The sequence below is a fragment of the Salmo salar genome, chromosome 27 (assembly GCF_965601325.2).
Source record: "Salmo salar chromosome 27, fSalSal1, whole genome shotgun sequence".
NCBI lineage: Eukaryota > Metazoa > Chordata > Actinopteri > Salmoniformes > Salmonidae > Salmo > Salmo salar.
The window spans coordinates 12,939,291-13,083,469 of NC_138317.1; the positions used below are offsets into that span (position 1 = coordinate 12,939,291).

Consider the following 144,179-nt stretch of genomic DNA (forward strand, 5'->3'; position numbering starts at 1 on the left):
TTGAGGACTTTGATAGCAGCGAGGAAGGAAGCAATTGGTCTGATGATAACGGTAGTTACCTTGCAAAGGAGGGAGTGGATCAACACGAGGATGAGTAAGTATGAAGAATCACTTCCAGAGCCTAAGGTCACCGCAGACCTTCCATTTGATTTGTGCATGTTTTTTTTAGACAACAGTGAGGATATTTTGTTCTTTACCAGCAAGTCGTGGCAGAGGAAGGACAGTAGAACGACTCCCTCTGGTGGGTAGGACCGGTGTTTTGAATTAGACAAACTTAAGGTAGGTATTTCATTAGTCTTGAGGACCACCATTCGCGAAGTTGCAGATTTTTTTCAACATAAAATATCTTTGTTAATTTTAGCAGTTCATGTATCATTAAAGGCCTATTATTAAAATGTGCATTATGAAAATATATATACACACAGTACCAGTCAAAAGATTGGACACAACTACTCATTCCAGGGTTTTTCTTTATTTTTGACTATTTTCTACACTGTAGAATAGTAGTGAAGACATCAAAACTATGAAATAACACACATGGAATCATGTAGTAACCAAAAAAGTGTTAAACAAATCTAAATATTTTATATTTGAGATTCTTCAAAGTAGCCAACCTTTGCCTTGATGACAGCTTTGCACACTTGGCAAATTTCCCATAGATATGCCCCATAGAGAAGTCCAATTCCTAAAAAAATACACATTTGTTATCATCTTTGTACCAAAATTACGGTTGTCCAGTAATTGTCTTAGAGGCCGTACTTTTTTTCCATCGCTCACAGCCGAAGATATTAACTTTTTAATCTTCATACAATGTCTGCCATGCTTCTGGACTTGATGCGCTGCTCACGCTTGATCCAGTGCGCACTGAATGCTAGTGCACAGGCGTTATCGGCTCTGTAACCCAGATGGCAGCGACCATGAAACGTGAGTAGATTGCGCAGAAAACGATGGCTGTCCATCTTGGAAGTAATCTCCAGTTCCTTTATACCTCAATGGTCTAGACAGAGGAAATACACCATCTGCAACACAAATAAAGTACAGTACATGTTGTGTAGAACACAAAACTCACAATGACAGCATACAGTGCCTTCGGAAAGTATTCAGACCCGTTGACTTATTCCACATTTTGTTACTTTACAGCCTCACTGCTTGCGTTACAAAATAAATGTACACATGTTATTCAATGATTAAACCCACACTGCTCGCGTCAACGTTTTGATATTACAACCTGCGTGTCCTGATCGCGTCTGGTGTGGGTGGACAAAGTCAACATGCGAGCGATGGTGCATGAGCGGGCTGTCGTGTGCCTTTTACTGAGGGGTGCCTTCCGTTTGGCCCCCGGCCTGATTGGTGGAGTGCTGCAGAGATGGTTGTCCATCTAGAAGGTTCTCCCATCTCCACAGAGGAACTCTAGAGCCCTGTCGAGTGACCATCGGATTCTTGGTCACCTCCCTGACTAAGGCCCTTCTCCCCCGAATTGCTCAGTTTGGCCGGGCGGCCAGCCCAAGGAAGAGTCTTGGTGGTTCCAAACTTCTTCCATTTAAGAAGTATGAAGGCCACTGTGTTTTTGGGGACATTCAATGCTGCAGAAATGTTTTGGTACCCTTCACCAGATCTGTGCCTCGACACAATCCTGTCTCTGAGCTCTATAGACAATCCCTTCGACCTCATGGCTTGGCTTTTGCTCTGACATGCACTGTCAACTGTGGGACCTAATATAGACAGGTGTGTGCCCTTCCAAATCATGACCAACCAATTGAATTTACCACAGGTGGACTCCAATCAAGTTGTAGAAACATCTCAAGGATGATCAATGGAAACAGGATGCACCTGAGCTGTTGCTGTTTTAAAACTGTTGCTGGTTGGGTGTCCATTTGCAGGATTCTCTACTTTTCACACATTCTCTCATCTACTCGCAGAGAATCTTCCTTTACATTTCTCACTGTCAATCGTGAATGGTACTTCTCACGATTTTACCGGTGAAACGTCCATGCAGCATCTGCATACCAACCGGATGGCGTTAACACACTGTACCATAGCCTACCTGTATTTAGTTTCAATCAAAGCACATATTTTGCCTAGTGGAGCGTCCCCCACATGCACAGAGGCTTTGGGACCTTAAGCAGTCGGGAGAAAAGGTCCGTAAATGTCGGATCCGCAGCCATTCCGTTAAAGGAAAGATCTGAAATCAAAATGGCCAACTTGAAAATGAATTCGCTCCGAGTCTCATTTTTCTGAATATTTTTTTTTACAAACTATTTGGCAGGCATCATTTCCTCAGTTTGTAAACTTAAGTTCAGATCTGGTTTCAGATTAGCGGCAAAAAATAAATCTGAAATGGGCTGCCTGTGTAAACGCAGCCTAACAGATCTAAATCAAATCAAATGTATTTATATAGCCCTTCGTACATCAGCTGATATCTCAAAGTGCTGTACAGAAACCCAGCCTAAAACCCCAAACAGCAAGCAAAGCATGTGAAAGAAGCACGGTGGCTAGGAAAAACTCCCTAGGAAAAACTCCCTAGAAAGGCCAAAAACCTAGGAAGAAACCTAGAGAGGAACCAGGCTATGAGGGGTGGCCAGTCCTCTTCTGGCTGTGCAGGGTGGATATTATAACAGAACATGGTCAAGATGTTAAAATGTTCATAAATGACCAGCATGGTCAAATAATAATAATCATAGTAGTTGTCGAGGGTGCAACAAGCACGTCAGGGTGAACAGGTCAGGGTTCCATAGCCGCAGGCAGAACAGTTGAAGCTGGAGCAGCAGCACGGCCAGGTGGACTGGGGACAGCAAGGAGTCATCATACCAGGTAGTCCTGAGGCATGGTCCTAGGGCTCAGGTCCTCCGAGAGAAAGACAGAAAGAGAGAATTAGAGAGAGCATATTTAAATTCACACAGGACACCGGATAAGACAAGAGAAATACTCCAGATGTAACAGACTGACCCTAGCCCCCCGACACATAAACTACTGCAGCATAAATACTGGAGGCTGAGACAGGAGGGATCAGAAGACACTGTGGCCCCATCCGATGATACCCCCGGACAGGGCCAAACAGGCAGGATATAACCCCACCCACTTTGCCAAAGCACAGCCCCCACACCACTAGAGGGATGTCTCCAACCACCAACTTACCGTCCTAAGACAAGGCCGAGTATAGCCCACAACGATCTCCGCCATGGCACAACCCAAGGGGGGGCGCCAACCCAGACAGGAAGACCACGTCAGTGACTCAACCCACTCAAGTGACGCACCCCTCCCATGGACGGCATGGAAGAACACCAGTAAGCCAGTGACTCAGCCCCTGTAAAAGGGCTAGAGGCAGAGAATCCCAGTGGAAAGAGGGGAACCGGCAAGGCAGAGACAGCAAGGGCGGTTCGTTGCTCCAGCCTTTCCGTTCACCTTCACACTCCTGGGCCAGACTATACTTAATCATAGGACCTACTGAAGAGATAAGTCTTCAATAAAGACTTAAAGGTTGAGACTGAGTCTGCGTCTCTCACATTGGTAGGCAGACCATTCCATAAAAATGGAGCTCTATAGGAGAAAGCCATACCTCCAGCCGTTTGCTTACAAATTCTAGGGACAATTAGGAGGCCTGCGTCTTGTGACCGTAGCGTACGTGTAGGTATGTACGGCAGGACCAAATCGGAAAGATAGGTAGGAGCAAGCCCATGTAATGCTTTGTAGGTTAGCAGTAAAACCTTGAAATCAGCCCTTGCCTTAACAGGAAGCCAGTGTAGGGAGGCTAGCACTGGAGTAATATGATCAAATTTTTTGGTTCTAGTCAGGATTCTAGCAGCCGTATTTAGCACTAACTGAAGTTTATTTAGTGCTTTATCCGGGTAGCCGGAAAGTAGAGCATTGCAGTAGTCCAGCCTAGAAGTAACAAAAGCATGGATTAATTTTTCTGCGTCATTTTTGGACAGAAAGTTTCTGATTTTTGCAATGTTACGTAGATGGAAAAAAGCTGTCCTTGAAACAGTCTTGATATGTTCTTCAAAAGAGAGATCAGGGTCCAGAGTAACGCCGAGGTCCTTCACAGTTTTATTTGAGACGACTGTACAACCATCCAGATTAATTGTCAGATTCAACAGAAGATCTCTTTGTTTCTTGGGACCTAGAACAAGCATCTCTGTTTTGTCCGAGTTTAAAAGTAGAAAGTTTGCAGCCATCCACTTCTTTATGTCTGAAACACAGGCTTCTAGCGAGGGCAATTTTGGGGCTTCACCATGTTTCATTGAAATGTACAGCTGTGTGTCGTCCGCATAGCAGTGAAATTTAACATTATGATCTGAGTCCATATTCAGCCCAACATGTCTTGTAGAGCCAATATAGCTAGTTCAGGGATCGGCAACTTCAGTCCTCGGGGGCCTGATTGGTGTCACACTTTTTTCCCAGCCCCATCTATAATACACCTGACTCAAATCTTCTGTTTAGATTGAAATTATACAAATAAAATGTACAGTTCACATGAGGAAATCAGTCAATGGAAATAAATTCATTAGGCCCAAATCTATGGATTTCACATGACTTGGAATACAGATACCTTAAAAAACATGGGCCTCACAACAGGCTTCAGGATCTCGTTACGGTATTTTTGTGCATTAAAATTGCCTTTGATAAAATTAAAATGCAATTGTGGTCGTTGTCCACAGCTTAAACCTGCCCATATCATAACCCCAATACTACCACGGGGCGCACTGTTTACAACATTGACATCAGCAAACCGCTTGCCCACACAACGCCATACACGTGGTCTGTGGTTGTGAGGCCGGTTGGATGTCCTGCCAAATACTCTAAAATGGCGTTGGAGGCGGCTTATGGTAGAGAAATTAACATAATTAAATTATCTGTAAACAGCTCTGTTGGACATTCCTGCAGTCGGCATGCCAATTATACGCTCCCTCAAAACTTGAGGCATCTGTGGCATTGTGTTGTGTGAGAGAACTGCACATTTTAGAATGGCCTTTTATTGTCCCCAGCAATGTGCACCTGTGTAATGATCATGCAGTTTAATCAGCTCATTTAACAGGGATGTAAACAAACATTTTTGAGAAATAAGCTTTTTGTGCCTATGGAAAAGCTCATTAAACACGGGACCAACATTTTACATGTTGCCTTTTTATATTTTTGTTCAGTGTAGTTTAATCATCTGTGTTTGCTAGGGATGGGGGGGGGGGGGGAGTGACACCACTCTGGCCCATGAGGATCTCTTAGCTAGTTCTTGTCTTTTTTACCTTCAAGTTTTAAAGTGAACTGAAGTCCCAGTACTGATGAAAAGCCTTTTGCACAGCTGTAGCTCAACTGAAGTGTTGTTCAAACTATTTTGTAACTGAATTGATAATAACTCTTCATCTTCACAGTTTTGAAACTGATGAACATGAAGCTCATCTGCCGAGGACCTTACATCCAGACCAACAGCATAGCCCGTCAGCGAAGTTGTCAACAAAGACCCATTCCCCACGTAAAAGAGTGCTGGCCTCACCCTCTCTCAAGTCCAAAGTACCACGGCTCTCAACCCCAAGCAAAACCGCTCGCTTACCACACAGAACAACCGAGTCAGATCAGCCATCCCAGCCATGGAAAACCGAGGAAGAACCCGATGAGGGTCCTCTATCTTTGAGATTTTGTCCAAGCAGACCTCCTGGACCTCAAGTAGATCCCTCAGCCATGTACTCACCATTAGACCTATTCCACATGTTTTTCACCAAAGCCACAGTCAGAACCCTCTGCGACAATACAAATAGAAAAGCGGCTAGAAACATTTGTAGAGGCAAAAAGTTTAAGTGGATAGATATAACTGTGAAGGAGTTTTACAAATTTATTGGATTGGTCCTCTTTACTGCGCTGGTTAAGACCAGAGCCATCAGTGATTACTGGAAAACAAACTCCATCTTCTCGATTCCATTTCCAGCTACTGTGATGAACAGGGATAGATACAGAATCATATCATGGAACATTCACATGAGTGATCCTGATGAGGACGCTATCAATGACAGTAAAAAGGGCACACCTGAATATGACAGGCTATTCCGACTCAAACCATTAATGAAAGACATCCGTCATGCCTGCCTGTCCTGTTTCCACTCACATAGAAACCTGGCTGTAGATGAACGGATGGTGGCATCAAAACTAAGAAATGGGTTGATTGAATATATCAAGTCAAAGCTGACTAAATATGGCTTTAAGATTTTTGTGTTAGCTGTATATTGGCAAGAACACGTTCCCCGTTGGCTTTGGAATGTCTTACGATGCAGTGATGTCACTCGTAAGGCCCTCTATCCTTGGCTCAGGTTACCATGTGTACCTTGACAACTACTTCTCCAGCCCAAAACTATTCAAGGACTTATTTGACATGAAAATGGGTGCGTGTGGTACCATGCGGGAAGGCAGACTGGGCTTCCCAAGATCAGAAGAAAATGCACTGACCAAGAAATCCCCAAGAGGATCTTTACGGTGGATAAGGGAGGGCTCCCTGCTCTTTGTGAAGTGGAAGGATTCCCGGGAAGTATCGATGGGCTCCACCATTCATCAAGCGTATGGAGGGGAGACAATAAAAAGGAAATACAGGAGTAAGTCTCATGAGTCAATTCCAGTACCCACCCCGATTCTAGAATACAATAAAAACATGGAAGGCGTTGACTTATCTGACCAACTGATTACGTACTTCTCAGCCCAACGCAAAACAATGAAGTGGTACAGCACTTTGTTCTACCATTTTGTGGACATAGCGACTACTAACAGCTACATCATTCACAAGGATCTGTGCAAAGTGAAAAAGATACAACTCATGACCCACAAAGAATTCACGCAAGTGCTCGTGGCCCAGCTTTGCCAGGTTTCCATTGAGACTCGGTCCACGCCGAAGAACATGGGACACACACCTGTCCCGATCAAGCTTGTGGCAGACAAAAGCAAGAGAAGCTCTGCAGGACGAAGGCGCTGCGAATTCTGCAAGAAATCAGGTCGGCGTGACAAGGACACTCCCTGGAAGTGCAATGAGTGTGGGGTGGCGCTCTGTGTCATTCCAGACAGAAATTGCTTTCATGATTGGCACAACCTTGAGGGAATGGCCCCAGTTGAGTATCAGTCTTCTGACTCTGAGTAAAGTTGCAAGGCTTGTGCAGCTACCCCTTGACTTATTCTGCAATTCAAAATGGATTAAATATATTTTGTCTCACCCATCTAGAAACAATACCCCATAATGACAAAGTAAACAAATGTTTTTTTTTTTGCAAATGTATTGAAATACAGTATTCACACTCTTGAGTCTCTAAGAGATTTGCACACCCTGATGTAAAATGTTTGCCATTTATTATTTTCAAAATTATTTAGGCTCTTTCAAAGTGGTTATTGATCATTACTAGACAACCATTTAAGTCTTGCCATAGGTTGTCAAGCAGATTTAAGTCAAACTGTAACTCAGCCACTCAGGAACATTCACTGTCTTGTTAAGCAACTCCAGAGTATATTTGGTTATTGTCCTGCTGAAAGGTGAATTCATCTCCCAGTGTCTGGTGGAAAGTAGACTGAACCAGGTTTTCCTCTAGGATTTTACCTGTGCTTAGCATACCCATAACATGATGCAGCCACCACTATGCTTGAAAATATGGAGAGTGGTACTCTGGATTTGTCCCAAACAACTTTTTGTCCTGGATACAAAGCGTAAATTGGTTTGCCACATTTTTTGCAAGTATTACTTTAGTGCCTTGTTGCAAACAGGTTGCATGTTTTGGAATATGTTTATTCTGTACATGCTTCCTTCTTTTCACTCTGTCAATTAGGTTAATATTGTGGAGTAACTACAATGTCGATTTATTCTCCAGTTTTCTCCTATCACAGCCATTAAACTCTGTAATTGTTTTAAAGTCACCATTGGTCTCAAAGTGAAATCCCTGTGCGGTTTCCTTCCTCTCCGGCAACTGTGTTAGGAAGGACGCCTGTATCTTTTTAGTTCCTGGGTGTATTGATACACCATCCAAAGTGTAATTAAGGGATATTCAATGTCTCCTTTTTCTTTTTTTTATTCATCCACCAATAGGTACCCTTTTTTGCGAGGCATTGTAAAACCTCCCTGGTCTTTGTGGTTGAATCTTTATTTGAAATTCACTGCTTGACTGAGGGACCAGACAGATAATTGTATGTGTGGGGTACAGAGATGAGGTAGTGTGTTTATTGCACACAGAGTGAGTCCATGCAACTAATTATGCTTGTTAAACACATTTTTACTCCTGAACATATTAAGGCTTGCCATAATAAAGGGATTGAATACTTATTGACTCGGGTAATTTCAGCTTTTAATTTTTTATTAATTTGGAAAAATGTCTACAAACATAATTCCACTTTGACATTAGTGGATATTTGGCCAGTGAGACAAAATCTCAATTTAATCTATTTTAAATTCAGGCTGTAACACAACAAAATGTGGAAGGGGTGTGAATACTTTCTGAAGGCACTGTATAGCCTATCCGTCACAGATAAGAAGTGCTGTTAGGCCTGTGCTTTATTGCAATATTTGTTTATTTCAAAGCCTTTTTGTAAGCGATTTTCAACATTTTGCTCATCTTCCATTTTGACATGATGAATAATCATTGTGTTTTTCCAAGATGGTGATATCAGAGCAGAAATTTGTCTGTACCTCTGCAATTTGAAATTGACATGGCAGCGGTTGTGAAGTCTGAAGGAGTAGGAAAAAAGTTACAGATATGGTTTTTGGAATGTAATATTTGTAAATAACTTGTTATTAAATCATGTGCTGCTTTTCTTCAACAATGTTGTGTTCTGGTATTCTAGTGGGTTATTAAATCCTGCGTGACTGTATGTACCCACCTTCACACTATTGCCTTCTGTTAGATCACAACTTATCTTTGTCAGATTACATAGCCTGCCCTTTTCCACTGATGTAATAACTACATTTACTGGTCAATGATGTGGAGTTTAAACATATATTGCAACCCTATGGCTCATAATGTGGGGAGGCTACTATGACTAACAATGTATTTTCAGCTGTGTGAAAGAATCGACCTTGAAAGAACCCAGGTTCTCACTTCATTTTGCTGTGTCATTCCTGAAAAAAGAAAGAGTAGTTACTACAAGAAACAAAATGTACCTCTAAGATGAACCGACTTCGTATATTATTTGTTGAGTTTCTCTTTTCTACTGTGTAATGTGTTTTTGTTTTCTTAAAGACAAACAGGAAAAATGTCAACTGCATTGGATAAAATAAACCTAACAGACTGTCCCCAGTTTGTTGTGTACCCCATGGCTGCTGCAAAGTTAATAATATAAAGTAACTTTGATTAAGTCAATTTATGCTTGGTATGAGTACATTTATGACATCAAATACAACTGTTATGTAATATTCATAATATCAGCTAGGTTTAGAATTGATGTGGAAAGCGATAGTGTAAGGCCCTCCTTTAGAGCCTATGTAATGGCAGGTCATTTAAGGGCTAAATCAAAAAGGGAATCTTGTATATTCTTTCTCAACCAATATATTGCCAAAAAGGTACTCCCTTTTTTCAATAGCTTGAGGCAACTGCTGTATTGTGTCACATGTACAGACCGTTCAGTCAAAGCACGTGGGCGGACTAGAGGTGTAGGTGCGAGTCACTTTCAGACAGGTAATGAGGGAGATTGATTAGGCCGGACCGGGGTGCACAGGGCTATGGCCCGTTATGTGACCGGGTAAAATATGTGAGGGAGGAGGACCCTTCTCAAATCGAAAAGTAATCTGCGCCGCCCGGTCATATAGTCAACGAGCCGTACGGCGCATCGTTCTTCAGGAACATACGTCTTTCCCATCAAATGTTTTGCTAAGCAAACACTTAAGCATGTGAAAATGTATTTATGCGAACACTCAGAATCCTTATTCACTATTCCATGTGCTTGACATACGTCACTTTGTTTTGAATCTAAAGCCAGAGACCCAACATCCCCAGACTTCTGGGATCACTTGCGAGGCAGACTTACTAGACCAGACTGGGGTTTGAGAAGTCTTTGGGCTTGTTCGACATTGCCGCCGACAGTGCAGGCGACTTGATCTACAATGAACCTGGCGTCATAAATAAATGCTCATTATTATACTGGGGGCGGCAGGTAGCCTAGTGGTTAGAGCTTTGGACTAGTAACTGAAAGGTTGCAGGGTTGAATCCCAGAGCTGACAAGGTAAAAAAATTGATATCTGTCGTGCTGCCCGTGAACAAGACAAACCAATGTTCCTAGGCCGTCATTGAAAGTAAGAATTTGTTCTTAACTGACTTGCCTAGTTAAATTAAAAATAAAATATAGAACAAAAATAATAACACAACATTCAAAGATTTTGTTGAGTTACAGTTCGTGTAAGGAAATCAGTCAATTGAAATAAATAAATGAGGCCCTAATCTATGGATTTCACATGACTGGGCATGGGTGGGCCTGGGAGAGCATAAGTGCCGCCAATCAGAATGAGCTTTTCCCCACAAAAGGGCTTTATTACAGAAAGAAATACTCCTCAGGGGCCAGTTCCCCCTAGTAATTAGATAAACTTACCACAAAATCGATTTTGTTGAAATATCTCCAAAAGTTATGATGACACAGAGGAAATGTTTTGTTGAGCAAGAGCAGTGGCAGCCAGGGAAAGTGTTGGGACAATCATTTGGTGACATCTTGTGGTGTTAATGTGAATTACAGAGGGGGGGGCAGTTACCCCCAGGGGTCTAGTTACCCCCTAGTACCCTAAAGAACAAAGGTTTCATAATTAAGGTAATATTAACTGACTGACATTAAAAACAAAACATGTAAGATCTCCGGCCATTCCGGTCTTCTTGGTAAGCAACTCCAGTCTAGATTTGGCCTTGCGTTTTAGTATATTGTCCTGCTGAAAGGTGAATTCATCTCAGTGTCTGGTTGAAAGCAGACTGAACCAGGTTTTCCTCTAGGATTCCTTTATTTTCTGCTAACCCTACCACCCCTCCCCTAATTGGTGTAAACTAATGGACAACAGCACTTAGGCTTAGACCTGGACTTTGGCGCATGTGAAGGACGTATGTCCTTCCTTCTGTAGAAAGGAGAGTACTACAGAATATGGAATTCAGCGCCCCCTATGAAAATACTTTATTTGGAGCAAATAAACGTACCTCAGCCACGATAAATTGTCAACTACAAGCAGGGCAGGCTATGCCCAAACAAAGCTTTATGTGTGGGTTTAACCGGTTTACTGATGTAAAAATGTACTTGATAAAAATCATGTTTGGTTAAGCATCGGAGCGATTTTGTTGTGTAAAAGACCTTGTGTTAGCTGAGTATCGTAAATATGAAGTAAGTAACCCTTGAACAATATAGCCTTGTCTGAGCCAGAATGGCCCTGAAGCGTGAGGCAGCTTGATGTAGGCCTACAAGTAGACCCCCTCGACAGGAGGGGGTCTACCCCCCAGGAGGACCTTACACCCCCCCCAATCAATCTCCTTAATGCTGAGTGCCAAGCAGAGAGCCTTTAACCTATTGAGTGTGTCTAATACTTGTCTGAATGGAAAATGGATTCAGTACTACCTGGTGTTTGATCAGTCTGTTCTTAGTCAATGGGGCCTGGCTTTTTTTGTGTTCTTGTTTTGGATTAGTTACAAAAGAACCAGAGAGTGCTCATGTTCCTTGTCAACACACCTGTGAGCAGTACATCACCAACAGTTAGGCTGTTATTGAGGCTATCATAACTGTTCCAATCATTGAATAGATGTTACATTTTATTATTTTACTTTTACTATTCATTGATGACTGGTTGTTTGGCCTTTTATACCTGTTTAAAATGTTATTTGGGTCCATGCAACCACTTATGAGAGATTCCCTTGTCTATTGATTGAACATTTTATCTTCTCTATGATTAATAAATGAATAATTGAATTCAAGTTTCCTATTTGGTCAATTTAGAACACAGAAGTGTCTGCATAAACACACTTAGCCCGGGATTCAATTTGAGAGCAGGTTTTTGGCATTGCGATTTCTCAAGGCAATGTTCCTGCTTTCGCGGAGTTCCCATTCACCATGAACGCTGCATATGTCGGCTCTTATCGGGAATTTCCTTTGAAAGCTGCGATGCCTGTAACCCGCGATCGGCGTGAATCCCGGCTCTACACTTACTCATCAATACACGATACAGAAGATGCCATCTCCTTCTGCACTGCACAGTGTGCAATAGACCCCACGAGGGTGCCAAAGATCTGAGTTTTAGATGGGCATGTGGCTGCAACCTGCCATTTCTTCTTTTTTATCCACCACCGAAAATATGGCTTATTCTTCTCCAAGTATATCATAAAATCACATTCTTGACCTTTTGCAAGCTGTTTTTTTCCCCAATATTATGTTACATGAAAGATCCAGAAGTGCATTTGAAATGATATGAATACCACATTTCTTGGCAGGAAATGTCATAGGACAGACCTTTACCTTTTTATTATTAGATTTTTTTTAAACATGTTTTAGAAACTTTACATGAACATGCTCAGAACATCAGAATCTGACAGGCAAGGCATGGTTATAATCTAAATTAACTATGTAAATGAGTGATTTCGATTTTTATAATAGAAAGCAATCTTAATGTCTGATCAGACCACGTAAAAAGCACAATTGACTGGACATGCAGAGGACATGGTCCACTTGGAGCAATGTGATTTATTCATAGCCTTACTCTTCACCTAGGGGCCGATTCCGATTTAGGAAATTAGGCCTTTCTTACACATCTTTCCTACACATTCTCAGTAGTTGGTATTCAGACTTCCCTTATGAAGTTGTATAACAGGCTTTGCAGGCGTGGTTCTCTTGCTCGCACTGAATGAATGTAATTCAACCGCTGAAAACCCTCCCACTTGCTGGACAACCGATTTTCTCCTGGAGTTTTCATTCAGTAGGGGTTTCAGCACGTTTATCTTAAGCCATCCCTTTAAATACGGTGTGCCTTTTTTTATTTGAATTTTGCTGACAGACTCAATAGAATATATTGAGAGAACGGGTTCAGAATCTAAGAAAGCCATCTAAATATATGCATATTCATATGTTTCAGCAGCAATTTGTAGATTTACTCTGATCGTGTAGATTATTTAGGGTTAGGGAAGTATTTATTAATCATTAAACTGGTTTTGAGAGCCTTTGCACATGAAAGAAAAAAAGCGGTGGTTTGAATACAGAAAATTACCACACGGTAATGTTGGAAGATTAGTGTACATCGACTTATAATAGGTAGAATAGTGTACAATAGTAGGCTGGCTACCTTCATGTATTGCCTGCACTAACTATGGAACTGTGTGAAGACAGCCAAGTATTGCGCCATGCTTCCCAAACGGTTAGGGCTTGGTCTGCGTGCCGCTCCATAACGATTTAATTATCCTACACTGCCTTCAAAAAGTATTAATACCCCTTGACTTATTCCACAATTTGTTAGAGCCTGAATTCAAATTAAATAGTTTTTTTTTTTTACACAAAATACCCCACAATGACAAAGTGATAACATGTTTTTAGAAATGTTTGCACACAGCAATACAGAAATGTGTTCAGTTATCTACTTAGTGTTCACTTATCTACTTTGTAGATGCACCTTTGGCAGCGATTACAGCTGAGAGTCTTTCTGGGTAAGTCTCTATGAGCTTTGCACACCTGGATTGTACAATATTTGCACATTCTTTTAAAAATACTTCAATTAATAAAAATACTTCATTGTTAGACAACCATTTTCAGGTCTTGCCATAGATTTAAGTCAAAACTGTAACTCGGCCACTGTATATTTGGCCTAGTGAAATGTTTTGTCCTGCTGAAAGGTGAATTCATCTCGCAGTGTCTGGTGGAAAGCAGACTGAACCAGGTTTTCCTCTAGGATTTTGCCTGTGCTTAGCTCCATTCTGCTGCTTTTTTTTTTATCTTGGAAAAACTTCCCAGTCCTTAAGGATTACAAGTAAATAAAAATCAATTACAGCCCCATTCTCATTTGCTTCTAACGGTACCAAAAATTTGAACAGGTCATGGTAGAAATAGTTTTAGTTACTTAGCTCCGTGGTCCTGGAATTCTCTCCTGAATATTTTAAAATTTGATGATTCGTTGGTGGAGTTTAAACACTTGATCGATGTATATATCATAGAAGACTGTAATTGTCTTTAAGACAGCTGTTTTTAGTCAAGACTTGTGTTTTTTACGTAAAATGTTTTTGTTGTACTGTATGTGTGTTTTCTAGTTTTGTTTAATGTTGTGTTAGTGTATGTAAGTTGTTTTGTCTGAAACGTTGTTCCCCCTGCTGCTATTGGACCAGGTCTCTCTCGGAAAAGAGATGTTATCTCAATGAGAAAAACCTGTATAAATAAAGGGAAAATAAAATTAAAAACAAGCATACCCATAACATGACACAGCTGCCACTATGCTTGAAATTATGGAGTGGTTCTCAATGTGTTCAATTGGATTTGCCACAAACATAACACTTTGTATTCAGGACACAAAGTTAATTGCTTTGCCACATTTTTTTGCATTATTACTTAGGTGCCTTGGGGCAAACAGGATGCATGTTTTGGAATATTTATATTCTGTACAGGCTTCCTTCTTTTCACTGTCAATTAGGTTAGTATTGTGGAGTAACTACAATGTTGATCCATCCTCAGTTTTCTCCCATCACAGCCATTAAACTCTAACTGGTAACTGTTTAAGTCACCATTGGCCTCATGGTGAAATCCCTGAATGGTTTTCTTCCTCTCCGGCAACTGTGTTAGGAAGGACGCCTGTATCCATGTAGCGATTGGGTGAATCGATACACCACCCAAAGTGTAATTAATAACTTCACCATGCTCAAAGGGATATTCAATGTAATTATTATTTTTTACCCATCTACCAGTAGGTGCCCTTCTTTGTGAGGCATTGGAAAACCTCCCTGGAATCCGTGTTTGAAATTCACTGCTTGACTGAGGGACTTGTATGTGTGGGGTACAGAGATGTGGTAGTCATTCAAAAAGCATTTTAAACACTTATTGCACACGAGTGAATCCATGCAACTTGTGACTTGTTAAGCACATATTAGGCCTACCGATGGTCGATACTGATCATGACTAATAATTGACATCATAGGAAACAGACTGTAGCCTATAATTAAGACATTTGAGTGCCCATCCCTGCACCTTAAAAGGCCATACATTTTAAATTCTGCATAACGGCACAGCATTTCTTAAAACTTTACTGTGGGAAAGGTGATGTTATACTTGTTTGCTGCCACATGACTGGTTTCACGTTTCCAGTGATAAGGTCAAATATTTTAGCAAGTGTCATATATTTACAATTCCCACATCCAAACGGATTACTCATTTACCTAGCTCTTATCAATAGCTCGTATGAAGATGTCAATTACAGTGCACGGAAAATAGTGTTCTTTTTGTCAAAAAATTAAGTAGATGCTTTTTCCACTTGGAACCAGTAGGTTTGCTAAATCATATTCATGGGTTAACTCGTGTGTAAAAGTGGTGGAATTCATTCAAAAGGTCCGAAAAACAGACACACCTCCGCAACACCCTTAATTGTTTCGCTCTCCACCTGAACAAATAGCAGGTGAATAGCACTCTATTCTCATGCTTAAGTTCAAGTTCAGAATATGCAGAGAGAGAACAGTGCATTAAAAGGGAATTACTATCCATTTACACTCGCTTAACTCTGCTCAGAGTTGGGCCCCTATTGACTTGGTTCATCTTGGACAGGTGGTGCTCAGTTGTATGAACTATTTGACACACGTACAACATGCATTTGAAGAGCATTTTATTGGATATCTTTAAATTGGGACATACAGCTGTGTTTAATAGAACTCAGGAGCATCTGGGCCATAGTCCACTTGTGAAAAGAAATCACCACAGAGATGCAGGTGACCGCTGGTTTGCTATATTTACAAAAAAAGCAAACCTCAAGTGAGTGGTATGATACATAAGATGTAAAATGAAATACATTTTAGATGCATGTCAGAGCATTCTTCTGAAGCGATATTTATAGCAATTGAAAACGTATACATGGCATAAAGTACTCCAATGGAACCAGCTAACATTCATCTGACTTGGAAATTCTCTTCTAGTAACCAACAACTTTTTTTGTTGTCAAAGTGGCCAGAGAGGGAATATAGATACAGTGAGGGGAAAAAGTATTTGATCCCTTGCTGATTTTGTACGTTTGCCCACTGACAAAGAAAATATCAGTCTATAATTTTAATGGTAGGTTTATTTGAATAGTGAAAGACAATAACAAAAAAATCCAGAAAAACGCATGTCAAAAATGTTATAAAATGATTTGCATTTTAATGAGGGAAATAAGTATATGACCCCTCTGCAAAACATGAGTTAGTACTTGGTGGCAAAACACTTGTTGGCAATCACAGAGGTCAGACGTTTCTTGTAGTTGGCCACCAGGTTTGCACACATCTCAGGAGGGATTTTGGCCCACTCCTCTTTGCAGATCTTCTCCAAGTCATTAAGGTTTCGAGGCTGACGTTTAGCAACTCGAACCTTCAGCTCCCTCCACAGATTTTCTATGGGATTAAGGTCTGGAGACTGGCTAGGCCACTCCAGGACCTTATTGTGCTTCTTCTTGAGCCACTCCTTTGTTGCCTTGGCCGTGTGTTTTGGGTCATTGTCATGCTGGAATACCCATCCACGACCCAGGGAAGGAGGTTCTCACCCAAGATTTGACGGTACATGGCCCTGTCCATCGTCCCTTTGATGCGGTGAAGTTGTCCTCTCCCCTTAGCAGAAAAACACCCCCAAAGTATAATGTTTCCACCTCCATGTTTGACGGTGGAGATGGTGTTCTTGGGGTCATAGGCAGCATTCCTCCTCCTCCAAACACGGCAAGTTGAGTTGATGCCAAAGAGCTCCATTTTGGTCTCATCTGACCACAATACTTTCACCCAGTTGTCCTCTGAATCATTCAGATGTTCATTGGCAAACTTCAGACGGACATGTATATGTATTCTTGAGCAGGGGGACCTTGTGGGCGCTGCAGGATTTCAGTCCTTCACGGCGTAGTGTGTTACCAATTGTTTTCTTGGTGACTATGGTCCCAGCTGTTTTGAGATCATTGACAAGATCCTCCCGTGTAGTTCTGGGCTGATTCCTCACCGTTCTCATGATCATTGCAACTCCACGAGGTGAGATCTTGCATGGAGCCCCAGGCCGAGGGAGATTGACAGTTCTTTTGTGTTTCTTCCATTTGCGAATAATCGCACCAACTGTTGTCACCTTCTCACCAAGCTGCTTGGCGATGGTCTTGTAGCCCATTCCAGCCTTGTGTAGGTCTACAATCTTGTCCCTGACATCCTTGGAGAGCTCTTTGGTCTTGGCCATGGTGGAGAGTTTGGAATCTGATTGATTGATTGCTTCTGTGGACAGGTGTCTTTTATACAGGTAACAAGGTGAGATTAGGAGCACTCCCTTTAAGAGTGTGCTCCTAATCTCAGCTCGTTACCTGTATAAAATACACATGGGAGCCAGAGATCTTTCTGATTGAGAGGGGGTCAAATACTTATTTCCCTCATTAAAATGCAAATCAATTTATAACATTTTTGACATGCATTTTTCTGTTTTTTGTTGTTATTCTGTCTCTCACTGTTCAAATAAACCTACCATTAAAATTATAGACTGATCATTTCTTTGTCAGTGGGCAAACGTACAAAATCATCAGGGGATCAAATACTTTTTCCCCCTCACTGTAACGTGGTTTTAGTGTTGTCATGAAATGCCTATGTCTTGCAATTGACATTAGCATTGAATTATGATATTCATTCTGTATTTCTGCTTAAACTTGAGGCAGAGAAGGTGCCAGTGCTGTGCACACACTCAATCAACTCACTTGTAAAAGTCTTGGTTCCTTGCACGCACACACACCAGACGCTATTATTGTATTTAAGGAATATTCCACACCAAAACTATCTTTTGGTATTTGTTTCATTAGTCCATTGTTGATATAGTACCAACATGAAACAAATACCAATATAGGTTGGGTGGAGGTAAAAAAAAATGTTTTATACAGTAATAGCAAATAATTAACTACCCCTATGGGTACTGTTATCGCACTGTAGGCATCGCTTCATGCATCTCCAGACACACCTAATTCATGTCCTGTAATGCTGAAGCTCATTTGAATAGCATATTTGTTGGACCAGGCCGTCATCAACCATCCAGCCTTTCAGTGCCTCTCGCAGCATTTTCATTTACAACCCCCTCAGCTAGCTTCTTTCACCGCACACTTGGGGCTCTACTCTATAGCGTGACCCGAAACGTAAAAGGCAATGTCCCTGCTTTAGCGGAGATTGAGCCGACATGCGCAGCGTGAATGCAAATCGGAAATGACCTTTACATTTCTATTGCGGAATCTACAGATTGAATGAAGCCCTTAAATACAGACAGTCTTTTAAAAGCAGAGTTATGCCTCACCCGATGTTCATACCTTGTTAAACATTTGAGAACTTTCAAAAACACATGACACAGATGCACAGACCTAACATTGCAGATATACTTTCAGATCTACTCCAATCTTTTCCATCTAGCCCCCCCCCCCTTGTCGTAAAAATATATACAGTACCAGACAAATGTTTGGACACCTACTCATTCCAGGGTTTTTCTTTATTTTTACTATTTTCTACATTGTAGAATAATAGTGAAGACATCAAAACTATGAAATAACACATATGGAATCATGTAGTAACCAAAATTGTTAAACAAATCAAAATATATTTTATTTGAGAATCTTCAAAGTAGCCACCATTTGCCTTTGACAGCTTTGCACACTCTTGGCATTCTGTCAACCAGCTTCACCTGGACATTCCAAATCTTTCGACTGGTACTGAGTATATATAAAGAAGCATGAAGAGCATAAAGCAAAAAAAGACAAGGAATGCCGTGTTTCTTTTTTTACATCTGTCAAGCTACAATGTAGACTTCAACTGCCAGTCGAAACAGAACCTCTATGGAGTCCGTGCAGGAGGCAAGACTGAATATTAATTTGTAATAACAACAGGCCGAGAATGCAGACAAATACTTTTTGCCTTTTTTACACACCACGCTATTAAAGAAGGCACACATTAACACATACAAATCAAAGTTCGGCTAGTATTCTTCCACAGTTGCCTTTATTTACACCAATATCCACAATGTTAATAGCAATATGGTAAACATAAGTACTGACTATTACAGTTATTAAGGGCTTGTCCATAAGAGGGCGCTATGTGCCCGTGAGTGATTTCTCGGGACCCTGCTTTAAGACACTTGAATAGCCTGAATGATTGCGCCTCAATGTGGAACCAATTCTCACCAAGTGTTAAGGATGAAACAAACTATTTTTTGAGGTTGCAGTGCACTGCGCCCCTATACTCTTCTTCAACGACAGTCATAATGGGGGCAAGTTCAATTCCTCTGGAGTTATCATAGCACTACCAGGTCAAGGATTCTCCTAACTCATCAGGCCTCGAGGCGGCTACCTGTCACGGTGCAGCAGAGACACCCCCCCCCCCCACCAGTGACAAACATTATGGCTAATCTGTGATGCATGTTGGGTCTATACTGACGCTGTGTCTCGTTCCGCAGCATCATTCCATTAATACAGAATTAATCACTTGAAGCATTATCAAAGTAGTAATTTCATATGCTATGCTGCATGAAGTAAAGTACCTACCCTTACCTCAAGGGGTCCAGTTGATACTTAGCTGCACAACAGTAAGTTATTGCTAAATCCCACACGTGGAGGGATGTATACCGAATGTGTGTACTGAGTGGGGCCTCCATGTCATAGAGGGTTAAGAAACGGCTATGAGTTGAGTCTCACCACAGTTCATGTAGCTGCTTCATGGTTACGCCATGTGTGTATCTTCACGTGCAGTGCATATACCTGTATACACACACATACAGTATACACATATTACAGGCAGGATGTTGGTTCGTGAGGTGCTCTCTAAGGTTGAGGGCTTGGGTCCAAGCTAAAACAGGAATTGTCCATAGCGTCGGTGGTCGACTTGTGATCTGTCCTTTACATTGAGTTCTGGGCTCCTGTTACTTTATTCTTTGGCCTCACCGAAGGGTACATAATACCACCACATTTTCTATATCCTGTGAATCCATCACATTTCTGTGATCAAGATGCATTGCAATAATACCAATATGGTACAAAGACATTCATCAGGTGTGGAGGCTATTCTCGGGCGTCTCGTCAAAAAGGTGTGCCAGTCCCAGTAGTTGCCCCCTTTGAGCTCCAGTTTCCCTAACTCTGAGAGGAGCGCGGTTACATTGTCTGTCGTTTCGGAGCCTTTCGGTCCGACTCCTTAGCGCTCAGTAGTTATACTTGCCTTGCTCATTTACGGGCGAAGTGGCAGGCAGGAAGAGGGGCTTGGGGGGCACCTGGGGCTTGAGGGAGGCCGTGCGGCGTACGATGGCGGCGCGGTGGAGGTGGGGCGGTTCGCTGTAGCTGTGCTGCCGTGTCAGGCAGGCACTGGGGATGAGCGGCTGGTGGGCCTCACAGCCGACCCCTCCCCCGCCACCACCTCCCGAGTTCATCCGGGTGAGCAGTTGGTGTGGCGGTGGCCCAACCCCGCCCTGTCTGAAGCTGTGTTGGCGCGGGACGGCCCCTCCGTTGCCCATCTTGATCATTAAGTGCCTCTGGGAGTGATGGCGAGTCACTGCGCTTCGCTCGGGGATGGACTGCTGCTGCAGTGGGGTGGCACCAGCCGAGGAAGCGGCGGCGGAGTCCGGGGGCACGTCCAGGCGTCGGGTCAGACTGTCCCTGGGCAGAGTGGAGGAGCTGTAGTACGTGGCTGACTCTGTCTCGGGGATCTGGGGCTGGGATCTGAAGCTGCTGTGGTTATGGCTGGAACTGGAGCTACCTGGTAGGGGGGCACACGGTGAGGTCAGCACAGTGATGCTGCGGCTGCCCGATGCGCTGACCTCGTAGATGTGCTTGAGGAGCTCGTCCAGGGCCGCCACGTCCACCACCGTCTGCGGGCAGCAGGACTGGGAGGCCGAAGCCCCCTGCGCACGCTCGTCGTTGGGAATCTTCCTCTCCTCAGGCAGGTGCCCCAGGGCTTGGCCGTTGGTCAGGCTGTGAGAGAATTGGAACACCTGCTGGGTGACGGCCCTTGACGAACCCAGGCTGAAGCCAGTGCTGGGGGGTGCCTTGGACTCCTTGGCGTTATTGCAGTTCTGGTTCCTCTCCCACTGGTTCCGGAAGGCCTTCATGTTCTTGATGGGCAGCTCTGGGGTGGAGTCTGGGGTGGGCAGGCCCGAGAGGTTCTCCCCTTGGGAGAGGTTAAGGTCCGGGTCTCCCAGGGACATTCCGTGCCTCTCTGGAGTGTGCTCCTGCCCGCTGGGAATGAAGGAGCTATACATCTTGGGCGTGGACACATCCAGCTTCTCCTCTTTGGGCTGGCCATCCAGCAGGCCATTTAGCTTGGCCAGGCTGCGCAACGAGAGGGCGGGGTGGATGGACGCCTCAGGGTCCTTGCCAAGCCGGCAGGCACGGCGGGCGTTGTGACTGCAGTAGCATGACACCAGGAAGCCGGAGAGGATGGCGCCGAGGAAGAAGGCCACCAGAACGCAGGCGATCAGGAGGGTGTAGTGGACGCTGGGGCTGGACTTCTCCATGTCAGGGAGCCTTCGGACACCTAAAGGAGAAAAAGCAAGAACAAAAGAAAGAAAATTACGTCATGACTTAGCCCATACGAAAATAAAACCTTCCTTGTCTGGTCCTGTCATGACATCAAAAGGCTTTCACATTCTCCTCTCGCCCCCCCCCCCCCCCTCTTCCCGCCACATTGTAACAGCATGACTCATCCTAAATCAAGGGCTGGATTCAAATCCGTATTGCGGAAGATCTGCGTTAAAATGCAAAGGCAATTTCTGATTGAGACGACACAGCATTACTGTGAATGCAGTGTCTACAAAAACGGATACATTGCCTTTAACATTTCAAATCGAGCTACAACGCGAACCTTAGGCTATACTTCCGCAATAGGTATTGAATCCAGCCCCAAGTCATTCATTCTTCCCTCCATCAAACACAGAGAGCTATCCTGCCAAGCACTCTGCTGCCAAGCACTCTGCTGCCAAGCACTCTGCTGCCACTGTCTCAGGAGGCCACAACAGAGAAGCCTCCAGACAGTCTACCCGTTCATCATAACAAACACTCAAATCAGCCCAGACTCTAAACACAGAGCACACAAAGCTTAGAGGACCCTGGGAGGAAAGCCATGTTTTTCTCCCCCTCTGCAGAGTTGATTTGAGTTCATACTTCACTGCAGGTGCACCTGGCTTCTCGCACTGGCCAAGATCAACACTCTGATATCCAGAAGCTTATCGGGGCTCGAAAAGGCACGCTGCAGCCACGGATTTGCAGCTCGGTTATGGGGAGGCTAAATGAGAATGGTGCCCTAGCCTATCCAGCAGAGCAGCAGCTGGGGTTGGGTAGAGCCCAGCAGAGATAATGGTGTCTGTGTCCTCTGGGGAGCTCCATTAAAATGTCATCAAGGTCTAACAGAGGGATTAGGAAGAGTGGATGAACATGCTGGACTGAGGTAACTAAAGAAAGCGTAGCTTGTTGCTTCCTGAAAAAAAAGTTGTGGTCAGTCACACTTTTCATTAACGGTACCATTGTATATAGTTTCATAAGATGTTGATATCTTGGAGTAATTGTTAAAGGGTGTAGTATGAAACGGTACTTGGCCCGTGGTCTTGCATCAGAACAGATTTCTAGAACTAAAAAGTTTGAGGTAGAAGAACGCACAATAAACGACATTCTTTACGCAAAAGAATATCGAAACAGAACACACACATCCACCCACCACTAATAGCATGTCCCCCTGGTAAGCACCAACACGTTTACTTTCATCTCATCGTTGTCTCTTTTTTTCCTTCTCTCCAACAGTTAAAAATAGGACAGGGCGAGAGAGAGACAGATATGGTAATTAGACTCAACCAAAACGAATGTCTTTCTCTCGAATGCCCCGTCGAGCAAAGCCCTTCCCATGTGGTTCTCATATAGACTCTTATGTAGGTCACATATTTCCAGAAAGAGTGATGTTCTCGGAGGATTCCTCGCCTCTAATGGGAACCAAATGCATGATAAGCCTCGGATTTCAGCACCGGTTTGAGATCCCGTGCACCGAGCGATATGCTGGCACGGCCTGCCAGCTAACTTTAGAGTAGCATTCGAGGGTTAAAACGTAGGGATCTGCTTAGAGAGTCATGGCTTCTGTTGTTGTCAAAACAGTGTTGAATGTGTGAGGTATCTACCAACTCCAGTAAACAGTTATGACGCCGAAAAGTGATTGGCTTGGATATGCTCCAGATACCATTTGACAACAAAGAAAAGTCAATATACTGTATAATACATCTTCTGCTTGTCATAGAGTACAAATGACTTCTATTAGAAACCAAGCTATCGCACAATCAAAGACATGAAGCCATTTTATGACAGGGGCAAGAACAGAGAAAGGAATATTCAGGGATATAATATATTCACGGTCTGAGTATGTAAGTAGGTACAGGGGACTCCAGCACTGGCATTAGACTCCACTCACAGGCCGATGCATTGGCATTTGCGCGGCGCGAGACAAGGGTTGTTGATGTTGCCTTTGTTGCAGCACACACTGTCCCTTGATAGTCTTGCTTAAAGGTCACAAACTGCTGACCGAAATTAGAAACCCTGTTACCTTAGGCCTACACACACACACACACACACACACACACACACACACACACGTGTACTTTGAATTTACCTGAGACACTCTACAGAATAATAATCTGAGTACACTCAACTGTTGTCTCTCGTTTCATTCAGCCACCAAATGGTCTTGGCCATTAGCCAAGTCTGATAGATACACAGTCCCAAGTAACCCTTTATTTTGCCTTTCTACATCTGCGTTGCTTGCTGTTTGGGGTTTTAGTCTGGGTTTCTGTATAGCACTTTGTGACACTTGCTGATGTTAAAAAGGGCTTCATAAATACATTTGATCACTTTCCATAACACTTATGGCAATGTCAAGCACAGACCGGTTAATATATCAACCAATCAAAATGGGACTGTTTGATACTTCACGGGCAGTGTTACTTCTGTTGGCAGGACAGCGATGCTACTGTACGTAAAGACAGATAATGAGATGTTTACGAAGCATTCATCTTGGCGGCATTTTGACACGATACGGCGGAGTGTAAGCATTATAGCGAGTGCTAATAAAGGGTGTGATCGTGCCTCTTTATTTGACTTCAATGAACAGGAACATATGGGGATCTGCTGGGAGTGTGAGGTATCCAGATTTCTCTGCTAAGTGCCAATGGAGGCTAGACCAGGCCTCAGGACTTGGCAGGATGTGCCTTTTGAAGGATTACGGAGCTGCCGGTGAGCAAAACATGCATCCGAATCTCTACCCTGCCTTGATGTGTTATTATGAACAAACGTTTGCTGGTGTATATATAGGTAACTGCCAAAATAATGGGTAAAAGGGATACAATGTATATTGAAAGCGGGTGCTTCTACAAAAGTGTGGTTCGTGAGTTAGTTATGCAATTAACATCCCATCGTGCTTAGGGTCATGTATAAAAATGCTGGGCTGTCCATTATTTTGTCTGCCATGGCAATGACCACATTGGATGACAATGCCCCCGTCTACAGGGCACGAGTGGTCACTGAATGGTTTGATGAGCATGAAAACGATGTAATCCATGTGCCATGGCCGTCTCAGTCACCAGATCTCAACCCAATTGAACACTTAATAGAAGATTCTGGAGCGGCGCCCGAGACGGCAAAACACCAAATGATTTGAAATTTATAGTGGAAGAATGGTGTCGCATCCCTCCAATAGAGTTCCAGACACTGTAGAATCTATGTCATTGAAGCAGTTCTGGCTCATGCTGGCCCAATATTATATTAAGACACTTTGTTGGTGTTGCTTTTATTTTGGCAGTTACCTGCATATACATATTTTTGTAGCCCATTTTTGAACTGTGTGCATTTTGTTCTTGGTCATAAACGGTAATTTAACAGTAGCACAGAGAGATAATTCTGGCAGATGAATATAACATTTAGCACTTAGTGGTGGAATTGGAGTGCCCAGTGAATGCTCTGTTAACTGAAATCCACATAGTATTATTCTGAGTGTTATTATAAGTGTGTATATGCACGTTACCTTAACACATGTAAGGCATTTTGGGATTAGTGGTTGAGGGGACAGGCATTATGACTAGAGCCCGCCAGGGAACAGAAACGGAGCTGTCAAACAGTTTGCATAATATACGTTGCCTAGTTGTACAATTAGAAAATAGTGCATTTTCACATATCCAATTCAATGGGGAGCATCTGGTATTTTCAGCAGGTCTTTAAGTTCAGCAGAGCTCCACTTCAGGTTGCTGGGTAATGCATTTCTGCTTGGGTTTATAGTCACATGTATGTTCTGAACCTGAGCACTTTTGAGCCAGGACAATGGGAATGTTAGGTTTAAGTAATAGGTGAAATGATGTATGCTGGAGAGGCTTGTGATTTGTTAAAATAATCCAACTGGCTTCAAACTCAGTTTTTCAAGGACAAATTGGGGAAACGTAGTATATTTGGTAAAAATGGCTTCGCTCAATTTCTGGTTGGTCACTGTTCGAGAGGTCTAACAGTTAATACATCTTCTACGAACACTGATCAGTAAAGCCTTTTACTCAGAATTCTGAAAAGCTTTAGTCATTCATTGCCATTTAAAATAAAAAAAAAGTATTTATTCCCATATCTATATGGTACGGGGCTCCCGAGTGGCACAGTGGTCTAAGACACGTCACTACAGACCCCGGTTCGAATCCAGGCTGTATCACATCCGGCCGTGATTGGGAGTCCTATAGGGAGGCGCACAATTGGCCCAGCGTCGTCCAGGTTTGACCGGGGTAGGCCGTCATTGTAAATAAGAATTTGTTCTTAACTGACTTGCCTAGTTAAATAAAAGGTGAAAGCTCAAAGAAAGGAAAATATTTTCAGTTAAAATCTTCACCACCCCATCATTAAAGTGAATTCACCACCAGTACGGCAAATTTCAATTTGTGAGTTTCAAACTATCTCTGCTTCCGACCATTAAATGTACAGTACAGGTATGACACATTGCTGTTAGGTCTGTACAACGCCTTGCCCATCTCTAGGATAGATGCCACTGGAATCATTGGCTTTCCCATATGCACACGTCGCTCGACGGGCAGTAAATTCATTATCTTGTTTTGCTCGTTTCAGGCGGAGCACCCTCGTCACAGCTGTAATACATGCTGCCAAACCTAACATGACAGCGCTTCCCTTCAGGATTGATGTTTCCTGCATGAATGTGCCTGGGAAATCACTGAGTCAACAAGTAAAGTCACTCGGCACCCCCAAGAGAAGCTGAATACATGAAAACCTGAGAATGATAACCGGCTACAGTGACTCACTCTCAGGGTATAATAGAGGTTTGTGGTGTTCTCAGTGGTGAGAGAAATTATATTCAGCCCGGTCTCAAAAGACCAATCATCCTTTTGTCTGACTCAATCTGAACGTCAATACCAACTGACGATTCAATCCTTTCCCCAGCCTCTTCATTTATTTACACATAGGCTTTTCAAGTACGGCGTTACACCTACCACTGGATGACTCTTTATGCCATGGATTTCCACTAGGTGAAGACGTGCGTGTCGTGTACATTTGTTATTGATATGGCCCCGCCGCGGCTCTGCGTGGTGCATACTGTTACAAGGTGATAAAGCGCGGACGGCTATAGGAAATACGTTAAACTGCCGTAAAAGTAATTAGGAGGTCGGCATACCACGCGGACGTCCATATAACGCATGCAAATGAGACAATCTGATGTGATTTCTGCTACGTCTCGGCCCCATAATTGCATACCTCCACCCGAGCTGACGATCCACCGCCGAGTTCCTAAAGTGTTTTTTAATGAGTTGAGGCACTTACAAATGGAGCGTCTCTGTGTCATCTTCCTTGTTTTAAAAGGGAAGGTCTATAGCATCAGTTACTGCCAAATAAGTCATAAATTGGCGGTAATTATGATCATTTGCACAGCGTTCGCCCGCAAGACCTTTTTCGAAGGGGGCTCTTGTTCCTTTTAAAGACCTTGTAGAGCTTTCGGAACAAACCAAGGCCAATTTTTGGACCGGATTGTTCGAGCCAGCTGGCACAACACAGTCTGTCCAATGTTCTACAGCCGCAGGACCAATCTCTTAGAACACTGCGGAACACTTAGGCTTTGTGGAGTAATCATAGGTGGGCACAAGGCCACTGTAATTTACTATATGAGCTGCAGTTCAATAACCAACTGCTTTCCCTATGTCCTATTGATGCATCTCTAAATTATGTATAAAGTATCCATTTTAGAACTAAAGTTAATATGTCCGATTTGGGCAGGATTTATGGACAAAGTTCATCCTCATAACTGGCTTACGGGTATATCAATAATTATTGTATGTAAATCTACAATAAAGAGAATATATTCCAAGTGCAATGGTAAATTCTCATGTCATATTTCCATCCCCTGGTTGTAACCAGCATCAGTAAAGCATTGCCTTCATTACATTGATTTGTTTCAATGTTTGTTTCATAGGCATTCAGAAATGACAAACAGTCACTGTGACCATTACCTGGCTAAACTTTGGCATGCTCCCTACGCCTAGTCCATCATTGGAGTCATGACGTTTCTGCATAGTCATCAAGACCGTTTCAAGGTCTTTGGCATTGCCAGTGTTTCTGGGGGGTTTCAGTGATTGAAAACCACCTTCGCTGTGTTCCCGGTGCTCGCGGAGGGCCACATTGAACCCTGTGTGCTGCTACATGATGGGATTGATTGCTCATGAGGCGATACCGCCATGATTTTCTACACAGATTGCACCTGGGGGCCAGTCTAAAAGTTCACTCAAAATAGCATTATTAAAAAAAAAACAGACTCCAGTCAGAATTGGACTTCCCCCAATCGAGAAATCACTTCTCTGACAGACATTCACGCTTGGCTGAGCTACGCCAGGGCCAGGAGTTTAAAGCCCAACGTGCCTGTTGGCAGCCGAGGCTAGTCTCTCCATTAGCCTCTAATAGCGTCGTTCACTCCATGGGTTAATCACAGTGAACGGCAAAGGCTGGGCTTCTATTACATCACGAGGGTCTTCTCTGGTGCGAGGCTTGCTCTGTGAATTACAATTACCACGCTCAAGTAATATTAGGCCTACCAGAGGGGTTTATTGACTTGGCCATGCCGAGTCATGAACTGCGAGATTGAAAGTACATTATCTATCGGCTACCCAAGGAGATCCTCTTGGTTTAAAAAGTGTATCTGATCTTAGTCATCAGCCTCCAATTTCCACAAGCAGCAACACGTGTTTAATCTTCTCTACAAGATGTGGAACTAGAGCAATGTTTGTAGCCCTGTGAAGGAGCGAACTGAACCTGTTTCAAATCAAACAATACTTTGAATTTCAAGTAAAATAAAAAGCTATAATGGTCTCTAAGTAAAAAGGTTTAACAGACACGGAAAAGATCGGGGTACTCTTTCATTTTCAAGCTGTCTAGTGAGAAGCCTTAAAGGGAAAATACACTTACTGTTTTTTTCGGATTCGTTTCATTAGTCCACTGTTGATACAGTCCCAAAATGTTTTACATGTCAGCAGTCAAGTTTCCAAGATATTAAACATACAAGAACCAAACATACAAGAACCCGTTCACATCGTCATGATGTGAAACTACTAATTGCCAATAGTTGCATGTAACTTAATTCAAAGTGTTTATGCTCAGTCATACTACAATAAAACAAATTGGAAAGCAACACAGGGAGAAAAAAAAAAGGGCGAGAGACTGGGAGAAATGGAAACTGACCGTAGGCCGAGTCTGCCGCAGAGTTCTGGATTCGCGTGGTCGCCAGCACATCTGCTGATGGGAGCAAAACAAAGCATTAACATGGAGAGAGAAAAGACGGGGTGAATTACATACCGCTCACAAAGACATAAGAAAACAAATAGGGTTTTCCGGCAGCATGACGTGAAATACAAGTAGGTTGGACTGCTCTGGATATTTCCAAATTGTGACCCAGTTGTGGATTCAAGTGTCATAAAATACTTTTTAGATGTGCCATTTTCTCCCCTACCGTACTTTTCTCTTCATATTCTTGTACTTTACTTTACTTCTGCCTTATATAAACGTGCAGTGTAGCATGTAAATGTGTCTGCAGTATGTAGCCTTGTTGATAGAACTTCCGTGTGTATCTAAGAACATACTTAAAAATATATATATTTTTAGGTATTTTCTTAAAACTGCATTGTTGGTTAAGGGCTTGTAAGTAAGCATTTCACTGTAAGGTCTACACCTGTTGAATTCGGTGCATGTGACAAATACAATTTGATCTGTACACTTCAATGTTAGCTGGCTGAGTGACAGGTAGCAAATTCACTTGCTACATCGTCAATTAAATCCATAACAGATCAAGCAAAAGGGGAGGAGGTATTTGATATAACACCATGGTAGCCTGTGAAACCCATTCTTCCATGAAGGAAGAGACCCTCTTTTTACAGGGCTAACGCTTAGGTGATTGGCCTGTTGCCATGGGGATGTTGATAGCTCACCGTGGCAGTTTTCAGGGTACAGTGAGTGGTCTCCCTCGATGTCCTGGTCAAAGCCAGCCCTAGAGATAGAGAGATAGGTAGAGAGAGAGCGAGATAGAGAGAGAGAGTGTAAAAAAGGATGCTCATCACCTGTTTCCTGTTTGCTGCCACCTATCCAACTGTAATTGGGACCCGTGTCATTCACTCCAGGCTGGAAGCCCATTTAGCGCCATCCTGACACAGAGAACTTGCCCGACCTGCCAGTCGTGGAGGAGAGAAGAATTTCTATAGACCGTACATTGTGTCAGAGAGACATCCTGCATATGCCTATGACATCACCATCCACCGACAAGGTGGGCGAATCAGGAAAATGGCACGAATGGAGAGAACATCCATTTTTGCTGTTCATCCCTTGTACGCTGTCCAATTAGAAACCAGCGCCACAACTGATAAAGGTCAGATGACAATCACTCTTCCTTTCAGGTGACATGGGGAGCAGACGTCGCCAGGCCTCATTTGGCAAGGACAGCCTGCATCAGTCAGGTGAAAAAAGGCAGCTATGACTAAAGCCAAGGTCATAATCCAGACCCTATTCAAACAAAAATATGTAGCCAGACCCAGTGTTTTGCCTGTGCATATTCCAGCACGCTTTTGCGGGATGTGAAACACATGAGTGCAGGTTTAACTATTAAGGGCTGTATTTGGGGCCACTCTCCCCTCCTACCCACGGAAGTGTTCATTCTCATTAGGATTTTTCAATCAGTGCATGCCGCTTGCACTGATAGCCATCGATAGGTTTCGACGCAGCGTGCTCGCGAATGAGAGAAAAGGTCCACACACAACCAGATACATTTAGATTGGCTGGAAGCTAATGGAATGTGCGGTTTTGAAGGCAGCACACAAGTGTCCATTATGAGAAGGGAATGAATAGGATTAGGTTGGATCCTACTTCTGACACCAACGGGCGCTCATTCTCATACACCCTCCGGCCCTTTCCATCTCGGAGCTGCGGAGTCCTTGCTTTGTGTTCATTTGTTTGTTTTTTTCCCTCTCCTCTCTCGCTCTCGTTCACTCGCTCTCTATGTATCCATTTTCAAAAAAGTGTGGGATGCGAGAGCGCGCTATTCATTTCCCTCACTGACACTTTAAAGCTCTCCTATTTACTTGTAATGAATGAGGGCAAAGGACTAGGAGACATACATATGAATAGATGCAAATTCTCAGAAAAAAGACTGACAACGCATACATGCAAACAACGACCTACCAGAGATGCATACAGACATAGTGATATAACTAGATATAAGCAGATACTGTAAGTAGATATTTACAATGGTGTAAAGTACTTATGTAAAAATACTTTCAAGTACTACTTAAGTAGTTTTTTTTTGGTATCTGTACTTTACTATTTTTATTTTTTACTTTTACTTCACTACACTCCTAAAGAAAATAATGTACTTTTTACAACATACATTTTCCCTGACACCCAAAAGTTACATTTTGAATGCTTAGCAGGACAGGAGACACCTGAAACCCCACCTCTTTAAGGAATACCTGGGATAGGATAAAGTAATCCTTCTAACCCCCCCTTAAAAGATTTAGATGCACTATTGTAAAGTGGTTGTTCCACTGGATATTATAAGGTGAATGCACCAATTTGTAAGTCGCTCTGGATAAGAGCGTCTGCTAAATGACTTAAATGTAAATGTAAGACAGGAAAATGGTCCAATTCATGCACTTATCAAGAGAACATCCCTGGTCATCCCTACATTTACTTTTGATACTTAAGTACATTTAAAACCAAATACTTTTAGACTTTTACTCAAGTACTATTTTACTGGTTGACTTTCACTTGAGTTATTTTCTATTAACGTATCTTTACTTTTACTCAAGTATGACAATTGGATACTTTTCTCACCACTGGATATTTATACAAATGCTTGCCAATAAAACATATAAAACAGTCACAGGTAGGGACACCCACTCACAACCAAATACGGAGGATTCAGATTTGGAGTAGGCCTAAATAGAAGTTTAAGTTCAGGAGAACAAGCAACATATTTTAAACCGTGGTGGGCCAGGCTGCAGAGATCCTTCAGGGCTGACTTCAGCTCCATTTAGGTTTTTGCCGGCTGCCTCACTTGGGAGCTCTTTGGAGCGTTTTGCAAAGACGGCCTGGTCTGCCAAAACAGCTGTCACATTCACCTCTGGATCAACCCATTAGTCTCCAGGGAAACCACTGACTCGCTGCCACGACAACAAGGCCCATCTGCTGCTCATCTTTGGGAAGTGTCTGAACCACAGTGTCCTGGATGAGGTGTTTCCAGAACCCTGAAAACTTTCCTCGTCCACTGAACTCTAACTCTCTATCCAAAATTGTGATTGATACTTTTGAGTGGAACTTCATGAAACTTGCAATAGTCTCAAAGTTCATGAAACCCCATCTTAAACCACCAATTCCTGTGCTGCTGGAATGAGGAATGTCATGAAACATTTCCCCACAAATCCCAATATTAGATTACAGTGTGTGGTATTGAATTCATGTTGATGAACTACGACATTTAAAAACAGCTACATTACTTTTTTCAGCATCTAAAAGATTCAATCTAGGCCTTTACTGCGGACACCACATGACAAAATGCGCTAAACCTGGAAGTGCCATGTCGAAACTCAAATCTGCAGCAGTCAAAACAGGCAGACTGCTTTCCGCTATTCTCCTTGGTCCCACACATCTAAGATCTTCATTTTTTACTGACCATGTAAAAAATTAAAAAAATTAAATCTACACTCTGGGAGATTTAGGGAGATGTCACATATCAGCGAAACAAAGTGTTGACAATTTGTTTGATTAGTTGAATCGGGTGCGATGGCACTAGGTCAGGACAGAAACCAGGATAACTGCTAGGGAATGGGTGGGGTTGTGGAACAAGGTTAACTGGTGGCATGGCCAAGTGAATCACCATAAGCCCTTACACAGCAGCTTTTTCCATAGCACTGGAGATCAACGATTATGAGTCACAGTGTCAAATGACCCCTCTTCAGTTCATGAGAACTGATCGATGGCAACCCATCAGTTGTTCAGTCATTTCTTATGTTCCAGAGAATTAGAGAGACTATTTTCACTTTCAGGAGGTCCGGGGTGAAAGCATGTTTTATTCCTGATGATTGCCGTATCTGTCAGCTCATAAATAAATCAATGAACTCGAGCCATTGTGGCTCAAGTGGTTGATCGTTCCTTTCACTTAAAGTGCATTGCACAAGTGGAAACTGGCCCAAAGCCAGCAGATATAATGAAACAAATGAATGCATATTAGCATACGGTGTACCAGAGAGTATAATTTGCTGGTATAAAGAAACTGACTAGCGCAAGAAAATGCATCTTTGAAGAGCAGCCCTTATCTGCAGTACAATGATGTCACTCACTCAATTCATTCTTCTTTAATATGACTTCCACAGGGTTTGAGATTTATTTCCCTCATATCTTCTACTCTCTACTCTCCTTTTATGGGGCCCAATACCGATGATAGATATACGATCACACTCAATCCTTTATTATCTTTCAGATTGATGCCTTTCAGAGCGACAGGAAGGAAAGTGACACTTACTTGAACCCTGGCGCCATGTTGGCACAGCTCCCGGTCCGGAGCCAGATGCAGTACGGGTCGCGGGACGACAGACAACTCCTAGAAAAATGACGAGGCAAGAGGCGGTTAAAATCCCTGTATGATATCGCTCCTTGGCGTGCAGGCGATGGGCGCTCGACTGTGTCTACTTTGACACAGTGACACGCCACACACACACACACACACACACTTGAGCCAAGGATACTGCTGCGGTCTAGTGGAGCGTATTCTGTTGGGGCTATTCCCCAGCTGGTGCTCTGCAGAGCGAGACTGGCTGGCCTGCGTGTGAACTCGGGAGAGGTGATTGTGTCTGACAGTGTCAGTGTGTGTTTTAGCTCCCTCTCCAAGATGACAAGTCTGCCCGTGACAGATCTTAGAGGACAGGTGTGTGCATCTGTTTCTAAATATTTATGTGTGTGTGTGTGTGAGTGTGTGTGTGTGTGTGTGTCATTATGGGCCGCCTAGAGGAGTGAAGCCAGTCATCTTAGTGACAGGTGTCCTCAGTCTCTCTCCCCCTGCCATGGTGACACACTGACAGCCAGGGCCACGGGGACTGAGGGGGAGCTCTCAGGGAGGAAGAAGGGAGAGGGGAGGGTCTGACATACACTTGCCTATGGGAGGAGAGAGGGTTGTCTTCTTTGGGTCTCACTTGTCACTCAGTTCTCCGTTTCCATGAACCCTTGCCTCCCTCACATCCCACCAGTAGGAGATTATGCACACGGCATCATTGTGGACTGACCTAGTGTGTTCGTGTGCATGCACGTGCGAGTGTGTGTGTCAGACTATGAAGGAGGAAATGTGTTTTTTTGTTGTTGTTTAAATGTTGAATTATTCCAATGGGAGGATCAGTCAACTATACTGATATTCTTGATGTGGTATTCTGTGCTAATGATATCCTGAACATTTCCCCCAACATTTACAGGCTGTTCAAATATTGATTATATGGGCAATTAAGCCGCCCTTTTTAATGTTTTGGTTGTTTGCCAAAATATGCTCTCTGCACCAAATACATTTGGAGAATTTGATCATTTCCTCATGCCTTGCCTGTACTCTTCTTGCTCCATTATCTGCCAAATGACTAGAACAAATATAAATATTTGTTTATATTGAAATAACTTGACCACAAATTGACATTTAAAGAGCTTGGTATCCAGAGACTAAGTATTTGTTATAACACAGAGCAAACGATTTTGAGCAGTGTAAAAGCAGTACTAAATCCTAACAATACTGCATATCCTCCTATTTGCATTCGTACACAATCATTTCTGCATTGTTGTAACTCACTTTTTACAGGCGCCGTGCTCGGTGCAGCGGCTGAGCGGCACTCTGATGACACAGCTGGTGAAGGCCACGAACAAGGCATGATGCTCCTTATCCAGCTCCATTCCCAGAATCCTCCGGTCCTCCTGCCCCTGAACGTTACACCTGTGGCAAAATATGGTCACATGGACACGTGAGATCCCTTATAGCACAACCATACTAATGGATCGGAGTTCGACCACAGACACGTGAAACACAGTACAATTCATCTATCACAGATAGAAATGGGAGCCCCAGAGGCTAAAGGCTAGGCTATCTCTGTAATAAATGTTCATTTAGTAAGTTTACATACCATTTGAACACGTAACATAGTGTGGAAAATACAATTACTCTGCCTGTGAACTACCTTAGTTAATATTTTGATCACTTGGTAGGGGTAATACCACGATAATGTGGGTTACAGCTTCAAAGGAATACTCCACTCAAAACTATTTTTTTGTATTTGTTTCATTCGTCCACTGTTAGTATAGTCCCAAAATGTTTTGCATGTCAGAAATCAAGTTTAAGAAATAGGACTTTCATCGTTTTGCATCATTATGATGACATGGTCAGTATTTATAGCGTATTCCTTTAAATCAGGTATAGACTAATTCATTTGGAGAAGTTCCTGGCTGAAATTAGACACTGGTGACAGTCAGGCTATAACAGTCAGGCTTTCATTCCATTACCGACTTTTGCTTTTACTACACCAGTTAATGACTGACTTATAGAGGTTCTGTACTGACTTAGAGGGGTTATAGACATCAATGTCCTCCAAGAGTTGGGAGCCAAAGGATGCGTTAGGATGAGTGCTGGACAACACCTTCAGGACCCTGCCATCCTCCGAGCCCAGGAAGACTACAGTGCGGTCCTTAGACGGCCCGGCAGAGGTGTCCACCGCAATCTGAGTCAGCTTGTACCTGGAGAAGGGAAAAAACACAGTTAGCGCTGATTGAACGGCCGGAACTGGTAACTAGTCAGCTATAATGTGTCAGTCATTCAGAACAAGTGCACCGCCATGACTGGCATGGAGATACGGGTCAACATAGGGTTATACTTTTTTTTTTTTTTTTACTTGGCAAGTCAGTTAAGAACAAATTCTTATTTACAATGACGGCCTACCCCGGCCAACGCTGGGCCAATTGTGCGTCGCTCTACGGGACTCCCAATCACGGCCGGTTGTGAGAGAGGTTGGATTCGACCCAGGGCGTCTGTAGTGACGCCTCTAGCACCGAGATGCAGTGCTTTAGACTGCTGGGCCACTCGGGAGACTTTCAGTTGGATATGGTTTTTCAACCCTTTGTGCTTTCCACCCACGTGATTCTGTAAAATTTCTGTGCACCAAAAGATGGAGTGGAGAGCACACTCAAATGGGGTAGTCAGAAGTGCTAGACTGCAGCTGCGTTGAAATTTCATTTCTTCTGCTTTAGGCTACTTTCTGGGTGAGATTTGGCACTTCCCCGAATGGTTACTGTTGGTTGCCTAGCAGGATAACAGCTGTCAAGGAAGGTTTTGTAAATGAACCATGATTGCTTCCAGAATGTGCAGGTTCTTATCTTTGTGTGTTTGCACGTGCATATCTAACGCCAGTCATCTCAACTGGCTGCTAAAGACTGCATAGCCACTGTATGTCATTTTCAGTTTATTAACATCAACTATGCTATAAAGTATGTTATTTCCTCTGGTTCATGAATGCAACACACTCGATGAGAATATCCTATGATTTAAACCCCATTTTATCGTCCAATATTTCCATGACTTCACTAGGATTTCCGAGACATTTCACCAGGATGTTTCGTCTCTAGATTTGGAAGCAGTGTGAGATAACACATTCCCTATGCACCCCTGACTTTTGTTGTCATTTACCAGAGTATCACATCAGCTTCCTGCAGTGAGAAGCGGCAGGCGGGTCACCCAGGGGGTGCAGCAGGCAGACTCAAACAGCTCATATCACCTCTGCACCGCCAGTAAATGTCAAACTTTGTGGATGAAGCCACAGTCTCCGGTCAAATACGGTAGCAATAGCTAGGCTGAGGCAATTTCTGGGTTTTGTTTGAGCGAGAACTTCAGTTATCCGATTTGAGTAAAGTGTCATTCATTGACTAATTAGATTTACTGTACATGGTTTCACTAAAATACTGATATGTTTAATTTGATCAAATGTTATATTACGTTGCATTATTGTATATTTGTCTATGTTGCCATTTGTCCACACAAAGAGAAATCTTTATATTGTTTGGCACTGCCCTACAGTACCTGCTGGTGGTGCGGGTGAAGCAGGGCCGGTCGTTGACGGAGGGCACCGCCTCGTCCATCAGCGGGTAAGACTTGATGAAGGTCAGTGTGTCGTCGGGGAAGTTGATGGATGACTTGTAGGCCGAGGCCGGGCCATCACCGGCACAGGAACCAGGCCTAAAGTAGAGAATAGAGAAATGACATTTGGCAACTCTTATTTAAACAAAACACAGGTGTGTACTGTCCTAGCCTAGCTGGTCCCAGATCTGTTGGTGCTGTATAGCCAACTCATAGGTTTGTCGTCATGCCTGGTCATATGTATTCTAGTGCCCCTTCAGGATAGTCTCATACCTGGGCTTAGGCACCTGTTCCTCCGGTACTGGGGTCCAGGCTGAATCACTGGTCTTCTGCTCCTTAAACTTCCCATTGAAGGCCTTCTCTATGTCGTCCATGTAGAAGGCACACACTGCTGAGCCAGGGATACTGACGAGGGAGAGACGCAAAGAGCGTGTTCAATAAAAGAGCCTCGTGGGATTAGGCTGTCGAAAAGGTTTGTTGAAACATGGTTGGCTGGTCAAACAAGGTGAAAAAAAGTGACATGATTTGTATCTGGTGAGTACGGCTCTGTGTATAATTAAAAATCAATACCAAGACGTTTCTGTGGTAAAACTAAAATGTTCCTGTGCGGCGAGGAAGGAGGTGAAGTGTGAGTGAATATCACGCCGTTTTTCCAGTTTTAGTGGTGTTGCATATTCTTGCAGTGTAATACCCATTTCAGATAGATGTGGTATATTACCTGTAAAATATACTGTATAAGGCAATGTTTATATGACCCCCTTTCGATCAGCCCTTTATTTACTACTTTCTTGCATGTAAATCTTTTATACATAGTGGGTAACTGGCAAATTGTGAAGGGTGGGGGGGTGTAGTTAAACCATGGGGGTAGGGCTGGGCTATACATTAAATTCCAAATGCCTGTATTGCAAGAATCTAGGTTTTCTTTTGTTTTTAATGAGTGTTCGGTCTTTGGTCTCGCTGCTTCTGTGTGCACTATCCCACTCGCACAGACACCAAGCCCCTGCCGCTTACAGTACAACAACAAAAGACAAAGTAACTTCTTCCTCTCTGACAGCAAGCAGTTTAAACTCGCTATTTGCATTTGAGGTTTGGTCCAACAGAATCGGTCATATGGACACAAACTATTAGACATGATTTTACTGTAATAGACGAGAAGTGAACCTTTATTTTTGAGATTTTTTACTCCCCAATTTCGTGATTTCCAATTGCGATCCAATCTCCCCAACGGGCTCGGGGGAGGCAAAATTCGAGCCACGCGTCCTCCGAAACATGACTCGCCAAGCCACGCTGCTTCTTAACACCTGCTCGCTTAACCCGCACCAATGTGTCGGAGGAAACACTGTTCAACTGATCGACTGAAGTCAGCTTGCAGGCATGATGAGCCAAGGAAAGCGCCCCTGCCAAACCCTCGCTCGGCCAAATGTGCGCCGCCATATGGGACTCCTGGTCACGGCCTGCTGTGACACAGCCTGGGATCGAACCCCAGGCTGTAGTGACCCCTCAACACTGAGATGCAGTGCCTTAGACCGCTGCGCCACAAAACTTAACCTTTTTAGGTCTCAGCTCCCACCATGTGAAACAGAGCAGACCCTACTAAAACGTGAGTATCAATGAACACGATTGTGGAAAATGTATGCTCCGTTTGTCGTGCGCGGCATAGCAGCATTTTAGCCACATACTGTTATGCGCTAGCTGTCTAGTCTGTGTTTTATAAATGTGCAACGAGCGTAAAGAGACACGTTTATATAAGGAATTGGAAACTCGTTCTCATTCTGTGAAATAAGTATCTTCTTATCCAGGTGGGCGACTTGATTTCAATCTTAACAAAGTGAACAGGCCATGTCGTTCAAACAGTTGAACAGGAGGGTGCATTCATAACAGTTCAATTGTTCTACCTTGTTAGCAAGCAAATAGATCCAAGTTGGCTAAACTTTAAATATAAAAGATTAGCTGGCTACTCACTAGCATGTGGGCTTGTGCTTGAGAGATTGTTTATGAGACCCGTGTTCATTTTCTATAACGCCTGCTACAAGAAGTTTGTCACTATTCGTGGATGTGCATATTTCTGGTAAAATTTGTAACAAAAAGGGTATTTTCATAGACTACTTGAAAGCCAGATCAGTGATTATTGCAACAAAAAAAAAGCAGGTTAAACTATTTTGATAAAATAATTCAATTATTAGTGGGTCTTATGCTTGTGGAAGGCTTTTATTTAGCTTAGGCATACTTTTATAAGCCCTGAAATCATTAGATTATTCGTGACTGTTTGAAATGCTGTGTATTGACCTTTAATTGTTCAAGCTTATTTAGAGAAAACATTTTATATATTGTGAATTGCCCATAAGTTTGAAAAAAAGATATACAATTATTTTTAGGCCATTTTGCCCAGCCCTACATGGGGGCTGTTTGCGTTTCAAATTAGGGAGGTGTTGAACAATGGAAGTGTTAATGAATTTACCTTTAATAAAGCAGAGAACAATTCACACACGATACCTGTATTTTGGTTACATGACTTCATCTTTAGGTGGGTTTTAATTGTCCATGTTTTTTTACCCCCCCCCCCCCCCCCCACAGATATACAAAAAAGCAGGTAAAAAGGATCATGCATGGTAAAATAGTAGGAATTGTGTCTGTATGAAAGGGGTATAAGAAATGTATGGATATTGGCTTTGATGGCTTAGTGCCCAGTCATTTAACATTCATTCACCACTACTTTCTTGACCGCTAGGCTAACCTGTTAGCTTGCGTAGTGAACACTCCCACCACTGCGGGGCGCTGGTTGATCTGCAGCACGTTGGTGAGGGACTGCAGCACATCGAAGTAGAAGAAGGAGTCGCCGGGCACCGAGCAGTTGAGCCGCGTCTTCAGGAAGGAGGTCCAGTAGCGCTCCAGCACCCGAGGAGAGCCGCCGTTGTCGTTCTTACACACCCGCGCCACACGAGAGAACACCACCTTGGAGCCGAACCAGAAAATAATGAAATATCACAGAATAGTGCTTTATTATTCTTGGCGCTCTTCTCCTGACCCCCTGAGACACGTGACTTGAGAGGCTTGAAGCAGCAGGGGGGGGGGTCAGCCACAGTTCTAGCTGTCTGGGGTTACCAAGTGCCTTGCTTAAGGGCACAACGGTAGTAGCGGGTACTTGAGATTCTGTCACCAGCCGTTATGATTTCATTTTCAACTTGCCCTCATCTGGGATTTCAACCAGCAACCCGCTGGTTACACCAGACTAACTCCCACAAATGGATGTTATATTTCCCATTCATGATAGCTCTGTGGATGCGGTCCAGAAGGCTGCAGACCTGTCATTATAGTTAATCTCCTATGTCCGACCATAATGGTGCCTTTATCTTTTCACAATGAATCGATCACCCATCTCAACTAGTCTTGATACATCTGATAAGAGAACATAGTACATCCATTCTCATGTCTTGCTCTAATGGACATAGCTGAAGAACACAATTCATACAGTACAGTCATGGCCAAAAGTTTTGAGAATGACACAAATATTAATTTCCACAAAGTTTGCTGCTTCAGTGTCTTTAGATATTTTTGTCAGATGTTACTATGGATTACTGAAGTATAATTACAAGCATTTCATAAGTGTCAAAGGCTTTTGACAATTACATGAAGTTGATGCAAATATTAATATCAATATTTGCAGTGTTGACCCTTCTTTTTCAAGACCTCTGCAATCTGCCCTGGCATACTGTCAATTAACTTCCGGGCCACATCCTGACCGATGGCAGCCCATTCTTGCATAATCAATGCTTGGAGTTTGTCAGAATGTGGGGTTTTGTTTGTCCACCCACCTCTTGAGGATTGACCACAAGTTCTCAGTAGGATTAAGGTCTGGGGAGTTTCCTGCTGGACCCAAATTATCGATGTTTTGTTCCCCGAGCCACTTAGTTATCACTTTTGCCTTATGGCAAGGTGCTCCATCATGCTGGAAAACGCATTGTTCGTCACCAAACTGTTCCTGGATGGTTGGGTGAAGTTGTTCTCGGAGGATGTGTTGGTACCATTCTTTATTCATGGCTGTGTTCTTAGGCAAAATTGTGAGTGAGCCCACTCCCTTGGCTGAGAAACAACCCCACACATGAATGGTCTCAGGATGCTTAACTGTTGGCATGACACAGGACTGATGGTAGCGCTCACCTTGTCTTCTCCGGACAAGCTTTTTTCCAGATGCCCCAAACAATCGGAAAGGGGATTCAGAGAAAATGACTTCACCCCAGTCCTCAACAGTCCAATCCCTGTACCTTCTGCAGAATATCAGTCTGTCCCTGATGTTTTTCCTGGAGAGAAGTGGCTTCTTTGCTGCCCTTCTTGACACCAGGCCATCCTCCAAAAGTCTTCGCCTCACTGTGCGTGCAGATGCACCCACACCTGCCTGCTGCCATTCCTGAGCAAGCTCTGTACTGGCGGTGCCCCGATCCCGCAGCTGAATCAACTTTAGGAGACGGTCCTGGCGCTTGCTGGGCTCCCTGAAGCCTTCTTCACAACAATTGAACCGCTCTCCTTGAAGCTCTTGATGATCCGATAAATGGTTGATTTAGGTGCAATCTTACTGGCAGCAATATCCATGCCTGTGAAGCCCTTTTTGTGCAAAGCAATGATGACGGCACGTGTTTCCTTGCGGTAACCATGGCTGACAGAGGAAGAACAATGCTTCCAATTACCAACCTCCTTTTGAAGATTCCAGTCTTATTCGAACTCAATCAGCATGACAGAGTGATCTCCAGCCTTGTCCTTGTCAACACTCACACCTGTGTTAACGAGAGAATCACTGACATGTCAGCTGGTCCTTTTGTGGCAGGGCTGAAATGCAGTGGAAATGTTTTTGGGGGGGATTCAGTTAATTTGCTTGGCAAAGAGGGACTTTGCAAATAATTGCAATTCATCTGATCACTCTTCATAACATTCTGGAGTATATGCAAATTGCCATCATACAAACTGAGGCATATATGTGTCATTCTCAGAACTTTTGGCCACGACTATACATACATTTATGGTTCTATCACTGACACCCTTTTACCTTGCCCAGGGTGGTGTACTCCACTGCAATCTCACTGAGGAAGAAGTAGACATAATTCCCATACTCAATCGCATGGTGGAAATGGGGCTCTGGTGAGGCAAGCAGACACAACAAGAGGGGAGAAGTGAGAGGTGAGATCGAATGAAAGTCATTATGGGGAGTCATCATTTTCTGGAGAGTATCTGTATCTACCGGAGATGGAGTCCCTGCTGTTCAGGCATTTGCGCCAACCCTGTACTAACACCTGATTCAACTAATTACATACCCAGCCATCACCTTTGTCTTGAGACGTCTCAAGACATCTTAAGAAACACTCAATGCCATGTCTCGACATGTTATGGGTATCAAGACACTAATGTAAAATATTTAGTCTTTATATAGTCTTTATTTTGGAATGTTTAACATTTCAAATTCATGGAACATTCTACTGACAGTTGATATAAGACTCAAATGGTAGTCTGTGAAACCTGGAAGATTTACAAACAGTTTTTTTTCAACTTGAGGAAAGCAAGCAAAGCATTTTAATATGTAATGTACGTTAGCCAAAATAATATTTAGTCAATATGAAGAAATATGTTAGACATCTTGTTTTGGCGCTACCAAAAAAAAGATCCATCTCCGTTTCTTTTTTTCAGTTGCCCATGGGGGATCATAAAGAGGGGACGGGATCATGTCAAATGTCTCCACCTCGATGATCGTTCAGCCATCACCACCGATCATCTTAAGATGTCTCAAGACAATAGTTGACCTACTCTCGTTAACAGGGTGACTAATTCTGGTCTTTCCTGTGCAGTTTATTAAATAGAGAATACATCTAAATGTTACATTAAATATATCCCCCAAATAAATTGCTGGTGCATTTATAGATTTGTCTTGTTTTGTTTTATTGATCAGCCCTGCCAACCTCACGTGCTGCAGAGTAGACTGGACTTATCCGAGTGCTGACCTTTATGCATGGTTAGGCTGACGAGGTAAGACATGACTGATGCGTGCATCTGCTTTCTTGTTTTCACATGTGCTTTGGTAGTTATTGTGTAATGAACATGGCCTATTTCTCTTTTGTCAGGATACAAGGATGGAAGACATGTCAGCAACTCAACTAAATTAAGGTAAGCTGTCACCCAGCAAATACAAGTGAGAACACCGCATTGCAAAAAGGACCATGACCCCATGCAACGTTAATTTCTTCCCATGAGAACAGGAGTGCTTAACTGATTCATTCTATTTTCAGGCTGGACATAGACAAAAGCTGGGGTCCTATCTGGTGTCAAACAGTAATCCCTCGTGGACGATAGGGCTTTCTGCTTCAGGTGAGCTATTCATAAATAATGTACAAGAAAATAGCAGGGTACCTAATGATACCTAATTACATTTTATTTTCTTACAGATTAAGGAAGAGCGGCTCTGAGATCTGAGATCCCCAAACAAGAGATGACTATCTGTCTGTAAAGACTTGAAGATAGGAGTTGTTTGGAGCTCTACACCACCTTCACCACCAGTTATTTTGTTGCTTCTGAAATTGTTATTTTTGGTCAATAAATCTCGATTACTTTGATTTGGTGTCCATCACAATTGGTGCTATGGATGTGCATGAGAGTTGCAGAGTGAGTGATTAGTATTTATAATGAATAAAAAAAATGAAAACAACAAATTATAAAAATGCCTTGGTACTTCCAATACGTGTTTATAGAGACGTGTCCTCATTTTCTAAGACAGGTCTCAAGACATTGTGATGGCTGGGTATGTAAGGACTTGATGATGTAATTATGAGTTACAATGGGTGTCCTGGTACTGGGCTGAAAAATCTACACATCCCCAACCAGGACACTGACAGACACGACATTCACGTGACCGACCTCGGAGCCACTTGGAGTCGTACTTGACGGTCCGCAGGACGGGGCTGTCGTCCCCAAGACTACGGTAGATGACAGCGTCGCTGGCCAAGAAGTCGGTCATGGTGGCAGAGTAGAAATCACCACCTAGAAAATAAAGCAAGTATAGTAAATATAGCAATTAATAAGTAAGATAGTATAAAAAAAGCAAGTCATAGTAAGACAATATAATTCAAATGGTTAAGCTTTATATAAAAGACATGTCCATATCATATCTATTTACCAATTCATATATGAAACACTTACATTTATGCTATAAGAATGCTCAGATTTTTATGACTAATCGATTTAGCCATAAAACTAGGCTTCAGTTTTGACCTACCTAAAAGGCCTAACACTTAGGCTTTGGACTACATTTTATTGCTAATGGACTATGGGCAAAACATTTACATTTCAAACTCTAAATGTATAAATTGCGCCACTCACCAGCAAAGAGGCCGAGGTTGGACTGGCCCGACTCGAAGGGACAGCGTGCCTGACCCAACACCTCTTCGCCAACCTGCTCCAGGGTGGTCATCTGTGTGAGCGAGAGGAAACTTAGTTCTTTGTTGCCATTATGGCCTAGGGCCTGGACTGAAACCAGCACTACACAAACCCCTTAACCCAATACCTCCTCTGCAACATTAGTGGAATTGCTAGCACGGCTGTGGTTGCTCAGCCCCTTTGCTAGCACGGCTGTGGTTGCCCAGCCCCTTTGCTAGCACAGCTGTGGTTGCTCAGCCCCTTTGCTAGCACAGCTGTGGTTGCCCAGCCCCTTTGCTAGCACAGCTGTGGTTGCCCAGCCCCTTTGCTAGCACAGCTGTGGTTGCCCAGCCCCTTTGCTAGCACGGCTGTGGTTGCCCAGCCCCTTTGCTAGCACGGCTGTGGTTGCCCAGCCCCTTTGCTAGCACGGCTGTGGTTGCCCAGCCCCTTTGCTAGCACGGCTGTGGTTGCCCAGCCCCTTTGCTAGCACGGCTGTGGTTGCTCAGCCCCTTTGCTAGCACGGCTGTGGTTGCTCAGCCCCTTTGCTAGCACGGCTGTGGTTGCTCAGCCCCTTTGCTAGCACGGCTGTGGTTGCTCAGCCCCTTGCTGGTGCTCATAAACGATCTGGCTGCCCCTCCAGTCCCTCTGGGGACAGTCTCCTATTTGTGGCAAAGCAGGAGCAGGAGTGCACACACACACACACACACACACACACACACACACACACACACACACACACACACACACACACACACACACACACACACACACACACACACACACACGTGCTAGGGAAAACAAAACAACATCTGTCTGATTGGCTTCACCTCACTGCCTTCAATGAGCTGTAATTACCTCTCGTTTCTAATGCTAAATGACAAGACAAGTCATCTTTCTAGGCTTTTCAACAATCTCACTATTTTATGTATGCCAATTGTATTGTATGCAAAAAAAACAGGTGAATTCCTACGCCCATTTTGTAAGAAATAGTGTAAAATTAAGCATGGCGCTGACTTTTATTTAAAAAAAGTAATGAGTGATGAAAACTAAGTCAGTCTAGATTGACATCATTTCGAAGTGCAAACCGACTGCCCAGGTAGCAATTATACCTTGTCAATGCAAGAGGACTGAACACACAAAAGGCTTAGCAAAAAAAGGGGGTGAACGAAGACTCAAATTGTGGCATTGTGATAATGACTAGCTCGTTGTCTCTGCAGGCCCGCAAATCAGCAATCACAGCCTTCTAAATTGGAGTGACATTAACAAACTTCAATCATGGCTCTCTTGAATCTAAAGGTTTGATGAAAGAAAGAAATGAACAGCACACACACGCACGTGCGCGCACACACACACACACACACACACCTTGTAGTTGCGGCAGGTGGGGTTGAAGGCATTGGTGCCGCAAGCAAACAGGGTCTCATCGTTCCGCGGTACCAGCACTTTGACATAGTTGTAGCACTCATCCTGGAAAAGAAAAACACAGGATAGATAGTTAAAATAGCACTCAGGCATTACTATCACAGCAATTCACAAATACAATTATTGAGCCTTGAAACCATCCAATTATGTTATAAGGTGCACTTATGTTGCTAGGGAGAGTTTCTCTCCTGACCTCAAAGTAGACACACAAGGAACATGGTGATAGATACTCACACTGTTTCTACCTCTCACGGTACACTTGGCCACATCCTTGGACCTCCATGTGAGCTTCTGCAATACATGAAAGGGAGGGGGGGGGGGACTAAATATGACACCACACCATGCTCTAGAGAAAACCCCATCACACCCAGAGTTAAATGAAAGAGACTGACGCAATCACAGAATGTGCTCGTGTGGCCAATAGCCTGTCAGAGGCCTCTCTGTGACGTTTGGGGTCTGCCTGCCGAGAGCGTCTCTTGACTTCGCCCGCCCCGTCAACAGCAGGGGAATCTGGGAAGCTGATATGAAAAGGGGCTTCTGGGTATAACTACTGGACCTCTGCCATATTGGGGTTACGCTCGAGGGTTCTCCACTGTGGTCTTTCATGTTAAACAGAGGGGGAGGTAGCTGGGGGAGCAGCCAAGCTGAGGGCCATTGTTTGCAGGCAAGTCCATTAGTGAGGAAAACTCACTAGAGGCCAGGCTGTGGTACTTCTACAAACAAATATTATTGATGTTGCAAATAAATTATGGGTACTTTGTGTTTAGAAGAGAACAAGCAGATCAAAAGTGTGCAGTAATAAACCACACGGCCATGTTATTTCCTGTTTAGTTTTTTTTATGTTGTATTCCATCTTGCATAGCCATGTGAGGTTTGACTGACTGTTTGATTACGTAACTTACCAGCTGGGGGACGAAGTCGTCACCAGCTGTGGTCAGGTTTACTGCAAAGACATGGTCCCTGTGGGGTAAAGACTAAGATTTAGAGTCATGGTGTGCTGTTACAGTCTCATAAATAACAGGCAAACCAAGGGTTGGTTTCTCGGATTCTCCATTGAAAACGCTACAGTGTCCGGGAAACAGACCCTAGATTGGTTAGTCTGGTTGTGATGTTTAATTGGTTGCGATTGTTAACATGTGGACCAGAACGGATGCAGTGGATTGGCTGACTGACCTGGCAGCGATGTAGAGTATGTGATTGATCCTCAGCATCCTCTGGAAGTCCAGACCTAGTCTGGCTGTGTCGTTGTCCGACACCAGCCCCTGGAACCCTGGGTATAGGTAGGAGTCTATAAAGAGCGAAAATTATAATAAAGAATAGTTGAATTATCACATACATAAAGATTTTTCCAATTCATGACCCCAACTGCTATGGTATTTAAATCTTTAATAATGTAGTATTTGTTGGATTTTCAGTTGCCAGTGGCGATAAACGGATATGGCGTAGATTTGCAGTAGCTAAACTAAACCAGTCACTGTGTGGTCAGACTCTTTCCATTCTAGTCATGTCCTATTCTTTCTGTGGACTGGATCCAGGTTCAGGAGCCCTGCTTGTTTCTAAAGGTCAGACTGGAGGGAAGGTAATGAACAGAAACCTCTGATAGGACTGGACTCAAATGGCGAGTGCGGGGACTGAGTCTTGTTCATTAAGGCACGCAACAACATTTTTGAAAAACATGAGCGTTTCTTATTGGACAAATCCCTGTTTTTATTGTCCGTTCTCTTCCGTTTGGTGCCCAACGAACACAACCCTGCTGAAGGGTAGATGAAGGTTTGATAGATCCATAGTTTATTTGGCTCGGGATGAGTGAGCCAAGATAAAGTGTCTGCTACTCCAGTTCTGGCGCAAGTCATTTGCATAAATGGCAATTATTAAAGCACATATTGTAGCCGTAAGATTAAACTTCGGTCGAAAGGCTTTGTTTGGACAACACAACAGCAAATATGATGACGAGGCAAAAGTGTTCATTAAATGATAAGACTGTTGGCATTTCGTCGATGGCAAAGACGACGCCGACCCGCAACATGCAGAGTGAGGAGCCGAATATGCTCTAACACTAAAAAAAATGCCCTTGAGAAGTCCACTCTCACTCCCAGTTTGTGTAGATGGGTCTGATGTTGTCATTTCCACTGTCCGATATGTCAGGAGATATATCTGTAGTCAAATCGGTTTCAAGGTGTGTTAGCTACTACATCTGGCTGAAAAAAAAGAGCTGATCTCAGCCGGACATTTTCAGCATTTCTCCTCGACTTGATTTGCGCATACCGGAACCACACTAAACTCCCTCTCGTTCTTTTTGCCCTCTCTCTTTCCGCGATTTGAAGCTGCTGACCGCGCAAACCAACTCCTTTCTAATGCCACTGTGCCAATGACAGCCCCTCGGCGACACTTTCTCCTTCGCCTCTCTTTATCCACCTTTCTCACACCAATAATGTATAGAACCTGTCGGGCTCATTAACTATCATGTAAACCATACCCCCTAGAGCCCATAGACCCACATACAGTTAGAGAACTGTGGGAAAACTGTGCCCCAACACCCACTCAAAATCCAATGATGGCCATTTTGAGTGCACCTCTTTGCTTAATCTAATCTTGTGTTTAATTTGCACAAGACCATCCCTCCACACTCATCTCTCGTGCAGGCCAACTCGACAGCCTGACTTCAGCTCATCAATGTATTAACAAGGTAGCATTAGGGCTCTGAGCCAGCCTTAGGCCACACAAATAGGGTATCGGTTTCCTTGCGTAATGCTGTTGACAAATATCACAGCAATCTTCCTCCGCTAACTCTGGGATAGATTTATGTGTCACATCATATTAGTGCACTCTAACTACCAGTCCTGTGCTTCTAAATTAATCCCCTTATATCACAGAGGAAAAATATGCAACATGGCACCACTTGGCCTTTTAAATCACTCTAAGCCAAATCAGGGGGCTGGTGGGGCTACTCACGCTCCCATCCGACAACGTTGATTGGCTCCAGGTCCTTGGGGAAGGGCGTGGCCATGGCGAACAGTAGACAGGAAGTGAGTGTGAGGGCCGCCAGCAGGAGACGCCGCCTCATCCATTTTGGAGGGACCATCTTGAATGAGGAGAAGGGGGTTGGGTAGCAGCAAAGGCGGTTTCAGCAAGTCATGGTGTGGGGCTCCGATCCAAGGGAGCACTGTCTGTGGAGGGAAATATGGACGGAGAAGAGAGGAATTAAATTCAGTCAGATTAAAAAAGGGGTCATAGAATACACCCGCTGTTTGACTATACATGTCAACCTATTTCACGGATATGTCATGCCAAATCTGTAATTGCTCAATTTAGGACATTTTCTCAATTGGCTAGTGATCTTCGCAAATTAATCGATTTGATTTAAAGAAAATTTATTCAGGAGCCAATGTCTATTAAATCGAATGATACAATTTCAGGACAAGAGGCATTTTCTGCTTGCATTATCTAAACAAAAAGCTACAGTTATGGTTCATCATAGCCTAATGGCATCTAATGGCAACACAAAGCTGCGAGCATAACAAAATGTATTCTTCATTACAATTTTTGAAAGAAATGCAAAAAAATAAAAATCACACTGGACAAATGATTCACGTGATTGTCTCCGTGTTCTGGTCTATCAACTCATGACACCGGCAGCAGTCCAGAACTCGTAAAACTAAACTAAATGTTAAACACTAATATAAACACTAATAAAACATTTTCCCCAAGGTCAGACTGACACCAGCCAGTTTTGGTCAGAAATATTAATGATCGACTTCAGGCTGTCTGCTTTCGTCAAAACAATATCAATGAGGAACGAACGGTTCGAGCTGGAATCCAGATGGTCTTAACGGCTGCCAACGTCAACATCTGCCTCTTAGAGTGCTAACATACAGCGCTAACGCACACAGCCAGAGCGATGACAAGAGGGAGATGCTGGCGGGAAAGGTCATTCTGTCTGAGATACTATACACGTCAGTCCAATGGACCGTAGAGATGCGTCGATCTACATTCTGAACGAGTCAATTGATAGTTTCATTGAAGTCGTTTGACTCATTTTACAGGAAACGTTTCATATTGTAACGGCTGCATCAAGTTGATAAACCAAGTGGATTACACAACCAAGTGGATTACACAGAGCAAGATCTAGATTTACTACAATATCATACATTACTAGGTTAGCATTCTAAAATCCTGACCTTCTGACTCTTTCGTGAGGAATACTGTGAGGAATGCTGCTAGCAAGAGGACATGCATCATTAAACTAGGCATGTCTCCACTGACTCGCTAGAGCAGGGTTTCCCAAAACTCGGTCCTCAGGAACCCAAGGGGTGCATGTTAAGTGTTTTTGTCCAAGCACTACACAGCTGATTAAAAAAAATAATAAAGCTTAATCAGCTGTGTAACCAAAACGTGCACCCCTTGGGGTCTTGAGGACCGAGTTTGGGAAACGCTACGCTAGAGAAAGGATGTAAGCTTGCCGCGCTAACTAAATGCCCTCCCAAAGTCAACAAACAGGAGCTCTCGCCATCAATATCAATTAGCCTACGCCATCCTAGTTTAGATTCCGAGCAGGTGCTGTGCTTAGCCGCGAGGTCAGCCAGTCATGCCCCCCCCCCCCCCCAGCTATAAATGATAAGGATTAGCATTAGCGTCTAGTCGTGTTTACGTTGTGGCTCGCGGTAGCCTCTACTCTAAAGGATTACACCCACTCAGACACGCAAGATTTACTGCTCCACTACAGTCAGACTGAAGATACATGAATGAGGCAACCAGTGTTGTCATTCAATCGATGTTTGGAGGAAGTAACACGGGACAGTCTGAGGTCATTTTTGTGATCATATTACACAAAGAGGGGAAGAGTTCAAACCTTCCCCCCACTGACTAGCATAATCAGCACGACACATGAAAACGGGTAATGTTGTAACTGTGCCGTATGGAAAGTTTGTTTCCAGAACAATATAATAGAACAAATGAAACAATGTATATTTTTTGTGGGCAAACCAAGGTCATATTGTATGACTGAGCTAAGGCCCAGCTGCTTTCAGTCCACCTTCAGCTTACCTCACTAGTGAGTTGAGGAGCTAAAAGTGAGAACATACATTCCCATCTTCTCCAATAGAGTGGTTGTTACAGCGCTGCTAAGAGCTCCCAGCTGGGAGACAACGACCCCGGAGACAAAAACTCACTCTAGCTCTTCAACTTGTTCTCTATTGTGGTGGCGCCTGCCTGGGTTGTGGTAGTCACAACCGTGGGGGACATTTCCTGTCAAGAGGCAAAAGATCAAAAGTACTGTATGAAACTGCAACAGGAGACGACTGAAGCCATCTCGGATTGATTTATGAGGTTTGCTTCCGTTTGCTATGCTAAGTGTTGTAAATGTATAAAGACCAGTCACCAGACATGGAAAAATCTAATCAAAATGTATGTTTTGGTCCCATATTCTTAGCACGCAATGACTACATCAACCTTGTGACTTGTTGGATCCATTTGCAATTTGTTTTGGGTTGTTTTCTCAACAGTAACTGGCATCCAACGAGTCTGTAGAGTCACAAGCTTGACGTAGAATATGGGACCAAACACTCAACTTTTGATTACTTTAACACACTAAGTCAAATTGTCCAAATACTTATGACAAATGTGGAGACTAGATACATAGTGCTTTCATTCCTAAACGGTAAAACAGGCATGTATGAAAATACCCTCAAATAAAAAAGTGACATTCTATACTGCCGCCTCGTATGAAACATTTGGAGTATAAATGTTGGAGTATAAAGTCAGATTGTTAGCTTCACTGTCCAAATACATGAGGGGAGTGTAACATGAGGTTAGCTCCCTTACGTGGAAAGGAGACCAACAGCAGGAATGAACTATTCTGGAAAGATGTTCAGGCTTTAAAAGAAGAGATCTAGCTCTCCCCCTAAAATTCCACAAGAGGCGTGGGTGTCAGTCACCATACCGTTCAACTTCTCAACCCTCTCTCTGCGGTCACCGGCGCACGCCTGAGGTTTTGGAGCGATCGGGGAAAACCTCACTTCAGCTGAGACTGATTACGGTCCATGACAAATCACTCCACACGCGTCCGCCAGCTTCTACACCACAATTAACTAAACACATAATCTCTGTTATGTACTACATAGTTCCAAAACCTCCTCTGCACTTTTGGTTTGTGTCAATGCATGGGAATGTGGATCCTCAGAGTGTCATTTATATCGAGAGACCAGTCCAACATTTTCCTCACTCTTATTCTTTTATTATTTTGGACTGTACTCGGGCACTGTGAGAAAACTACGGAATTGGGGAATATATAAAAGGATCGTTTCCCACAGACTACACCAGTGCCATGGTTGAAAAGGGTTACAATGATCCACGGACAAAACAAGAGTCTTCAATCTACAGACTACAACACGGGTCGCTTCCCTCATGTTTGTTATTAGATCTAGAGACTTAGAGTTAAGTGAATTGCTAAATTTCCTCTCATTTCGTCCCACGTTACTGCGGAGGCTGGGGGTTACCCCTGGTTTGAAGTCAAGGGCAAAAAATTATAGTAGAGGAAGGCATCATCTTACCACACTACACGAAGGATTCACAGCATTTGTGAGTCTGTTAGAGAGGGGAAGAGACAAGTTTGAACTATGCATCCGGCAAAAATAAACTTGGTTTGGTACGGGCATAGCTTGCCACTGGCGGGTGTGTGTCATTACATACTGCATTAGATGACTCCCAGCTAGGGGACAGCCAACATTAATTTCCCACGTACCTACTTAAATCGCTATTCATTCCTCATCTGCAGTTTTTCTAACTCTACAAACTCTCGAGAACAACCCACGTATCTAAGATAGCATAAACACAGCCCCCTAGGGACACGCAATGCTTTCTACACCTAGAGGGCCCACAACGAGGTTCTGTAAACACAACACCAAGACTAACTCTTCACTGCTTGAGTGGACTTGGAGAAAAAAAACATCTTGTAATACAATTTCTGGGAACTCTAGGTTGTAGTGAGTTGAGGGGGTGAAATGCTCTTACAACGCAGGAGCAATGGAAGGAGAAAGAGGGGGAGGCTTTGCCAATATTGGCTTATAGAGCTTGCGGAAAAACTACATGCGTAAGGTAAATCTTACAGCTGATTTGTGGTGATCAGTGCTTAAGTATGTAATCTTAAATGGGAGAGGGACAGCTTGAGGGTACCGTAAACAGCATACCTGTCACTATCACTAGTTGGAAAGACCACCTTGAGGCTTAAAGCAATCATTGGCCTTCAATTGGCTTAATGTCGTTCCTTTCTGTTCCTTTTTAAACCTCAAATATAATATATATATATATATTTTTTTTACATTAAGCTTGACATTAAATTACTTCACCGATCAGTGCGGATAGAGCAGCTTGCTATGAAGCGGGCAAGCTATAGCCTAGTTGTTTATATGAGTGATGGACAGACTAGTGTACAGCTCGGGATGCACCCAAAAAAAAAAATGCGGGTGAGGAGAGAGCGAGATAGCTAGCTAAGCCTCCTCCACCCTAACAAGCTTGTGTGTGCAGAGCGGGGAAACAGAATTAAAAATACTTACCTTTTTCTAGTTAATAAATCCAATGTGAAACGTAATAACTATAGTATCCTTAATTAACTAGAATTTAAAAAGTTTAGCCATTCTTCTCTAATTAAAAATGTTTCCCTAATTTCTAAAATCACACTTGTGATGCCCTGTGAAAGGTTGAGAATATTTTCAGTGAAACAATCTGAAGCAAGCATTAACATATTACACTCAGGGCTGATCAAACACGCACACAGCAAATAAGTACTGTATGTGTCTGTGGAGCTTGGCAACCATTCAAATACACTTTTACAACTGTACTGGGACCTGTAAACACCAAGTGCGCCAAAAAAGCAAGTGTGGCATTGATATTTTGATTGAAAGATCCAGGCTTATAAAAATCAGGTTGAACATTTGGACACTGCATGGGTCCGTTTTACGATGGGTTGAATGAACCTGAGCCTGAAAATGAAACAAATCAAGTGCACATGCCCTCTGATGTCATCTAAATGCACATCATCAGTTGCGTTACGAGTGGTCATTAAAATAACTGATGGCATTGCATACGTTTCTGCTTACGAGCACGTTGTTTGGGCTCAGAGAAATCAATGTTGTCCGTAGCACACATCAATGGCTGCGTGTTCTATGTAAAACAAAAAGTATTTTTTTTCTCCACAGGATTACTGATTAGATGGTACTGGTCATTGCTCGTGTTGAACTTGAGTAACCTTTCTGAATGAAGCTTGATCAGTGGCCGTGTATGAATTGATGCAGTTGGCAGCTGTGTTTACAGCTCAGCGTTTACAGCTCAGTATTCAATTCCGTGTGTGTGTGTGTGTGTGTGTGTGTGTGTGTGTGTGTCTTGCACTGCTCTTTCCCTGGTCTCTGATGATCCACGGGACACGGTTAGCCCCTTTGCTATGCAAGTCAGCTGCCAATCTCCTCCTAGCCACTCGCCACCCACCCGGCAAAATCCAAGTATCTGCTTTGGCAGCAGAAACAAGATCCGTCACGGAACCCTGGCGCGACCTGGGAATATCCCAGTGGTCAGCGGCTTTGGTGAGCTGTGGCTCATTTTGTGCTCATTCCTCCATTTCCTCTCACAGCCGGGCAGCCCTCAGGGATCATTAGGAGGCCTTTTGAAGATGAGCAGCAGCGTTTTCCTTCCGAGCATCACAGCGTCAGCTCTATCACGCACACCTGAAACCGCCAGGCCCAGACAGGATCGTTTTAGGATAATGTGAGGTCTGTGTCTTGTCTTTTGCGCGTGCTTTGTTTTTCCTCCCTGGGTCTCCATTTCTTTGTTTTTCTCAACAGGTCTATCGGTTTATCCCATTCTCTGTTTTTCATAAACACTCAAAGCTCGAACAAACACTGAGTGATTGTAAAATGCATATTTTCTCAGTTTTCCCCTCTCAGCCATGCTTGTTTGGTGGTTCTCACTTAACAACAGAAGGCTTTTGTGCTTGGCAACAGAGGTATTTGCCTGTTCTGTCACAAAGATGATAATAAATAGGCTTGTTTTTCAAAAATTGGAGAGAGTACAAAGAAACCAAATCTAGTAAACATGAGATGAAAGAGGGAAGCCCAGAAAATACATTGTTTCAAAAGACAGATTAACTTTTTGCCACACATTAAAATAGAGAAACGGCCTGACCACTGATCCAACAGAATGATGAGGGCGGGGAGGGTATAGAGGAATCAAAAGACCAGCCATTGCTGAGTCTGTAGTTCTGGATTACCACAAAGAGGCTTCGGAGAATCCCAAAGGTGGCGTTAAACATCTGTATAGACCGCATTACCTTTCCTCCAGGATAAAGTAGTAAAGCAGAAAGGAGAGGGTTTGGTACAAAGCTGAGCTCACCGCTTCCTGATATCCTCCTGCCACAATAGATCGATCACTTTGTACGAGTGACTTTTCCATTTTAACCGCAGCCTACGGAAATTCACAGGTTATGAATCAATGGGATCTATCTGTGCACTTTTTAAGCCCTCCATTTTGAATACGGCGCTAGGCACCGTAAAATGCCACGACCTCGCCTGCTCGCTTCCTGATGCTTTACGCCGCGATGAAGTACTTAATCATTGTGTATGCTCTTACATTGTAATGGCACCTTACAGACATTACAGGGTACCCGTCTGGCAAGGCATGTTACTAACCAAAACGCATGGCAAGTCAAAGGATGTTTATCACAAATGGTTTCTAGGAGAGAGGGAAACCAGGTCAAAATGCCTGTTCCTCAGCAAGATCCTCCCTCTGGCTCAATAGGCCTAAAATGGATTTGGTGGAGATCAGCCTACAGATAACACAAATCTCTGTTCAGTTGTCTTGATATACAACAAAGAAATTCACTGTGTGTGAATGCTTGCTCTTTAAGAGTCCTTCACAGAGAGAGGTGTTTCCTTTTTTATAAAATATTGAATTGGCAATATTTATGCAATGCAGAAATTCTCCATATGCACAAAGAGCTTATTTCTCTCAAATGTTGTGCACAAATGTGTTTACATCCCTGTTAGTGAGTATTTCTCCTTTGCCAAGATAATCCTTCCACCTGACAGGTGTGGCATATCAAGAAGCTGATTAAACAGCATGATCGTTACACAGGTGCACCTTGTGCTGGGGACAATAAAAGGCCACTAAAATGTGCAGTTTTGTCACACAACACAATACTACGATGTCTCAAGTTTTGAGGGAGTGTGCAGTTAACATGCTGACTTGCAGAAATGTCCACCAGAGCTGTTGCCAGAGAATTGAATGTTAATTTCTCTACCATAAGCAGCCACCAGCGTCGTTTAAGAGAATTTGCCAGTACGTCCAACCCGCCTCACAACCAGACCACGTATAACCACGCCAGTCCAGGACCTCCACATCCAGCTTCTTCACCTGCGGGATCGTCTGAGACCAGACACCCGGACAGCTGATGAAACTGAGCATTTCTATCTGTAATAAAGTCATTTTGTGGGGAAAAACTCCTGATTGCTCCCCAGTGGGTGGGCCTATGCCCTCCCAGGCCCACCCATGACTGCACCCCTGCCCAGTCATGTGAAATCCATAGATTAGCGCCCATTTCATTTATTTAAATTGACTCATTTCCTTATATGAACTGTAACTCAGTAAAACCGTTGAAATTGTTGCATTTATATTTTTGTTCAGTATAGAGAGAGTGCCTTGAAACATGGCACTGGACCGTGAGAGAAAAACTGGGATAAGCTTTCATCATGACAGCTAATCCAGCAGCCATCTTTCATTGCTGAAGGACAAACACCAAAAGAGCCTTCTCTCCTAGAAAAGAGACACAGAGGGGAGAAAATATATATATATATATATATATATATATATATATATATATATATATATATATATATATATATATATATATATATATATATATATATGAGAGAGAGAGCAGTGCATCGGAGAGAGACCACAGGAGAAAGAGAGAGAAAAAGTTAATCAACAATGAGAGTAACCACACACACACAAACGCGTCCACACAGCTGTAGAGAGACGGGGGATACAAACAGTCCGGTTTGTAGCGGGCGGCTAGCAGGCGTGGTGCTAAGCCTTGGCAGAGGGACCATTAAGTGTGAGCATGTGATAAATGCACTGGGCTCCACAGACCTGAAGTTCTCATTACTCTGTGTGCAGTAGAGAGCTACAGAGCCATCGCTCATGAAGGATGGGGGATCCATTGGCTGTGTGAATGTGTGTGTGTGTGTGTGTGTGTGTATTGGCGTGCATGCGTATGTGTGCGCACGTGCGTCCGCCTGTGTCCAACTTGACCAACACAACGCTATTCATATCAATCAATGACTCCCATTCATATTCTCTCTTTGGCACGGAGGGCGTAGCCTTTTGGGCAATAGGGTACAGTGAGAGGGGAGGTGGAGTGGTAACATAAGCCCTGTGTTATCAAGCCCCTTAGAAACACTTTGTGGTCTTAACGTCGCATTCCGTTGCCCTCCACAAACTCCATTTCTGCCCTTCTCGTCTCTCTTGGCCGTCATCTGTGGAATTTCCCCAGGCGACTCCAAGGCCAGAAGCACTTTGGGGACGGGGACGGGGATGGGGGGCGGGTTTGCATCAAACGAATAGCTAGCGGGAAAGAAAGAGCCAATGTTGCCTGAAGGAAGGAGGTACGTTTATTTTTATTTGTTATGTTTGATATGTCGAAAGCCTGTGCCGGTTGCCCTCAAGAGGGTCAAGTTAGAGGCATAACTAAAGTGTATTCAATGCAAATGTAAGAACATACAGCTTTAAGAGAGCAGGGCTTAAGAAATGATCAAGTCACTATGATTCAGAGCTATCGTTTTATGATTCTATTAACTTTGTTTGGTGGAAGAGACAATTAATTCCACATTGGAAATAAAAAAGCGGGGGGGGTACGCTGTTTTCGCATCGCATCAAAGTAATTCTCTTCGATTGCCAGTGAGAAAACAGGGGAAGGGCAAGAGGCTGTTAAACTGTTTGAAAGAGATTCTCAATTAAATCAAGGACACTGAACAACGAGCGATGGTCGCTAAAGAAAAAAAGAGGCGAAAGATGAACGTCAGATTAGACAGATGAAGGGGTTTAAAATAGGCCCTCACTCATCTTCAGGGAGAGATGAAAAGCAGAAGCAGGACTGAAGGGTCCCTCGTTCTCCCTCCCTCTTTTTCCCCCACTTTCTCCCTTCTCTCTGCAATCTTTCTCCATCCCCACTTTCTCTTCCAACGCTCTTTCTTCTGCTTCCCTATCTTCAATCACGCTTTCTTATTTGGAGCATTCCTCCATGTCTCTTGAACTCGAATCGTCCGTCTTGAACTCAAATCGTCCGTCTTGAACTCAAATCGTCCGTCTTGAACTCAAATCGTCCGCAAATCGTCCGTCTTGAACTCAAATCGTCCGTCTTGAACTCAAATCATACTTCTGTTTCTCTCCCCATGCCACTTTGCTTTCTTCCCTCTCATCTCAGCCTACCGCCTGCTGCTTTGGTCCACTTCTTTGATCGCCCTGTACTCAGAACAGCATGACACCATGCATGTCTTACAATGTTATACAACCCTGGCTTCTGATCCCAGGACAGTTCCAAACACATTGATCCTCCTCCGAGCAGCCAGCTACTGTACCAGTCTCATCTAGGCCATACGAACTTTGTCAACAAAGGATGACATCGTCTTTCCGTACACAGCCAAGCCTCTAACCACGAGTCCATAAAACACTGTTGGTGATAGTAGAGCTATCACAAATAGAACGGATTGACCGTCCTCGCAGGTATAACGCAAGCTCTCATTCTCTTGAAACGACCGATTCTGCAACCTTCCTGAGAGTGCACGTCTCTGAGCCTTACTGTTTGTGAGAAAGTGTGTGTGTGTGTATATCTCCTTGTGTACAGCAAGTGTGTGTTTGTGTGGGTCCATAGATTGCTCTATTTTCCTATTAAGTCTCCTTTCACGGTTTCTCGGCATGTGTCTGTGAGCCCATAGGGACAGAAGCTGTGGCCCCCTTTCTTCTAAAAATAGGCCAGTCTTTAGTGTCCCTAATACTCGACTGGACCGGCTGACACAGCGATAATTGGGGGGTGTTGAAAGCAACAGTGAGACATGGGAGTGATTACCAAGCGAGAGGGCTTCGAATCACAGAAGTGCTTTTCTTTCTGGGCTCTGCTCCCTGGTGGGCATGCCACCTAACAACTAGCCCTGTGAGACTTTAGCAAGGTTTAGAGTGATTGGTGTTCACGGTGTGTGTGTGTGTGTGTGTGTGTGTGTGTGTCAGAGCGGATGTATGCCTGTGGATGTAAGTGGATGTATGCCTTTGTGTGTGTGTGAAGCAATTGGATACTCTCAGTCCCCCTTCTGCGGCACTTTGAGAAAAAGGTCATGTCGCGCCCGTGGCGAGGACATCCCAGAGCTGGGTTTCTGCGGTCACTCTCTCCCTGGACAGCCGGCTGCTGGGGAATCGATACTTTGACCTCCAGTACTGTTCTGTGTCAGCATAGAGGTGCATTATCGGACAGCTCCAGGTGCTAGAGTGTGAGAGCTAAATGCCTGTTATCACCATCATTGCTGGCCAGAGATCTCATCTAGCCACATGCATCGAATGCCATCTATCCCCTTATCGCTATACAGTGCCTTACCCTCTTTCACACCGAGTCGTCCTCCTCTTTCTCCCATTGCTCTTTTGCATTCTCGCCGCTCTCCATGTCTTCATCCTCCCCCTTAAACCCTCCCTCCGCTCTCTCTCTTTGGATTTAAATGGAGTTTGACGTTTCTATGGCAACTTGAGTGTTATCGACAGAGCTTATGTCTTCTAACCTTCAGCGGTGGCCTCTCCTCAATAGGTGGGCTGGTGTTTATTCAGAAATCCATAACCTCCATTTTAAGAGCAGTAAGCGAAACCATGGTCTTTAAGAGCTTGTGTCAGTGTCCTTGGGCATTTCTTGCAAGCGGCAGCGGCGCCTTAGCCACTTATCAAGAAGGCAGGCACTTGTACTGCAGTAGAAAGAGATCTTGAGAAATAATCCAAAGCACTCTGTTTACAATCTCCAGATGGAAACCTGGGCAAAAGGCCGGTCCTTTTCACACGGTCTCCTCCTTTTCCATCTACCTGTGCTATTATATGACCAGCATGAAACAAGTATGAATGAGGATTGATGTTGCAACTCCCCTTGGGTTATTGGGGGAAAAAAAACACAGAAACATACATACAAATTTCACTTAACGCTATGCAGCAGTCTACACGGCGCTCTACACAGCAGTAGCGGCTTTGTGAGTATTTTGTCATTAAGCCCAATGGTTGGCCTGTCACCTGGGGATCGATGTGCTAAGACTCCGTGACCGTCTCCTCCTCTGAGGGATATAAGGAGGTGACAGTTCCCATGGTTTCCCCTGCCTGCCTCATCGATCGCAGCCGGGGAGAGGAGGTAGGAACGTTGATTCGTGTCACATTGTTTGCCGTGAAGCTGACTCCAAACCCACCTTTCTTGCCCTACCTACATTCTGAGGAGGCAACACAACTGATTGGCTCAAACGCATTAAGGAAATAAATTCCACAAATTAAATTTTAACAAGGCACACCTGTTAATTGAAATGCATTACAGGTGACTAACTCATGAAGCTGGTTGAGAGAATGCCAAGAGTGTGCAAAGTTGTTGTCAAGGCAAAGGGTGGCTACTTTGAAGAACCTCAAATATATTTTGATTTGTTTAATACTTTTTCGTCACTACATGATTTCATATGTGTTATTTCTTAGTGTTGATGTATTCAATATTATTCTACAATGTGGAAAATAGTAAAAATAAATAAACACCCTGGAATGAGTTGGTGTGTCCTAACTTTTGACTGGTACTGTATATATGCAAAGAAATATGATTTTACTGAGTTACAGTTCATGTAAAGAAATCAGTCAACTGAAATATATTAATTAAGCCTTAATCTATGGATTTCACATGACTGGGCAGGGGTGCAGGCATGGGTGGGGCCTGGGAGGACATAGGTCCACCCACTTGGGAGCCAGGCCCAGCCAATCAGATGAGTTTCCCCCCACAAAAGGGCTTTATTACAGACAGAAATACTCCTCAGTTTCACCAGCTGTCCGGGTCATTGGTCTCAGATGATCCCGCAGGTGAAGAAGCCGGCTGTGGAGGTCCTGGGCTGGCGTGGGTACACGTTGTCTGCGGTTGTGAGGCCGGTTGGATATACTGCCAAAATCACTAAAACGACGTTGGTGGTGGCTTGTGGTAGAGAAATGAACATTCAATTCTCTGGCAACAGTTCTGGTGGACATTCCTGCAGTCAGCATGCCAAATGCACACTCCCTCAAAACTTGAGACATCTGTGGCATTGTGTTGTGTGACAAAAAGAAAACCTTGGAGAGTACATGTGAAAACCACATAATCAAACAAACACAATATTCGGAAAGTACAAAGTGGACATTCTATACAGGGTCAGTATAATGTCAATGTCCTCCCTTTCTGCTCAAGGTATTCCCCATTATCAAATGATTTAAAAGTGACCCTATGTTGACCACTCAGCTGGGTGTGAGTGAGGAAAGACTACCCCTGCTATTACATTTGAGAATCATCTCGCACGCTTCTCCATTTAGTCAGAAACCGTAAGCACAGCTAAAAGATCAGGGGAGCCTACATTCTATCCAAATACTGGACAAATGAATCGCTGTGGAATAATGACTGACAACTCGTCAACACTCTGGCCCAAAACTAACAGGGTTTCCCCACACCTGGGCTGAATGGTCTACCCCTGCCTCTGTTGACTGTTACCGTGTCTATTTTCACCTTTACTCTCAGCAACCTTCCCTGCACAAAGCCAACCTCGGCACACCTGACAGTGCAGCAGCCCCATTCAGTCCCACACAAAGGATTCTGCCAACATGGCTGATAGGAGTACAAGAACCGCGAGGAGACCCGTCTGTCCGAAACAAGAACCTCTCCACAGGCCGTTTGCTAACCTGTTTTCTCATGGCTCTCCTGTCCCTCTCCAGCATACATACGTTGAGCAATATGTTTGGAACATCGAGTCGCAATAAAAAAAATCACAGTATCGAATCGCAATACATATCGGCCTCTAAGTATCGTGATAAAAACATATTGTGAGGTCCCTGGCAATTCCCAGCCCTAGTGACAACATTGAGAGAGAGATCAGAGTAATATCGTTAGTGCCACACACAATTGACTTGGCTAACCATATTCCTCCGGAGCTTATACAAGTGCTGACAATTTAGATATTGCACCAGTAACTGCATCAAGGTTGTGATCGGCATTGCTATAGGGGGATTACAATACTTCGGGACTTTGCTGATCAAGTAAAGTGCATGATGAAATCAAAATCACCGGGCTGAGAAATTCAATCACCCAAGACGCTCTCTCCCATGGTGCTATTGCTTTTACCTACTGCTCCACTGAGCTCAATGGGAAATCTAACCGTCCTGCAATAGAAGGTAAACTCGCTGATACTCACAGTCTTGAACCTGCTGAGACTGGCAGATGCAGCGTGCAATCAGTCACTGTCGTCGAAGTTCACGGGAAGTGGAAGAAACAATGGTTCAGAAAGAAGAGGGAGGTGGGAAGTGGGGGTGGACCCCCGCAGAGTGGTCCTCAGCCAAGTCCTGTGACGATGAGAAGAACAACATTTAAATCCGAAACATTGACTTTTCTAAACACACAAGAAAATGGCCCCCGTCTAACTTTCGCTTCACCACTCTGACCCTCCAATCCAGGGTTTGTGATTGTAGTTAGGGAGACAGAGTGGGAGAGAGAGGGCCTCCTAATGTAAATCAGCATACAAACATTGACAAATCCATCGGTTTGGGGCGCAATGGAGGGCAAGAGCGGTCGACTCAAAACTTCAATGGTGACCTCAACATGTTCCCCTATTAGTGGGGAATGGCAGTCAGTTGCATTAGGTTTGACAGGCGACATCCACGTAAATAGATCTCGAACCTAAAATGACATTTTTACATTTACATTTTAGTCATTTAGCAGACGCTCTTATCCAGAGCGACTTACAGTAGTGAATGCATACATTTCATGCATTTTTTTTGTACTGGCCCCCTGTGGGAATCGAACCCACAACCCTGGCGTTGCAAACACCATGCTCTACCAACTGAGCCACAGGGAATGCAATCTGTCTGCAAATGCAATTATTAATTATTAATTCCCCAAAAATATAAAAGTAAAGAACTATCATTAGAATAACATCATTCCTTACTGTGCTATTAGATCACTATTAAAACAAAAACAATCATGTTAGAAGTTGCCTATTTCCTGGATTTGACCATTTTTACTGGAGGGAACGTTTTTGTTGAATAACCTTTACTAAATCAGATTTTTTGGAAACGAAGCCTTGGTCCAATTATAATCTAACTTGACTAACGAGCGTGAGCTCAAGAGTTAAAACACACAGTGGAGCCCCACAGGAGACTGGCTGAGGCACTCTAATCTAATCTTACCAGAGAGGAACATGACCACTGAGGTGAGGCCATAGAACAAACCTGCTACCGTGGCAACGGCAACCCAGAGAGACCACCTGGCCAATAGGAAGCCGAATAAGAGACGAATGGAAAGGCTCTAAGCCCTCAGGCCTCGTAATGGCCCTATTGTTATGATCCATCATCTGTCTGTATTACCCCGTCACTGCCTTTTTATCTTGTACTTTCTCCGACAAAACAATGTTTGAGGGTTTTATCCTGATATGCCGTTTTTCCCCATTTCACCCTCTGATGCCTTTCCCATTCTCAATCTGTCCGTCAGCTCGACTTCCTCCGAGTCAGGATTTGTAATACAGATCATTTTTATATTCCACAACGAGCCCGGTTGTTGCCTTTCTGTTGATCTACAGTCTCTTTATCCACCACTCTTTTACCCAAAGTCCAGCCTCTTTCTTCATTCCGCTGGCCCTTTCGTTTTAGAAATGCCTTTGTTTATTTCGCTTATTCCACGATAATGGTGTTCTCTCTCTGTATGATCTTTTTACACTGCCAATGTTTGATTTCTTTTCTTGTACATCAAGTCACAAAAACCCTCCGTCATTCAAAAATTCAACAACAAACAAATCCATCACAACGAGAGTCGTTTGTCCTGCATTTGACAAACTTCACTGAGTGTTTGAGGCATGCTTAAACAAGTTGTCTGTCAGGTTGTTTGACTACTGGATGAATTGGATATTTAGCGGACACCAGGCAGCTATCCGGAGTTGGGGGGGGAGGGCAATGAATTACTCCAATGATGCAATGCGGAGATTTATTGAGAACGGTTTGACTTTGGGAGAAAATAATGGTATGTTAGGACAAAGATCAATGCAGCTTGCTTGGCCATATCTCTAGCCATTCCAAAGACTGGACATACTACCGGTCCTGGAACACTTGGGTAATGGAGCAATTTTTCAAGTTGATTCCAGTTTCCCTCGAGGCAAGGCAGTGAAAAATAATCTACAATAAGGACACCAATCTGAGAGAGGGATTGCGTAAAAGGGCGTGCCTGTGACAGCTACCTCTCATGGCCAATGTGTCTACAGGGAATCTATCTGGATTTAACCATGAGCTGAGGCAAAGACCAATAAATAAAGGAAGAGAGAGAGGCAGAGAGAGAGGAAGAGAGAGATGCAGAGAATGAGAGCAGGCAGAAATGGGGTGACGCAGAGGTAAAGAAAATGGAAATATGAAAGAATGATGTAGAAGTGTGTGTGGGGGGGGTTGAATAAGTGGCAGAGAGAAAGACATCCGCAATAAAGAGAATAATTGACTGGGGGGAAATGGTTATGAGACAGGAAAAGGAGAACAGGTGAAGAAAAGTTGAACAGGTGAAGAAAAGTTAAGCTCAAACAGGGCGGACAGACAAATCTACATACAAATTCTGAGAAAGGAGGCTGCAGTCCAAAAAAGGGGTTTCCAATTGGCTGATGCAGTTACAGGTGTGTGTATTTTATACTTTGCTACAAAGTCACTCCAGAGAGTTCAGAGAGAGTTCATCTGATCTCGGGTTTTTAAGCCAAACTAACAGCAAAAAGAGAGCGTAGCCTGACAGACAGCATCTCTCCGGGTAGACGTGGACACACTCCAGCTGACTAAGCTGAGCCATATTTGATTTTTCATCAGCTATAATTACACGTTTATTTACTAAATACAACTATCCAGGTAATAACTTGTGTGATGACCGTGTCTTTGATCAACTTTCTTTCCTCATCCATATTTGAATAAAGTTTTTCAAGTTTGAATTGATAGGGCTCAATGCGGCGTATACCCTTGACTTTTTAATGGAGTCTGTCAGACTTCCACTAACGCGAGCGCAAAGACAAATAAGTGCTCCAGAAACTTTACTCTGAATTAGTCCAAATGTTCAGAAATGATGTGGCTGGGTGTATGAGCACCTATTTTTACCCCCGCTTGTTAGTTCCTAATTCCGTGGTGCCCATTTTCTCATTCATATTCGAGCCCATCTCCTCTTCAATCTGACTTAAACTACAGCTACACTTCTCTCAATGTGTCCCTCAAGAACAATGATGGTTCCTCAAGAAGCTAGCAGACATGGTTGTGACCAATGATTAATGAGTTCTAACGAGTATCCCGGCCTGCCTTAACCAAGTCCACCATCTGTCCCCGTGGCAACACCGGGTCGTAATGAGGCTCACCCTCGTTAGGCCATGATTCATTGACTCCACTCCCCCTCACACCTAATGAAAACCTCTGCTTCCTTCCTCCTCTCTTTTCCTTTCCACTCAACTTCTCCCCTCTAAATGTCCATCCCTCTTTCTCAAACACGCCCTCCTCGCCGATCCTTCTGTATTAGGGCTCCTGACTATCTTCCTGTCTCATCCCGGTCTCACTTTCTCTCCAGTGTTCTATTCCTTCACTCATTTATTCCCCTCTCTTCCAATTCGGTCTCGGCTTCTTCTGTTGTCACTTCTCATCCATGGCTGTCCAACAGCCTGACAGTTAGGTCGGAACCGTCACTTGTGATCAATTGGCGTGACCTCACTTCCTGTTATGAAACGAGCACATCAATAAATGACTCCCAACCAGGTCAGGGAATTTCCAGTCTGTTCTGAGTCACAGAAGACATCAGTTCCACTGAACAGTGCTGAACATCCTTGTGGGATAACCATAACGATTCCCTATTACTCACAAAACATGGCGAAGAGCGTTTCATCACGGGGGGAACGTTACTAGTCCACACTACAGAGCTCTAATGATACGATCCCCGCTGATATTTTGCGGATGGGACTCAGAGGGGAGAGAATGTCTATTGAAATTAGTGTTTGTGTGCGCGTGTGTATGCACCTTTGTGTATGTGCGAACGTGTCCAACGGAGATTACGCATTTCAGCCCCTCTGGGAGCCATTTGCTGGTTGCCCTTGGTAACAGGTAGTGAGAGACCTCTGCTTTAACAGGGTGTAATAAGAATCAATGTCATCACTGCCCAACAGGCGAAACGCCCTCCCCCCAGTCATACTTGAGGGAAACGGACAGACTCTCACTCACACACACACACACACACACACACACACACACCGTCAGAGCTTCACGTGTTCCAGAACCCCCTCCCCCCCACAGCCACTCCCCTCAGAGCACTTCTACTGCAACCTCATCTTAACAGATGACGTGGGGGTCAGCTGAGGGGAATACAAGGAGCTGGTTGGCTGAATGACTGATGAGATTACAACCGTAGTAAAGTGGAGTGCAGCAAGGTCAAGGATTGGCCCGGTTTACATTACCATGAACCCTACAGACCCTTTGGGGGTGGTTTTGATGTTTTTACAATGGTGGGTGGGTTATTCAAGGGGTCAATTTAGTAACAGAGTGCCACAGGGGTTAATCCCGGGACCCCAACTGTTTTCCACGGGTTCATCTGTCTGTGTTAACTCTAGGATATGCCATTTGGGACAACGCAGGAGACTACACACTGTAGCAACGAGACAAAGACGTCATGTGCTTTCACTGCCCACTCCGATTTTGCTCTTATCGTCAGCTGGGTAATCAGAATGGCTTACTGCCTGATGACAAACAATGTCCAGGCGAACAGAGACACAATGGACACGGTCATAGACATACACAGGCAGGCAGGCCCTCAGAGTTCATCCATATCTCCTACTGTATAAACATAACTGTTTTTCTTCCAATGGAACAGACTTAAAGGGAGGATGCATTCCAACAGTAAGGGCTTGTACAAGATGTCAAATCGGGACTGAGCAATTAACCCCATTTATGGGGCAAACTGTGATAAGGGGATGAACAAGGCAAGGTCTCATAAGCTCTTCTGTTGCCACATCTCTCCATAACTCTCGTATACTGCAGTCCAAAAGAGGGGGGGAAAAAAACAGTATTTTTGATGCAGGGAAATTGTCAAAATTAAAGGAGAAGAGGGAGGGTGGAGAGGAAGAGGAGAGGGAAGGTGGAGAGCAAGAGGAGAGGGAGACGTGAGGAAGAGGGGAGGAAGGAAAAGATGTGAAGAGAGGATAAACAAAAGACGTCACAAGAAGGAAGATGGACAGAAGAGTGAGTGTAAGGAAAGGAGGAGAGAATAATGAGAGAGTGGCGGAAGAGAGCAGACAGAGATGAAGAAGAGTGGTAGAGAAGCAGAGATAGGGGAGAGGGAGAAAGAGGGAGAAAGGGAGAGAGAGAGATAAAGAAACAGAGCAAGGGAGTAGTCAGGCGGAACTAATTGAAGACCCACTGGTGAGGTGGAGTGGGTGCCTCTGTGTTGCCTGGGGCGACCGCTCAAGGCGGTTGTTGCCCAGGAATCCCCCCCCCCCCCCCCTCTCTACGGCTGTTGATGGAATTGGCTAATTGGATCAGACAGATTACAGATGTCTAAGGACGCAGGCTAAGTGTTTGTATGTAGGTGTGTGTGTGTGTGTGTGTGGTGTCTTTATGGTTGCTTTTGTGACTTATGGAGAATTGTGTTTCTAATTCTCAGAGACCGGTTTCAGATGCAACCACCACTCACAAGAGGGACATTGTATGTGTATCGAGCAATATTTGTGCATATTTGTGTGTGGGTAGACATGCATAACATGTCTGTACTTTGGAGCAAGTCTCATAATAAAAGTACTTTATTAAAGGGTTGGTGCGTGCTAGTGTACCAAATGTCCTTATGAGTGTATAGCTCACACACATTCATGTGGCCTGGGTTGGTCCACAACAACTTATATCCTATGAAAAACGCATTGTCCCTAGTGTTCCACCGTACAGTTCATTGAACGCTCAAGTATAAACTCCAGAGTGAATTTACTTTAGGTCACAGGTTAATTTGTGTGCTCAGTGTGAAATGTTTGGTTTTTTTGCAACGGGAAGTAATAGTTGTACATTTCGATTAGGAAATGCCTAACGGTTGTGTTTTTGTATTCTTATGATTGGGACCTACTGGCTTATTATGTCTGAGTGAATGGACTGCTTATCTTTAACATCATGCTGTGTGTGGCTGCTGTCTTTCCATCGGTCCTGTGCAGTGGTGGAGTGGAGTCTGGTGAAGTGGGTATACTAAAATTGCCATAATGGCCTGCCCAGCAAAGGAAAGGAACCCTGTGTGAAGAATCCTGTGTTTTCCTATTGTTTCTTATTCGTTTTCCTATACATTTTTCAGTTTTGCCCTCTCAAAATCATTATTTTTTTATTGTACAAAAACAAACAAAAAATGTGATGTTCTAAGTCCGGGATGTGCTGAGGAGTATTTTGGTAATAATAATGTATTATTTTTGTTCAATCTGATTGGGTGGGCCTGGCTCCCCAACACCTACGCCCGATGCAAACAGGGCATGACAACTGAATTTCGCATCACAAATAGCCTACTAACCAAGACCTTGGACTAAAAACTTTTTCAATGCCTTGTTTGCATACCCATTGTTGTCTTAGTTACGACATCTACCAGTAAATGCTAAGTTGAAACGTCTTTCCTACCTACCAACGTCATTCTTCTGTGAGCTGCTCCATGCCAAAACCAGTTGAGAGCTGTGCGCTCTTGCTGTCTGCAGATGATATTCCGCTGAAACTAGGCTGTGTGCTGCGCACATGTGAATATATTTCACATGCTACGGGATTGTGTAGGCTACTTTCTGCATGATTTCTCTGTTGTACTACATAATTAATAAGTTGTATACCTCACTACACTAATTTGATATGTATCAGTGGGGATTAAGGAGTGAGTAAAAGCAGGGGCGCAACTTTGATTTTAGAAGTGGAACACACACACGTGTGTATACACACACACACACACACACTATCAGTGAAAAGTTTGGACACACCTACTCATTCCAGGGTTTTTCTTTATTTTTACTATTTTAGAATAATAGTGAAGACATTAAAACGATGAAATAACACAAATGGAATCATGTAGTAACCAAAAAAAGTGTTAAACATATCAAAATATATTTTATATTTGAGATTCTTCAAAGTAGCCACCCTTTGCCTTGATGACAGCTTTGCACACTCTCAACCAGCTTCACCTGGAATGCTTTTCCAACAGTCTTGAAGGAGTTCCCACATATGCTGAGCACTTGTTGGCTGCTTTTCTTTCACTCCGCGTTCCAACTCATCCCAAACCATCTCAATTGGGTTGAGGTCGGGTGATTGTGGAGGCCAGGTCATCTGATGCAGCTCTCTATCACTCTCCTTCTTGGTGAAATAGCCCTTACACAGCCTGGAGGTGTGTTGGGTCATTGTCCTGTTGAAAAACAAATGATAGTCCCACTAAGCGCAAACTAGATGGGATGGCGTATCGCTGCAGAATGCTGTGGTAACCATGCTGGTTAAGTGTGCCTTGAATTCTAAATAAATCAGACAGTTCACACAATGTGTCATTTTTGCCTCAATCCTCACTGCTTCCAAAACAATTGTCACCAACACCACACAACTGGCCTTTTAACTCAACCCACTTAGCCATAACACTAACAAATGCAAAATTACATTGTTATCGTCAGCTCTGGGTACAATAGGCACAGATCTAAGATCAGCTTAAATTGTTCACATCCTAATATTAACAAATACGTGATCAAATGCAAAACTGACTTTAGATCAGTCTATGGATGACTAACTCCTAGTCCCTATTGTTATTATGATGTTGTGAAAGATTTAGGTCTACTTACTGGTAAACGACTAAGCCTTTACAAGGCTTTAGTAAATCTCTCTATAAGACTATAGCAGAGATTATGGCCTCCAGTGAATTAAAGGGGATGAGGGGAAACTATCACTGGGAGTTGAGTGCCTCAGAAAGCCTATATTTAATGTTGTTGTGATGCTTCTTAAAGGGATACGGAGATGTTTAGGCATGCAATTAGTCATGATGACTGACAATTAATCATGATACTCCATTTGTGAATGTGTTGTTACAAGGGACATTCATGTTCTGCATTAAAAGACATAGCGAACAAATGAACATCTACATGCAGAAATGCACCCGTCTACATTGTAAATATATAACCATAAAGACGACAACTGGTCTTGCACCTTTAAAGGAGCGCCACACTTGGGACAGATATAAAAAAAATCGGGCAGAGATCAGGGAATATCTTCCACATGTGATGTCAGAGAACCGTAACGAAGTTAGCCTGAAGCTCTAAATCAGAACGTACTCTCGACACACACGTGCATGCTCAAACACACACACACACACACACACACACACACACACACAACTTTGCCTCAATCCTCACTGCTTCCAAAACAATTGTCACCAACACCACACAACTCGCCCTCTTTTAGTTGGCTCCTCAGGAGTTTGAGGCATGTTCTAATTGGCTCCTGTGGTGTTCCTGGACCACTCTAATTGGCTGAGGGAGTAGTAGGTCTCCTCCTAGCAACCCCATTATAGAGATGCTGCCGACTGACAAGAAAACTCGCCACTGCTGGTGACAAGGCTTGTTTGTCAGTGTCTGGAGGTTATAGGACGAAGAAAAGAAGAAAAAAACAACAATAACATCCGCTTTGCTTGACATCATGAGTAGTGTGTCTCAAAGACACTTTTCAGCCCATGCCATGTTGACAGGGTCCACTTTATGGCTCGCTTTTTCAAGAAGGCTCTCTCCGCACTGATATGACAGATACGAGATTGAAACCAGAGCCCTCTGTGTGTGTGTGTGTGTGTGTGTGTGTGTGTGTGTGTCCGTTTACTGTATGCCCACTGTGAATATTCACACCCACGCATTGATATTTACCCAAACTCCTGCCGATGCATCCCATTACCCTTCTAAAATGCCCCTCGCTGTCACCTGTATAAACACACAGCATCAACGCAAAACACACACACTGCATACACACGCACAAAAAGTCACACACACAACGGCAACAAAAACCCATCCACATATCTGTACATAGAGCTCAGGGCTACATCACAAAAACAGATGAACTGAGTCGCACTGGAATACAATATATTACAATAGGTCATTTAAGACAGTTTCATCCAAAAGTCTCCGCTAAACGATGCTAATATACATTTAGAACTATTCTTGTGACCCTTGCGGGAATCAAACTAACCACCCTTGGTGCTAGCACCCCACTCTAACCTACAGAGTCTTCTGATCCACAATAGTTCCAGGAAAGATTCACAACAGATTTCCGTTATAATGATATGAGGAGAGCGGTTCTATTTTTTCCACAAACCCATTACTGAGGTGGTGTAGTGGATTCTGCAAAGACGAAATGTACTGTTGTGACCACCTGACGCTCCCAATCGGTTTTAATTGAACATTTCTCCGACTCTCCATCATGGTGTAGGATAGACTGTACAACTGCTTTCTTCTGGTTTGAACTGAACATATTGCCTTTGATGTTGATTCTGGGGTCAACTTGAGGAGAAAGTCTTAAGTGGAAGGAAAATACAAGTAAAAACTCCCCTAAAGTATATGTTCCTCCCTCCCTAAAACAACTCCACAATCCCCGCTGTACTTCTCTGTCCAGACAAAGCAAAGATAGTGGTCGAAAACAATCACAGGCAGTACATGTGTGTGTCGGCGGTGTGTGTAGAAACACAGATCGGTAGATAAGTGGAAATAAACTCCTGTAGTCAACATTCCTCGGCTTGAGACAGTTAATCTCCCCATGGCATGTCTTCCATCTCTACAAACGTCATAAACAAGCAACGCTCTCGCTCTTCCCCCTCTCCTACTGGTCTCGGCTTCTTTTCCTCCTCCCCATCTGTCCGTCTTTGCCCTCCCACTCACCTTGACATCTCTATCCATTTCTCCGTTCCCCTCCCGCTGTTCCCTCCCTAGTCCGCACCCATCTTTCCACGTAGACACACTCCATGCTCCCTGTAAACATGGCTGAGCCAGAGACAAAGATACCTAGAATCCTCTCCATCTACACTGGCTGCCTGCGATGGATAAGGTGTGTCTTGTTTAGGCATTTAAGATAGAGATCCTCACTTTCGCAATCACTGATGGCTTACAGTACACGGGCTGAGGCCTAGTGTGTGTGTGTGTGTGTTTTACTATGTGTATCTGTGGCCAAAAAATGCCAACAGGCTTGACAAGTCTCTACAAGGCCCAGAGGTTCAAAGGTTACAGGATGACCGAGGATACCCTGGAATGTGGACCTAATTGCGCCTCTGCTGCTTAGTGGAACTGACAAATTTATGGTTAAGGTTAGGCAACCATAACCCTCCCAGGACTGATACTGAGAACCTGTTTGTGTGTGTCGGTGTGTGTGAGAGATCACGGACGCAAGTGTCTGTGTATGTGTGCATCTACCAATGCATCTGCCTATTTCTCTGTGTGACAGGCCGCATCCGTCTGTAGGCGTAAAGAGAAACATAAACAGAAGCCTTACAACGCACACAGCTCTCTCAGAAGTGGGGAATGCAGTGTTAAAAGGCAGCCTTGGCATGTGTAGCATTTAGCCAGGTTCCAGGGGGAACTGAAAGCATTGGGGCCCTCATTCCACCCTAACACAGGTCACATGGACACCGTGACGTTTCCTGTGTTGCGGAATTCTTCGCCTACCTAAAGACCATGCACCTCCACTAAATCCAATCCACAACAAGGAACTTAAGGTGGAACAAGGTTCATAACACAGAAGGGGTGGGGACATAAGGAGGCCTGTGCGGTTTCTGATGGGGTTTGTGAGAGTATTGGACACGTTTCAATTGGAAATGTTAGCTGCTGGTTGTCTTGGACCGACGAACAACTCGCCTGGCAATATTTTGACGTGGATAAAATGCTCCGAGATGAGCAGAAACCTCACAGCGCTGTACTTGCCGATGGATCTTTTTACGCTGTCCACGAGGGGCTGATTCAAAGTGAACGGCGCGTATACGATGAGCGCACAACGTGCATGCGATAAGAACCACATCTTGCATGTTCCAAACTCTGTGTCATCCATTGAGTAGTTTATCGTAACGTAGAAATCAAACAGGTGCCAAATGCTCCATAGTCATTGAAAGACTAGTCGAGTGATCAAGTGTTAAGTGGGATAGCCACCAGAACTCTAAACATTTCGTCAAAGATATCTGGCTTCAACAGAGCTCCCAGTCATGTTTTACATTGAATAAGCCCCGAACAGTCGACATTAGAGCAGAGGCCACATTTGGTCTAAGCTCCATTACTTTGATCTTTTTTATAATGTCAGCTTTACTGCCTCGTATACACAATGGACACAGCTCAGCAGTGTTAAGTCCTACTAGCCCATATATAACCCTGTCTTAATACCACACAAATACTGTAATCATATGTTATAAATACTGTATATGCACGCACACACACAAAACACACACAGTAGACATACCCACAATCACAATTACACATGCAAACACACAGATGTAAACAAAATAAACCACTCTGCCCAGCTACAGTACGTTCGGAAAGTACTCAGATCCCTTGACTTTTTCCACATTTTGTTATGTTACAGCCTTATTCTAAAATTGATTAAATTGTTTTTTCTCTCATCAATCTACACACAATACCCCATAATGACAAAGCAAAAACATGTTTTTAGACATTTCCGAAAAATTATACAAATTAAAAAACACACTGAAATATCATATTTACTTAAGTTCAGACCCTTTACTCAGTACTTTGTTGAAGCCCCTTTGGCAGCGATTACAGCCTCAAATATTCTTGGGTACAAGTTTGGCACACCTGTATTTGGGGAGATTCTATCATTCTTCTCTGCAGATCCTCTCAAGTTATGTCAGGTTGGATGGGGAGTGTCACTGCACAGCTATTTTCAGGTCTCTCCAGAGATGTTCGATCGGGTTCGGGCTTTGGCTGGGCCACTCAAGGACATTCAGAGACTTGTCCTGAAGCTGTGTGCTTAGGGTCGTTGTCCTGTGAGAAGGTGAACCTTTGCCCCAGTCTGAGGCCCTGAGCGCTCTGGAGCAGGTTTTCATCAAGGATCTCTGTACTTTGCTCTGTTCATCTTTTCCTCGATACTGACTAGTCTCCCAGTCCCTTCCACTGAAAAACATCCCCACAGCATGATGCTGCCAACACCATGCTTCACCGTAGGGATGGTGACAGGTTTCCTCCAGAAGTGACGCTTGGCATTCAGGCCAAAGAGTTCAATCTTGTTTTCATCAGACCAGAGAATCTTGTTTCTCATGGTCAGAGTCCTTTAGGTGCCTTTTGGCAAACTCCAAGCGGGCTGTCGTGTGCCTTTTACTGAGGAGTGGCTTCCATCTGGCCACTCTACCATGAAAGCCTGATTGCTGGACAACCATCTCCACAGGGGAACTCTGGAGCTCTGTCAGAGTGACCATTGGATTCTTAGTCACCTCCCTTACCAAGGCCCTTCCCCCTCAATTGCTCAGTTTGGCCGGGCGGCCATCTCCAGGAACAGTTTGTGGTTCCAAACTTCTTCAATTTAAGAATGATGGAGGCCACTGTGTTCTTGGGGACCTTCAATGCTGCAGAAATGTCTTAGTACCCTTCCTTAGATCTGTGCCTCTGCACAATCCTGTCTCGGAGCTCTACGGACAATACCTTCAACCTCATGGCTTGGTTTTTGCTCTGACATGCACTGTCAACTGTGGGACCTTATATAGACAGGTGTGTGCCTTTCCAAATCATGTCCAATCAATTGAATTTACCACAGGTGGACTCCAATCAAGTTGTAGAAACATTAAGGATGATCAATGGAAACAGGATGCACCTGAGCTCAATTTCGAATCTCATAGCAAAGGGTCTGAATACTTATGTAAATAAGGTATTTGTTTTACATTTTTCATATATTTGTTAACATTTCAAAAAAACGGTTTTCGCTTTGTCATTGTGGGGTACTGTGTGTAGATTGATGAGGGAAAAAAATTATTTGATCCATTTTAGAATAAGGCTGTAACATAACATGTGGAAAAAGTCAAGGGGTCTGAATACTTTCCGAATGCACTGTATTTGTCACACCAACAGCTGCATACATTACTAGCGTCACGTGTGTCGCTATAACCTTATAAACTTAAAACACTAACACATTTCCACTATGTCTGTTATTGATATCTGAAAAGCAGGAATTCACACACTCACACCCGAAGCTATATCGTTCACGGAAGTAGTGCAATATACGGTGTCAATCTTGGAATTCACAGTCACACCATCAAAAGGACTTGTGCAAGCTCTGGTGTTAATCTGTGAAGATACTCACAAACACGCTCATGGACACACTCGCACATCCATGACCGTGAGTGATAAACGTGGGAGGGGTCACGCCCAAATATGGTAGTCTTACAAGAGGTTTCAAAAATTGCAAGTATATGCAATTGTTGTACATCCCTAAAAGAGGCAATGACATGCGTGGGATTCATACAACGCAGTGATAAAGTTATGATTACTGTCTACATTTTTACCGATTTTGAATACAGAGAAAGTGCATGCTAACCCTGGCCCTCATCCATCCATTAATCCACCCACTCACCTGGCACGGTTACCATCTGATCTGGGATCTACACTTGTGGCACATAAAATAAGTGCCTGTCAGTAGTCTGTATGGTTGGCACATCTGTCCTAAAGATAAGGCTGAGCCCCATAACAATGAATGGGGGGTGAGAGTGGCAACACGCCTCTATGGGATGGATCTGATTTGGCTCCCTCTGGTCCAGGATTAGACACAGGCGAGACAGCGTTAGAATATTCTAGTGCTGAGCGAGTCACCAACATTTGTTTTTTTGGGGGTTATTAAACAGCTAATTGACCGACATCGGTTCAATTACTTGAAATACTTTTTGTTCTTTTTATTTTATTTTTTTGAGAGCCCAACACGCCGTTTAGAGAGAACTAAAATCCTTCACGAGAGAAATCAAGTCAAGAACTATGTGGGACGCTGGGCGGAAGGGAGTTGCAGTTTTCAATAAGCAAATATTCAACTGATATAGTTCAGCTCAGAAACGTGGTAATTAACTGCAATTACCATAATCCATTGCACCTGTTCTTTCAGGCTCGGACAAAGACGGATCCACTTTTCCACCTGCTACATTAGGTTAGACACACACAGACTGCACAAAAGAGGGCGATACACAACGACGAGAGGGATAGAGACAGTTGATGAAAAGTATGCCTTATCTGCTTTGAAGAACTAGGAAAATGATTTTGTCAGACAGCTCTGCATAACACGTAGGCAGGCTAGCTAAATAGGACAGTACAGTATGGGGAGTAGTGGCAGAGACAACGTCAGATGGTTGTCTGGATGCTACTGCCTGAGCAGAGAAGAGTTGACTAAGTAATGAAAAATGATAGTCATAAAATAAAAACTAAGTAATACAATTTTATAGTAATTTCCTGTTTTTCTATTGATGTTTACCCAATGTGGACATGAGACAATGGAATATTTTCAATGTTATGGCAATTGAACGTACACTATTTTGGGCTTTGGAATTTCCATTAATAAAAAGCTCTAAAATCTTAATTTCATAATGCATTTCATGTTAAAAAAATTATTGAAAACGAAATCGGAAAAAGTGATATATTTATATATATATAAATAAATAAATAAATAAATAGAAACCGAACAGACCTCAAAAAGCACTAATCGCTCAGCACTAGAATAGTCTGATCTGAAGTAAATCTCTTATTGAGATTAGACGGTTAGCTTGATTAGGCTTGGCGAGCGGCTGAAGATTAATCGGATGGCGACTGGGCTTTTGGAGGAGCGAGGGATGAGGAGGATATGTATGGGCATGTGCACAAGTACATTCATGAATGCACACTCACATATGAAGACACACACACACACATTCTCCTTTGGTGGGGAAACCTCTAGCAGGGAAATATTTCCTCTCTGCCTATCCACTCGATAACCCAGCCTGGTGTTTAACGACCTTCTCATTGTGTTCCCATCAGGGGATCAATGTCCTCTACCTTGGCTTGAGTACTGTAGAGCAGTGGTAATACTGTCTGGAACGGAGCAAATGGAATGGTATCAAACACATGGAAACCTTAGGTGTGTTCGAATACCCATACTAACATACTGTATACTACATACTTAAATGAGTATATACTATTAGTTCCTTTTAGAATACTGTAAACTAACGGTATCCGAGCGGTTGAGCGTACTCCGTCTACCGGAAGTTGATGCTGTTGCTATGCAACCTCCTGCTAGCATAAGAAATTACTAGCTAGACTTCGGGTGTGTTCGTAAAGTTCATCTGGAGTGCCAGAGTGCGCTCTGGGGGTTCATAAATTCAAGGGCGTTGTCAGATCGTCCGTTCATAAATTCAGAGCGTTTCCCTAGTCTCGGAGCGCACACTGGATGCTGTGGCCGAGGAGTAGGGTTGATCCGAGCGTTCTGACCTCACAACGGCAGTCAAACACCCAAGCTAACTGGCTAGCTACTTCCAGACACAATGAGAGAACACCTCACTCTGACCATTTTACTCACCCTAGCAGAGCTGGTTAGGCTGTTTTCATATTATCCAGAGCGTTTGGTAAATGTGCTGCTGGCAACCATTTAAATTACGCTTTTTGCCAATGTTTACTGACACTGGCCACATTCAACGTGTGTTGGGCGTTTGTAAATTCATCAGTTATTCTGTGCTCTGGCACAGTCAGACGAGAGTGCTCTGAAATCAGTAGATAGCCAGTGAGAATTTACGAACACACCCGATCCACTATACCACTTAGCTAAGCAATGAATAACCTGAATAATCAAGTCAATAAACGTTGGGTAATTAGATAGCATAAAGTAAATATACTGGCAAGTTTGATGTATTAATAGCCAACTATCGTTACAGTAGGTAGCTAACATACTGTATTAATGATATGCTATGCGGTTCGTAAGGATAGCGTAGCTAACAAATTGTCAGCCAACAGAACGTGTAACGTAACTTATTTGAAAAGTCATTACATTGGTCAACATTTTCTTAACATTTGTCATAATTAGTTAACGCAAGAATTTTGTATCCGAACCGGACTTCGGCTGCATATTTTCCACCATTTTCTTCAAATCTGAAAACGTGAAGCCACGCCCATTTTCTGAAGAATTGCATTATGGGCCCTAAAAGCACGGAAAGTGTCCATTGCTTGTATACTTCGTATTTTGGCGAATGTAGTTCAACATCCGGGAACTTTTGGCATACTAACTATATCCATACTATGACCAATAAGCATAGTATAAACTCAATTTACATCACAAATAGTACAGTTACTATGAGTATTCGAACACAGCTCTTGTGTTTGACGTATTTGACACCATTCCACTGATTCCGCTCCAGGCGCCCATCCTCCCCAATTAAGTTGCCACCAACCTCCTGTGCTGTAGACAAGCCCTCGGGCACTACACACAGCCACCTTATTTAATTTTGTTTATTTAACTAGGCAAGTCGGTTAAGAATAAATTCTTATTTACAATGACGGCCTACACCGGGCCAAACCCGGACGACGCTGGGCCAATTGTGCGCCGCCCTATGGGACTCCCAATCACGGCCGGATGTGATGCAGCCTGGATTCGAACCAGGGTGTCTGCAGTGACTCAAGCAGTGACTCAAGCACTGAGATGCAGTGCCTCAAATCGCTGCACCACTCGGGAGCCTCAAAGACTGACGCTTCAAATGATTCCTACAGACACCACTCTCTGTGCAACAAAGTTCATTTGGAACTGTGATTTTGTATAGTTGGATAAGCCCAACTATGTACAGTTGGCACATAGAAAGTAGTTCACAAGTTCATTGATAACCAAATTTGAAATATCTGAATCTACTAATGAAGCTTGGAATCACATGGCCTCAACACAATTCACGTGTGCGTGCATGGGCAAGTAAGTTTGCAAGTGTGTGTATGCGCATGCAAGGGAGTATGTGTGTGGGTGTGCCTTCGTGTGGAGCATCCCTCCCGTCGCTCCCTGAAGACAAACGAGCCAAGAGGATGGAAATGAGGTTGGAGACACCGTCCAAATCCCCGGAAATCTGATTGCGAGGGCTCGGAAAAGCAGCGGGAGTAGGCCTTTTGGAAGGATATTTCCCGTCGCTTAATCTGCTCTCCATCTCCCCAATGTGGGATTAGGCAGGAATTCTGAGATCCGGGAGGAATAAGTAGCCAGACTCTCAGGGCTCACACGGCTGCCGTTTACCCAACCTGTCGCCATGTTTCGGTTTCAAATTGACCACACACACAGAGGAGTGCAAAGACAATTCCAAGCAATGAGCTTTGTTGTACAATAGTTCTGTTAGTCCCTTGTGTTATTAATTGCTTTATTTCATTTTCTAATTGCCTTAGACCAGGGCTGTCAAACTCATTCAATGGTGGGCCTAGTGTCTGCTGGTTTTTAGGTTTTCCTTTCAATTAAGAAAACCAGGTCAGGGGAGTTCCTTACTAATCAGCGACATTAATTAACCAATCAAGTACCAGGGAAGAGCGAAAACCCGCAGACACTTGACCCTCCGTGGAATGAGTTTGACACAGGTGCCTTAGACAACAACAAAAAAACGGTCAGGGGTCTAGATACACAGACAGCATATTTGACGACCACAAACAGTTTACAACACTCCCTGAACTTAAACTACAGTCAGCGAAATGGGATTGAACTGAGACTTTATCCAGAGAGACGGGAACTAGTATGCCAATTAGCATTAGCGCCGGGGGTTTCGCAATACTGTACTTCAGGTAACAGACCTATTACGTGTTATCTGGGCCTCGGTCAGTAGGGCAAAACGTTACACAACATTCATCTATTGTTGACCCTGCAGCTTTCCAAGTCTCTCACGCAAAAGAGAGTTTATAAATGAAAACGGTCCAAGTTTTACTGAACAAGTGAAAAGGACATTCAAAGAGAACGTGTGAGTCATGACATAATTGCAGTATGATGCTCCATCTGACAGATTAGCCTTAGCCAGCAGGTTTGCGGGCAGCCACCAAATAAATAGGCCCTTTTTTTTCTATAAACACAGCCATTTACTATTTGAGTTGGCTGTTGAGGACCGGCTATCAAAAAGTGCTCTCTAAATACAACCAATCAAAACCTTTAATATTTTCTCCGATGCCCTTGATAGTCGGTGAATTAGCATTTGTTCTTCCTTAATGGCTTAAAGGGTTTGTGGGTAGCTGCTACCGCAAAAGCTGCTGAACCGCACCCCCTCCATTGAGAACCTGCTCCCACGTGAACCCTGTACTCCTTCTCCGCAAGATTCCCCTCGTGGGGACTATGAGTGTGGCCCCCTGGCGAGTGTGCCTGGAGAACACATGCAAATGCAACCCTTACACACCATGTCAGACACACAGAATGCTAAAAGAAACTAATAGTACAGAAGGTGAAGTAGAGAGGACTTTTAACATACCTGTGAACGGAGACACCAGGGCCACAGGAGAGTCCAGTCCAAGATTCATGAGAAAAAAAATATATATATTCCAAATTAGTCAAGAGAAAGAATTCCCTGATACTATTCTTGTGCATTCACATGTCCATCCATTGGTCCCGTTTCTGGTTCAAAAACACACTGATCAGGGGGTAAACCACATGTTTGTGGTTGGTACAACTGGCTAGGCTGCTTTTCAGAGACGCGTTTAGTGGAAATACTTGGGGCACATCAGATGCAGTGTAATGTATGGTAACTCCTGTGCACACTGAACTGACACCTATTACAGATACACAAAGCAACACCACTGAGTTTGATCAGCAAAGTGTTGGAGACGGGACAGCCTTGACGCCTTCCTATTACTAAACATGTCAAATAAAAAACAGTTACCCCTAATTACTGATACAGGGTCAGATACATTTTCGTGTCCTAATAGTTTAGGTTAAGATTGGGGGTAGGATTATCTGATCCTAGATCAGTGGTTATGGCAACATCTACAAAGTAAAGCCATTCCTGACCCTGTCTCTTTAAATAACCCCCAATTAATGAAAAGGCTAGTCAAATGGCTCCCATTACAGAGTACCACTGATCAATGTCAGCTATAATGACCCTCCAACAGAAAAGGCATTATGCTGATGAGACATGTCCAACCCTAATGGCGGCCCCAGCCCCAACGCTTGAAGTGTCAGAAGAGTGACAAGAGAGACGCACACACAGACACACTCGTGCCTATAGGGAATGAGAACAGCCCTTGGACAAGCATGGCAGTTTCCACAATGGAGGGACCTAGCAACGCGAGCCAGAGTAAAACGAGAGAAGACGAGCTGCAGGGAGGAAAGGGAGGTCTTGCCAGTTGTAGGTTTAACAGAGGTCTGTAGAGCTTTTGTGAAAAGTTCAGCATGGGGTCACTTTGTCTGAGACGTAAAGACATATCTTTACCTCTAGGTAGGGTGACCACGTCCCGGATTGTGCGGGACAGTCCCGCATTTTGGTCCTTTGTCCCGCAACCAAACAATCATGTACCGCATTTTATCAACAAATTCAAACACCACAAATTTGGAAAAAAACGTATTTCAGTCAGACATTCCAACCTTGCAGTCACGTTGCACTTATGAATAGATATAGAACAGAAGGATGTGGTACTGGTGATGTTGAACACTTCTCCAATCGTTGTTGAGATCTGATATTCTGCGCAGCGCAAGAGGAGATGTACAGTAGGCTGATCGTCAACCAATCACATTTCTCAAATACTTTCGGGCAAAATTCCAGCTAAACTTGGGAGGATAGTTGCCTATAACTACTTACAAAAAGCGTGCTTCTGACGAATAGATACAAAAGTAAGTATATAGCAGTATTAGACTGAAAAATAAGGTCATTTCATCAAACTAGTTGCAAATTCAATATACACTGCATGACCAAAAGTATGTGGACTGCTCATCAAACATCTCATTCCAAAATCATGGGCATTAATATGGAGTTGGTCCCTTCTTTGCTGCTATAACAGCCTCCACTCTTCTGGGAAGGCTTTCCACTAGATGTTGGTACATTGCTACGGGAACTTGCTTCCATTCAGCCACAAGAGCATTAGTGAGGTCGGGCACTGATGTTGGGTGATTAGTCCTGGCTCGCAGTCAGAGTACCAATTCATCCCCAAACTGTTGCCACAAAGTTGGAAGCACAGAATCGTCTAGAATGTCATTGTATGCTGTAGCGTTAGGATTTCCCTTCACTGGAACTAAGGGGCCTAGCGCCGAACAATGAAAAACAGTCCCAGACCATTATTCCTCCTCCACCAAACTTTACAGTTGGCACGATGCACAAGTAGTTATAGGCAACAGTCCTCCTAGTTTAGCTGGAATTGTCATCCTGTTGTCCCGTATTTGGGTATTTTAAATATGGTCACCCTACCTCTAGGTCCCCAACTAACTGGGTAAAACAATTTCTATGGATAAAACAACCATCTTCATAATTGGTTCACCTGCAGTCTTTAAACTTTCATACTTGTTTAATTTATTTTTCTTCTCTGTGTGTGCGCGCGTGTGAGAGAGAGAGAAACTGGGGCATCCCCAGAATAAAATATTATATCTCTATGGGGGCTTCCTAAATTACCCTTATTCACCTTACATACACTTAGCCCTCACCCCTATTACCTGATCTAAGCCCAAGGGCACTGCCACACAGAACTCTACCGACTCCAGGGTTGCTCGTGACAACTGGGTAACATCCCTCCCATCCCGTCTAGTGACATGGCCACACCCAACAAAGCCAAGGGATAAGAAAAAAACCTAACACTTCAGAAGCTGCAAGTTAAAGGGAGATAAAAACTTTCTATAAGAAATCTCTCGCATCCCTCCCTCCAGCCGCAGTCTCGCATCCCTCCCTCCAGCCGCAGTCTCGCATCCCTCCCTCCAGCCGCAGTCTCGCATCCCTCCCTCCAGCCGCAGTCTCGCATCCCTCCCTCCAGCCGCAGTCTCGCATCCCTCCCTCCAGCCGCAGTCTCGCATCCCTCCCTCCAGCCGCAGTCTCGCATCCCTCCCTCCAGCCGCAGTCTCGCATCCCTCCCTCCAGCCGCAGTCTCGCATCCCTCCCTCCAGCCACAGTCTCGCATCCCTCACACCCACTGGCCTCTCTAAACAACCTCCCACCCATATCTCCTCCGATCCAGAAACCTCTGAATTATAAATCGTGCACTATATTCTCTCCCTCAAGTTTCTTTCAACCATCTTCTTTTGCTCTCCCCCTCTTTTCTTTGGTCTCTTTCAACGACTGAGCCTCTCTCCCACGCTGTAGCCAGCCACAACAAGCACTAACTGTACCCCCTGGTCATTCCAAACTACTGCACAGTGTTTCTCTCAGACCACTCTCTCCATGCAGCGTCTTTCAACCATCAAACACTACAAACTCACAGGAATTTTTTTTAAAGTCTCTCCCACAGCTTTTTTTTCTCAAGTCACTTTCAATGGTCGAAATGTCTCTCACTCTGGATATACACTGAGTGCACAAAATATTAGGAACGCCTGCTCTTTCCATGACAGACTGACCAGGGGAATCCAAGTAAAAGATATGATCCCGTATTGATTTCACTTGTTAAACCCACTTCAAATCAATGTCGATGAAGGGGAGGAGACAGGTTAAAGAAGGATTTTTAAGCCTCGAGACATGGATTGTGTGTGTGCCATTCAGAGGGTGAATGGGCAAGACAAAGTAGGTGTTCCTAATGTTTTGTACAGTCAGTAGCCTAAACTGCAATATAATGTAATAACATGTTATGCCACGTCAACTACCAATGCTAACTAACAAATACGGTGGAAGCGTCTCTATTCAGGCCATCAAAGAGCTGAAGTTCTCCTCTCAGCGAGGCTCGTCTTTCAGTCACACCAAGCTCTAATGAGTCACGAGAGAAGTCTTGATAAATGGGAGATCAGCTGACTGGTGAGTATGTGTAAACCAGCATGTGTAAACCAGCATGTGTAAACCAGCTATCTAATAATACATCCTTTAACCAACTAACCTTTAACACCAAAATAAAGTGTTGAAACAAGCATTCGCTTTCTTATTCTGTATCATAGGCTATACTGCGACTGTATGTTACTCTGTTTTCTCAACCCGAAACCCCAACTTGTCATAAATACTTACACCTAACATGCATTTTCTCTATCTGGTTTCTGATCTGACAAAAGTTGGACAGCAAAAGTTAGTTTGAAATGCAGGCAGTTGGCTAATTCAGGAGATTTTCGCTTTGAACTCGAGTTGCCGCTTGCTGTTGCTCTCCCACGAGGCCGTTAAGACCAAAATATAAAACGATCGACTCGCTTGCATGTGCGTGCCTGTTTCTGCACTCCTGCCTCTCTGAAGATAAACAGACACATTAAAACATGCAATTAATAATGACGTGCTCATGTAACAACCCCTGTTTAAAAAAAAAGGAGAGAGTTAGAGACGAGGGTTGGAATAAAAGACCTGCTCTCTACTCCGGCTGACACGGCTAATTTGAATATCAAAACATGATGTAAAATGGTCATTAAAAAGTCAATTGGGGGGGGGGGGGGGCAGAGAAAGTAGTATGGAGTGCAGAGAGGGAGGCAGAGAGGCAAAGAATGATCATACGACGGACAAAGAGAGAAGAAGAGAGGAACGGAGGAAGAAAGAGCGAGAGAAGGGAGAGAGAGCGGGGAAGAACAGTGAGGAAGAGAAAAGGGAGCGATCGATGGACAGGGTGGCGACTGCAATCAACACCGAGACTCATTACACAGGCCAGGGACTCAAATCAATACAGTCACGAGTTCAAATGACAAAAACCATCATCAAATCAACCCTAACCCACACACAGCCACGGGGCATTCTTCAGAACCTCAGCTCAGACTCACAGGATGATGTGTGGCTCCACGGGGTGTCCTCTAAGTGGTCTCTCAACGCCATATTCAAATAGTCCCATTATGTAGTTGCGCGCGCCCCCCCCCCCCTGTGATCCAAAGCCAGTCGTCCCACGGCCATTGATCCAGTTTTACTTATTCACGCAGGCATGATGTGTCAGTCTGTGTGAGAGACAGAGGGAGAGAATTTGAGTGTGTGTGTGTGTGTGTGACAGTGACGGAGAGAGAGAATGCAGGTGTGTGTGTTTGTGTGTCTGTGTGACAAAGCCTGTGTGTGTGTCTACACAAGCAATTTGTATCTGTATTTATGAATGTTGGTCTGAATCCAGAAGCTTCATTATAGAGGGGAGAATGGATCAGAAACACACATCACGACAGCACCGGACACCAACGTGTGGATTTAAAAAAAATGCCAGAGAGAAGCATTTCCTGACAGGAAGGCAAGCAGGCAGCAATCACCCAAACATACACAGGCTCACTAGCATGCCTACATGTACACACACACAGTCCCACGCACGCACACACGTTTCCTAAGCTTCCCGCTTGGTGGTACGGGCCAAAAAAAAAGTCTGTTAACCCCCACCATTAATAATTGACAGACAGCTTGAGGGGACACATATGAATAATACAAAAAAAATAAAAAATACGTCACAGTGCCTGGCAGTCCCCGGGCCACATGAAAGGAAAGCGCACGGCGCTTAACTAGCATTTTAGCGTTGTAGTTTTGTGTTTGAAGCCCCTGTCCCACAAGAGAGTGGCTCCACTTAAAACTCGGAAACACAGGGGATGCAGGCTTGGCCTTGACTCGAGTCCAGTCCGTTGACAACAGGTGAGGGTGCTGTCAGTTTTGGCGCCACACCCTCCCATTTATTGGCCTTGAACTGACAGTTTGGAGAACATTTTTAAAATGTAAAACGCAAAATGGGTAAATACATCCAGAAATACCCAACAGACAAGAGGCAGGACTATAACCGTTCCAGAAATAGTGTCCTTTTTAATGTTTTTACTGAGGAATGTGCAGCTAACACCCAACTGTGAAAGCTGATAAAGGGCTGGTCGACGAAACTGGAGAAAAACCCTACAAACAAACGAGCAGCCTAGCAGTATGTTTGTTGTTGACTATCTGTGTTTTGTTTGTTCTTTACCCTGGTCCTCAGGAACACGAGAGGGGGGATTGCTGGATGGCCATTATCTCGCCTAGCGGCTGGAGGGCAGATTAATTGGGGATGGGCATGGTGGTTCCCACTCCCTATCCCCCTCACCGGTTTATAAGGCTGTCCCTGGGAGCCTGCTCCCCCCCCCAAAAAAAATAAAATAATAATTGACAGTCCTCACAATGATCCCCTATAAAGAAGAAGAGAGGGTACTAATTCTGCTGAAGGATACGTTTAGGGTGCTTGGTAGGGAGCCTCAGCAGCAAGCTTTTGATGGCTCTCGCTCTCTCGTGTTCAAAGCACAGCAACTTTTGCCAGCTTAGCACTCTGAGTTTTTATTTTTGAAGCTTTGTTTCTTAAGTGCTTTTTAAAAGTTTATGAAACAGCCCCTGTGAGGGAAGGCTAAATGCGCCTCTGCGTCGTAGCGGGAGACCAGGCTGGGATGGACAACCATATTTGGTTAGTTTTGTCTCGGTTTCACGCGCAGAGACCGTTGGAGGAGGGACCAGGGAGGGAGGAAGTATCTGACCCAACGGCTAGGGGTTATGGTTGGTTCTCAGACTCATTCCCAGAACAGTCCAGCAATTAAAATGTTATTATTTATTTCTTCCCCTGAGGCGACTGGGCTATAGCCTAGTTTTTGTTGGGCACTGTGTGTGTGTGTGTGTGTGTGTGTGTGTGTGTGTGTGTGTGTGTGTGTGTGTGTGTGTGTGTGTTCGTGCGCATTCATGCGAGCGTAACCACACCAGACACTGTAACCACACTCATATCCTTCCCAAGCACACGCAGACCACACACTTTCACCTGTCCTCTCTGCTCTGCAATCCTACAGACAGTAGGCAAGAGCAAAGTCATTATGTTCCCACCATTCCATAAAACAACCTGCACTTCCTGGTAGAGCTGGTTCTATAAACCGAAAATGATCGACAACGACCAAACCGACCACTTAGCATGGACATTTTGCTGATACCGTTTCATGACGATAAAATCCCCTAAAGATTCCTACAAAAGAAAGGTGAAGTTTGCCAACATGGGTAATTGTTAAATGGGACAAAGGATAGCTACAACATTCAAAGTAGTAGTAGTTTAAAGCGTAATATATATATTTTTTAAATACTATGGCGCACATTAATATCATTAAAGGTATCGTTATAATTCAGTCCATTTATCGTGATATGGATGGATGACTGAACCGTGACCAACAACGGTGAATCTGTGGGCAGCACCTGTTTTCTTAGCATTACACACGTGGTAGGTGGCAGCAATCACACATCCGAACCTTCCTCCCACCACCAATCACCAACCGCCCCCTCGGCATTACACCCCGTAGACATCGGTCAGAGAGGAAAGACGGTAGACTTTCAGAGAGCTAGTAGACTTGAAACAATAGAAATCAATCAACATCGGTGGCGATATGGTCAGTGTGACAGCCAGGTATTATTTTGATTGCCAAAGACTACAGTATGTTCTACGGCTGGGTGATTTAAAAGGCTATTTTCTTTTGCATAACGGCTGATGCAAGATGCATATCGTCAGTTTTCAGCACGATATTGGCACATTTCTGCAGGGGTGACGTGTGAACTAAATGCTGTTCTCAAACACTGCAGCCAAAGCCACGAGATCAATAGCTTCCAAATTAGAAGGTGTGGCACCTGGAGATTGTCCAAGGCACATTCATGTATCGATAACATATTTCATGGACATATGATACGCTCATTAATGTTGTCGTATAATGCCCTAAAACGTCATAGTCACTTTACTTTAATGTACGGATTTCTGTCAATACCAGCCAGCCTTACAACAGTTCTCAGAGCAGGAGGGATCAGTCATGCCTTTTAGATCATAATGATGAGTGAGATATTGACAGGAGGGAGCTGATCCTAGATCAACACTCGGAGATGCTTTTTGAAGACGTGTCCTAGTTTTTTTTAAACGTTATTCTCTAATCTCTACCATAGAGGAGACGAGCACAGTGTCTGGAATCCAGCTATGCAACCACAGTGACGCCTACCTCAGGATTCCTGCGTTGTATCGACTTATCAAGATCATATTACAGACCGCGTAGGTTCACTCTGACATCCTCGTTGAGATGTCTGATGTGATGCATGTGACTCCAATGGAAGCTACTATCCATTCCAAGTACATACAGTACAGTGAATGTGTGCATTCACATGTTAGTTTGTGTGAGGGATGGGTGACTTGGTGTAGACAAGATGTCTTCCTAACCGTGGGCTGACAAGAAAGAATTAACAAAAAACACACCCGTCATGATGGACAGAGAGAGAGACAGAGACAGAGAGACAGAGAGACAGAGAGACAACGACCAGAGAGAGGAGAGAGCCGAGAACGACCAGAGAGAGGAGAGAGAGGAGAACGACCAGAGAGAGGAGAGAGAGGAGAACGACCAGAGAGAGGAGAGAGAGGAGAACGACCAGAGAGAGGAGAGAGAGGAGAACGACCAGAGAGAGGAGAGAGAGGAGAACGACCAGAGAGAGGAGAGAGAGGAGAACGACCAGAGAGAGGAGAGAGAGGAGAACGACCAGAGAGAGGAGAGAGAGGAGAACGACCAGAGAGAGGAGAGAGAGGAGAACGACCAGAGAGAGGAGAGAGAGGAGAACGACCAGAGAGAGGAGAGAGAGGAGAACGACCAGAGAGAGGAGAGAGAGGAGAACGACCAGAGAGAGGAGAGAGAGGAGAACGACCAGAGAGAGGAGAGAGAGGAGAACGACCAGAGAGAGGAGAGAGAGGAGAACGACCAGAGAGAGGAGAGAGAGGAGAACGACCAGAGAGAGGAGAGAGAGGAGAACGACCAGAGAGAGGAGAGAGAGGAGAACGACCAGAGAGAGGAGAGAGAGGAGAACGACCAGAGAGAGAGAGAGGGGAGAACGACCAGAGAGAGAGAGAGGAGAACGACCAGAGAGAGAGAGAGGAGAACGACCAGAGAGAGAGAGAGGAGAACGACCAGAGAGAGAGAGAGGAGAACGACCAGAGAGAGAGAGGAGAACGACCAGAGAGAGAGAGAGGAGAACGACCAGAGAGAGAGAGAGGAGAACGACCAGAGAGAGAGAGAGGAGAACGACCAGAGAGAGAGAGAGAGGAGAACGACCAGAGAGAGAGAGAGGAGAACGACCAGAGAGAGAGAGAGGAGAACGACCAGAGAGAGAGAGAGGAGAACGACCAGAGAGAGAGAGAGGAGAACGACCAGAGAGAGAGAGAGGAGAACGACCAGAGAGAGAGAGAGAGGAGAGAGTGGAGAACGACCAGAGAGAGAGGAGAGAGAGAGAGAGAGAGAGGAGAACGACCAGAGAGAGGAGAGAGTGGAGAACGACCAGAGAGAGAGTTAAGAATGAACCCAAAGATGAAGAGGAGCAAAAAAGGCCAAAGAAGAGGCATTATTGTCAGGAGAACCAACTTGGAACATAAACAGACATCACGAGGGAAAGGAGGAAAGAAAGGAGAGCTAAAGTGGCCTCTTCGATGAGACAGGGGGATGAAGAAATGGAGAAGAATGAAAGAGCAGGGAAGAGGTACTCTCTGAAAAGAGGCAGTGAACAGGTGAAAAGGGGAGGTGGGAGGGGAGTGGGGGTACAGGGACGATCTTTGGATGTGACAAGGACAAACGGGCTCTCGCTGTGTTCTGCTCAACCCAGTAAATCACCAACACACTGCCTGTCCAAAACACCACACCACCCCCTTCCTCTCTACCTCCCCCCCCCTGTCCTTTCAGCTCCACTCGCAAAGGTGCAGACAATCTCTCTACACACACACACACACACACACACACACACACACACACACACACACACACACACACACACAGAGGGAGCGAAGGTGGCCCTACAGTGAAGGAAGATGAAGATTTATGTGTCCCAGCCACACGCATAGCGAGCGAACAGCACAGGTTCCCTGATGCTGTAGAATAGGTGAGTGTGGGTGTTTAGTAACAATGTTCCACAGTTTAACCAAAGACAGTACAGTAGGAAGATGGGCAGAACCTGCTTCTCCAATAGAAATCCCCGATCATACTTTTGGTATTTATTATTAGGATCCCCATTAGCTGCTGCAAAAGCTCGCGCGCGGCCGATGTCGTTGGCTAGCTAAGCTCGCGCGCGGCCGATGTCGTTGGCTAGCTAAGCTCGCGCGCGGCCGATGTCGTTGGCTAGCTAAGCTCGCGCGCGGGCCGTAAAATCAAAAGGCACTCTTGATACAAAGTGCTTTTTTTAATGAAAATGTAAACGCGTCGGTTTGTCACTTTCACGAGGTTGGTAGTAATAACACGCTCAACTATTTAAAGACGTCGTCTCCAATCTAGGTTGTGACTTTCAAGATAAAATGAACGTCTTCCCTGTGGCTCAGTTGGTAGAGCATGGTGTGTGCAACGCCAGGGTTGTGGGTTCGATTCCCACGGGGCGCCAGTACCAAAAAAATAAAACAAAATAATAATAAAAAATAATAAATACATGTATGCATTCACTACTGTAAGTCACTCTGGATAAGAGCGTCTGCTAAATGACTAAAATGTAAAAACGTTTTTTTCACTTCTCTCATTGGCTTCTCAAATCCCGGCCTGGTCGGTTTGGTCCGTTTCGCAAGCATTCCCAGAAGTCTCACGATGTTTAGAAACTCGGTGGTTTAACACTGCAAACTGGGCGGCTAAAACTGCACAGTCAGACTGCGACTGCAGCAGAGCCAACAGGTCCCTATTGCGAAGGGATTTAGCCTGTGTGCACACGTCCGACCTACGCATGCCTGTATGTGTGCAGGCATCCGTTGTTAAACGAAACACACACAGAGGCAATACACTTCTGTTGTCCTTGAGACATGAGAATATTATATATGACCTCACAAATGGTAGCCAAGTGGATTGTGTACGCATGCAGAAGAAGAGGAAGGTAGGAGACCCTCATTTCTGCCTTGAATGTCAATTAGCTTGAGGAATATCCCCAGGAAAGCTTGCTATCATTATTTGTATGTTAATTATTTCACTAATTGCATTCAATCTGCGTCTGTGGAAGCTTTGTGCGCGGAGAGACTGAGGAATGAACCCCAGAAGTGTTCGCCCTCAGGACACAGACAGATGAGGGTTGTTTAGATATGAATTAACCAAAGAGATATGGCACAGTATCTCACATTTGTTTGGCACCATCGTGCCGGGTCATATGGGACATAATGAAACTCCTCTGAAACTGCTTTTAATAAGCTCGGTCATTGTAAATGTCAATTGTTTCGTGTTAAAGACAATACAATTAAGTAAAATCCCTCATGAATTTCTCTCTCTCTACACACGCCTGTGGGCACCTACAGTCTAAGGAGACAGAACTGAAATTACTATACCTCCCTACTGTACCTATTATTAACATTGACAACATTGTAGCCAAAGGAGAACAACTAGACAACGAGCAATGTGGTCACTCACATTCCTGGAGGAAATAAGGGGGTGGGGGGGGTGGGGGGGGTAAGAGTGGACGGAACCCTGAGGGTCCACTTAAGCTAATTAATGGCTTTTGGGGGAGCTCTAAGCAGTCTTCCATTAGACAAATGAGCAGGAGGGAGCTTTCACATGGGGAGTAATGGCCACCCTACCGTAATCGCTCTTTCATTCTAATCAGGATTTCTTTAATGAACACGCAATCTCTTGTGCTCAGGAAACAGAATAGCTGTATTCAATTAAAAGAACTGAAACTAAAAGCTATAGGGGGAGCAGGACAATAGGGCTGTGATCAGGTAATAGAGAAGGGCTATCCATGAACTCGCTTTTCTTGGAAATCTTGAAAGTCAAATTTGTCTTAGTCAACTGCTTGATGTTGTGTAATTTGCATATGCTAAATTGAGATGCTTTATCAAAAATCAGCCATTCGGCAGACCTATGATATTTCTTGTTTGGGCATTGGGTAAGGTTCAAGAGAGAAAACTGTGTATGCACGAACATCAGCCATTTTGTGCCATGATCCAAACATGCTAATCCAATCATGTTAACTGTGGAGTGTGAATATTGCATAGGCTTAGCCAGGGCACTGCTGGCATGTCTTAAATCATGAGAGAGACTCTTGGCACATCTTGGCAGAGATGGCAGAGCACCAGGTGTCAGCGCAGAGATTCCCAGAGGATATTGTAGCTCCTATGGGTCACAAAACAAGGGTTACGCTATAAGTTACGCTGGTGACGTCAATCAGTGCTTCGTCTCATCTTAGTCATGCTCTACTTGATTGGAGGAGAATACTACCGGAACTAAATGTCAAATTGTCTGGGAAAACCTTCCAAGAATAAGGACGGTGAGGTCACAAGGACTATAGGTTAGAGGTCATGGTGCATTGTTGCCATGTGAAGGTATTTCCCCTAACCAGGAAAACACGAGATGATGTCTGATGAGATGACGTCTGAGGAGTCTGATGAGACGGAGATTGGTTCAAGATCACATCATAATCCCCAAAATATAGTAAAAGCTTACAGGTTGAATAATGGAGTTTCGGTTTTTGGGAGTTTTTGAAATGAATGCAACATGTGTAGTTTGATATCTGCGGTGCTTTTTTCTCCACTGTTTAAATGTCATCCCAAAACTCCAAAGTAAAACCCCCAAATACTTAAAGTTCACAGGATCAAGAAGGTCTAGGCTATGTTCAGACTGGGGGGGGGGGGGGGGGGGGGTGCTAGCTGGCACTCTGTGGTGCTTGATACAGTATCTGGCACAACACTGTGATATGTACTAGAGGAAGCTAAGAGCCATAGACTATACTATGCCATGGCACATTAAGAACTAGAATCGAATCGCTGAAGGACGCAAAAGGTACGTGACACAGGATTAAATGGCTTACTTAAAGCTTACTTGAGGGTGTAAAAGCCAGAAAATAGTGCTATTTCTGGAGTCATTTAGTAGATATATAGGGTGTGGAGATTAATTTCTCAGCTGAGTCATATTACATGCGCTGAAAGTGGGGTTCCATCGCTCTGTGCCTTTGAGGAAATTGATTTGGGGTTTTTGCTAATAGATTTAAAAGTCATTGACGTTTCATATCAAGGGTCCTAGCTTTGAGGAATGGAGTACGCTTCTTAAAAATGGTTTGTAGGGGGACCAAAGACATGTTTGCTTTCTTTTTTGGCAAATTAAAGAAATAAGGTGTTCTATAGTGTAAGGTTTAGCCGAACATAACTTTCTGGGACACCGTAAAACTGGTCAATGCTCTGGTAACATACCTTTGACCTTCATCCATACCTCAAAAAAACATGTATCCCTCCCTAGCCCGCTTTCCACCAAACACGGCAGTATCTAAGGGCTAAATCAGGACAAGTATACCCTCACCCCATTGGTCTATGCCACCACAACTCTGCAGTGCCAATTTAAATTAGGGGAAATACCTTCACATGGCAACATTCCATCTGCCCTTCTGGGCTCAAGGAGAGGGGACTTATAGCACTTTACGGGGGGGGGGGGGGTGTTCTGATCTGGTTTAATCCACAGACCGATGTAGACCCTCCCTGACAACTGGACTGAGCAGCTCAAGCTTCTATCTCCCCTTTACCAAGTACAGCCCTGCCCAGGGAGTCAGAACTGTCAGCTTAACCCCCTCTTCTACCAGACTTCCACCGTTAAAGACTTTTAGATCTTAACCCACCATGTGCTTTAAAAAGTTCTGAGCAAAAACACAGAGACAATGGGTGGTTGATGGCTTCCTCGGGTAATACATATACTTTAACCAAATAGGAATGGTAAATTGATAAGGAAGTACGAGACGGCACACCGGAAACAACTTGACTACTTGCGGTTAAACCCACGCAAGCTTTTAATAAGTGTAATGTCCTCTCTGACTCCTCAGACTGAGAATCCCCCAATTCTCCAAAGCCCCTTCTCACAGGTGAGGTCACATGACATGGTAAAAGTATTGTTGCCATGGACACCAGGCTCTCCCAGACATGACCCTTTACCTCAATTACACTTCCAACCCATCTAAACAAGTAATTTGTTAGAGAAACAATGACATTTGTTGGGGGGTTGTTGCATTTTCACCAAACACTCCTGTGTCAGCCACATCTTACCAACTAAGTCACTCAAAAGGATACCTTTCAAAAGTCTTGGAAAATCATCAACAACGCTACAAACCCCTGTAACAGAAGGATGCACGTAATGCGCACAAAGCCACATTTTTTAAATTTTTTTATTATTTTTATTTATTTTTAAATGAGTTGTGGACTGACATTTGAAGAATCACAAGCAACAACCATAAGGTTAATGGTTTCTTCCATCTCCACTGAGTAACGGTCAAAATGGATGTCTAAGGGAGAAGGGGTATTAGGCCCGTCTTCCCCTGACTAAAGTTCAAAAGGCTTAGAAGTGTTTCTCCATTTCCTTGTGAGCATCAAGTCACCCAAACTATGTAGCATATGCCTCTGCCTCTTATCCTCCCTTCCCCCCCACTCACTCCATCTTCCCTAGACCCTGCTAAATCAGATTAGGGCAGAGTGGGTGGGACTAACGTTTCACCCCCCATGTTTTTGATGGATATGACTAATCTGAAAATGTCAACAAAGCACAACCCCCCCCCCTTAACCCCCACTCCCTGCTTGTACATTACGAGAGCAATGTGCTGAACAGAAGTGGAGGAGAGATGAGCGACAGGAGGTCAAAGGTCAAAGCATTTGAACTAACTGCCCACCCCTCGGGGAGGACGATGGCCCCCTCTCATTGAAGCCATGGTAGTTCAAGGCCGGCCGCGGTACTGCAGGCATTGTTAGCAGAAAACAGGATCCCCTATTATAGTGAATGGAAAAATGGCAAGCTGTGGCAAATCTATGTGTAAACAAATACACATTTTGAAGACAATCATGGTACCAATAATTGCGTCTAACAAACCAGATGCATGTCCTTGAACCAATTATTTAAAAATTGTCTCCATGAGACACCATCTTAACCAACTTAAATTTGGCTGCAATGCGCTGTTGAGTCTTCACGTAGGAATGAATGAATGGATTCACGTGATTGATGGCTTTGTCCATTCATATATACAGTCATTGGTACCCCCAATCCCCACCTTCCCCTGTCAGTCTCTAAGCTGTGATAAAGGCATGTTCTTGATTATATCTGTCCCTATAAAAATGCAACTGAAGCACAAAAGCTCGCACTATAATGGCCTAGATAGGGCACTTAATGTATTCAAGTTCATGTATTCAATTTCATTAATACTTTTACCTAAAATGTAAAATATCAAAAGTTTGCGAATGGAAGTACAGTAGGACAGACAATTTCGTTTTGTCCCGAGTTTTGCTTCAAATGATGTAGAGTATCTGAGGTAAATCTGAAATTCCCTGAAGAAATCCTCAGACATCTTGAAATGAGCAGTCCATCCAAATCCCATTTGGAAAGTAATACACGGGGAGAAAGGAAGATTTTGTGCTAATAACTGTAAAATAGGCAGCAGCGATTGACAGTAATTGCTCCAGATGGTAATAGCTCCACAGCATAAAGCCACAATGCTTCGGCCCTTTCATCTGTGAGAGAAAATTAGGAAATGGAGCATTACCTGAGGAGCTGCTGGATAAGAGAACATCTATAAAATGCCACAAGTAATGGGTCTAAAAGACATCTAGTTAGGCATGTTCGATTCAAAGGAATCCGTTAAAAAGGATCCCTGTGACGTTGGTTCTTATGTTTTTTGACAATTATCATAAAGTGTACAGCAATTAGGCCCACATTCTACAATTTGTACATTCTGAATTCCGCCAAAAATGATTGCAGTTCCATTTGATTTCAGTCACTTTTTGATTTGAATGAAGCTTTCTATACATCATTTGCCCATGGTAGAAGTAGTCAAAGTCACTTTTTGTACCTGAATGTCAAAATATTTAGGAGATAGAGGTGCTCAAAGTTGAGCCATTTTGCATACCTCAGTCTACCATGAGACATCCATGTCTTCATCACTGGAAAAGAGAAAAGGTTGAGTTTGGCATCATTTAAAAGCCCCCAGACAGGGTTGTCAAAGTACTGTATTTAATTACATTTTACATTTTAGTCATTTAGCAGACGCTCTTATCCAGAGCGACTTACAAATTTAATCATTTCTTTAAAAAAAGTTTTGTAATAAAAATGTAATTGTTTATCCTTTAATGTAAATGATCTAAAAACACGTAAACTCTGATAATTTTTCATTTTTGCATATGTTGTAGCTTTTTGGCATAATCTGAGATGTTTGTGGTGTGCCCGCCATCAGTTGAGACAGAGCATGCTATTGAATACAGGTTGGGTGTCATGTTTTGGCTGATAAATGTACTCTCTTTTAAAATGGTAGCACAAAGATGGTTGGAGGTCCACATCAGAGATTGTTGACGAACGGGAATATCAGTCGTTTTAAATTATACTGTCAAACTTAAAATAGGAAACCTATTGAAATCATAGAAATATAGATAATAGAATAGACATTTGACGGTGGATGGACCAGCAGCCATTTTGTGGTAGTAACTGGAAGTGAATGTAAATGATGTACCAGCTAAATTGCAGTGGTCTGAAGGGATATGTTCATTCTATGAATTATATTTCTGATTGAAATGTCTCAACTGATGGCGGGTACAACACCTCAGATTATGTCAAATAGGGTCTTAGCTACAACATATGCAATTTTTTACACGTTTTTTTTTAGTTTACGCGTTTAGATAATTGACGTTAAAGGATAAAAAATATAACTTTTTTTCAAGAAATTATTACAAAGTTTGACAACCCTGTTAAATGATCTCAAACTCAATGATGTATCTTTTCCAGTGATGAAGACATGGTCTCATGGTAGGGTGGGGTATGCTAAATGAGTCAACTCTGAGCAACTCTCTCACATAAATGTTTTGGCATTCAGGTCCAAAAATTCACTTTCTGACCACTTCTAACATGGGCAAATATGTATAGAAAGTTTTCAAATCAAAAAAAGGGTTCGGTCAAAAGGTGATTGAAATGAAACGACCCGTAACAGATTTAGAACAGTTTACGGTTGCAATATGGGAATTGTTGCTTGACTTGATGTGACCACACATCACACCTGAGAGGTACTTCACCTGGCTAACACGGTTCACATCAGTCGAAATCCCCCACAGCCTAAACGGCTAACGTGCAGAAAAATGTGATCTGAAATGTGATGCCCTAGATAAGCGTCCCTGCTCAACCAACAAATGTTGCTGGATGGGTTCCATGCGGTCACTCAAACAGGTCAGAGCCTTTCCCGTGGGATCCTTGTGGCGCCCTGAGGCAACCTCGGTGACGCAGCACAACTTCAACCCAATAACAGGAGAAGAGAGGCTTGTTGAGACAAGCATTTCTATCAAAACGCACGTTATTGGGTGGCCGCATCAAACAAATTGGCCAGCTTCGCACTGGGACTCATTAATCTGGCTGTCACCGGGCACATTTGTACAAAGAAACCCAACAGAGGCCTCTGGTCCTCTAAGCCTCAAGTCTCCATTTGTAGGCCTATTCTTTCAGCATCTCCTCAGATTTCCATCACATGAGCGTTCTCTCGGTCATTCTCCATAACTTTAAAATGATCCGTTAGTAACAAACAAAGAGGACAAAAAGAATCACTCTTACCTCAGCTTCTGAATCATCCAACAACGGCGGTGGGATTCGATGAGCCAAACCGGTACAGAGTGAACATTCAAACCAGGAGATCGAGTAGAAATCCAAATCAGAGCACAGGACAAGATTCCGAATGGTTCCGAGATGGAGGTGGTACGGGCTGAATTCTTCCTTCCAACTGACTGAGTACCTGTGGGGGAACAAAAGTAAAGGAAAGAGAGCGAGCAAATTAGAGAGGGCTTGAGCATGCCAAGAGGCGACACATCCACATTAATCCTTATCCAAACTCATTAAGAGGTTTTCAGTAGCCCTGTTCGAGAGGAGTCAGATTCCTCCGAGGTCGTTTATATCAGAGAACAGTAGCGGTCAGCTTTACTGTCGTCCTACTAAAAAGCCCGACTCCTTCAGGAACCACAGCCCAGATAAACACTGAGCTCAGAGGTGGGAAATTCTGCCACTGAATGGACTCCCTGTCTTGTTTTATTTCCGTCAGTTTGGCACTTCATTGATTGCGTAGGTCAGTTGCAAAGATGTAGGTGAAGGAGTTCCTATATTGAGAGTAGCTTCCCCAGGAGCACAGCTACACTATATATACACACAAATGTATGTGGGCACCCCTTCAAACTTCAGACACACCCGTTGCTAAAATTGAGCACACAGCCATGCAATCTCCATAGACAAACATTGGCAGTAGAATGACCTTACTGAAGAGCTCAGTGACTTTCAATGCGGCACAGTCATAGGATGCCACCTTTCCAACAAGTCAGTTTGTCAAATTTCTGCCCTGCTAGAGCTGCCCGGTCAACAGTAAGTGCTGTTATTGTGAAGCTGAAATGTCTAGAAGCAACTACAGTTCGGCCGCAAAGCGGTAGGCTACACAAGCTCGCAGAACGGGACCGCCGAGTGCTGAAGCACGCAGCGTGTAAAAATAGTCTGTAGTGATTGTTGCAACTGAGAACAAAGTTCCAAACTGTCTTTGGAAGCAACGTCAGCACAATAACTATTCGTCGGGAGCTTAATGAACCTCTTGAGCATCTGATCCCGTTAGCGGGATCAAAATCCAGCGAAAAATCATATCGCCAATTAGCATTAAAAAATTATCATAATTTTTTACAAAAATAAAAAATATATATATTTTTTTTTTTATAGATACACCTCTCCTGAATCGACCCACGTCGTCCGATTTCAAAAAGGTTTTACAGGAAAAGCAAATCATTAGATTATATTAGATGAGTCCATCGTAAAAAGCAGCTTCATAGCCATTTTCCGACCAACCACTTCCATCACATATTATCAATAAACAGCTAAATGTAGCACTAACCTTTTACAAACTTCATCAGATGGCACCCCTAGGACATCATGTTATACAATGCATGCATTCTTTTGTTCAATAAAGGTCATATTTATATATAAAAACAGCATTTTACATCTCTGTCTGACGTTGACTACCTAATTTCCCCTCAAAAGCGTCCCGGTAAACAATGCTACGTTTCAATAAATTGCTATACTATAACGATTTTTTAAATGTATATTGTCAATCTAACATTTATAGATGAATATCTCTTGAGAACACCCGTCATACCAGATTTTAAATTAACTTTACTGGGTAAACTCATTCACTGAGTTTTGACTCTATAAGGCTCAAACCACTGTGAAAGGACTGGCGACATCTAGTGGAAGCAATAGGAAGTGCCAAAATATTCCTAAACCCCTGTGTTTTTCAATGGGATAGGTTTAAAGTCAATACAACACATCAGGTATCCACTTCCTGTCAGAAAATGTCTCAGGGTTTTGCCTGCCAAATGAGTTCTGTTATACTCACAGACACCATTCAAACAGTTTTAGAAACTTTAGAGTGTTTTCTATCCATATATAATAAGTATATGCATGCCCTATCTTCTGAGTTTGATTAGTAGGCCGTTGAAAATGGGAACGATTTTTTTTCAAAATGCGCTGTGGCGCCCCCTATCCTAGGGTATCCTCAAGAGGTTAATGAAATGGGTTTCCATGGCCGAGCAGCCACACACAAGCCTAACATCACCATGCGCAAGGCCAAGCGTCGGCTGGAGTGTTGTAAAGCTCGCTGAAATTGAACTACGGAGCAGTGGAAACGCATTCTCTGGAGTGATGAATCACGCTTCACCATCTGGCAGTCCAACTGACAAATTTGGGTTTGGCAGATGCCAGGAGAATGCTACCTGCCTAATGCATAGTGCCCACTGTAAAGTTTGGTGGAGGAGGAAAAATGGTCTGGGGCTGTTTTTCATGGTTTGGACTAGGCCCCCAAGTTCCAGTGAAGGGAAGTCTTAATGTTACAGAATACAATGACATTCTAGATGATTCTGTGCTTCCAACTTTGTGGCAACAGTTTGGGAAGGCCCTTTCCTGTTTCAGCATGACAATGCCCCCGTGCACAAAGTGAGGTCCATACAGAAACGGTTTGTTGAGATCGGTATGGAAGAACTTAACTGGCGTGCATAGAGCCCTGACCTGAACCCCATCGAACACCTTTGGGATGAATTGGAACGCCGACTGTGAGCCAGGACTAATCGCCCAACATCAGTGCCCAACCTCACTAATGCTCGTGGCTGAATGGAAGCAAGTTCCAACATCTAGTGGAAAGCCTTCCCAGAAGAGTGGGGGCTGTTATAGCAGCAAAGGGGTGGGACCAACTCCATAATAATACCCATGATTTTGGAATGAGATGTTTGATGAGCAGGCGTCCAAAATGCAGAACATCTCTCCATGTTCTGAAGAGAACAAGGGGAAATTGGGGCAATTAGCAGGTTAGTATTTTTTGGATTGATTACGTTTGTGCTGGAATCCAACCAACTAGTTGTCTTTCCTAAGTGAACCAGATCCGTTTTATACAGCATGGGCCTCTTTTCCTTGCTAAACAGCCACTAGTTAACATAATATATACAGAAACGGAGGCCTCTTTCCATGCGCGGCCCGGGCCAAGTCTAACGCAGCCAACTGCCATCTGGATTCGGGGGGGGGCGGGGCCATCCTCGTTTGAAGTTTCCAGAGGCCTTTCAATGTGCCGTGGCGTTTGCCCTCTCACTGACAGAAACACGCTGCCTTTCCCGTCAACTTCCTGATTGTGTTTAGCACAGGCTTTCAGCACAGCTGCTCGGGATGATTTCCCCCCCGAACCCCCCCCCCTCGCTCCCTTGAACACGCTTACTGAGCACAAGAGGAAATGATTCCCCGAGCAGGGCACCCCAGCCAGACTCGGATATCAGGCGGTTGGCCCCAACGCACGTCTGTTAAGAGTTGAAGCTAGCCAATATGTCATGGTCTGGGGGAGTTTGGTACAAAGAGGAAATGTTGGAGAGGACATTCTGAACACATTGGGTGGCACTGATAGTGTCATCAGTGTTCAGGGTGGACCCATGATTCAGATAACTGGTCCTAGTAGGGAGTCTATACGTCAGGCCTTTGAAAATTAGCCCACAGGTTGGTATGTGATCTAAAATGGAAAGCTGCTGGAAAGTTCTTTGTAGGGGCCGAAATGCATCATCTGAAATTGGAAAAACGCCACAGCCGGAGGAATCAAAGTGGTAGAGTACAGAGAGAGATTCAAAATATTTTAAAAAACTGTATTTGTGCTGAGGAGGGTGAGGGCAGCTGAACATGTGCTCCCTGAATAGTTCGTTTGGCAACCTGTGCCCCAAGACCCAAACCAGAGCCTTTGAGCTCAGCTGAGATTTATAAAAACCCTGCCCTCGTGTTCTGTGCTAACAGTTGAGCTAACCTCAACCTCTAAACTGGGGGAGGGTTGAGGTTAAGGGGAGACACAGAAAACCTTTAGCAGGAGAAATGAGCTATTGTCATGACTTTAAGAATCCCATTTCCACAAAGTCCTTGTTTTTCCCCTTTAATCTGTTCCTAGGTCGATTTAAACCCTTTTCCCCAAAAAAACGTTCCTCCTCTGTCACGGCTTGTTACTTTGTTAGGACAGGGTTTTGTGTTTCCCTCCAAAAGTAGCTTGCCCGTCAACAAAGGACCTGTCATTGGGAATTAGCCTGGGGCAGGACGTTTCTAGTTTAACTGAATCCGGCACTTGTTCTGGGTCCTAAGTGTGTCCATTGTGGCTCAGATCAGCACAGAAAACCCCCCAAAAAATATGATTATCTCGAAACCCGACCCCTCCTCCCTCGCTGTACGATCAAAGCATGTTTTGCTGTAGGCTGACTGGGCAGGAGGTCAGACAAGCGGGTCCGGCATTTAAGAGCATTTCATATCTGGGTCGTGACCGAATTGCCTACTCATAACACTAGGACTAGTCAGATGTTTGCCAAAAAAATTCTTGCAACAATGGGTGGGATTACAGTTTAAAAGAACAGAACAGTGAAGAATAAATTAGAGATTTCTGTGGACCAAGTTTGAAAGTCTTTGACAAACATTTTTAATTAAATACTTGAAGATTCTGATTGCTACAAAGCCAAATATAATGGCTAATTATTTAATGAACATTAAAATAAAGCTGGAATTGGAATTTCTTCTATAATAAGTTGGCTATTTTCTCTGCTTCTCACGGGGTGAGTCCTCAAAAGGTCCACGTTTCTAATAAAAGCTTTATTTTCTCAAGCTTACAGTATCTCACATTCTTTTCAGCAACTGCTCCTATTCCAACACAAATCACACGTGCTGCATGACGCCAAGTGGACTTAGAATGAGACAAATAGTGATGGGAAAAAAACGATACTCAAAACACAACACAGACAAAAAATATGAAAATATGTCATGCTTAATCTGCTTTGGTTTAGACAACACCAGAAGCATCAGAGTCCATTGTGCATTTTAGTTCAGAGAGTGGGATCTCAAAAGGAATAGGAGACAAAACCAACAATGCATCTTGGAATACCAGTAGGTGGTGAGACATGTCATACCAACCAAAGCTATTATTTTCACTAGCACTTGCAGCTACGAAGTCCATAAACATCTTCCTAATTAAAGAGAAACTGCTTAAGGGAACATATTAAAATCAAGAAAGAAACCGTCAAACATAATTGTGCATTTAAACATACTCGTCATTCAATAGATCCGAGAGTACAAGGAGTAGGCCTACGTGTAACTATCAGGATTCCTGCTTCTAATTCCCAACCCTGATCCAGTCTCCTGGTGCTTGATCCAAGATGATGAATAGCTAAGACGTCCCCATTAGGGAATGAGCGATTAATCAAACAGATGCTGACCTTGGGGGTGGAGAAAGACAGGGTGTCCAAGGGTGATTTCTTACATCACCTTGGCAAAAAGGAATAGGTCGACAATCTGTGTCCCTACAAGACTCTAATGGTCTTAGTGTAGAGTGTGCTGCAGATACCAATAAGACTTCAGACTAGGAACCCAGACGACCAAAGAATGAGATGGCCTTATAATGTGACATTTGAAAGGATGTTCAAGTTCCAATATGTTGGTGGGTCCCATTCAAATCAGAATAAACCCAAAGTGAGGAAAATTCCTATTTATCATCTTGGAGAAAAATCAAATCTCAAACCCATGTTATTTTACAAAACTACAATATTAGCCAACAAATTAATATTCCAACTAACCCGTCACATCTGACTGACGTGATACTAGGCTATGTCTGTTTGGGAAATGAGCTTTATACCTCTCGAACAAGATAGAATAGGTTAGAAAGTGCGAAATTGAAGTTCCAGAGGCCAGGAAAATGTTGCAGTTGACCTCATCTCTGAATTTCATCAGCTACATGATACAATTTGCCAATGACCCCCCTTGACATTTCAGAGAGCCACTGGTTGAACAGTAGCACTTCAAATTCAGAGGGGAGGGAGAGCAAGAGGAAGAAAAAAAAAAAGAGCGTGAGAATGAGAGAAAGATTCTGAAGGTGGACCATTATTACATTTCTGTACTGGATATTTATTTGATTATATACAGTACCAGTAAAAAGTTTGGACACACCTACTCATTCAAGGGATTTTCTTTCTTTGTACTATTTTCTACATTGCAGAGTAGGTGAACGGATAATCTCTGCATGTGTGGTTTCCACTGTAAAGCTGTCAGGGATTTATTTAGAATTCAAGGCACACTTACCAGCATGGCTACCACAGCATTCTGCAATGATACGCCATCCCATCTGGTTTGCGCTTAGTGGGACTATCATTTGTTTTTTTAATAAGACAATGACTCAACACACCTCCAGGCTGTGTAAGGGCTATTTGACCATGAAGGAGAGTGATAGAGTACTGCATCAGATGACCTGGCCTCCACAATCACCCAACCTCAACCCAATTGAGATGGTTTGGGATGAGTTGGACCGCAGAGTGAAGGAAAAGCAGCCAACAAGTGCTCAGCATATGTGGGAACTCCTTCAAAACTGTTGGAAAAGCATTCCAGGTGAAACTGGTTCTGTATATATCTTTAGTGTTATAGCGTCTAATCTTATTGTTCACTGTTTTTATAATTGTTATTTACTGTATATCACTTCGCTTTGGCAACATCGACCTTGTCATTCATGCCATTAAAGCACATTGAATTTTAGAGAGTGAACGAAAGAGAAAAAGAGAGATACATTGCCTTGACCATACTTGACTGAAGGACAAAGCAACTTGTTTTCTACAGATGCTTTTTCCACCCCATCCCAGAGGATTGTGAGATAATGAACAGCGTAGCCTTGCCTCATGTGAACTCAATCCATCTCCCTCATCACCAGCCCAATCTAACACCTGACTACAGACAGAGGCTCTTCAGCTTTTCAACATACCAACCTCCTCTCGCCTAGACAAGAGTTTACCTAGGTATGCCCTAAGAGAGAGCGAGCGAGCGAAAGAAAAAAAACAAGCAAAGAGAGAAGATGGTAGAGAGAGAGAGAACAGAGAAAGTAGAAAGAGGCAGAAAAGGAGAGAGACGTCAAAGAGACGTCAGGGCCTGACGATAAACCCACACAGTTGACTCATGGGCCAGACAAGTGCCTCTGGACAGAAATGGACCCATATTCCCTAGTGTTGTCATGATACTAGAATTTTGACTTTGATACCAATATCAGGTTTAGTATCACAATACCCAATACAATGGATACTCAATACCATAACTAAAAAAAGACATTAACCAAAGTCACAGAATGGCACTTGATCCAGACAGAAACTCAGCTACTGCTCTGTTTAATCGTTGGGCATCTTTTGAGTTCAATATCATTACATTTGAACAATATGTAACATTTTCTGTACTGATCAACATTTGCATAGAAGAAGCAATCTCTTACTTTATAAAAATGTGTGCTGTCTCTCTAAGAAAGTAATGATGTCGTTCACAAGGCAGAATGTGGCTGTGGAATCTGACTTCGTGGCTATGAAATCTAGTGGAGACCAGATGGGCGAGGGAAGTGAATTCGTTTTTGGTGGTGAAGGGAGACGTCGTGAATTAATAACGTTTTTGGTGAGAATCAGCTTTGAAATGTGCATATTTTTCATTATGGTATCACAAACAAAGTACTAGGGCACTGAATTCAGCTGTAAGCTAGCAAGGAAAGCTAGCCTACAATTAAAGCTGGAAGCTACAGGTATCGTCTTGCAATGTAAGTGTTCTATGGACATGTGTTGTGAACAGTAATGAACAGTTTCAACATGCTGGGTTTCATTATTCAAGTGTGTTAACTCCCCTCATACTGCACAGAGGTTAGCAATGCAGGCCAGACAGCTCTAGCAATGAATAAGTGGATCAGGCCATTTGCTCTTCTCGCTATAAAAGGGGCTGCGCTGATAAGACTTGATCCTCTCCATCACGTAAGACACATTTGATAGAAGTACCGAACGTAACAAAAATTCTGGTACCAAACGTGTTTTTCTTTTGTATCGAAAAAGTACCGAAGTTTCAGTATACTGTGCGGCACTAATAGGGACAGCTACAAACCAGGGGCACTGAGTGAGCTCCTCCTGCAGTTACAGAGTAACATATTCCATGAGTGTATCAGAACTGTTCGCACACCAAAAAGGAGTTTCCATCAAATATTGCTTTGTATTGTCTAAACCACAGCAGGAGCCATGGAAGACCTTCTTCTGTGGTTTTGGAAACACTGTGGGACGTGGATAAAAATCGCGACATTCCATTTGGGCCACGTACCGATCACTCATCCCCCCTCCTTGCTCCATGACCTAGCTGACCCGGCACAGTGCAGATGCCCTATGGGGGAAAAGTGATTTTTCTCCTGTGTGTGTGTGTGTGTGTGTGTGTGTGTGTGTGTGTGTGTGTGTGTGTGTGTGTGTGTGTGTGTGTGTCAGAGCAGAGCAGCTCAATCAGACTGGCTTGACAACTTGCTCAGAAAGGACTCTTCTCCATCAGTCAACAGAAGACACTTAAAGTACGCTGTAATATTTCCCCCAACATGTTAGATCAGAGGTCAACTTTGTCAGTTCAGGCCATCTAAGCTCATATCTGGACAGTCTCTATCAAACTAACTTGGCCAATAACAGATTGGTTCTAGAAACCTGAGCTTTTTGAAGTCACATCTAACTCCATGGATGCATCTCAATAGTCTGAAATGGCCGACACATTTTGTTTTTCAGATCAGTGCCGATGAAGGAATGAGACAAGAACAAGCCACTAGAGTATTGTCCATTCTGGTTCACTTTAGCCCAAACCAGACTCACTTCAGTCAGACAAACATGAGCCCAGACCCACGCCATGTGCTCCTGAGCGACCAGCCTCCGTAGAGGTTTAGAGTAATAAAAAAAACACAGCGGGTAACGGCATATAGCGGTTTGAGGCAGTCTTCCATAAGCTCTCCATCTCGGCTTACCCCATACTGTTTCCCATTTCTGGCACATCTTTCCAAGAAGCTAGTTAAAATAATTGAAGGGTGGGGGATTGGCAGAAAATCATTCTCCACTAATGGTGTGTTTCGTACGATATTAGCTGCACGAGCACTACGAGAATCTGATTAGCTACTCCCGCTACTCTGACATTATCATGCTAATCTAGGCCATAAAAGACGCTGGCCCCACCGAACATTGATTTTCATACTGGCAGGGAAATCAAAGCTCTGCTAAACCAATACAGCCATCTACCCCAGTGACTCGGAAACAGCCGAGAGTGTATGGAGAGAGGCAGACGTTCGCGCTAACCGTTAATTAAGAACATTACACTCCGTGAATGGAAGGATGGAGCTGTGATTTGGACCACCATCATTTTCATTAGAGCCAGGCATAATAACCGGAGTGAACTTAGTACTACTTCTAAAACTAATGATTTGTATTAAGCGTATTCTGTCGCAATTTATTAGGACTATTATTTTCCCAGCAAGACATTTGACTTGTCTTTAACATTTTGTAAAATGTTTTAAATTAAAACGTGACAATGGCCGATGGGGCTAAACCCTACGTTGTAACTGCCATACCCACCTTGACACTTCAAAGAGCATTCACCGAACCAGTAAAGTCTTCATGTTTGATTGCCTGTTGCATTTCCCTAAGGTTAGTTCGTTTTTATGGCCTTTTACTGCTCCTTGTGATGCGGGTAGTATTTCTCCTTGCTGAAATGATTTCCTGGATGCATCCTCCGTACAATTTTAAAGACGAGACATTGTATTAAAAGGTGCCACACACAAAGACTTCGACCCTTTTGGTCATAGGGCAACATTTACATCTGCCAACTTCCTGGTTTAGTAAAAGGTGTGAGTTTATTCTGAATATACTCTTTTAAGAACAAAAAGTGAATTCCTCACCTCTGTCCTTCGTTATTTCTCCCTCGAAGTGCTCCCCCCTCTCGCTCTGTCAATCTAGCCCTCTATTTAATGGTTTCCCTTCTACTGATATGATCTACCCATTATTCACTGCAGCCAGAGGGGTGACATCACAGAACCAGATATTTAGGGAATACTGTGAAGTTAAAAACATTAGGTCAATCAACACATTACCGTCATCAATTTGAGCAAGCAAACACCATTAACAAACAGGTTGTGTCTGTCTGCACCTGAGACTGACAAGCTGCTTCCAGGTAAAAGAATGGCAAGGATGTTTACCATCCTTGAAATCCAGAGCTAGCAAAATCCCTCTCCCCTTCTCCCTCTTCCGGCTTTGCGTCATCATCTCTCACAGAATGAGCCTCCCTTTGTCCGCCAGTACACCACTGACGTTGACAAACTCTACATCTCTCTCGCTCTCCTTGGCCATTTCTCTTTGTGTTTTCCCAAACATGAACTAGGCCTGTTAATCATGTGGTCAAAAGGACACAGGGGAAAAGAGTTTGGGGGGGGGGACAGGCAGTGCTTCAACCCCCCCTTGCAACCTCCCTGCACCCCCTGACCTTTGTCCCCCTTCACACACTCCCAGGTTTAAAAATAACCCCTTTTTCCAAACCGAAGCCTGAACACCAGTCAGTCTCCTCTCTCTGCATATAATCCCCACTGCCCACACCATCAAGTCCTAAGAGACAAACCAGATGTTTGGTTCTGGTCCAGCCTGAGCTAGAAAGAGAGAAGAGGACACGGAACACTCCATCTGTCACCTGCTTCCTGTCCTCCTTCCAGCCGCCAGGCTTTCAACTGCCGTTCCATCTCTTACTGGTGACGCTATTATTTGCTAAAGTTAGATAGACTGAAACTGGACCGGCGAATGAAACAGTCCTTGAGGTGATGTGCAACACATGCTGGTAAAGATTGAGGAGATACTGAGGGGGAGCAATGAATGAATATGAATCCCACTGAACAGCTCTGAAATCCAATATCTGGTTCCTTCCATTTTCTGCCTCATTTCATCTCTCAACCTGATTACAGAAATCATTTTCGAAAATGACATCAGCCGGCAAATTAGCAGCACCAAATCATCAATTTCTCCGTTGTCTAACTGCGCTACTGTAATTATTGTTCCATTAATTGCCATAGAGCGCCCTTGGAACACTTACAGAGACCAGATTTTTCACCCAGCTCCATGTGTTGCACAAAGCCAAGCAACGTTTTAAGTGCTTGGAAGAGACAGCTTGCAGCTGTACGTTTTGGAAAGCTCTTTCTTCTCCTTTTTTGGACTCCTCTCAATCCTCATCGGACTGGGACAATGTTAAAGATCTTGAGCGTCCGTGGCCTCTCAAGCCTTCTTCAGCGTGGCTCCTCCCCTCTCTCACTTTCCCTCTCTTCCTCCCCCTTTCTCCATCTCTTCCACTCTCTCCTCTCTGTCAAACAGACCCATTTTGGCACACTTAGGAATTCTGCGGGATCTTTCTTCCCCAAAAATCCCCCCTCCCTTCACCCCACTTTGCTTTCTTATACTTTTACATTCCTGGAACCCTTGCACTAAGGAATTTTGACTGTTGTGTTTGCCAGCACCTGCACCTGCACTTCAACTTCAAGCAAGCAAACAAGCAATGAGGCAAGAAAAACAAAACAAGAGCAAGAAAGTGAAAAAAAAGGAAGGCACGCAAGAAGCAAGAAGTTGATAACTCTGGCAGCCTGCATCTGCAAATCTCAGCGCAAATTATTTTTTAAAGATCCACTATGCAGAAATTGCTCCGCCATTTCCTGGTTAATAAAATGTGAATAGTTAGTCTAGTTTCAGTTTGGGACAAAACAAGCAAGTATGGTGTAGATAATCATTGTACCATCTAAACCACTGATTTTTTCCATAACCAAAAATATTGTATTTTCAGCTGGTAAAGGGAAAGGGGGATACCTAGTCAGTTGTACAACTGAATAACTTCAACTGAAATGTGTCTTCCGCATTTAACCCAATCCCTCTGAATCAGAGAGGTGAGGTGGGCTGCCTTAAATCGACATCCACGTCGTCGGCGCCCGGGGAACAGTGAGTGTGTTAACCACAACAGATTTTTACCTTGTCAGCTCGGGGATTCGATTACTGGCCCAAGTGTACAAAACCAAAAGTAAAATATGCAAAAGCAAAACTTAAGAACGGAATGCATAGAAATAGCACACAGAACAGATCTACCGCTTCGTAGACTTGCTTTCAAAAGAGACTGCGAGATCTATAACACACATTTCTATGTGAATTTGGTCAGGTCACCCAAAAAGTGACATATTGCAGCTTTAAGCGTGTACCAGCGTAGTGACAGGGCATTCACAGAATAAAAACACCCCTACAGAAAATGCGTTCCTCCAAGCAATGTCTTGTTTTATCGCCACGCCTTACCAAACAAGCTCATAAAACAGTCTCTGTGCTGCATATCGACAGACACCATCAACCATAAACCTGATTTAGCGACACCCCAATCTCCCTTTGAAGCAGGCCAGCCGCAGAAAGGACTCTTCAGCCATTTTATTTGCCAACAGCTAATCAATGGAAGGAGGAAAGACATGCACTATCATTAAGTGAATGGGATAGCAATAATTTGGCACAAGCAGCCCCAAGCCCCTTTGAACCTCATTCATAATGGAAAAACTGGACCCAGCTTCAAAAGTCTGACGGTTTCTAAAGGCGCTCAGCAAATAAGAGCTTGTATGGAGGGGATGTGTTGACAATTAAGTCATTTGGGCAGAGTGTGCTGGGTTCATGGATGGTGACATTAGGCCAAAGCTAGCTACTGAGCCGGAAACTGTGAAAAGAGTCTTTATGATAGATTTGCTGACATTTTTTTAATCAGGAGCAGCAGGGAGGATCATGGGGAGTCCACACGAGCATGCTGGGATTACTGCTGAGCTACAATACGAGGCGTCAACCAAAATCCCCCCCCTGACAATGACTGCTACAGCACTTCACAGATCCTTCATTTGTACAGGAGGCAATTGCTTTGTGGTTTTTATATACACTCAGACATGACTTCAATCTGGGCATAAAAGAGACCCGTTGCTTCTGAATTGGGAAAACTATCACCTCGCCTCAGTCTCTTAAATACAGCCCCTAAAAAAGCAAAACACCATAAAGACCTGGTTTTATGTTCCTCCCACGTGATGCAGTAAAAATAGTGTTATGAAACTGCGTGGATAGAACCAATAACAGGGCAATAGGGGAGAGTGAAAAGGTGAGGAATATGTGGGAGAAAGTTTGAAAAGCTGGGAGGTACAAGAGAAAAGATAAGAGATGAGGAGAAAAGAGGTGGGGGGAAGAGAGGAGAGAGAAAAGTATATGGGTGAAAAGAGTAGGACTGGGAAATACCAGGTATACGCAATATGTATTGCAATTTGATACTGCGATTTTAATGCAATTTGATGTTCCAAACGTTGCTCATTACATGTCTGCTGCAGAAAGCACGAGAAAATGTGTTTTGGTCAGTCATGGAAAACATGTTGGATCACTATTTAATAAGATGGCGAACAAGCTTTAGGATGAAAAATACCGCTGTTTTAGCTCAGGTACAGCCAACTAGCGCTAGCTAAAGCTACCTAGCAACAAAAAAATACATATTTTACAAATAGGTACTCGGAGTCAAAGTATCTATATAATATTGTCCAAAATAATATGGCAATATGTAAAGTGCCTTCATAACCTATTCATACGTCTTGACTTATTCCATATTTTGTTGTGTTACAACCTGAATTCAAATTAGTTTCATGCTATGGGGATGATTTTCAGTGGCAGGGACTGGGAGACTGGTAAGACAGGGAACAATGAATGGAACCAAACAGGCCTTGATGAGAACCTGCTTCAGAGTGCAAACAACAGACTGTGGCAAAGATTTACATTCCAACAGGACAATGACCCCAACCAAACTGCCAAAGAAATGCTGGAATGGCTTCAGAACAGGAATGTGAAAGTCCTTGAGCGGCCCAGCCAAAGCCCAGATATGAATCCCATCAAAAATCTGTGGAAAGACTTGAAGATCGCTGTTCACCACCGCTTTCCATCTAATTTAACAGAGCATGAGAAAATCTGCAAAGAAATTGAGAAAAATCCCCAAATCCAGATGAGCAAAGCTGATACAGACATACCCAAGATACATTTGCAAACATTTCTAAAAGCATGTTTTCATTATGGGGTTGTGTGTGTAGATGGGTAAAAAATATATATTTAATCAATTTTGAATTCAGGCTGTAACAAAATGTAAAATAAGTCAAGGGGTATGAATACTTTGAAGGCACTGTAAACCATCTATTTTCCCCCAATCATTTGAGAAGAGAGGAAAGGAGACTAAGAGAGAAGAAAACATGAAGAAAGAACGTGGAGCAGGGACTAGAGGCACCTGAGGGGGAAGGCTATTTCAGCGCTCATTACCTCTGGGGGCATTAGGCGCAACAGACCTTTGAGGACCTCTCCACAGGCGACACATAATTCAGCAGCCAACATCTGGACAGAGACAGCCAGGGGGTGAAAAAAGAATCACACCCTGGACAAAACTGACCATTTCCCAGGGTGCTTCAGCATCTGCAGGCCCATCAGTGAGCGGGACACAATCTTTGGGCAAAATAAAAAAAAGCTACGACGGCAGGGTCAATTGTAGCCATCACGGCTGGCGAGCAGAACCCAACCCGGCTGGTGAATGGAGAGATTAGTATTGACAAACAGAGATAGTGGAACTTTTCCAGATCCTCTGGAGCAACAGACTAGACGTAAAAGACTGATACAGATATTAGGCCAAAAAGACACACGCACACAAAGCAACCACACATCAGGCGGAATGACAATCACATAGGCACATGTTCACTTGTTAGTGACCACACTGGCTACTCACCCAAGCTACACACACCATGAATTGAATCCCACACAAGCATTGCTCCCTCTTTCACCCTCAACACACACACACTCCCTCCCTCACCCCTCAATCTCATCAGAAGCGTCCTCAGATTCCGACTGAGAACTTCCCACATCCTGCTCTTCTAATTCCCTCATCTCAAAACTGGCTAGAGACAGTTCCCCTGTCATGGTGCTACGGTTCTCCAGCCATGACCTCACCACTCCCATTGTGTCACCCTCAGTCACAGCAGAGAGACGGGAGTGCAGCCCAGTGGTCAGGGAGACAGATTGTGTGTCAGAGAGCCAATGTCCACAAGTGTAGATGTCCAAACCGAAATAGAAAAAAAAAAAACACTGCACTGTACAGACAATAGTGCCACTATGAAAACAGCAATAGCGATGACATCCAAGGTGATACGGCAGACTGTTGCACTCAGCACAGAGGGGTGGTTTCACATCTGTTGGAGATGTGTGCTGGAAATTCAAGCCGGCAGATACAACTGCACATGTTAATGCTTTTATAACCACGCAGACAAAACACTGTAGAGGTTCCATGCTGATTAGGCCTAGACTTTGTGTACGTGCAAATGCATTCAATTCAGTACTGATGTTTTTCAAACTTTGTCGAAGCCATGTTTTAAAAATCAGCGTAGACAGAACATGGCATGATCTGTGTGCTCAAATCCAGCCACGTACAACAACCCTGTCCAACGATATGAAAAGATGTCAACAAAAGCCCACTGAATAGATTTAAACATTATACACAAGCAGATGTGTCATAGCTCAAGAAAAAAAAAACGAACAATTCCGAGCGAGATAGAGAGGTGTTGAAATTAAATATAGCCAACACGCTAAAGATACGACTCTCGCTAAGGGGGAACGGCATCAACGTAACACCGACTGAAGACAGCTCTCACATTTGAGTTCTATTTTAAGTGAGGTGAAACGATGAGGCTCGTTTTCCTTTGTAAAAAAAAATAAAGAGGAAAAAGAGATGGGTCGATGACAGCGAGGCTTTTGTTGTGGCGCCAGCTAACGATGCCCTTTAGGTTGTGAACCCAAACTCCTTATTATCAGTTAGCCAATTAAGGCGGTCGCCAAAACCGAGAGCGCGTACCAGAAAACTGGCTTCAGTTCAGTCAGATCAGCTGTTTGTAACACTGATTCACAAATCAACTGCCTGGTTGACACACACACACCACACACACTACTTTGGGCATCTGAGGTCTACTGTGATGGTGGGTAGAGGCTTAGAGAGAAAGACGTGTGTGGTAGGATGTGGCAGTGATGGAGTGATCTTCCTAGAGCGAGGCCACCTATTCACAGCATCAGTGACTTCATCAGTCATGCAACACGTGACACACGCCCACAGCGAATACATATGCATGCAAAAAAGTGAACGTGTGCTTACGTTGACATACACAGAGTGCGAATTACAGGGGGGGACAGGGGGTCTAAACCCCCCTTGAATGAAAGATGACCCTCCCCTAAATGCAAGAAAAGTCACATTTCTAAATAATGCAATTTACTGTCACAGTGGTAAATATTAAACTAAAAGCTTATTCCAAATGAAACTAAACACCTCCACATCAGTCAGTTCTTATATTTCTATCATTTCCATGTGGCTCCACCGGTCCTCCCGGGACTGTCCCGTATTTCAGTCCCCTTTCAGGTTTTTACAAAAAGGTCAATGTGTCAGCAAGACGCATCAATTCATTCGGCTACGAGATAGTTGCCGAATGTCACTTTGTTTTGTAAAATGATGGCTCTTTTCATTCATCAAAAGGCGTGTGTGCACAGAGCACTGTTTGTGTGCTTGAATTATTTGAGTGGACGAACTTGCACAGGTAACCTATTTTTTGAAGGTATTTGTTTGACAATCAGATGAAAACATGACTGGTTGTGTTTATGCCACGTTTTTACAGTTTAATGACATGCCTTCACTGTTAGGCCCAGATAAGATGGTCCCATTCAAAAATAGAGACACCGAAATGTTACTGTATAAGTCGCACAGACACATCAGTCTGCAGGCTCCAACACAGCATCCTGCTGAGGTGAGATATGATGCCTAAACTGAGGTGAGATATGATGGTAAAACTTGGGGTTGACACATGACAGCTCTCTCCTCCAGAGAGTGGGCAGTGTGGTCCATTACAGTAGCCTGTCCTATACACGGTGTGCATTGAAGCCTTAAATATCTTATACAATTTTAACTGTGCATAAATGTTTCAGTTAGCTCTGTCAGTAGAGAACGTTTCTCTTGCACTTCAGGTTGCCAACTGCAGAATTCTGTGCGAGTGAGCATTCAGTTAGCCTGCTGCCTACTTCATTTTCACTGAACTTTGTTGAGCTTGTAACAAGTCTTTCCATGTTACAATTGCATAAGATCTATATAGGCCTATTCCCAAACGCAGAGGGAGGACTTCAAGCAATGGCATAATTGCACGATAACAAAAGACGCACAAAAGATTTGAGGAAAAGACAATGCGCAAGGCAATTAACCACCTGAAGAGAGCAAGGAACTTCGATTACATTGCCGTATATCTGCCAAAACGAGTGTCATACAATCTTTTATTGCGTAATGGCTTTGTTTGAATAGAATCATAAAACGTGCTAATTTAGACTGTTTTCGCAGGCAACTGCAGATGGCCAGACTGGATTTAAATCGCTAAATCCGGGTTTTGATTGTGAACCAGTACGGTGAGGGAAAAGGATTAGGACAAAAGGCGAGTCCCGCGGCAGAGATTTCAGGGGAAATAATAGGCAATGACAACCGTGGGTTTAGTAGAAAATATTTCAACGGTCGTCATGTAACATCATTTTTACAACGCCCCCTCTGTGTTGAAACACGATTTTTATTACAAAAATGAAGTGAAGATTATTCTAAATGGTAGGCCTATGATTAGATCATTACATTTGTTTTTTGTTGAAGAAACAGGTACACAATTTACACAGCCTGAACAAAGCATTTCGTAACTGATATGATAAACTTTGAAAGCCTCAATATAATTAATTATTGGCTACAATACACAATTATATGTAGGGTGATATGTCACTTCAAGTTGACGACTTTATAGGCTAGGCAACTTTACACCCCTGATACATTCGATATTTTTGTAAATTATGTTTGTCATACACTGAAAATCGTTAGAAGTTGTCCCCATCGATATTCATTGATGACTTGGGGTATAATGACGGGACACACCTTTGTGGGCAACCATACCTACGACCCCGCACCCTATAAAACTTGAATAGCTGGACAAATAATTGTACATACATTATAATCACAAACTACAAGTGACCTTCAATCTGGGAAGTAATTAAGTGTCCTAGAATAAAGACGTATACAATTTGGAAAATACTAACCTAATAAAATAGGCTATCATATAGCCTAAAATGAAAGGTTGCAAGCTACAAAAACCGGTCACTAGAATAAATGCTATGTTTTCCTCATTCCATTTTTTTATTTGACACCTTGCGTGACAGTCTCACTTGGATTGATGTCAGACGTGTCAAACCAGAGCGTAGTGGGTTGAAGGTTTTCAACATTTAGTTCGTAAATTCAGTTCAGTGGGGTTTGCAAAGTCAGAAAACCCAGAACCCACAACATATGTTCTGCATGAGGACCGACCGTTCAAACATTTGAACCAAACGAAATGTAGAGGAAGCAGACACAGATTGTCAGCAACGCACACAGCACAGGGGAGACAACACAGAATTTACCTTCTCACAAATTAATCCCGCAAAATATTTCCGAGAGAAATAATCCAAAATTCCAGCAAGTGTATCAACGAAGAGGGAACAGTCAGAAAATAATCACTATTTCACTCATAGAACGTCGTAATTCCCAGAACGCACGCTGTTGTGTTTGCATTCACTACATACACTAAAGCAGCCGAAGACCTTCCCAGACGCGCAGCTGTTGTCTCGCCCAGGATACACCCTCCTCGTTTGCATGAAAGAACCTTACGGCCAATTAGGGGGCGCAGCACGGTAGACTATGCAGGTGGCACCTCCCACCCCGTTCAAACCATGGTCCAGATTTTGGACTCCAGTCCAGACTGTAAGCATAAAAATATTCTCTGAGCTTTTTTTCCCCACTTTTCTTTTTAAAACTTAATTAAAATGTCTAATTGTTGACACAAAAAAAGCAACGTTTGGTAAGAATTAAGTCAAATATTAAGTCAAACATGAAGCATCTTATTATAGATAAGTACTATGTACTATGAACTAAACTTAGCAAAAAAATAAACTTCCTCTCACTGTCAACTGCATTTATTTTCAGCAAACTTAACGTGTAAATATTTGTATCAACATAACAAGATTCAACAACTGAGACATAAACTGAACAAGTTTTACAGACATGCGACTAACAGAAATTAAATAATGTGTCCCTGAACAAAGGGGGGGGGGGTCAAAATAGTAACAGTCAGTATCTGGTGTGGCCACCAGCTGCATTAAGTACTGCAGTGCATCTCCTCCTCATGGACTGCACCAGATTTGCCAGTTATTGCTGTGAGATGTTACCCCACTCAGACATGTTACCCCACCAAGACACCTGCAAGTTCCCGGACATTTCAGGGGTGAATGGCCCTAGCCCTCACCCTCCGATCCAACAGGTCCCAGATGTGCTCAATGGGATTGAGATCCGGGCACTTCGCTGGCCATGGCAGAACACTGACATTCCTGTCTTGCAGGAAATCACGCACAGAATGAGCAGTATGGCTGGTGGCATTGTCATGCTGGAGGGTCATGTCAGGATGAGCCTGTAGGAAGGCTACCACATGAGGGAGGAGGATGTCTTCCCTGTAACGCACAGCGTCGAGATTGCCTGCAATGACAACAAGCTCAGTCCGATGTTGCTGTGAAACACCGGCCCAGACCATGACGAACTCTCCACCTCCAAATCGATCCCGCACCAGAGTACAGGACTCGGTGTAATGCTCATTCCTTCAACGATAAATGCGAGTCCAACCATCACCTCTGGTGGGACAAAACCGCAACTCGTCAGTGAAGAGCCCTTTTTGCCAGTCCTGTCTGGTCCAGTGACGGTGGGTTTGTGCCCATAGGCGACGCTGTTGCCGGTGATGTCTGGTGAGGACCTGCCTTCCAACAGGCCTACAAGCCCTCAGTCCAGCCTCTCTCAGCCTATTGCGGACAGTCTGAGCACTGATGGAGGGATTGTGCGTTCCTGGTGTAACTCGGGCAGTTATTGTTGCCATCCTGTACCTGTCCCGCAGGTGTGATGTTTCGGATGTACCGATCCTGTGCAGGTGTTGTTACACGTGGTCTGCCACTGCGAGGACGATCAGCTGTCCATCCTGTCTCCCTGTAGCGCTGTCTTAGGCGTCTCACAGTACGGACATTGCAATTTATTGCCCTGCCCACATCTGCAGTCCTCATGCCTGCTTGCAACATGCCTAAGGCACGTTCATGCAGATGAGCAGGGACCCTGGGCATCTTTCTTTTGGTGTTTTTCAGAGTCAATAGAAAGGGCTTCTTTAGTGTCCTAAGTTTTCATAACGGTGACCTTAATTGCCTACCGTCTGTAAGCTGTTAGTGGTCTTAATGGTCTTAACGACCGTTCCATGTTCATTAATTGTTTATGGTTCAATGAACACGCATGGGAAACAGTGTCTAAACCCTTTACAATGAAGATCTGTGAAGTTATTTGGATTTTTACAAATGATCTTTGAAAGACAGGGTCCTGAAAAAGGGACGTTTCTTTTTTTGCTGAGTTTATGATATACCATATCATCTTATTTTGATATGATAAGGATAAGGATAGTCGCAAGCAAGTAGGAATAACCAGCAACTGTCACTGCACTCTAGGAGTGGTGGGGAGGGGGGAGAAGTCAGGTGCAGGAGACCAAAAGTGCACTTGCAGAGCGTGTTTATTCCAGAGTCCAAAAACATCATGAACAGGCATAAAACTGACCATACAAAAATAGTCCACCCCAAAAAACGTCCGGGACGCAGTCCAGAGAGAAACGCAAGCCCACAAATAGACAAAGAAAAAATTAACGCAACCCACAACAGGTAACAACAAACAATCCCACACGAACCCAACCTAAACAAGCGAGACTAAATACCCCACTAATGACCCAACTCAAAACAGGTGCAATAAAAGACAGACAAAACCAAACGAAAAGGGAAAAAGGGATCGGTGGCAGCTAGAAGACCGGCGATGACAACCGCCGAGCGCCGCCCGAACAAGGAGAGGAGCCACCTTCGGTAGAAGTCGTGACAGCAACAATGTTAGGGAAAAGAAAAATGCCTAGTTATGCATTGCATAGTGTTTGATATGGCTTTCTCGCTTCTCTTTGGATCAAATACAAATCCAGTCTACTTTGACCATAACGCGTTCTCTCCCTAAATCATTAATGCAGTGAGGGAAAAAAGTATTTGATCCCCTGCTGATTTTGTACATTTGCCCACTGACAAAGAAATGATCAGTCCAAAGAAATGATCAGAAATGATCAGTCCAATCCAGAAAAACGCATGTCAAAAATGTTATAAATTGATTTGCATTTTAATGAGGGAAATAAGTATTTGACCCCCTCTCAATCAGAAAGATTTCTGGCTCCCAGGTGTCTTTTAAACAGGTAACGAGCTGAGATTAGGAGCCCACTCTTAAAGGGAGTGCTCCTAATCTCAGTTTGTTACCTGTATAAACGACACCTGTCCACAGAAGCAAGCAATCAATCAATCAGATTCCAAACTCTCCACCATGGCCAAGACCAAAGAGCTCTCCAAGGATGTCAGGGACAAGATTGTAGACCTACACAAGGCTGGAATGGGCTACAAGACCATCGCCAAGCAGCTTGGTGAGAAGGTGACAACAGTTGGTGCGATTATTCGCAAATGGAAGAAACACAAAAGAACTGTCAATCTCCCTCGGCCTGGGGCTCCATGCAAGATCTCACCTCGTGGAGTTGCAATGATCATGAGAACGGTGAGGAATCAGCCCAGAACTACACGGGAGGATCTTGTCAATGATCTCATGGCAGCTGGGACCATAGTCACCAAGAAAACAATTGGTAACACACTACGCCGTGAAGAACTGAAATCCTGCAGCGCCCGCAAGGTCCCCCTGCTCAAGAAAGGACATATACATGCCCATCTGAAGTTTGCCAATGAACATCTGAATGATTCAGAGGACAACTGGGTGAAAGTGTTGTGGTCAGATGAGACCAAAATGAAGCTCTTTGGCATCAACTCAACTCGCCGTGTTTGGAGGAGGAGGAATGCTGCCTATTACCCCAAGAACACCATCCCCACTGTCAAACATGGAGGTGGAAGCATTATGCTTTGGGGTGTTTTTCTGCTAAGGGGACAGGACAACTTCACCGCATCAAAGGGACGATGGACGGGGCCATGTACCGTCAAATCTTGGGTGAGAACCTCTTTCCCTCAGCCAGGGCATTGAAAATGGGTCGTGGATGGGTACAGCATGACAATGACCCAAAACACACGGCCAAGACAACAAAGGAGTGGCTCAAGAAGAAGCACAATAAGGTCCTGGAGTGGCCTAGCCAGTCTCCAGACCTTAATCCCATAGAAAATCTGTGGAGGGAGCTGAAGGTTCGAGTTGCCAAACGTCAGCCTCGAAACCTTAATGACTTGGAGAAGATCTGCAAAGAGGAGTGGGACAAAATCCCTCCTGAGATGTGTGCAAACCTGGTGGCCAACTACAAGAAACGTCTGACCTCTGTGATTGACAACAAGGGTTTTGCCACCAAGTACTAAGTCATGTTTTGCAGAGGGGTCAAATACTTATTTCCCTCATTAAAATGCAAATCATTTTATAACATTTTTGACATGCGTTTTTCTGGATTTTGTTGTTATTCTGTCTCTCACTGTTCAAATAAACCTACCATTAAAATTATAGACTGATCATTTCTTTGTCAGTGGGAAAACATACAAAATCAGCAGGGGATCAAATACTTTTTTCCCTCACTGTATATGTGAGACATTACACAGTCTCACTTGGAGGGTTCTGATAAAACACTTAGGCACTCACCTTGCGAACTATGTCATTAAGTAGTATTATTCTACATTTTAAGATATAGTCCCAAACATTGTTTTGCCAGCAATCAAAGCATTTTGAGCACACAGCTCAACTCATAATTCAATCTCGGGGATCAATGTCCCAACATCCCCGGTGAATTTTCCTGCAACCGCTGTTTTCCATTTCCCAGCCACCTCTGGTGAAACAGCAAGAAATGATGTGCCTTTAGCCGCATGCTGAACCCACTTTGTGTCATTCAAGGTTGGACGATTCATTTCAACAAAAGTTATTCATTGAAATTACATGGCGTTTTCTACAAGGTAATTAGGAGTAAAGACGCAATGGGTTTATCCAGAGTGAGACAAATACCTATTTTTTTTAACATGAGCCACATTCTTTAAATTATGGGCCTATTTGTTATGAGAATTGCTGCATCATGGGAAATATTGGTTTATTTGTCAAAGTCAAAGCTACTGTTACATGATTATACTGTAGCCTCATGATGTTTATTTTTCCTTCCTCTCGCCATGGTGCTGTCTATTCATAAAAATATCATGTTGTTATGTGGACACCGATGCAGTGTTTGTATTGCTTTGTTAACCCAAGCATGTAGGATTGGCGTCCATTTCATCATTGAGTTATCCAGACTGATGGACAAGTTTGTGAGTGTAAACTCAACACAAGCGCCATTAAGGATGGAGAGCCATTTGCAGGAGGCAATAATGATATCAGTGACATGAGAGAAATGACTGTGTTTCGTCAAAGCCACCAGACCATAAACTATCAGCAGCAGCCGGAGAGGGGGAGAGAGAAAGAGAGAGAGAGAAAGAGAGAGTAAATATCTGATGATCTGAATGCACTCTGAAAATGAAAAACTGAAACCTTGTAGTGTACATTTGTATTTACAATTGGCCCGTATTTGAACAATTAAAGTGCCGTAATTGCATAGCCTATTTAGAAAAGCACTATTTTATATGAGGGAAGCTATTACCAGGGTTATAATTGCAGAGTTACCTGGGGGAGCCGCTGGGCACTCCTAAAACAAATCAGGACATTCTCATAAGCAGAAGAATACTAAATACGTCCTCAAATTATAATAAGCATTACAAATCCATCCCACATATTCAGAGCACCCCAAGAGTGAATGATGCATCGAACACTGGTTACTGGTTTAGTGTAACTTAGGTGGTTCGGTGAACTATGCTCATGTGATGATGAGTAACCTTGCTTGATGAGAAGACTTGTGTTAGCTCCCTGGGCTAATGCCTTGGCTTTAGCTCAGCAGGCTAACATAGCCTTGTGGTGCATTGGCCACATTAGCCCATGTTTCTTATATCATTTATGTTGATTCAGTAAGTAAATGAAATGCCCTCAACATGCATAGACTGCATTCTGTTCTGCAACAAGTGATGCTCAGACTCTGCAATCTGCACAACAGTGCATGCTACTCAAAGCCAACAGAGCAAGAGACTATTCTGTCACTACATGAATGACAGTACAGTAGGTCTCAGGGAAGGTGACAGCACCAATATACTCCTGCCAAACATGCTACAGGTGAGTTTCACGTTCACCACACACTGGGATCTAGAATCTAGCTGCACAAATAACATCCCATTGCATTTTGCCAAACAGCTAAAGAGACTTGATCATCATGGGCCAAACAACTTGGTAACTTCACTGTCTGTATCTTCTGGGATTGCTAAGGAGAAATAGATGGTGATTATTTGAAGACAGACTGAATTACGCTGAGTCTCTCCCTGAGCAGTGGGTCACTCAGTCAGCGCTTCTCCGGACCAAGAGCATCAGTGTTGGCAGCATATCTGCCCCACCTCCCTGCCATCCAACTGGCATCACTTGCCCTCTGAGGATCTTTCAAGGGGAAATGATCTGCCTCCTTATAGTTGTCCTAAAGATAGCGACCAATCACCAATGTTCCTGTCTAAATTCACAAGGGCAAAACCGCCAATAAATATAATGAATCAAGATACATACACGTTTATTAATGAATAGATGACTACATGATCAACATGGTTTGGAACAGATCAATGGTTTACGGTTTACGCAGTTGACTTTATTCCCAATGAATGACGTTACTAAGTGCTGAAGAGCACAAGTTAAAGCACAAGTCAGCCAACTCTACAAACCTACAGGAACTTCCATTTTCATCAACTTTCCTCAAGGTCCTGCTACATTGAAATGAATGTTCTCAATTATGTGTTTGTAACGTCGAGGGCCTACATGGGCTGCAAATGAATCCCGATGTTTATAAGAAAGCAATCACTAAATATTTAATGGGTCCCTTTGTTTGTCCTGTGGGAGGCGGGAGGAGGCCATGAACAGAAGGCGGGGAGAAGGTTGAAATTCATTTTTGGGAGGGTCACCCAATCCGAAGAAGAGAAGCGACACACAACTCCCAGATGGATTACAATGAAATCTAAATTGATTTGCCCCCATGTCCCACCCAAAAAGGTAGTGGAGAGGAGTCAAGGGCGTAAACATCACCTTTTTTTTTTTTAGAAGACACATCTGCACACATCACATTTATGCGTTTAGAAATACACGTACGGGATTGCACGAGCGAACACACAGAAACACACACACATTATCTGTAGCCTGTATAGACTTCCGTGCATGACTGACTGTGGACATTACTTTGTTCAGTAACTGACCTCAAACCCTTTTAGAACCACTTTAACCCAATACAGTCCTCATACAGTCTTCTCACTTGTAGGCTTATATGTAAATACGACACAGTCAGACACTAGAGAGAAGAAGGGAATTGGGCTCCCCAGAATAACATCATCAGACAGACCACAGGCGGAGGGTGACACGGTGTGAATTAAATCACGCTGGCCAACGGCCCCCTTGAGTCCCTTATCCACAAATCAGAGGGACAGGATCACTCCACCCCCCACCCCCCATCACCCTAGCAGAGATGTCAGTGTACTTGAGTGTCATTAGCCGTTCTGAGCTAAAGAAAGCTAACGAAGCTGTCACAGTTTTTTCGTATGAACTTGCATTTTAGCTGAACTATTTATTTCTGGTACATTTGGTATCATGTCTATATTACACTGATAAATGCCCAATGAAGCAAACAGTACAGTCCCAATTCAGATACATTCCCTGGTGATAGTTGCCTGCTTCATGCAAACCAATGGATGTACAGTACCAGTCAAAAGTTTGGACACACCTACTCATTCAAGGGTTTTTCTTTATTTTTACTATTTTCTACATTGTAGAATAATAGTGAAGACATCAAAACTATGAAATAACACATATGAAATCATGTACTAACCAAAAAAGTGCTAAACAAATCAAAATAATTTATATTTGAGATTATTCAAAGTAGCCTGCCTTGATGACAGCTTTGCACACTCTTGGCATTCTCTCATCCAGCTTCATGAGGTAGTCACCTGGAATGAGGAATGTTTTTTCCAACAGTATTGAACTAGTTCCCACATATGCTGAGCACTTATTGGCTGCTTTTTCTTCACTTTGCGGTCCAACTCATCCCAAACCATCTCAATTAGGTTGTGGAGGCCAGGTCATCTGATGCAGCACTCCATCACTCTACTTCTTGGTCAAATAGCCCTTACACAGCCTGGAGGTGTGTTTTGGGGCATTGTCCTGTTGGAAAAAATGATAGTCCCACTAAGCGCAAACCAGATGGGATGGCGTATCGCTGCAGAATGCTGTGGTACTGTAGCCATAATGGTTAAGTGTGCCTTGAATTCTAAATAAATCTCCAACAGTGTAACCTGCAAAGCACCCCCACACCATCATACCTCCTCCTCCATGCTTCATGGTGGGAACAACACATGCGGAGATCATCTGTTCACCTACTCTACGTCTCACAAAGACACGGCAGTTAGAACCAAAAATCGCAAATTTGGACTCATCAGACCAAAGGACAGATTTCCACCGGTCTAATATTCATTGCTCGTGTTTCTTGGCCCAATCAAGTCTCTTCTTATTATTGGTGTCCTTTAGTAGAGGTTTCTTTGCAGCAATTCGACCATGAAGACCTGATTCACGCAGTCTCCTCTGAACAGTTGATGTTGAGATGTGTCTGTTACTTGAACTCTGTGAAGCATTTATTTGGGCTGCAATCTGAGGTGCAGTTAACTCTAATGAACTTATCCTCTGCAGCAGAGGTAACTCTGGGTCTTCCTTTCCTGTGGTGGTCCTCATCATGAGAGCCAGATTCATCATAGCACTTGATGGTTTTTGGGACTGCATTTGAAGAAACTTTCAAAGTTCTTGAAATGTTCCCGATTGACTGACCTTCATGTCTTAAAGTAATGATGGACTGTCGTTTCTCTTTGCTTATTTGAGCTGTTCTTGCCATAATATGGACTTGATCCTTTCCAAATAGGGCTATCTTCTGTTTACCACCCCTACCTTGTCAACTGATTAGCTCAAATGCAATAAGAAGGAAATCAATTCCACAAATTAACTTTTAACAAGGCACACCTGTTAATTGAAATGCGTTCCAGGTGACTACCTCATGAAGCTAGTTGAGAGAATGCCAAGCGTTTGCAAAGCTGTCATCAAGGCAAAGGTGGCTACTTTGAAGAATCTCAAATATAAAATATATTTTAATTTGTTTAACACTTTTTTGGTTATTACATGATTCCATATGTGTTATTTCATAGTTGTGATGTCTTCACTATTATTCTACAATGTAGAAAATAGTTTAAAAAACAAAAACAACCTTAAATGAGTAGGTATGGCCAAACTTTTGACTGGTAATGTATATCATCAGGAGTGTTATGGCCCAGAAATGGAACAATAAAGATCTGAGCTGAACTAAAGCTGTCTTTCAAGCCATGCCATTTGCCACATCCCAACTGTGAAAAACTTAACATATCACTTCAAAATGCATGGAACTGTTACAAAAAAAAGTGGCTTGGTGGACCTCTGTGGTATGGCTTCTCCCTCAATCCATATTCCTTTTTCAACATTCACAGTGTGTGAGCACCCTTGGATGCGGATCAGTTGACTCTCCATCTAATGCTTTGAGAGCTGCATGTAGTTACAAACATGGGTCCCTATATCCAGCCAAAAACATACTTGCTCACATGCACACCATTTCTCTCTCACAGACATGGAATGCCATTACTCACACGCACATTGACACACACTTCCTTCTTCTTGCATGTATACGGCGATATGTATTCTATATGTACTCTCTTTCACGTACATATACAGAGCCCAGCTATCTCTCTCTCTCTGTCTCACTCTCGCACGCACAAGCACACACACACACACACACACACACACACACACACACACACACACACACACACACACACACACACACACACACACACACACACACACACACACACACAGACACACACCCCAAATCCTATTTTGTTTTAATATCTCACAGATGCTCATATGCAATAACCAACCCGCATTTCCCCCCAGGTTCTCCCTGTTCATATGCGAATAAGGCCCCTTTATTGCTTCTTTATTGTAATTCCAATCAGATTCCAGATCAGTTTCTCTATTTACTGACTTTCTCATAATCACTGCACTTGTACTGGGGGTCACCTTGAACCCAGAGCATGCCTCAAATGGAACAAACACTCAACAAAAAGGAAAGGTTTTCCGATGACATTTGAGGTGACGATAATTGGGGTTTGTCATCTGCATTTGGTGTGGAGGTGGTTGATGGGGTTTTGTGCTCGACACAACAATTTAAAACATAGTGCAGCTCAAAGCCCTCTGAAAGAGGGTCACCATGCAAGACTTGTATTGTAAGATTCTTAGCTGGGTCTCAGTGTTTCTCCTAAGAGGGAATGTCCCTCCCACTGCCAATATCATATGGGCTAAAGGCTGTAGATGCATGAGCTTAACTTGGATTTTTAGCATAAATCACGCATTGATGTCAATGGAAGATCTGTGCGAAAAGTCAAGTTACTCAAACAGATCTCCAGTTAGGATTGAGGCCTACGTGATTAGCACAGGAGGTTGGTGGCACCTTAATTGGGGAGGAGGAGCTTGTGGTAATGTCTGGAACGGAGTAAGTGGAATGGTCTGAGATACATCAAACACATGGTTTCTACTGGTGATTAGCTAAGGTCTAGGGAGGGGTGGCAACAGAGTGGGGGGTGGTCAGGAATGGGGTTAGGGCGGGGTGTTGTAAATGAGGCCAGGGTTGTTGTTACCGACCCTTAGTGTTGACCTAACCCTTCGATCCACCGAGGGGAAGCAAAATATAACCAACGCCTGTACATGTCAAAAATAATTAAGGGAGATTTGTATACTGAATCTGTGTGTGTCTGTGTGGCTGTGTGAAACTGTGTGACTGTGTGTATGAGACTGTGTGACTGTGTGTGACTGCGTGCGTGTCTGTTTCCCTGCCCTCCAAACCTCAACAGAGTGAAAACGAGGGGATTTTGAAGGCATACCCGATCTATGACCGTTAAGAATGGAGAGACATGCAATACCCCCACAAACTCACACACACTCACGTGTGACGCGTTTGCGCGTGAGAGAGGGTGGGAGAGAAGTAAACTCTTCGAACCGAAGTAGTCCCCTTAGTATTCACACAGAGATGCGTCGCTCAAGGGATTCGCTACTGCAGTGCGTTTGATTTAAGTTCAAGAGGACAAGCGATGGAGCTACCTCAGCATATTTTTTTTTATCTCGGGGTCAAACGTGCAGTAGTACTTACTATCTCCCACTATTTACCTCTTTTCATTTTGCACACTCTTTCAACATCATGTTTGATATTACAGTACGTCACAATAATCCACCATACCTGTCCAGACCACAGCCAACCGCTTGACCAGTGACCACCCACTACCATTTGAGGCTTCACAGGTGACCGGTTGAGGCTTAACTGACAAAATCTTACTTGACTTTTCCAGACAATTCCAAATATCTCCAACATCTTGCACAGAACCACCCTGGTTTTGGAGATAAATCATTGAAGCATATGGGTTTGGGGAACTTTATGCTAAAAGGGTCAGTCAGATTTTACAAATGGGTCAGAGGTTACAAATGGGTCAGAGGCTACAAATGGGTCAGAGGTTACAAATGGGTCAGAGCTTAAAAATGGTTCGGGGGACTAATGACCGAAGGTTTAAATAAACCTCTAGTATTAGTAAGTAATAATTTCCAATAATCTCCAAACATTTACACTATCCTCTCTCACTAACTACTATAAATCTGGGAGGATTGGAGTATTGATAATGGATTATAACCCGAGCCAAACATGCTGCATAGCTCTAAAGTGCCCAGTTTTTAACAGCAGTTAGGATTAGAGTGATAGGCTATACCATTCACCTCAGGATCTGCCCTATCCATCGTCCTCCTGGTCCACTTTTCATTTACTTTTCATCACTCATTCATTTCATCCCTTGATGTTTATTTTTAAAGAGGGAGAGAGTAGCAGTGAGTGGGATTTATAGATTAACCTCACCGAACCTCCAGTGGCTGACTGTGGATGGGACTGGCCTACTCCACAATGACACAGAAGGACTCATGGGTCATTTACAGGAGCCACTGTGGGGAGCCTGATTGGACTGAATAAGGAAGGAAATAACTGAGGAGAGCTAGAGAGAGACAGAGAGAGAGATGAAGAGAGAAAGAAAGAGAGAGAGAACAGAGAGAGAGAGAGAGAAAGAAAGAGAGAGGGAGAACAGAGCGAGAGAGAGAGAGAGAGAGGAAGAATTAATCATTAAAGAAAACAGTAACAGAAACCAGGCGAAATGGAGTTAATGACTACTGAACAGAGGGGACGTGTGAAGGTGATGAGAGAAGCATATAGCAGACATCAGAAAGAGTTTGGGGGAGTTGGTTAGGAACTGAACCCAAAGGGAGAAATTAGATTTGGTAACATCAGCATATATTATCCATTAAGACTTACATGAGATTACACACTTCACATGAGGCACAACCATAATTATAAGGGCTTCTTGGTGTGTTGCCATGTCAGCTACAGTAGCATGAGCGCGCGTGCGCGCACACACACACCGCACACACACACACACACACACACACACCCACACACACACACACACACACACACACACACACCACACACACACACACACACACACACACACACACACACACACACACACGAGGAGGACAGTTTGGGGAATATCACTAGTGGAAAGTCGTTCCAAAACAGTGTGACGCTGCCATAACAATACCATCACATAAGACCGAGAAGCCGGGGAACTCACTCGATCCTAATTAGGTACGACGTGTAATAAGGAGAATCATTATTTCAGCAGTAAGAAGAATGATAATTAGTCCTATTCTGCATTTCTGCTCTCAGAGTAATGAGGCCCCACATGGCTAGCTTCTATGGTAACCAGACAGAGGGGGTGAACTTCAAACAGAGAAACTTTTCAAGGTGAGGCAGAATGGAAAGCTCAGGCCCTTTCTTCCTGTTCTTCTTACGGCCCACCAGCTATCCACATGGTGTGATGCGGAGACAGGAACAGTTGGGTGGACACACTGAAGGGCGTATCACTGAGGGGAAAGTCTTTCTTCCTTTCATATTCTCCTACATTTTTTACTTACATTTTTACCAGGGATAGTGCAAATGCAACCCCCTTCAAGGGGTAAATTGCAAGGGTCATTGTAGCAAATGGCTTAACTTGGGCTACGTTGCAATATCCACACATACCACTTAGAATGTTGCAATGTATTGGGCATGCATTAAAGAGGGTTGCCAGTTGATGTACGATGCCTCCTGGCAGCCATGTTGGAAGACCACCGCAATTATTTAGACAACAACAGCTGAGTGGCTACCCCAAGCTGCATGATAACAGTTCCTAAAACTAGTTGATTCATCACCACGGTAAAGTTCTGTGCAGTATTTGGTTGCTCTAACAAGGCAGGAAAGACAACTGGAAAAATATTTTTACAGATTAATTGCAATCATGAAACACCAAGGAGATAAGACTCAAGAACTGTCATAAAAGCGAAGACACCTTTTTGAGCGTCAAGACCTGAACCCAGACAGCTGTCAGTACAAGGTCTGCTCCGATCATTTCATCACTGGTAAGTCTGATTGATATTGAGTTTAGTTTAGCTGTTATGCTAACCAGGTGTTAACAACAAGACTAAGTTAGCCAACATTAGCAAGCTAGATAGCTTGTGGCCAACATTAGCAAGCTAGATAGCTTGTAATCTAGCTATTAGCATGGGTAGCTTGAGTTTCAAGTTTTGGGAAGCTATTTTTTTCACCATATAAACGCACCTTTATATCAAAGTATTGCATACATCTATCATCACATTTGCAGACTAATGTAAGCCTACTATTCCTAATGTGATGAGTAGATTGGATAGTCAATTTAGGCTATTAATAAGCGCAAATTGGCATAGGCCTATAGGCTACAGTGGAAAGAAAAAGTATGTGAACCCTTTGCAATTACCTGGATTTCTGCATAAATTGGTCATAAAATTTGATCTGATCTTCATCTAAGTCACAAGAATAGACAGACGCGGTGTGCTTAAACTAATAACACACAAGTTATTCTATTTTTCTATATTGAATACATAATTTAAACATTCACGGTCTAGGTTGGAAAAAGTATGTGAACCCCCTAGGCTAATGACTTCTCCACAAGCTAATTGGAGTCAGGAGTCAGTTAACCTGGATTCCAATCAATGAGACGAGACGAGATGGTTAGAGCTGCTCTGCCCTATAAAAAACACTCACAAAATTTGAGTTTGCTATTCACAAGAAGCATTGCCTGAACCAAGCCTCGAACTAAAGAGATCTCAGAAGACCTAAGATTAAGAATTCTTTACTTGCATAAAGCTGGAAAGGGTTACAAAAGTATCTCTAAAAGCCTTGATGTTCATCAGTCCACGATAAGACAAATTGTCTATAAATGGAAAAAGTTCAGCACTGTTGCTTCTGTTGACGAGTCTATGACACTAAACAAGAGCGGTGTTCATGGGAGGACACCACGGAAGAAGCCACTGCTGTCCAAAAAAAAACATTGCTACACGTCTGAAGTTCGCAATAGAGCACCTGGATGTTCCACAGCGCTACCGTCAAAATATTCTGAGGACAGACTAAACTAACGTTGAGTTGTTTGGAAGGAACATACAACACTATGTGTGGAGAAAAAAAGGCACAGCACACCAACATAAAAACCTCATCCCAACTGTAAAGTATGGTGGAGGGAGAATCAGGGTTTGGGGCTGCTTTGCTGCCTCAGGGCCTGGACAGCTTACTATCATTGACAGAAAAATGAATTCCCAAGTTCATTAAGACATTTTGCAGGAGAATGTAAGGCTATCTGTCCGCCAAATGAAGCTCAACAGAAGTTGAGTGACAGGCCAGGACAACAACCTAAAACACAGAAGTAAATTAACAACAGAATGGCTTCAACAGAAGAAAATACACCTTCTGGAGTGGCCCAGTCAGAGTCCTGACCTCAACCCGATTGAGACGCTGTGGCATGATCTCAAGAGAGCAGTTCACACCAGACATCCCAAGAATATTGCTGAACTGAAAAAGTTTTGTAAAGAGGAATGGTCCAACATTTCTCCTGGCCGTTGTGCAAGTCTTATCCGCATGACATTTTATGACCAATTTATGCATAAATCCAGGTAATTCCAAAGGTTCACATACTTTCATAGTTTCTTTCTTTTGCATGGGAAAAATGTGGTCTTTGAAAAACATTTCATGCCATTCTACTACACTTATATGATGGGAGACATTAGCAGACTTTTTTTTAATAGGGTGGTAGCCTAGACCTGCTCTGACACTGACACCAGATCAATAAAAACGACCTTGTCTTGAATGCAACCATTTAATCTAGGCCTATGAATTGGGTTCATGGCTAGAAGGGATCCAGCTTTTGTTAAATTAACCTCAAGTTTTTGGGGGTTTTCTGCATTTTAGCTAACCTTAACCCTTTTCCTAACCTCAACATAATTATCCTAACCGGCTACGTTAATAAAGTCTGGACACCTACTTATTCCAGGTTTATTTTTTTATTTTTACTAGAGTTTACTAGACCCAGAGTTACCTCTGCTGCAGAGGATAAGTTCATTAGAGTTACCAGTCTCAGATTGCAGCCCAAATAAATGCTTCACAGAGTTCAAGTAACAGACACATCTTAACATCAACTCTTTAGAGGAAACTGCGTGAATCAGACCTTTATGTTCGAATTGCTGCAAAGAAACCACTACTAAAGGACACTAATAAGAAGAAGAGACTTGCTTGGGCCAAGAAACACGAGCAATGGACATTAGACCGGTGGAAATCTGTCCGTTTCCCTCATTAAAATGCAAATCAATTTATAAAATTTTTGACATGTGTTTTTCTGTTTATTTTGTTTTTATTCTGTCTCTCACTGTTCAAATAAACCTACCATTAAAATTACAGACTGATCATTTCTTTGTCAGTGGGCAAACATACAAAATCAGCAGGGGATCAAATACTTTCTTCCCTCACTGTATGTCCAAAAAGCCTTCGGGTGATTGGTGAAACTCTGTGTCAAGCCATTCTAACATGAATCTACAGTATATCATGAAAACGACACAAAAGCTGCCTTAATGAGTCATGGCAGCCATCTTGTCACTTTACGACATCAAACACACCCCAGTGCTAAAGCATTAAGTGATTGTGGTTACACCCGTATTAGGGAGTCTTTATGTTTGATGCCTCTAAGTGAAGTGTTACTGAATGATTTATTTAAGTCTTACATGAGGCAGTAGCATATAGGCTAGCAGAGTAACAGCTCAATTTAAGCCATAAACATAAAACGTACCCATAATGAGATAGGCGAGAAGCTTTCCCATTGACCATCAAGTTACTGGAGGTACATGTAGTAGGGTCTCAGGGTGAGAGAAAGCAGGAGCTGACCACCATTACTGCATGTTCGCATAAGCCCATTCAACTTGACACTACCACCATGCAGGACACTCAGTGGTACACAGAATGGGAGGCCCTAAGGGTTAACAACCTAATTTATCATTCATCATCATCATCTCAGCAACGCTTCAGGGGTAGGAGTTTACAATTCTCATGGAATTCAGTCTCAAGTATAGCTGTGTGTGCAGTTTTTCCTCATGTCCACTTAACACAGAATAACAAGTAGGGGTTTATACAGTAATTATGCTAAATGTACCCTATAGTAGCTAAAATTGTTCAAATGTTCAAACCAAACTAGATGTCTCAATGAATACAAAACCTTACTGAACATACTTTCAGCTAACAAACACACCATTATTCATTGAATCAGAATGAGCAATTAACATTAACATACAACTGTCATCAGAACCTCTGTTCTACATTCACATATTTTGGCCTTTGAATTAGGTTAGAAAAACTTCATGAGATTTCATTATTAATTGGCAGGCACTCAGGGTTGTTTTGAGTTATGGTAATTGTCTCTTCGGTTTACGTGATCGCTCAACGGCGAACCACTCTGTGCACTATTATAACTCTACAGATGGTTAGCATTGGGCTATTAACCACACACTCTATAAAATGGTGGAAGGTTTTTGTCGGGTTCCCTCCCTCCCACTGCCTTGGGGTTGGGTTTTATTAAATAAAAATCTGTGGGACAACGCTAACGCAGCATGCCACTGAATTCACATAGCGTGGATTATTCATGTTCCACAAACACTGGCATGACACGTCTCACACATTGAGAGCAGATGTAAAGGATGTCTTATGTATGTAATGTGGGATCAGAAATTGGGTTACCGTACATTTGCATAAATGCAAAAGGAGAGGCTGGCTAATGCAGCCATATACAGTAGCCTAACGACGTCTTGTTTGGGTGCGTACGCTAGGGAAGTTGACAATGACAACCAAAGACTCCGTGATGGAAAAGGTACCCAATTGTCATACTTGAGTGAAAGTAAAGATACCTTAATAAAAAAAGTGAAAGTCACCCAGTAAAATATTACTTGAGTAAAAGTCTAAAAGTATTTGGTTTTAAATATACTTAAGTATAAAAAGTAAATGTAATTGCTAAAATATACTTAAGTATCAAAAGGAAAAGTCAAAGTATGAAGAATTTCAAATTCCTTATATTAAGCTGTCACGTCCTGACCCTTGTAAGATGTCATTTTCTATAGTAGTGTCACGTCCTGGCCAGTATAAGGTTAATTGTTTTTGTAGTTTGGTCAGGACGTGGCAGAGGGTATTTGTTTTATGTGGTTCGGGGTGGTGTGTTTGTGTAAAGGGTGTTTGATTTAGTATTTCCGGGTTTTTGGTTGATGGTCTATGTGGTTGTATTCTATGGTTAGTCTGGTGTGTGTGTTTCTATGTTTGGTTAATTGGGGTTGGGACTCTCAGTTGAAGGCAGGTGTTGTCTATCTGCCTTTGATTGAGAGTCCCATATATTAGGGTGTGTTTGTGTGTGTGATTTGTGGGTGATTGTTCTGTGTTGAGCTTTGCTTTGCCAGACTGTTTGTTAGTTGTTCGTTTTTCGGTTTTGTTATTTTGTATGTTCATTTTTGAAGATAATTAAAAATCAAGATGAGCATTCACGTACCTGCTGCGTTTTGGTCCTCATTCACCGACAACAACCTTGACAGAATCACCCACCACTCAAGGACCAAGCAGCAGAAGAAGGAGCAGAGGGAATTCGAGTTGGACTGGCGGGAGAAATGGACCTGGGAGGAAGTTCTGGACGGGGCCGGACCTTGGCACCAGGCTGGGGATTATCGACGCCCGCAGTGGGAAATTGAGGCAGCCAAGGCAGAGAGGCGGTGGTATGAGGCCAAGTACGCGCTGAAGGAGAAGCACGAGAGGCACCCCCAAGAACATTTTTTTGGGGGGGCACACGGGTAGTTTGGCTAGGCGTAAGAAGAGCCGGAAGCCAGCTACCCGTGGTTATATGGAGGAGCGTATGGGGTGGAGAGCGCTATGTTTCGCTGAGGAGCGCACCATCTCACCCATACGCACGCACAGTCCGGTGCGCGTTATTCCAGCCCCTCGCAGGTGCCGTGCTAGAGCGGGCATCCAGCCTGGTAGGAGGATGCCTGCGCAGCGCATCTGGTCGCCGGTACGCCTCCGAGGACCAGGCTACCCAACTCCCGCTCTACGCACGGCTACCATCAGGCCCCTGCACAGCCCAGTCTGCCCTGTACGGGCACCCCACTCGTACAGGGCTACTAGTTCCATCCAGCCAAGACGGGTTGTGCAGGAGGTAAGATCGAGACCGACTGTGCGCCTCCATAGCCCTGGGTTTCCAGCTCCTGTCTCTCGTGCGGACCCGGAAGTGCGTCAACCCAGTCCGACTCGTCCTGTTCCCGCTCCCCGCACTAGCCTGGAGGTGCGTGTACATAATCTGGTAAGCCCAGTACCAGCACCACGCACCAGGCTACAAGTGCGTCAACCCAGCCTCGCCAGTCAACAGTCATCATCAGAGCTGCCCGCCAGTCAACAGTCATCATCAGAGCTGCCCGCCAGTCAACAGTCATCATCAGAGCTGCCCGCCAGTCAACAGTCATCATCAGAGCTGCCCGCCAATCAACAGTCATCGTCAGAGCTGCCCGCCAGTCAACAGTCATCGTCAGAGCTGCCCGCCAGTCAACAGTCATCGTCAGAGCTGCCCGCCAGTCAACAGTCATCGTCAGAGCTGCCCGCCAGTCAACAGTCATCGTCAGAGCTGCCCGCCAGTCAACAGTCATCGTCAGAGCTGCCCGCCAGTCAACAGTCATCGTCAGAGCTGCCCGCCAGTCAACAGTCATCGTCAGAGCTGCCCGCCAGTCAACAGTCGTCAGAGCTGCCCGCCAGTCAACAGTCGTCAGAGAGGTCAGACTGCGCTGAACTGCCGGAGTGGTCAGACTGCGCTGAACTGCCGGAGTGGCCAGACTGCGCTGAACTGCCGGAGTGGCCAGACTGCGCTGAACTGCCGGAGTGGCCAGACTGCCCTGAACTGCCGGAGTGGCCAGACTGCCCTGAACTGCCGGAGTGGCCAGACTGCCCTGAACTGCCGGAGTGGCCAGACTGCCCTGAACTGCCGGAGTGGCCAGACTGCCCTGAACTGCCGGAGTGGCCAGACTGCCCTGAACGTCCCGAATTGCCAGACTGCCCCGAACTGTCCCGAACTGCCAGACTGGCCCGACTGCCCCTCGGCGATGCCAGAGTGGCCCGACAGCCTGGAACGGCCGGAACCAGAGCCACCTCCAGAAATAGGTGGGTTGGGGAGGGGGGGTGTAGCACAGTGCCGTCGTTGACGGCAGCCACCCTCCCTTCCCTCCCTTTAGATAAGGGGAATTTTTTTTTGGTGTTGCTTGGGGTTATTTTTTAAGGTGCTTCTGGGGTAGCACCTTTAAGGGGGGGGGGGTACTGTCACGTCCTGGCCAGTATAAGGTTAATTGTTTTTGTAGTTTGGTCAGGACGTGGCAGAGGGTATTTGTTTTATGTGGTTCGGGGTGGTGTGTTTGTGTAAAGGGTGTTTGATTTAGTATTTCCGGGTTTTTGGTTGATGGTCTATGTGGTTGTATTCTATGGTTAGTCTGGTGTGTGTGTTTCTATGTTTGGTTAATTGGGGTTGGGACTCTCAGTTGAAGGCAGGTGTTGTCTATCTGCCTTTGATTGAGAGTCCCATATATTAGGGTGTGTTTGTGTGTGTGATTTGTGGGTGATTGTTCTGTGTTGAGCTTTGCTTTGCCAGACTGTTTGTTAGTTGTTCGTTTTTCGGTTTTGTTATTTTGTATGTTCATTTTTGAAGATAATTAAAAATCAAGATGAGCATTCACGTACCTGCTGCGTTTTGGTCCTCATTCACCGACAACAACCTTGACAAGTAGAGTAGGTCAGGGCGTGACAGGGGGTGTTTTTGGGTGGTTTTCTATGTTATCTATTTCTATGTGGCTATTCTAGGTTTCTATTTCTATGTTGGGGTTTTTGGGATGATCTCCAATTAGAGGCAGCCGGTCCTCATTGTCTCTAATTGGAGATCATATTTAAGTAGGTTTTTTTTCCACTTGTGTTTGCGGGTTATCTTTTGAGTAGTGTTTGTTTCTCTCTGCGTCACGGTTTGTTGTTTTGTCAAATTCAGTTATTTATGTTTTGCAAGGTTTCACGGATTTAATAAAATGTGGACCTACAAACCCGCTGCACCTTGGTCCGCTCCTTTAGACAACCGTGACAGAACAACCCACCACAAAGGACCAAGCAGCGTGGTAGGGATCAGCAGGAAAAATGGACTTTGGACGGGAAAGGACCTTGGAGGCAGGCTGGGGAGTATCGCCGCCCGAGGGAGGAGATTGAGGCAGCAAAAGTGGAGCGGCGATACTACGAGGCGCTATATCCACCAAGAGGCAAGAGTGAGAGGCAGCCTCCCAAAAAGTATTTTGGGGGGCACACGGGGAGTTTGGCAGAGTCAGGGTGGAGACCTGAGCCAACTCCCATGCTTACCGTGGAGAGCCGAGGAGTGAACCGGAGCCAGTCAGGGAATCGAGCGTGGAGCTCGACGCAAGATTCCGGAGAGAGGTGCTGGCGTTGAGAGCGCTGCGGAGCGGGCGTGCTGAGGAGCAGGTGACTGAACGAGCACCGTGTTATGCGGTGATGCGCACTGTATCGCCCATACGCACTCACAGCCCGGTGCACTCGGTGCAAGCTCCTCACCGTTGTCGGGCTAAGATTGGCATTCAGCCAGGAAGGAGTATGCCTGCTCAGCATTCCTGGTCTCCAGTGGGCCTCCATGGCCCAGTATTTCCTGCGCCAGTTCTACGCACTGTGTCGCCAGTGCGCCTCCATAGCCCAGTACGTCCTGTGCCTCCTCCCCGCACTCGCCCTGAGGTGTGTGTTACCAGTCTGGCGCCACCTATGCCAGTCCCACGCATCAGGCTTCCAGTGCGCATTCCCAGTCCAGAGCTTCCGGCGACAGTTCCCAGTCCAGAGCTTCCGGCGACAGTTCCCAGTCCAGAGCTTCCGGCGACAGTTCCCAGTCCAGAGCTTCCGGCGACGGCCCCCAGTCCGGAACCTACTGAGGCGGTCCGCAGCCCGGAGTCTTCAACAGCGGTCGACAGCCCGGAGTCTTAAACGGAAGCCTGCAGCCCAGAACCTCCAGCGGCGGCTTGTAGCCCAGAACCTCCAGCGGCGGTATGCAGCACAGAGCTTCCGGTGATGATCTACAGTCCGATTCCTCCGATGACGATCCACGGTCCAGTGTTGCAGAAGCGGAGGGATCTGCGGGCGGAACGTGGGTTACGCCCTGAACCGGAGCCACCTCCGCTGCTGGAGGATCTGCGGGATAGTAAGGTTCTGGGTTTTGCACTAGAGCCGCCATAGACATTTGTCACCCTCCCTACCCTCCCATTGTGTTTTGTGGTTGCTTTTTTTTATTTATTTTTTTGTATTTGGAATCTGCACCTTTGGGGGGGGGTACTGTAACGTCCTGACCATTGTAAGATGTCATTTTCTATAGTAGAGTAGGTCAGGGCGTGACAGGGGGTGTTTTTGGGTGGTTTTCTATGTTATCTATTTCTATGTGGTTATTCTAGGTTTCTATTTCTATGTTGGGTTTTTTGGGATGATCTCCAATTAGAGGCCTCGTTGTCTCTAATTGGAGATAATATTTAAGTAGGTTTTTTTTCCACTTGTGTTTGTGGGTTGTTATCTTTTAAGTAGTGTTTGTTTCTCTCTGTGTCACGGTTTGTTTTGTCAAATTCAGTTATTTATGTTTTGCAAGGTTTCACGGATTTAATAAAATGGGGAACTACAAACACGCCGCACCCTGGTCCGCTCCTTTAGACAACCGTGACATAAGCAAACCAGATGGCACAATTGTCGTTTTTTTTATTTACAGGCACACTCCAACACTCAGACATCATTTACAAATGAATCATTTGTGTTTAATGTGTCCGCCAGATCAGAGATAGTAGGGATGACCAGGGATGTTATCTAGATTGATATGTAAATTTGACAATTTTCTGTACTGCTAAGCATGAAAAATGGGTGTCAGGGAAAATGTATGGAGTAAATTATTTTCTTTAGGAATGTAGTGAAGTAAAAGTTATCAACAATATAAATATTAAAGTACAGATACCCAAATAAACAACATAAGTAGTACTTTACTTTTACTTAAGTACTTTATACCACTGCGAAGAGTGGGGGAGGGGTATAGTGCCCAGGCAATGACCTTGGGGAGAAATACACCATCATCTAATGATAATGATATGAGACATTCGTTTATACACATTCTAATACTGTTTTTTTTCTTTCCCTTTTCTCTCTCTTAATATGTGTAACTTGTCTCAGAGCCTCTCAACCATATGCAAATGTTTCCTCTCAACTGTGTAGGCATCTTTCTATTTCACCAGTTCATACTTTAAGCCTTAAATTGTGTCTTTCCAGACAAATGTATTGGTCAGGCATTTCTCACACACACACACACACACACACACAAATACACACACACACACACACACACACACACACACACACACACACACACACACACACACCCGAGTGCACACACACTTCATACTGTTTCATCTTTCTCTCCCCTAATTCAGACATTTTCTCAAACAACACCTTTTTATGCTCCCCTCTGCAGTTTGCTTTTGACCTTCCAACGCCCTCTTTTCTTCACTTCAAATTGTTGGTTTCTACAGCTGTGCTCAGAGCCACACTGCTGGAGGGGTGTCTGATCTTGAGCTACATTCACTGAAACTAGAGGAGCTAAAAACTCGAATGGAAATTCACATTTATCGCCATTATTGTCCCTCATGTCCATTGCTTCTGTGTTTATAGCAGAAATGATGTGAGGTAGACACAGGGCGGGACTTCCGTTGCAAAACTCACTCAATACTGCACCTCAAGTCTTCGCAAGGAATGTTATGGCGTGTCTTAATTTTCAGGTAGCACAAAAGTATGTGGAATGCCGGGGCATATTACAAGTAGCTGCCCCTTTTGTGATGGAAAACAACACTGCATTACTCTCCGAACCTTCAGTCTCCGTGGAGTATAAATCAGCTTTTAGAGGGGTGTCTGTTGATCTGATCTTGAGCTATATTTACTGAAACTAGGATAGAAAAATACTCAAATGGAAATTCACATTTATCAAGATTATTGTCACTCATCAAAAAATGATTAAAAAGGGTTGGTATAAGGGATGGAAATTCAGAGCAATGTCAATGTCATCAAATGTTATTGTAATATTTTAGCAGATGCTCCTATCCAGAGCGACTTACAGGAGGAAATAGGATGTAGTGCCTTGCTCAAGCACACATCGACCGATTTTTCACCTAATTGGCTCGGGAATTCGACCCAACGCTCTCAACCACTAGGCTACCTGCCGCCCTGAGATAAGCAAATGTCCACAAGGTCAAGAAAGATCATAAGATATATTTTGTCTTTACTGTCTATCAATGATGAAACCCTTTAAAAAAAACACATGATATAATGTGAAAACATGTTTTTGGAACACTTGTGTAGTTTCATGTTATCACATTAACTTAACATAAGATCACGTGATCACATGAAACATGTGTTTTTTGGAACACTTCATGTCTTCACATGAAATTCATGTGTTTTTTCTGTAAGGGAAGACCCCTGATTTTCAAAAATGTCTGAACTATCACATACATTTCAAGACATGTCATACTTAGTTTTTTTTTACTGCAAGAAGCCCTCAATCAAGTGACATTTCATAATTCATAAAAAACAGTTTGAATTGTACATTGCACAATATCCCTTAAAAAAAAATTGAATTTTGTTTACAAGTGCTCACATACTTTCCATGTGTGAAGTGTGCAGAGCCACAATAGACTTTGAAAAGGAGGGTGTTGATTTTGAGAAATGCTCTCTCATCCCCCTGTGTGACTCATGGAAGAGAAAGAAGCCAAGTATTCTTTTACCAAGTATTTGTGGTGAAGAAGACAGGAAAAAACTGGCCTTCTTTCAGATTTAAGATAATGGGCGCCTCAATCAGAACGTCATCACGGTGCTTCTCTATGGCAGCTGAAACACTCCACACAGTATGAGCAAGTAAAAAGAGTGGAACACCAGGACTCGATGACCCAGTATAAAGACAGTATTAAGGAAAAGGAGCAATACATTTTATGGGTATATAATGGGAACATGTAGTACACAGTCATTCCCAAATGTACAGAATCATGTACAGAACTAAATAATCACGGACAGAACTAAATAATCATGTCCAGAACAAAATAACTAAGAACACACAAGACTTTTCGCCAAGTAGTCGTCCACAGGCGTAGATACAATGTGAAGACCACACTTTGAGCAGACAGACAATATGTCTTTGCCTTTGGTGTGTGTCCCATCTTGTTCATCTATCTCTATTCATTCAGTGCAACTCAGTTTTTTTTCTCCATTCTCTCTCTCGTTTTTTCTCTCTCCCTCAAAAGCTCATTCAAATTCAAAAGGAATTTTGCTGAATGTCATTTGCAATTATAGGACATGTCAAACATCATCTATCCGAAGAACAACAAAATTAGACAGTGACAGGTACTGTAATAAGTACACTAAGAAACAATATGCTCTCCCTCCCTTTCTCTTACTCCAACTTTCTCTCCTTCCCCTACCCCCTATTTACCCCTCACTTTCTCCCCTGCAGCATCACCCTATAAGCTACTGCCCCAGGCAGTCTGGTAAATGATAATGAATTATGAAATACAGACATGTAACCAGAGGGTACAAAACTGTGTTCATGGAGTGAGGGAGGAAGGGAAAGGGGGAAGGGATGGAGAGAGAAGGGAAGATGAAGGGTTATTTACTGTGATGTAGCCTCATTCCCATGAGGCATGGGGATTGTGGTTGATAGATTATTGTATGGGACAAATATGCAAATGTTTTTGGGAAAATAATTAGAAAAATAAAATGTCATTAAGTAACCGTATTTATTGGTTCTCATAATTTTGATACAAGTTTTAGAGTTCATTTCCTGCAGTTCTACACATTTTGCCATGGGGCTTAGAAAACATTTTACAGTTTTAAAGCAAGTTTGCTGCAATTCTACACATTTTGGCATTGGCGGAGAGAAGATTTAGCAATTTTACAATTCATTTCATGCAATTCTACTCATTTGGTTGTGAGGAGGAGATAATAATGTGTAGTTTTACAGATAATTTCCTGCAATTATACACATTTTGCAGGTTAGAGAGAAATGGTTGGAGAGAAATGTTTAGAAATGTTTTTAATATGATATCTGAGTGAGAATGAGTAACAAAATCAATGGGCCCCCCCGGTCCTTAATTCAACCATGATTACTACAAGTTTAGATAACTGGCTAGACTAACTTACATTTACATTTACATTTAAGTCATTTAGCAGACGCTCTTATCCAGAGCGACTTACAAATTGGTGCATTCACCTTATAATATCCAGTGGAACAACCACTTTACAATAGTGCATCTAAATCTTTTAAGGGGGGGGTAAGAAGGATTACTTTATCCTATCCCAGGTATTCCTTAAAGAGGTGGGGTTTCAGGTGTCTCCGGAAGGTGGTGATTGACTCCGCTGTCCTGGCGTCGTGAGGGAGCTTGTTCCACCATTGGGGTGCCAGAGCAGCGAACAGTTTTGACTGGGCTGAGCGGGAACTGTGCTTCCTCAGAAGTAGGGAGGCGAGCAGGCCAGAGGTGGATGAACGCAGTGCCCTTGTTTGGGTGTAGGGCCTGATCAGAGCCTGAAGGTACGGAGGTGCCGTTCCCCTCACAGCTCCGTAGGCAAGCACCATGGTCTTGTAGCGGATGCGAGCTTCGACTGGAAGCCAGTGGAGAGAGCGGAGGAGCAGGGTGACGTGAGAGAACTTGGGAAGGTTGAACACCAGACGGGCTGCGGCGTTCTGGATGAGTTGTAGGGGTTTAATGGCACAGGCAGGGAGCCCAGCCAACAACGAGTTGCAGTAATCCAGACGGGAGATGACAAGTGCCTGGATTAGGACCTGCGCCGCTTCCTGTGTGAGGCAGGGTCGTACTCTGCGAATGTTGTAGAGCATGATACCTACAGGATCGGGTCACCGCCTTGATGTTAGTGGAGAACGACAGGGTGTTGTCCAGGGTCACGCCGAGGCTCTTAGCACTCTGGGAGGAGGACACAAGGGAGTTGTCAACTGTGATGGCGAGATCATGGAACGGGCAGTCCTTCCCCGGGAGAAAGAGCAGCTCCGTCTTGCCGAGGTTCAGCTTGAGGTGGTGATCCGTCATCCACACTGATATGTCTGCCAGACATGCAGAGATGCGATTCGCCACCTGGTTGTCAGAAGGGGGAAAGGAGAAGATTAATTTACCAATCTAAAAATATTTAGCTGACATGGGCTAATTGATTGACTGCCAGTAACTAAAATAACAAGGGAAAAACTGCTGATACACAACAAATATTCAAAATTGCCGGCAGTTTCCATCCCTGTAGTAGACTGTGGACTCTACCAGGGATGTCCTGTATTACCACCTGTAAACACTATCTAACACCAGCTTGAATTGTCCTTTGCAAGGTTCCATAAATAATCTATTAACAGTCAATTTTCTACCTGTTAACTTTAACGAGAGTTGAAGAGATGGCGAGAGGCTAGTAATATGAATGGTGTTGATCGTCTGCACAAGGGCACTCTGTTTGGTCTTTATTAATATATAAACTGGCATTGATTGTATCGACTCCCTTGAACAATATGACAGGGTGTAAAGGAAGGAGAGCTGAGCTCCTCAAAGGGTGGTAAAGAAAGGCGGACATTTTGGATGTAGACAAACTCAGTGGCTCTCACAAAGGTCCTGTGAAATACTTGCAATGGTGTGGTGAGTGACTCTGACTAAGACCTAAAAACATGCGTAAACTCCCAGACCGAATGCCTACTTGGGCTTTAGCCTTGTGGGATAACACAGTCTAACACAGAGACCTGGGTTCAAACATCCAGCTGGTCATATATTTACAACCCAAAGAGGAACACAGAGATCTGGGTTCAAACATCCAGCTGGTCATATATTTACAACCCAAAGAGGAACACAGAGATCTGGGTTCAAACATCCAGCTGGTAATATATTTACAACTCAAATGGGAACACAGAGATCTGGATTCAAACACCCAGCAGGTCTGATATTTACAACCCAAATGGGAACACAGAGATATTTCAGGTGGGACACAATGGTAAATGGCAAATATCTGAAATAATGATGATTCTATGACACTGAAATAGTGGTAGGCCTACCATAATATATTCATCAAACAGACATATACATCTTACAAAACATCGTAAGCCTCATATCGTTACATCACCTTCCATAACCAAAAGCCCATCTTACTTCTTTAGAACTCCCCCTGGGGTAGTTGTAAGATGGGTGGTTACGTTTAGACCTGATACAGTATCTAATGCTTACTGACTTCTAGTCAAAGAGACACACTGTGTCCTCTGAGACCTCTCTGGTTGTGCTTCATTGCCCCCACTGAGGGAGAGCTCTCACAGCAAGTGCAAGAGCTCTACACATGAGAATTTACCAGGGAGCTCAAGCACTTTGGTGTGGCTCACCAATTGGCAAGAAATCAAATTACTTCAATAACTCCTGCAATTCTGTTTGAAACTCAGATGCTTTGAAAAGTTACCAACATAAAAGAGAATACTACTGTGCTCATTAAGAAAATACAAACACAGAGCATAATTTTGTCTCTCATCTTGTTTACTTTTTAATTACAGATTCATTTAGGAGGTAGAGGTAATAAAGTATAATCGACATTGATGTATTTTTCTGATTTATTGTTCTGATCTTGTTTTCTTTTACGGTTGATATGTTAAATGTGCAACCAGAGGGAAAAAAATTCTAGATCACCTGTACTCCACACACAGAGACGCACTACATTCGCACTAAGCTAAAGGGTAGAGCTGACGCCCTCTAACCCGAAAGCTTACAAGAAATCCTGCTATGCCCTGCGACGAACCATCGAACAGGCAAAGCGTCAATACAGGGCTAAGATTGAATCATACTACACCAGCTCTGATGCTCGTCTTATGTGGCAGGGCTTGCAAACTATTACAGACTACAAAGGGAAGCACAGCCACGAGCTGCCCAGTGACACGAGCCTACCAGACGAGCTAAATCCCTTCTATGCTCGCTTCGAGGAGAGCAACACTGAGGCATGCATGAGAGCATCAGCTGTTCCGGAGGACTGTGTGATCACACTCTCTGTAGCCGACGTGAGTAAGACCTTTAAACAGGTCAACATACACAAGGCAACGGGGCCAGACGGATCACCAGGACGTGTGCTCCGGGCATGTGCTGACCAACTGGCAGGTGTCTTCA

The 144,179-nt window shown here is 43.8% G+C and overlaps 1 protein-coding gene and 1 long non-coding RNA gene across 3 annotated transcripts; one reads left to right on the forward strand and one right to left on the reverse strand.

Moving 5' to 3' along the window:
• Window positions 1-15,737: 15,737 nt before the first annotated feature.
• On the reverse strand, window positions 15,738-115,889 carry LOC106588355 (semaphorin-6D). 2 transcript variants are annotated; one of them, XM_014177243.3, is made up of 20 exons: window positions 115,682-115,889; window positions 97,395-97,572; window positions 62,072-62,219; window positions 48,555-48,769; window positions 46,776-46,890; window positions 46,505-46,562; window positions 45,837-45,893; window positions 45,546-45,647; window positions 44,145-44,235; window positions 43,683-43,805; window positions 41,827-41,915; window positions 39,523-39,740; window positions 37,062-37,193; window positions 36,732-36,887; window positions 35,222-35,395; window positions 34,461-34,601; window positions 33,159-33,236; window positions 29,578-29,636; window positions 28,835-28,888; window positions 15,738-21,629 (listed from the first exon to the last, which is right to left on the reverse strand). In XM_014177243.3, the coding sequence occupies exons 4-20, from the start codon at window positions 48,682-48,684 to the stop codon at window positions 20,302-20,304; spliced, it is 3,105 nt and encodes a 1,034-aa protein (XP_014032718.1). In that variant the 5' UTR covers window positions 48,685-48,769; window positions 62,072-62,219; window positions 97,395-97,572; window positions 115,682-115,889; the 3' UTR covers window positions 15,738-20,301. The 2 variants fall into 2 exon arrangements, with proteins under 2 accessions (XP_014032718.1, XP_014032725.1); XM_014177250.3 differs by having other exon boundaries at window positions 28,835-28,885; window positions 115,682-115,888.
• On the forward strand, window positions 41,912-43,433 carry LOC106588357 (uncharacterized). The gene is made up of 5 exons (XR_014382909.1): window positions 41,912-42,591; window positions 42,721-42,797; window positions 42,893-42,935; window positions 43,058-43,136; window positions 43,214-43,433. It is a non-coding gene; the product is annotated as an uncharacterized LOC106588357 (long non-coding RNA).
• Window positions 115,890-144,179: the final 28,290 nt, after the last annotated feature.

What these genes read in the sequence shown, in the direction of transcription:
- LOC106588355 (XM_014177243.3), bottom strand. Translation starts at nt 48,684, where the DNA reads ATGGTCCCTCCAAAATGGATGAGGCGGCGTCTCCTGCTGGCGGCCCTC. An exon ending in TTCACCCGCACCACCAGCAG is followed by an intron (nt 35,396 to 36,731) that starts GTACTGTAGGGC and finishes TCCCTTCTCCAG; the next exon opens with GTACAAGCTGACTCAGATTG. An exon ending in GATGTCTATAACCCCTCTAA is followed by an intron (nt 34,602 to 35,221) that starts GTCAGTACAGAA and finishes ATTTTGCCACAG; the next exon opens with GTGTAACGTTCAGGGGCAGG.